General features: G+C 34.7%; 2 protein-coding genes across 2 annotated transcripts; both read left to right on the top strand.

Annotated features, from left to right (window-relative positions):
- The first annotated feature begins 31,410 nt into the window (after nt 1–31,410).
- LOC139687415 (zinc finger protein 107-like) lies at nt 31,411–113,269 on the top strand. The gene is made up of 14 exons (XM_071584534.1): nt 31,411–31,416; nt 35,230–35,424; nt 63,490–64,083; nt 80,165–80,440; nt 83,112–83,237; nt 86,625–86,890; nt 87,004–87,330; nt 87,440–87,624; nt 92,967–93,144; nt 93,341–93,610; nt 93,771–93,894; nt 106,976–107,611; nt 111,326–111,394; nt 113,084–113,269. The coding sequence occupies exons 1-14, from the start codon at nt 31,411–31,413 to the stop codon at nt 113,267–113,269; spliced, it is 3,438 nt and encodes a 1,145-aa protein (XP_071440635.1).
- Nucleotides 113,270–128,214: 14,945 nt separating this feature from the next.
- LOC139687414 (zinc finger protein ZFP2-like) lies at nt 128,215–130,182 on the top strand. Its single transcript, XM_071584533.1, has 2 exons — nt 128,215–128,860; nt 130,028–130,182. Exons 1-2 carry the CDS (start codon nt 128,290–128,292, stop codon nt 130,180–130,182), a joined length of 726 nt encoding a protein of 241 aa, XP_071440634.1. The 5' UTR covers nt 128,215–128,289.
- The last annotated feature ends 13,997 nt before the right edge of the window (nt 130,183–144,179 follow it).

Here is a 144,179-nt window from a genome sequence, read left to right as displayed (position 1 = left end):
ATGGCAATTCATATTTTACATAATATATCAGTGAAGAAAGAACTGTCAACCCAATGGATGCTGCAATTCCTTTGGGTGGACAATAAGCTGATTTACCTGTCAACTTTGAATCATTGTTTACATCAATTTAAGCAAGATCCAAAGGTGTTTTTGTGTTGAGTTATCAATGTTGATGAAACCTGGATTTATCCGGATGGTTTTTTGAGATGCAAATGGCATCAACCTCATGGATTATTTAGAAAAAAGAAAAATTATCACTGGGAAATACTACTGTGAGTTATTGAACTTCTTTCACAAAAAATTGGTGACAGCTGCATTTGGCAAAAATGAAGGTGATTTTTCACACCAATAATGCACCAGCACATTCATCTGGAATTGGTACCACCCAACTGCATGAACTACATTATGAATTGCTGCCATTCACCTAAAAAACATTTAGCTCAAACAAGGAAGTTATTGCAGAGACAGAGGTGTGTTTTGGGGAGTTAAGCAAATCCTATTTTATGGAGGGGTTACACAAATGGCAAGATTGTTGAAGGAACTGTATACTTCTTATAGAGGACTGACAATGTTGAAAAATAAAATAAATGTCTTTTTGAAAAAATAGTTTCCTTATTTCTAACCGGGGTAGTTATTGACCCACCCTCTTAGATGCAGCCTTGAAAGTGTATTTGAATGTTAAACTGATACCGGTAAATGATTATAACTCCACCATTCCACATTCACTTCCTTCTAGGACAAACGCTACCTAGGCTGAATATCAGTGAAGGGAGCTAAAAAGAAGAGGATTTATTTATTTAAATAAACGTGGATTATGAATAAAAACTTTAAATACTTAGTACTTTTATCCTTAGTTTTAACAGAAAACTTGTTCATAAATCCATGTATTAATTCTATCTCTGTATTAATATTACATGTTATAAATATATATATATGTATGTATATATATATATATATATATATATATATATATATAAATATATATATATATATATATATATATATATATATATATATATATATAAATATATATATATATATATATATATATATATATATATATATATATATATATATATATATATATATATATATATATATTTTTTTTCAATAAATAAATATTTGAGAAAGAATGCATCATGCATTGGCATTGTCCTGTCATATTTATTGTAGAAATGAGGACACTGAGCTTTAGTTTTCCCTTATGATATAAACTAAGTGACTGGGTCTTACTTCCTCAATTATATTTGATGTTTCAATACAGAAACCTAAACCTTCAACCTAAAAGGTGGGCAGGAAAGATGTAATATTTGAGTTGAACATTATGGATTATTTTTAAAATTGTGATGACCATATCCAGTTTATCTTCTTACATTAGATTTCTTTGTAAAAAAAGGAAATTTGCTTTTTGCTGTGTCTTGTATCTTTAAAAGAGGATGCAATCAGTTTACAATAGTGAGATTGTTTCATTGATGCAGAAGTTGTAACTTTACTCTCCATATGTCTTTGGTCGGTTATTGTGATTAAAATATTATCCCTACCAGAAAAGAAATTGAAATTGCTGAAAATGATATGTAAAAAGTGCTTATTAACTTTGTGATCTGGATAAATAATGGGACAATTATGTAACATTAAGCTACATTGCCTCTTTAAAGCTCTCAAGTTGAGTACGAATACGAAAAAAAATCATTTTACTTCAGACCAAATCACAAATTTAAACTTTTCATGATATTTTTATTTCTGCTAGTTTCTGTAATTTTTGTAGGAGATATAGAATTTTTATACAAGTTGAGGAGGTGATGGTGTGTAAAATAAATTTGGATAAAACCCTGGCAAGGTATTGGAATTCTTATTTCTCACAAAATCATTCAGTATAATCCTTTTTCATCATACATATTCTTGTTTGGTAATTCATAAATCGGTTCAATGAATTTAAAGTCAGTGGAATTAGCATAATTTCGCCCGCTTTGCTGAACACATCACAGGACAATTTCATTATGTTTCTGTGTAATTTAAGCCAAGGTTTAATACAAAATCATTTTTAATATAATATAGCTGTAATTTGGCTGTACAAGTATCCATTTTCACCTTATGCTTACTGCAAAAACTTAAAGTGAATTTTAACTTGAGGCATAAGTCCAATTAAGGTTAATGGAAATAATTTTCTGCTTCTATATCTTATTGTAAATGAGTAACATGAAAGTAATAAAATGAGTTAAAAGTGAATTTATTTGAAATTGGCTTTGGGCAAAGTTAGTTCAACCTCTACTTTATCGATTCTTAATTAATACTTTATAAATTTTAAAATAAGTATCGCTTCAATAAGGAGAATTTCTTAAGGCTAATGACACATTCTGGTCACTTACATTGCATATACATATAGAAAAAGAGCATCAGAGACAAAATGCTCTTATAAACAATGACAATATAGGATTACCAGGTACTATTTTACCATTACACAGGAGCTAGATTCACACCATACCTAGATCTCTACACTTCATCCAAAATGATTCAATTTAAAAAAAAATTAGTATGAGTATTCTATTGGCAGACTCCTAGCATTGGAATTTCCTCAATTGTTCTGATTTTTCAAGAAAACCCTTTTTAAAGCTGGTTACACCTTGGAAATTGTTTGTTTTTAATCTATAAAGATAGAAATGCTGGTTTAAGTAAGAAAATTCTCAAGGATTTTTAATGATAACATTTAAAAATAATAGGGATTTTTTAGAGCCGAATAGTCATGCAAAATGGTTTTTTGTTTACATAATATTCTTAAAATTAGGTTAAAATGGGTGAACCTTTTTAATAAGCTGACTCACTCATGACAGTTTACTCTTGGCAGCTGTTGTAGGCAGGCAAGTGTATGCAGATAACTAATGTATACATGCCTGAAGATCACAAACAAAATGACCTTAGGAAGCATTCTCTTTTATATGTGAAAGTAACCTTTCCCCTCAGTATGCATGCACTGCTAGGAGATTTTTACCTTCATCCAGTGTATTTTGAGATTTATATTTTATAAAGATGTGTTCTTGTGCTAAGGCAACAAAATATAAACAGTTTTCTGTCATCAAATTTGATTTAAATAGTTTATTGATAAGGAGAGAGTTATTTTCAATGATGATAGAGGAATCCAGTCACTTTCATTGAAAATATGGACAATAAAACAAAAACTCTCTTAAGCTTATGAAGTGGCATAATATAAGGAGGTAGGTAAAAAAGTACTCAACCTGACATACAGATGGTATTCAAATCAGAGAAACATTAATGATTCCTGCCTGGGTACACTTGTCATTACTTATAAGCCAAGTTTCAAATTGTTTTCTATAATAATTTGTTTACAAATATTGTTTGAGTACATGTAGTTTGTGTTTCTTGTAAAAGTGGAAAAACTTTAATTTCTTCTAACAGTAAATTTCTTTGATTTGAATGTATCTACTCTTAAGTAAATTATCTCAAAGCTAACAAAAATGAACAAGGACCCTGCTCCTTTTATTTCAGCTGCTAAATAGGGGGCTGCTGATTTTAAACACGGTCCAATTCACTTGGAAATAACCGATGAGAAAGATGGCTGCAAAATGATACCATAACATAAAACATCAAAGAGGTGCTAAATATTGAGTGTGACATTAAGCAATTGGAGATGTATGAGATAGCTAAGGTGGTGATGCTATTCGAAGAAAAGGTCCAAAATGACTTGCACAGAGAATAAAGGATGGGAAAACTCTGGGAAAGGTGTGTACTATAATAGTTTTAAAAGCCTTTTTCAAGCAATTTTCCCAGCAATGTTTTCACCAATTTGAGAGGAAACCAACGCAATTTGTGCTATGATTTATGACCAAGGATGAGACATGGGTAGCAAACTATAAGGCAGCAACTAAAAGGCAGTCAAAGCAGTGCATAGAAGCTGGGGACTCAGTACCAAAGAAACAAAAGTGGAATATATCTGGTTTTGCAAAGTGCCTTATTATCCAAACCTATCCATTTCAAAGCCAAAGTACAAACAACTGGATTAATATTCCCAACTTACTGACATTTCTTGCCCCAAATGTTGGTAATGATGAAGAAATCAAGGATGGGAGAATTGCTATGGTGGCAAACCTATGCATTTCAACCCCTTAGTACAAACAACTTCATTAATATTCCCAATTAAGTCACATTTCTTGCCCCAGATGTTGGTAATGATGAAGAAAGCAAGGCTGGGAGTATTGTCATGGAGCTTGACTGCACCTTGACATTATTTACAAAGTAAAAAAAAACACTTTTCTTGGAGGCATATCTTTAGACTCAGGCTGTTATAAATGGAAACACATGCTTCAGGTAGAGGCACGCCTAATCACTCAGACTGCTTAGAGCTAACTGGAGGGCATTTGAGTTGGATGGACTGATATCTCCTTCACATTTCCCAAGGATTTCTGCCACATTGTCATGAATAATCATCTCACAATAATGAAATGTGTATAACTTTCATGATAAACGTTATCTTTTGAACATATCCAAGTAAAATTTGCTGTCCATTGTTAACAACTCTAAGGAAATTGCATAATATATTGAAATGAAATGAAATATTTGACAGTCATTCCACACATTTTATTTATAAAAACAAGACACCAGTTTCAGGGTTGAAAGTCGTTATCAGGTATTAAATATTGTCGTGTCCCCTCAAGGACTGAACGACAAGGGACGTCTCAGAAAAGGATCTTGACTAACGCTGAGGAATTTCCAGTCGACAAAGGTGGTCCAATTGGTGTGTTGGTAGGGTGAAATAACAGAGACGGGGTCTTTTGCTAGGAGTTTGTATTTAAACAAGAGCGACTCCGGCGCGAGTATCTCGTCCTGCGGCAAACCCCGGGTCAATCGACGAGTCTCCGCTTCCACGGCTCTTGGCTCCCCATCCCGACGTGTACGCGGCCCCTCGACGAAAGACACGGAACGAAGGCTCCGTGGGGTTTTTATTTGATCGCGGCATCTGGTTGCGCCCCGGATTCAGCATTCCACTGTGCTTTAATCCCATATTCAGTCATATTTGCAAGCTGTGTTTGCATTCTTGCCCCCTCCTCCCTCGAGGCAACGCAAGCACCTGACTGACAGGTAAGCAGTGGAAAAATCCCAATATGCAAATTGCGCAGCAAGCGAACAGACCTCCTCGCGAAAGAGAAATGAGCCACGTCAGGAAAATTAAGCTGGGACATAACAATATCATTGTGATCCTGATGATGACGTTCAATGTCAAAACTGGGATCATGTTTTATAAAATAAAGTGTGTGGAATTACAGTCAATTATTAAATTTCAGTATCCAAGTAATCCAGGGGACAGACCTTACAAAGGCATTAGCAGAAATAAGTGTTACTACTTTGGTAAACCAGTTATTGACACTTTCACGTTTCATAAGATCTCAGTTTAGCATAATATCAGTTTATAACTCAGCCAGAAAATAGATATTGGTAATATATTTACTAACAATTATTAGTTAATACCCTCTTTGTATAATCACTTACCTTTTTGCTTGAGAATTCCTCTTCTGTTACAGTTACAATATCATCCAAACTATCTAACCCTTTTTAAACAGTGTTGGTCGCATAACATAGTCTGTTCAGAAATTATTCATTTTACTTATAATTTGTGCTTCTATATCCAGGATGGAAATAATTTTTCAGATGTCAAATAGCTGAGGTCATTAGCAAAATAGGGAGGGGTGGCAATGATGGAGGTAAACCCGGTACTAGCTATCTAACTATTAATGATGAAAGAAATCAATGGGTAACGTAGGTTAACTTCCCATCTGATGGATAGTAATATCACTCAGAGTACCTTCTACAAAGAACTTTTTGTGCCTATTAGAATGTAAATAACTTTATAGGCCATCTCATAGATTTAAACCTGGGCCCTCTTAATTATGACGCAATACATAACCAATGATATTTTCCCAAACCACAAAGATATTTCAATTTTTCTTATCAGTAAGGATTTGACAGCAACAGATAAAGTCATTAAGCATCTAATTTTTGAATCTAATCTTTGAATATTTTGATGAACCTGGCATATTCTTAAAAAGAATGAAGATTAGAAGCTAAATTTGGCCAATTAATTAGTAGAATATTTTATTTTGTTTAAGAGAAATATTCAGTTCAAACATTTAGGGATAAATAAATAAATGCCTAGGAAAAACATAGTTTAGAAATTTTTTGTTTTATTTAAGTTTTTAATCCAACAAAATAATAGATTATATTGAAATAGGTATTTGATATTTTCATTCTAACATTTTTGTATTATCCATTCGGAAAATATTGACATTGATAGTCATATTCTTGCTCAAAGACATCATTAGATGATTATTATGCAACAAAAAGCCGTATGCAAATACATTTTTATGAATTTCATGTGACACATCAAGATTTCATTTGAATATTAAAAATCTTTAGTACTTCCTTTGTAAAGTTCAACATTTGCCAAAGCTGTGTTTTGTCAGGCTAAACAATTGGTTTAGGCAACCATGTTGAACATGTTTTGGCATTAATTTGATATTTTGATTTTCTTTTACTGTAATTATATGATATCCTTGTCTTAATTGTGTTTAAAAGTACAAAAAATAAAATTTCCGCCATTATTTAAAACAATTATTGTATAGCTTTATTTATCAAAGTATACAACAACCCTAGTTAAAATATATAAGTTATCTGGGCCCTTTAACTATCAATCAGGCATTCATTAGCATAGAAAATATGAAATTAAAGAATATTTTATCCATATCGATTAAAGTAAACATAATTCAACAATTTCAATTGCAACTGTACATAATGTAAAAAGTATAACATATACAAGGTCAACTATAAAAGTAATGCCCTTTCTCTGGGAAATAATACATGTATGATGATTAGGCTTCACAAAATAATTCCTAATAATTACCTTTAACATAACTAAATATTGCTATCAACGTGTATATTGTGCTTATCAGTGCATAGTTACAAATATTAGAGGCAATTTCATTAAAATTGAATGACTTAATAAAATTACAAATAAAAAAATTATTCTAGGAAGTACTACATGATCATATTTTAATACGAGATGCCATTGTTTACATGGACATTTATATATTATAATCCTTTTCGGTTTACTCACAATTTATGAAAACTGATTGTATAAATGCATTCAATATTTTCACAATTTTAATAAAACTCAATCTTAGTACACTGCTACTTGAGATTTCCAATTGAATATAGAACGAAATTGCTTAAACTGTTACCAGGAGCGTAGCTAATTCCAAATTTTTACATAAACGCCAGAATTAGTCATTTGCTAATAAGACCTTAAGACTTACGTACAATAGGGAGGACACTTATTAAAAATAAATATGTTCATTATTCAATTTAAGTAACTTCCGTATACGCATAACGTTATCCAATACATTACTCATAACATTACAAAAAAACAACCATAGTTGGCCTCGACTCACAGTTGGGCGGCGGTTTTTCCTCTCCGCGTGTTTCTTTGTCCTTTGACTGTTCAATAGATGGTGGTTTTCATGGCACTGCTGTTTAAACATGTAGAAATCCGTCAGCAATTTGAAGCATTTGTAGCACAGCAACCACGGGTTGTTCCTTTCCCTGACTACTTATAAAAACATGATTATCAAAGTATTAAACCCTAAACTTTCGCTCTAAATGGGGCTCGAATCATTGTCTGAATAACTTAAAGGCTATTTTAAGCTAAAATAGGGCACTATTGCACATTTCGTGGTAAATTTACCATAAAAGCCTCATTATCAATAATACGTAAACATACAACGGGTAGCTTACTTTCAATTCCAATAACTCTTCTATTGCTTCCCGCACGAATTTCTCAGCATCGTTGTTTTCATAAAAAATATTTGTGTACCGTCCACCACGGCTAAGACATAATCTACACTTTAAACTTTCGTGTCGGGGCATCTTTGGAGCACTTCACACTGTCAACATTTACTACACCAAAACATGGACTTTCAAAATGGCCGACAACATTTCGATAGGTCGTTCGTTGTGAATCGATTACTAAGTGCGAGTTCAAGAATCGATTCTGTTTTGTTTCGGCGCTAGGTGATCACCATATTCAAATATTTTTCAATATTTTTAATTTATTTAAACTTCCACTCAATAGATTGTGGTCATTCCTGTATACTTACAATACTACTGAACTACAGATAAATTAAAAAAAATACTTGTGTTTTTAAATAAGAGACATTCAATCCTACATTACCATATCCGAGTATATTTTATTTTGTGTTTAAACTGAAAACTTCAATCTTGTTAAAGTGATGTTATGTGTATACAAATAGGTTCCAGGCATAACAATTTTAAGAAGAATAATAGCAAATCGGAAATAATGTTCATTAATTTCTTTCGTCGGAAAACTCTGAAATAAACTTATATGAGGTGATAAACTAAATGCATTACCTTAATTTAACAGATTTATTTAGAAAATGACAATTAATGTGGGTTATCTGAGAGGAGGAGGAGGGAAAGATACGTACGTCTCAAGCTCAACAATGTGAGCCCGGGCCTTGACCACGGGCCCTAAAGGAATCATCATATAAATAAGTATGCATCTACGCATGAAAAAAACGGATCTAACTAAACGGTTATAACTACGTCTGAATAAAACGGCATTCTCGAAGCTCACGCAAAACACGTATACTCTGTGAAGGCTGAGGAAATAATATGTGCAATCACAGAGGACGTATAATCATTCCTTAATCTCATTTCTTCGTGGTAAAAAGTTTTATTTTCCTTTTTTTCCACGTCTTCTTCTTCTCCACCCCTCTCCACAGTCAATTTTCAAGGGGCTCAAAACGGCACCTTTTATATGTATTAATATCACAGGCGAAATTGCAAAGCACCCCATGACAGTGTTCTCTGCAGCGTACCTGAAAGGAGTCTGAGACAAATAATTTTTGCACTTCAGCCTCATGTTCCTCAATTTCATAATATGTCCTTCATTTTAATTGTTATATTTTCGAAATATATGATACAAAATCCACTTTAAGACATTTACGGAACAAGAAAATACAACCTTTATTGTTTTATATTTGTTCCAGTACTTATTAGTGCCCTCATTGCTGTGTTGCCTTTCACCCTCCTGAGTTGAAACTGAGCATGTGTAAAGGGTTATTCATTAGCCATAGCTCTCCCCCCTCTTGTAGATACACTTGAGTATCTTCTAATCTGTGTTTATCTTCCTATACTTCTGTATTTGTTATAAATTGTAGAATACCATTTCTAGGAAGAGGAATTCAAAGTAATTTCAAAATACTCTCAGATGAGTTACTCCCCCATATCTATACAATGATATAATCCTTATTCACTCTTTTTCTCCCATATTCATGTACTCAAGATCAGTTTATTATAATTATTATGTTATGATGATTCAATATTTCAGATTCTTTTACCAATTACAACATTGTTACGCTAATTTTATTTAATCTCAAATCATTATGAAATGATTTTCCCCAGGAACACATACCTTATATACACATGCCACATTTCCTTTAACTGATACTATATTCTTTCAATTTCTTTCTCTTTATGTTTACTTAGTAGAATGTAGACCTGTAAAATGAGGAAGGGTATCAGTTCTGTGTACACTTCCACTGAAAAGGTTTTCTCAGTTAATAGGTCTATCTTAACTATGGTTTAATCACCGTTTTCATTTAATATTTTTGCCAACCTGATATTATGCATAAAGAATGTTCAGGGAGTTTTGGTTAAGTATTATTTTTAGCCAGGGGTCATCTAAGACATCATAGCATAGCATAGCATCTAGCATCATAGCAAAGGATTTTCCAATAAATTATTAGGAGTTTAATGAAATGCTATTTATGTGTAATTTTCTTTACTTAATCCATGTGGTGAAGAAGAAGAATAAATGCTGACCTAGTACTTATATTAGGAAGTATAAAGTTTGATTTCTTACTTAGAATCCTATGTTTAATTCATATAGACTCTGGTCCCCTTTACTGTTTAAAAGAGTTGCATGATCCTTACCAGGATACAAGATGTTCTGAGAAATTATAGTTAGGCACAGGAAGAATATCATACTCCTCATTAAAGAATATCCTGCTTCAGGTAAATATCACAAATTGCTCTGTAGGTCTAAGTTATATGGTATTGGTATGCTGGTATATTGGCGTATGGTATTGATATACTGGTATTGGTTCAGCTCTAACATTAGCTACTCAACTTATCTCTTCGTTTCTCATTGCATTTATTGTTTGTAAGGAGAAGAAGTGTTTCCTGAGCCAGTACAAGGTGCAGAAGGGATATGACTTAAGGGAAGCCATGCATGGTTTAGGCATTCAGTAATTCCATGGAATCTAAAAATCATGTGGATAGACTAGCACCAGTTGAGGGGGATGAATAATTTACCACTATTTTTGAATGATTAAGATGGTGGCTAATAATTCTAACAAGTGAAAGTATAAGGGAAAGAAGCTGAAGCTTGTGGAGAAAAGCCTACAAATAACTGTGGCCCCTGATGCACATTAACTTCCTCCTGGGACAAAGAATGTCTAGATAAAATATCAATGTTGGACCTTTGAATGGTGAGAAGCTTATGAAACACTAATTCATATATGTTTAAGGAACCATATATACTTGGCAAATATCATGAAATCATTTTTTTATTTTAGGTAAAATGCCTGTTTCAATTAAAAAAACGTTTCATAAATCCATACAAATAAGGCATCCTGAAACTTCTATCCCCACAAATGTCTTTCTACTTGTTTAACTCACACTGATTATTCCTTTAATACATTTGACATAATCTTGTAGATGATATTGAGCATGCACAATCAAACTTCCTCTATTTTTTAATTCCTGACAAAGTGAATCTTTCATCTTTTTTAGAATAGGAACTAATATTGATCTGAGAAACATTTTTAGCAAAAATACTCCTTAATGTCAATACTATGATTTCAGTTTGGTACTTCTCTCCCTCATTTTCCCATTAGCTGTGTGCAATAACAAACTTCCTTATCCCTCGGATGGTAGAGCATTTATCTTTTCAAGTAAAGGAACTGACAATGATCTGACCAATTTTTTTTGGGATAATCCTCCCTCATCTCAAGAATAAAATAGATTCTCTGGAAACATTTCCTCCAATATTATGGCAAACTGGATTATAATCATTCTAGTTGTTCATAATATCATTTTTTCATAATTTATTACCATGTGATAGCAATATGCCTAGGTAAATAATTGAAAATAATATGTAAGATCATGTCCAAATAAAGGTTTATATGCTAATTATAAACCACTAAATGATAAAGTTCAATTCAAACCATTCATAGGTTTCTGAATAGATTTTATCACAAATTTCCAATTTTAAATTTGCAGAACAGCATTTATAGTATCATGCTATAAGAATTATTTGCATTTATTTTTTATTCCTGCTGAGGGGTTTCTTTCGTGGGTATCATCGGAAAGGAATCAAATAGAAAAGTTTTAAAATTTAATTTAAAATCAGAATATTTTTATATTTATCTGGAGGTATGTAAGCTTATGCATGCATGAATTTATGGATATACTTCAATGCTTTGGTCAAAAAATTACCAATTGCAAATCTTAAAATCTGAATCATCAAAAATAATGCATGAGACATCGGCAAACAGGCTCCAGGGCCAATGAATATTAAACAATTCCTGTTTTACTTCATCAGCGCATTAATATCTTAAGGGGGTTGATTACTTCTTTTGTTTATCTAGTTACATAACCAAATTTATTCAATGTAAGGAATTTATCTTGACTCTCTTCATAATTTCTCTCCATATATGCAAATGCAAGTTATTATCTTAACAACCTTCATATAATTCTTCAAAGAATGCAAAATTACTCTAAAAGACCCTAATTAGGACTTGTTTACAGACAACTATATCAAATCTAAGCTAAGAAATTAAAGAAATCAATATTAAAATCCTTCATAATTCCTTAAATTAGGGATCACCATTAGAATGTGATTCTAAAAATAAATATAATTACAAACACACTTTATTATATCCTTGGTCAGTTTCTCCTGTAGTAGCCAAAAGGGATCTTGTATCTGCTTCCACCATAGTGACCGTAAGTTATGTGTTTAAATGGTTATTGTTTTAAGTTGGATATATTAACAAGTGACTGTACCAAATTTATTAATCTTTATTGATCAAAGAGCAGCAGTTATGACTGAAATTGTGGTCAACAAAACATACAAATACATATATTTATTACTCCATTGAATATTTATGCATGTACTTTATGATTGTGAGTTCTACAGAGCTTGGCAGAGCAACAAACTCACCCGTCATAGTTAAACATGTTTTTAGTCCATATAAGAATTAAAATGGGTCAAAAGATTCAATTCTTTATCATTTATCATGCTAAAATTAAATTAATCTATTCATACATCAGTTGCCTTTTTTACTGAAATGTAAAAATATTATAAACTTACTATGATGTGCTTCTATTGACTTTTTTTCTATATACATGTCAAAATAATTCCTTCGTCGTTGATGAGGCCCCACTTTATTGAAAATAAAAATATGTGGTTAAGTATAATATAAACCTTTGATTGGTTTGAACCTAACAGTCATTTTATTACTCATTTGTAAACAATTATTGGCTTTGTACATACATACTACGGCCCCACTTTTTAGAAAATTCTATATTTGTGATAAAGTATAACATAAACCTTTGAATGGTTTGAAGTTAACAGTAATCATTTTATTACTCATCTATAAACAATTATTGGCCATGTACATACATACTACTTTAAGTTGTACACCCTACTTCCTAATCATATTGTTATGATTACGAAAAGAATCTGTAATATTGAATCATTCAACTCATTATAAATTAATTATGGGCCAATTAATATGGGGAAGAGGGAGTAAATAAGGATTTTATCACAGTATTGAAAGGAGAGAGTAACTTGTAAGAGGAAAGGCCTTGCAGTAATGGTGGCCCTTTAATGTACATTAACAAATGAAATACAATCAAGATTTATTTTCCGATTCCGTCAATATGTATAAGTAGATTTTTTTGCATATATTTTGAAAAGATAATATTTTGAATAAAGACCAAATTATAAAATTGGGAAAGCACTAGTCTAACAAGTTTATGTCTCAGACCGCTTACAGGTACAAACAGAGAAAATATGGCAGTATATGGCAATGTATATTGAAATTTTGTCTGTGATACCAACATATGTAACAAGCATTTTGTGGAGAGCTTTGAAAATTGAGTGTGGTGATGGATGGAGAAGAAGTGGACAAAAAGGAAAATAAAACAATTGCGACGAGAAAAGGAGATTGAGGATTGTTTATTCATTAATTGTGTTTAGACTTTTAGTTTCTCTGCCTTCACAGGGCGTACTTCTATTGCGTGAGCTTTGAGGCTGTCTTTTTATTTAGATATCAAAGGCATTTTTTGCTGTAAACATGCATACTCATTTTTGTGATGCATCTTTAAGAGACCAAATCACAATATGAAAGGTTTAATTTTGGGATGTCCTCTCAAAAAATAAACACTGAAGGTCAAAATACTTAAATTCTAAATAAAAATGCCAAATTTAGTTAATGCATATAGATGATCAAAACATACAATTTTCTCTTTTAGAATTTTATTACTTAATAAACAATTGCACAATTTCTAGTCATTATACTACCTAGAAATATTTATACCAGGAGCCTATTTATTTATCATAACATCACTTTAACAAGATTAAAGACTCAGGTCTTTCACTTATGTTATCTGATATAACTACAGCAATATGATACATTACATCACTTGCAATATCAGCTCTTTTATCCTCAGAATAAATAATTGAGCTGCAAAATCTATAATTTTCTAAGTTCTATTTGGAATAGTAAAAAAATATATCTTTTAATGCAACAATTTCAGAGTGTAAAAATCATTCGCCTTGACTGGGATTCGAACCCAGATCCCTCAATATCTGGTCAAGTGCTTTAGCCACTTAAGCTACCGAGGCGACCGTTAGCGGATGACTCCATTAAAAGTTACTGTTGCGGTATCTCCCGCAGTTTCTTTGGAATGTATCTTTTAGTTTAATTCTGACCTGATCCCTACATTTACCTGATTCATTTGGGACCACTCCATCCTCATTTCCTGAACTGTTATTGTCAGGCGATTCTCCCTCCTCATTATGCATTCCATTATGCTAAGATATTTCCACCTATTCCACATTCCAAAGAAACAGACATTTATATGGCTTAACTAAAAAAAGTATAATGGGATCTATGAAAATGACAATACTTAGCGATTATTAAAATCATTAGTTCAATCATACCCAATTAATAATGAAAAATATGGTCAATTTAGTTAGTGATGCTTTTAATTCACCTAACACCAAGCCTTATATTTAATTATGTGAACCTAATTATTAGCACATTGTTATTAAGGGGTCATATCCTTATCCTGTGCCACCTGATTTCCCAATGAAATATATGGGACACTTATTATTTTGATTACTTTTTGTTTAGCAAAAAATGAAGAAAAAGAATTATCTAAAAAAATAGGTTCTATGTTGTCTTGCAAAACTTTTCCAAAAGTGTTAATTTAGAATATTTATTTTTCAAAAAAATATATTTTTTACAGGAACTTTTAGTAGGAAAAAAAGAGCCAACCCTGAACTTAAACAAAATAATAAATATATCATTAAGCAAAGAAATTCTTTAAAAGGTCAAAATACAACTTTCATGCTGCTGCTATTAATCAAAAGCAAACAATAAATCAATAACAATTGATATGGCAACACATATGTCAGTGAACTTAGGGTTATGCCATTCACTAGTTTTGGCAATGGCATATTTTATGGAGCATACAGATTGCTTTTCTATTAAATAACTGTAATTTTTTCTTGGCTTGCCAAGTCTTTTCTTTGGAACAGGGATAGGGACCGGCTCCCTTACCCTGATGTGTTGGTGAATTCCATAGTCGGGCTTAGTACTGGGTGAAATCTACTGCTTGCTAGCATACAAACCTTTAAGCTGATTACAGTTTATAGATTAACCTCTTAACCACTTAGCTGCATGTTTATATATACTATATATATGCATGCATACTGTATGTATATAATTATATGTATGTATTTACTGCTTAGCTACATATAAATAGGTAAATATATAACTCTCCTAAATGAGAGCAGTTCAGTAAGTACCCGTGTTTTACAACAAAGGACATTTCTGAGGGAAGTATATGTTTTTACTGTGTGCTGCCATTTATCAAACGATGGGAAATAAATTTCAGAATGATTTAAAGGTTAGTTTGGATATGGCAGCAATTTGAGAAAGACATGCTTCGTGATTTTTGCTGAGATGGAAAAAGAGTGGTATTACTCAGTAGTTCACTTTTTGTTTTTTGATGCGTTGAAATGCAAGGAGATAAAAGCAAAGTTGGTTGCTGTTTATGGGGAAATTTTGCCAACCATGATCACAGTAAATATCAGTTGAATGAATTTTAATGTGGACAAACATCTGTTTTTGATGAGAAGTGACCAGGACATCCAGCAGACATGGCTACCCAGATAATCATTCAAAAAGTCTACACCATGGTTCCTCATGGTGCACAAAATAGCAGGCGTCATGGGTGTGTCAACCAGAATGGCAATACTTCACATGATAAGAAGGGGATGAAAAAATTGTTGGCCCAATGGTTGCTGCAATTGCCCATTGTGGACAACAAGCTGATCTGGAGTTGTCGCCACCAAACTGCATGAGCTACATTATGAACTCCTGGCAAATCCCTCTTATTTACCTGATCTGGCTACATGTGCCTTCTTTATATTTCTTAACATGAAGAAATGCCTTGAGAGAGAAAAATTCAGCTCATATGAGAAAGTTATCGCTGAGACATAGGCATATTTTGGAGATGTTGACAAATCCTACTTTTTTGGAGGGGTTAAAAAATTTGCCCCATTGTTGGGAGAATTATATGTTTCTAAAAGGGGTCAATGTTGAAAAATAAAAAAAATTGTTTGAAATGTGGTTTCTTCATTTCTAACATGGGTACTTATTGAACTGACCTTGTACATGAAGAAAAGTTGCAAGAAACTTTTTTAAGGAAGGGACGGAAGGAACTAAGGAAATTATTTTAACAGAAGAGTCTGAGGATGCTGGATGGAAGGGATAGGTTTGGTATGATATGGAAAAGTAAAAATTGGAGGATGGATTTCTAGAAGGATGGGAATAACATGTAAGGTGTTGGGGATAAAGGGGATTATCATGTGTGAATGATCTGCAAAATTGAAAAAAAACACCATTTAACTTTTGTTTCCAGAAGTAATGATTATGTATGGAATACTTATTATTCTGTATAAATCTGAGGATTTGATGGAGAGAGGTCCTTTTGAAAAGGACATAGCATAGATTTGAAAGAAAAATATCTCAATGGTCTGGGTAATTACAGACTATATCTTTTTATGGACTGGTAGTAAGGAATGGACCATTTGGTTTGATATGGATAGCAACTGTTACAATATAAGCATTGCTCTAAATTGTTCAGTTGTATATGTACGAAGAGTAAAATATGGGTTCAGGAACATCTCAATCAGTGTAAATACTTTGCATGAGGCCGGACATGATTATTAATTCAAATATTGAGGGATGTGACACACTGTCCAATATTAGAGGGAATGGCAAAGTTGGTGATTCAGAAGATAAACTACATTATTGGAGGTCATGATGAGGAGGGAAATGGTGAGAGAGTTAAAAACTGTATGGGATATGGGTGAGATTCCGGTTTTTAAAACAAATATTTAACATTTGATTTTATTGCAGGGAATGAGAGTTATTATTATAAGAGGTTGAGATGTTAAGGATGGGATTGTTTGATTTGAGGTGTGATAAGTTGGTAGGGCATTTGACAGTTAACAAGAAGCATTTAGGAAAAAGAATAAAGAAGGAACTATCATGTTTGAGGTAAGGCTAGAGATCTCTAAGGATTGATCTGTCTGCCTAATTCATGAAATCCCCTGGTAATAACCTAGGGTATGTGGTAGGGAATGAATGTAATAAGGAATAGAAACCTTTTAAATTTTGTTGAATGGATCATTAAGCTCTGGCTCTGTGTTGCTTGGAAACATAGTCATTGAAACAAGAGGAGAAACAAGAGTTGATTTCCTTTAAAATGAAGGTTCTGAAAAGAAGGTGGAGTGGACAGAAAGAAAAACATATTAGAAAGTGCTATTTGTGGAGAGAAAGTGGACTGTTAGGAAAAACCCAAAGGAAGCAGGATTGATGGATGGTCCTCATGCAATGGCATAAGTCCACAGCACTTGCCAATTGTCATGCATGCAGACTATATCTTGAAAAATAAACTTCAATTATATCGCAAAAAATGTTAAAAAAGAGAATTAACAGTTATCATAGGCATTGCTTTGGCTTTTACAAATAAGGAACATTAACAAGTTCCTTGAAATTTGGTTTTGACACATACTGTTGGTATACCCAATAACAGTTCTATCTCACTGAATAGGAAACACTGAGGGCAATGAAAGGGTCTTGCCTAAAGAAAAGTGAAAAAAAATAGGCATGAGACATTACCTTGTCCCTGCAACAGATCCGTTCCCAGGCATTTATCCTCTTGAGGAATGTCAAAATGACAGTCTTCCTTAATATCCACTTCCTCATTAAAGGATAATGAAACATCTCCAACTTCCAATGGGTCCTGAGGAATGTCGAAATAAAAGTCTTCCTTAATATCTACTTCCTTATTTAAGGATAATGAAACATCTCTATCTTTCAATGGGTCCTGAAAGATGAACATTACAAATAAAGTGAGATATCATTACAGAGAAAGATGTATTTTCATAGAACAGTAATGACTAATGGAAGTGTTAATATTCTCCTAACAACTTCTGCAAAAAGGAGAATAGGAATTGAATTGCCTAATGGTCAAAAAACATACAGAGGAATGAAAGCATAACAAACAATCAAGTGCAACCATCAAGATAAAAGAGGGTTTTCAAGAAAATAAACATGATAGTTTTATTCCAAAGAAACTGAGGGAGATGCCGCAAAATTAACTTTTAACACAGTCATCTGCTAATTTGCATTTCAATGCATCAATTTCAGATTGTAGCGGCATCTCCCCCAGTGTCGTTGAAATTTGTCAATGTATAAACACCATAAGTGTTAAAAGTTGGCTTTAATCTTATGGGATGTGGCACATCATACACCAATACATGACATGCCTGTGACATTGTATGCACGATAATTCAAAAAAACATCTTGTTCCTTAAAAAGCCCAAAAATTTCAGAGTTTAAGAGGACACCTTGGTAGCTTCAGTGGCTAAAGAACTCGACTGGATATTGAGGGATCTGGGTTCAAATCCCAATCAATGCAAATGATTTTTACACTCTGAAATTGTTGCAAGGAAAGTTTTACCTTAAATAGGTTAGATTTAATATGCAGATGGTTAATTGTGTACACATTGTTATACATACACACACAACATTATATCTAAACACTCACCAAATTCTTTGCTTCTATATTACTGCACCAATGATTTTCACATTCCGGAATTCATGCAACCATTGGCAGTTCTACATCCCTTTCTGGAGCAAAAGAGCATCCACGAAAAGTCTCAGCACCTTCTTTTACAATAAACAAGTCATCTTGGACATTCACGGCACTACTGCCAACAGTGTCAAAGGCGAATGCATCCTTATCCAAGTCTTTCTGATTCTCAGTGGGCAACTAATGGAAAGCATAAACAGGTTATAATATCATAATGGCAGATGATTAACATTTACAAATAAAAGCATCAGGACAATACATCTTTCCAGTTAAGCAAATACTAGAAACAGCAGTAAAAAACGTAATCACTTTAAGCTAATTTGGTAATTTACTTTGTGAAACAACATTTGTTTTGACTGCATTACATAATAGCTCAACTCTTTAACCTAGATCAATACCTTGCTGTATTTATTAGTGGCAATCCAATTCTTCCAAGTGCTCACGAAATAATTGACATCTCTATCAATTATTTCTGTTCAATTTCTCTATCAATTATTTGCATGACGTACCACAAACCATATCCTCTCCTAGCCTCTTTGCAGCTTTGTTGTCATTGCTCAGGACATCACCCTCCTCATTATAAACCATTAACACTGCAATCAATGGGAACCTCCATTTGGCAGTTAATGTTATAGTTCACCCAACTTTAACCCCTACATGTCATTATGTGAAATTCAGCCATTACAAGTATATTAATAATTAGGAGTAGATAAATTCAATCCCTGTGCTACCAATGATTTTTCAGGATTACATCTGGTAACAAAATAAGATTGAAAATGCTGAAGTCCGTGATATAGAGTGACCATAGCAGTGTGTGTACAAATCCAATTGAAGTCTCCCAGTTGGCGATTCAATATCTATCACCTGCCTACCACACCTCAATCTACCATTTATATTTCTTCTTAATCCCATGTAAATAGCAAAGAAACCTCCTGCCTTGATAACATTTAATAAACCTTTAGTATGAGGGTATGTTATTGATGGACATATTACACCACCGAATATGCAAAATTAAATATCAGGATGGCAAAATAATGAAATGAAAAAGTAAATATAAACCTAATCAACATCGACCTAGCGACAGTTAGAATACCATTGGTAGAAGTACACAGAACTGACAGACTTGATTATTGATCAGGTCTCAATGCCTCCAAGCAATCATAAGGAATAACTTGACATAATATAGCATCAAATAGAAGACATAATAGGGTGTGTTTTACTGCAGGGAAACCCTTGATAGTGACTGCAAAGAGATATGCAATACAGTGCAATGGAAGAGATGGTGATGAGGAGGAAAAGAAGAAAGACGGAAAAGAAGAGTGAGACTATGGTTTATGCGCAACTAATGCATGTAGGGAGAAAGAAATTGAGTTCTGCTGGAGAGAGACAGGGGATAGTCAACAACAAAACTTGGCGATGACTAACCAAAACCAAAAAAGGCATTCGAATACAAGGAAAAATTATTCAAGGTAGCTCATAGTTATCAGTAATTTACTTATTATGTTCAAGAAAACACTTCAAAATCCATTTCAGAGAGGATGCAATGAAAGATTCCCTCTAGCTCAAAGCTGTATTCGTTTTTGATATTGTTCAATTTAATGCATTAATTTTATAGAATACATTTCCGTTTTTTTTAACTTTTTACAACGAGGAAAATTATCTCTTGTGACAAATGTTCCTAGAATATAAAATTTAGAAACTTTCATTTTGCCCCTTTCTAGGATTGGGTATCTTCGCACACTTATTAATAACTGGCATTGATCATGACCTTGGTGATGACAAAATTCTTTTCCCGCAGATTCGTTTTCGCAGAGGAATATAGTATTCGTTGTTGATATAGTTCAATTTAATAAATACAACTGACCTCTTCTCGATTGGTTATCAAGTCTTTCGTCGTAATATTGCACCCCTTTTTCATGCGATCATAGAAAACAGACGAACACTCGCCACATCGACTCTTAAATAGCCGGTATTCAGTCAGCAACTCCATGCAGAAAGAACACACGAACTAGGGATGAATTTCATCCTGCAAAACTTGATTAAATATTTCATAAACAGATATTCACCAAATAACGCACTAAATCTTCTGGTCTTAATATCACCATTATTTTACAAAAGAGTATACGCGATATACAAACGAACTTCTATCTCATATAAGATTTTTTTACACATATAACATTCTAAGCACTGAACACAGACAACTAAACTTACTTTGAAATCTATTAAATCTTCTATACTCTTTTGCAGCATGATTTGTAATTTACTATTCTCGCCGAAAACATTGATCAACAGTCCACGACTGTTTAAACACAATCTGCACACTTCAAATTCGGCTTTATCGCACATTATGAAAGTTTTAGACTACTCCGAATGATTTAATTTACAATCTAACCCTAAATAATTCTGCAATATGTCACAGTTTACTTGAAATAGAACTAAAGTTTATTATAACAGCCGAAAACTCAAAGTAAACAACTCAACAGCTGGACAATTGCATTCCGTACTTCATCTGTCACACTCTTCAATGGAATTGAGTGATATGGAAAAAAGAATCTTAATCCGATCAGATATATGTCTGGGTATTTCAATGTAATGTAGTAATTAAGGGGAGGAAAAATAATTCCGTTTTATATAATTTTATTAGTTAGTGAAGAATGACCGGCATTCTTTGGTATTATATACAAATCGAAAAAACTAAAAAGGTCTAATATGTTCCGATTATTCATTTGAAAGAACTGGATCAAAAGATTCAGATACGTTTTGCTGATGATTGCTAAATGTAAGAATAACCCAGTATTTATACAAGCGAAAGTTATTGTGCGTTGTAGACATATAGTGTATTAAAAATGTTACAAGTTCCATGTAACCGTCTCTTCATTCTGTTCCTACCTGAATACACATCAAAATAAATCTTCGACCCGTAGGAACGGGACTTTGACGAACTGAATCTTTTTCTGACGATTTGAATCGATGTCAGATTAACATTGAACGTTGTTTGTCATGGTTAATCAGATAATGAAGATCTCAAAATAATCTTAATGTAATTTTAACTGTCAATGTTTCGTGATACGTCTAAAAATTCCCAAATATGTTCATATGTTCTGACCCAGATTCAGATCGACTCTACTCGTATCAATCCTTTGATTTACAAGAAATACCGCAGAAATAAAATGAACAGATGAAGAACCAAACGCAAGTGCCCAGCTGGGAAGTTTTTTTTGTTTACTAAGGTTTTTTATCAATTTTGAACAGTAATTCAAGTAAATTGGGAACGATGTTATCATATATTTACCGTTAGGTACTTCAGTTAATCCGTGTCCGACACCTGTGACACTCCATTCTGCTCAAATCTATTTACATATACACTTATTCCGCCTTAAATTTACTTTGTTACTGGATTAGACGTGAATCACCGTGTGGGATTCGTCTACTTGTGTAATATGCGGAATTGTGATCCTCTTCCTCCAAAGAGTCCGTCATTTTTATCGACCCTTTTGCTCTTGCACATGAACTGCTGTGTTGGAGAAAAAATAAGAAGAATGAAATGCCAATCGCAAGTTGTCGAAGCATTTCTGATGTTGTATTGTGTGAATAATCGAACTATTTCACGTAATTTTTGACAGATGTTTATATATTTAACGTTATATTCTCCGGTCAATCATCCGACGTAATCTAAAACGTTCATAATGTGTGATAAAATTGATTTTGTGGTATGCAGATTGTGTTTAAACAGTGGTGGGGTTCTGATAAACATTTTCGATAAGAATAATAAATCGGAATTTATGTTGGAAAACACTATAGAGGATTTGATAAATGTAAAAGTAAGTGAATTGTATGTGTGATGTCCTTTCTAAAATATTTTTTGAAGATCTTCGTTGTACTTAAAAGCAATTAGTTCATGGAATACGTAAGGTATTGGGGAAAACTATAGTGATTAGTAGACAAGAGTAGATTTCAGCATTATAATGTCAAAATAATGTTTTGATGTATTTTATCAGGTTGTGGAGGATGCAAACTATCCCTGGTTGATTTGTTCGACCTGCATCGAGAAGCTTACGGAATTCCGGCTATTTAAGCATCGATGTGCAGAGTGTCTGTTTGTTTTCTACAATCGTATCCAAAAGGGGTTCAATCCTATGACGGAAGGCTGGTTAACTAAACGACAAGAGGTCAGTTGCATCCGTTAATTTGAACGATGTGTAACAAAATCATATCTTGCCCTAAAAGAATATATTTCGTTGCATCTGTGTTGATTTATATGCTGTACAATTCATTCCCGTATCTCATAATGCCTGTGATTGATAACTTTGTTATCAATCACAGGCATTATCATTTGTGGCAAAAATGTGCACTATTTGAGCACGTAAGCTTGGTAAAGTAAATATGTTGAAATTACTGTTCATTTCACCACTCCCAAATCGACATATGCAAAAGCATCCTATCTTTTATTTCAATCATCTTGCATCTTCAATGACCATGTTCCCGCACTGATTATAACTGCGCTTCATGTCAAAGGAAATGCGATCATTTTTTTGAACATCCTTTCATTACGCCCTGTCATATCTATGTATAATATAATTCAAATGATTCAAAAACCATTCTTATTTGACATTTTTACACTACCGAACAGTGGGATTGGGTTCGATTCCCTTAAACTTCTTAATGGGGTCTACGGTAATAGGTGAATTTAACATAATGCCATGAAGGACTTAGTATTGGGTGAATGCTACCATCACCTACCAAACCGACTGAATTTGATTACTGTTTTTATTGTTTATAAGGAGGTGAGTGATGTCCTGACCCAAGACAATAATAATCCTAGAGAGCATATGGTTGATGGTACATCAGACAAAGTGTGGGCTTCAAGTAGTACCGTGGAATCTGCTGTACATTCCGTGGGAACAGCATCAGTTGAGATGAAGAACCCATATTTACCAGTCCATGGAATGCATTTTATGGCCATTAATGATTGTAATGAAGTGAATATTCAGGTGAGTGAATTGAGCTGCTTTCCACTGCAATCACAACCAATTCTAATTCACAAATAATATTGTAGTGTCTTGAAAGTTTAAGTTTTTTTTTTCTTAAGCATGGGGAAGAAGTGCATTAGGTATCAATGGCTCTGGCCTTTCAAACATCTACACTGAAATGGTGAACCATCATATGATAATGTTTATTCCATTGAATGAAGGTAGATGCATGCAATTTAAGGACCTAAAGTCATAATCATTATCTGTTTAATGAAATAATGGATTCCAAAATTATTTTCGAGCAAGACTTACATAACAAAGTTTGACCAAAAAGATTTTTTGCTCTGAATCATTTATTTTAAAATGTTAATAAAATACCATTATTGAATAATGATGTTTAATAATGTGCTTTGAATTAGTTTCCTGGTGAGATCAAGAAAGAGATTGAAGATGAGACCATTGCCAGTAATGCTGTTGACGGTAGTGAGGTGGATGTCCAAGATGACATGATCATTCTCAAAGAAGAAATTGACACTACCAGTGGATGCTCTGTTCCTCTGAAAATTGATACTGGATCATCAATGCAGGAAGGTGACAGTCACTGGTTGGACAATGAAGATTCAAGCCATTTGGTGAGTGCATCTATTCATTTCAGGAGCATAATTATCAATCTACACTTTAGATCAAATTTTCCCTTCCGGCTCAAAGTGGTGTTATCATCGACAGATGTAATGAACACTTCAATTTTCTCAGACTGATTGGGCAAAGATCACGTAAGATAAATTTTGTCTCCCAGATTTTGTGTATAGGGTCAAACTTATAACCATAATACCCTCGGTCAATAAGAAGCAGAATGAGTAAGGGCGGTGTTTAATTGACTGATGTACTAGGCAGGGCCAAAGTTACAGTAAAGGCTAAGTTAGCAAATTGTTAAATTTTATGGTATTTGGACAAAGAAGTGATGATAAGGTGAGGGCTTTTCAGGCAGTTTGGTTCAAAGAGAGGATTCAATTGGGTTGAAGATTTGAGAATTTTACTATTCAGCAGTTTTTCAGGGTAATCACTTTTTCTGAGACAGTAAAGTAGCTGGTTGGTGTATTTTTATTGGAGGGGAGTGTTCCTGTAAAAACAGAAGCTACAGAACGAGTCAGAAGGAGATGAAGGACTTTGCATGTGAACAGAGGCCACAGTTGGAGATAAAGTTATTGTTGATAGTTGGTAAGTTTCATTCAGACTGAGTGAAAATTATTTTTCTAGGGGTGAATGTTGATAGCTTGGAAAGTTATATTAGAGTCAGATATAGATGAATTGAAAGATTCTGGAAAAGAAGAAGAAGAAAAAGACATGACAGTACAGTGAGGATCAAGATGGTGCGGGGGCTAATGTACTGGCTTCCCACCCTGATGGCGCGGGTTCAAATCCTGGCAGTGTAGAATATTTTTCAGAGGTATCTCAATCCCTATTTATGGTGCTTTGTGGAGGGCAATTGAGTGAGTATGCATCCATCAGATGGGACGTTAAGCTGCAGACCCCTTGGCACCTTTCATAATGAGTTGGCTAATGCCGATGCTGGGTTTCTCTCCACCCTTCAACCTTTCCTATCCATCCCCTATGGTGCAAATGACCTTGGCTGTTGGTTGCCTTCCCTGAATAATACTAGTTGATTTCAAAAGCTCGTTTGTTAGGTTGAATTGGGATGAACTAGAGTAAAATGCAGAAAATAAGAATGGATAGGATAAACAGAAGGCTAATCATTTACCAAGTAGAGGTAGAAGTACTCAGAGATGAAGGGGGACTTAATGTAAAGTATGTCACTGGATTTTGTTATGTTAGCAGTCCCAAAATATTTATTTGGTACTTATGGCCATCCATAATTTACCTAACTGGTAATTACCTAAACAAAATTACAATGCATATGAAGTTATTACATGTTTGCAAACTATACAGCCTTGTTTGATGGATTCTTATAATCCGTTCCATTGGACAGAGGCCATAGAAATATTATGTCTCAAGGGTCATTTCTGTTCATCATTTTTTTAAAACAAGGGGTTTTAAGAGTTTTTCACCCTGTAGTCATATGTAGTTATTTCTCTTGTGTTTCTCAACAGAACAGGGTGATAACTTTACAGCAAGTCTCTGATTATCTCTGTATTCATTAATCCTATCATCCTAACCAATGCAAGTAAATTATTTGAAGAAAAAATTTTTTTCAAGAGGTATTAGCTAAAATATTATTTATTATAACAATTTAATGTATGCCAGTTAACAATTTTTTCATCTTAATTTTACAAATAACCTGTTATTCAAACATTTTTCATGGATATCCTGAAAATCTGTTATTTTTTTCTTTGATCTTGCAGGATAATTTGGAGGATGCAGAAATAAGTATGCCCTCCGAGGAGGAAGTAAACATTAAGGAAGATTTTGATACTGAAATTCCTCAGATGGAAGTAAGACTGGAATGGGAGGTGTTGCAGGAACAAGGTAATTGGAGCTGAGGACTGTGCTATCACTTCACCTTTGCTACTTTCTAGTGTAATACAACTATTGTTGATTAACCCTTGCAGTACCATTAATGTATTTTGGAAAGACTGAGTTAACTTTATAGAATTTTATTTAAAATATCTGAAAGGCCATTTAAAACAGTATGATAAATTGCAAAAAGGATGATAATAATGTCATCCCTTTTTTGCAATTATTTATAACATATTTAATATTATTTATGAAGCTACTCAGACTAGATCTTTTAATAATCTTGCTGTGTTTTCAAGCCATTTTTTTGTTTGCTTGATTATTCTGATTTTAAATTTAATTGCTTAGGACTTATAAATGAAATAACCCAAAACAACCATTTTGACTTTCAATATCTTATGTTTTTCCCCAAGTAAGATCTAAACTTAGTGTGAAAGGCTGAATTTAGCTCCCTGTAACTTCTTTAGGTTTCTCTGGCTCAAAAGAGCCTTGAAAGGAAAGCACTTGCCACTGAGGAAGGTAAAACCAAAATGGCTAGATAGCCTAATTCAGGTCAGCATTAGTTGATGACATGCTTTGTTCCTCGGATTGAAGCACAGCTGATGTTGCTAAAATGTATACATAGAGTGATGAATTTCTACAGGAAAAGACTAGACATACGATTGTATGCAAATTCATGTACACATATGTGATTCATTGTGAACATGCATATCTATAATTATAATTTTACATTAATTAGTATATTCAAACTGGTGAAAACAATTTTTTCATCAGAAGTATTTATTTTTTAATGAGTATATACTTTACCTTATGCTTCAAATCTTTCAGATAAACACCAAAAACAAGTTAATGCAGGGGATGATGCTTCAGTCTCTCAAAGCTATATGTGTGAAACTTGCTACAAGGTATTTGAACAAAAGGACCTTCTCAAAGATCATGTAATGCATAAGCACCTTAAGAAAATGATGCAATTCAGATGTGATGTTTGTTTGGAGGCATTTAAGAGAAAAATTGACCTTGCAAGTCATATCAAATTGGTGCATGCTCTTAAGAAGAAGCACCAATGTGAATTCTGCTCCAAAAACTTTCCATATTTAAGTAAACTCAAAATCCACATGTTGACACATACTCGGAAAAGACCATTTCAATGTGCATTGTGTTTAAAAGGTTTCGCTGGAAAGATACATTTAAAGAAGCACATGTTGACACATACTGACAGAAGGGAACACATATGTGAGATCTGTTCTAAAGTATTTACTTGTATTGGTACTTTAAAGAGGCACGTGTTGACACACACTGGTGACAGGCCTTACAAGTGCAGGATATGTCACAATACATTTACCAGAAATTTTACCTTAAAGACTCACATGTTGACACACACTGGTGACAAGCCACACAAGTGCCAGTTGTGTCTAAAAGCATTTACTGTCAAAAGCCATCTAAAGTCACACATCTTGACACACACTGGTGAAAAGCCTTACAAGTGCAGGATATGTCAAAAAACTTTTACCCATAGTAGTAGTCTAAAGAGTCACATGTTAACACACACTGGCGAAAAGCCATACAAGTGCAGGATATGTCAAAAAACTTTTACCCAGAGGTGTCATTTAAAGACTCACATGTTAATACACACTGGTGAAAGGCCATATAAGTGCAGGATATGTCACAATACCTTTACCAAGAATTGTATTCTAAAGACTCACATGTTGACTCATACTGGTGACAAGCCATACAAGTGCCATTTGTGTCTAAAAACATTTATTGTCAAGAGCCATCTAAAGTCACACATCTTGACACACACTGGCGAAAAGCCTTACAAGTGCAGGATATGTGAAAGAACTTTTACCCAGAGTAGTGGTCTAAAGACTCACATGTTAATACACACTGGTGAAAGGCCATACAAGTGCAGGATATGTCAAAAAACTTTTACCCAGAAGTGTCATTTAAAGACTCACATGTTGACACATACCGATGAAAAGCCAAATATGTGCCGGATATGAGATAAAGAATTCACTTTCAACAGTCAGCTTAAGTCTCACATGTTAACACACTAGTGAAAAGCCATTCAAGTGCATCATATGTTCTTAAAGGTTTACTAAGAGTAGTTATTTAACTCTTTGCTGTCCAATATTTATTTCGGAATTCCAACAGTCTGGTCCAAATTATTTTAAGAAAAAAAGAAATAAAACGTCAGATGCTAATGTTGTATATTTTATTGTTCATATTTGCATTTTTTTTATGTGGGTTTCCTCTTTATTATAGTGAAGCACATCAAATGATTTAATTTATTCTTTAAAATCTTTAAGCGTGTTATATCTTTTGAAGCAATTTCTCACATGTAGTCCAGGATTATGGTCACAAGTTTCACATATATAGATTGTCTCCCTTCTTCCACCAGGCACATTTCTTTTCGAACACACAAGACAGTCTTTGTGCTTTCCCTCTGGATTCGGAACAATTATATGTAGCTTCCCAATTAGTCTCCGCTCCTTGTCTGAATCGGAAGTTCTTCCTCTCTTGGTTGCAGAATTTCCCTGGCGGAAGTTGCCAGTTAGCTCCATCTACAACTGCCTCCTGAATCTTAGGTGACTTATAGGTTTTTTATTTTGAATCTTGCAGTTTTCCTGGTAAAGGATATACCCATTTATTATTGATACCTCCATGCCCCAGAAAAACAGCTTTCACCACCACTTTAGAGCCTTTCGAAGGAAGCAGTAGGAAGAGGTATATTGATCTGCAGTGTCCACTGCGCCCATATTTTTTGTATAGTGCACAACGACACTTGGCTTCTCAACCTCTTGAATCTGACAAGTTCCCTTTGCTTTCCTTGAAACAGCCTCCGAAGATGATGTGCTCCAAGTACTGAGCAAAGAAACAACGCGTTTAATGTCACAATTTGATCCAAATCATTCCCGAAGCTGCAATCTTCTTCACTAGACAAATCTGCAAACTCGTCATCAACATCACACATATAGTCATCTTCGTCACAACTATCAGCATAAATTTCTTTTCTTATCTCATCTTCATCCATTTTTGAACCACTAAAAATAAGAAGAGAGCTTGTAAATGAAATCCATAGAAATGAATCACTGGTATAAAAAACAAAGAAAACTGACTTTACTAAGCATTATGTGCGCAATATTTGGAACGGAATAATAATACATTCTAATAATTAGGTAATTTTACAAAAGAACTAACCTATAGGTTGCAGAAACCTCCAAAGTTAGTTGAAAAACACTGAAAAATAATGTCAACCATGGCTAAATTGCATCAGCTACGATCGTAAACTATGCAAAATTGAACATCACGTGTTCCATTGTATTCATATCCTTAAAAGGTATTACATCCAAGAAAGACACGCGGAAAGGTTTAAGTAGGTCTAAGAAGTACAGCCAAATGATACCAGATGGTAGAACCATACTGATAAGGCGTATAAATGCCGCACGCAGCTCTGTCGAGCCTGACTCGTTGGACCAGATACTTACGCTGAGACTGTCGAGTGCGACTCGACGTTGGACCGCAAAGGGTTAATATCCACTTCCTTATTAAAGGATAATGAAACATCTCTATCTTCCAATGGGTCCTGAGAAATGTCAAAATGACAGTCTTCTTTTATATCTACTTCCTTATTAAAGGATAATGAAACATCTCTATCTTCCAATGGGTCCTGGAAGAAAAACATTACAGATAGCGTGAGATCTCATTTCAGAGAGAGATGTGTTTTCATAGAACAATAATGAGTAATGGAAGTATTAATATTCTCCTAACAACTTTTGCAAAAAGAAAAATAGGAACTGAATTCCTCATTGGTCAAAAAACATTAGGAGGAATGAAAGGTTAACAAACAACAAAGTGCAACCATCAAGATAAAAGAGGGTTTTCAAGAAAATAAAAAGGATAGTTTTATTCCAAAGAAACTGAAGGAGATGCCGCAAAAGTAACTTTAAACAGAGTCATCTGCTAATTTGCATTTCAATGCAACAATTTCAAATTGTAGCGGCATCTCCCCCAGTGTGTCTCCCCAATTTGTCAATGTATTAACACCATAAGTGTTTAAAGTTGGCTTTAACCTTGTGGGATGTGGCATGTTGTGCACAAATATCAATGCTTGTGACATTGTATGCACGATAATTCAAAACAACATCTTGTTCCTTGAAAAGCCCATAAATTTCAGAGTTTAAGAGGATGCCTCAGTAGCTTAAGTGGCTAAAGAACTCTACCGGATATTGAGGGATCTGGGTTCAAATTCCAATCAATGCAAATGATTTTTACACTCTGAAATTGTTGCAAGGAAAGTTTTACCTTAAAATGGCTAGATTTAATATGCAGATGGTTAATTGTGTACACATTATTATACATACACACACAACATTATATATAGACACTCACCAAATTCTTTGCTTCTACATTACTGCACCAATGATTTTCACCTTCCTGAATTCAAGCAACCATTGGCAGTTCTACATCCTTTTCTGGAGCAAAAGAGCATCCACTAAAAGTCTCAGCCCCTTCTTTTACAATAAACAAGTCATCTTTGTCATTCATGGCACTACTGCCAACAGTGTCAAATGCGAATGCATCCTTATCCAAGTCTTTCTGATTCTCAGTGGGCAACTAATGGAAAGCATAAACAGGTTATAATATCATAATGGCAGATGATTAACATTTACAAATAAAAGCATCAGGACAATACATCTTTCCAGTTAAGCAAATATTAGAAACAGCAGTAAAAAATGTAATAACTTTAAGCTAATTTGGTAATTTACTTTGTGATACAACATTTGTTTTGACTGCATTGCATAATAGCTCAACTCTTTAACCTAGATCAATACCTTGCTGTATTTATTAGTGGCAATCCAATTCTTCCAAGTGCTCACGAAATAATTGACATCTCTATTAATTATTTCTGTTCAAGGCGAATTATATGAGATGCTACAGCACTACTGAATGTAAACAATTTGCATGACATACCACAAACCATATCCTCTCCTAGCCTCTTTGCAGCATTGTTGTCATTGCTCAGGACAACACCCTCTTCATTATAAACCATTAACACTGCAATCAATGGGAACCTCCATTTGACAGTTAATGTTATAGTTCACCCAACTTTAACCCCTACATGTCATTATGTGAAATTCAGCCATTACAAGTATATTAATAATTAGGAGTAGATAAATTCAATCCCTGTGCCACCAATGATTTTTCAGGATTACATCTGGTAACAAAATAAGATTGAAAATGCTGAAGTCCGTGATATAGAGTGACCATAGCAGTGTGTGTACAAATCCAATTGAAGTCTCCCAGTTGGCGATTCAATATCTATCACCTGCCTACCACACCTCAATCTACCATTTATATTTCTTCTTAATCCCATGTAAATAGCAAAGAAACCTCCTGCCTTGATAACATTTAATAAACCTTTAGTATGAGGGTATGTTATTGATGGACATATTACACCACCGAATATGCAAAATTAAATATCAGGATGGCAAAATAATGAAATGAAAAAGTAAATATAAACCTAATCAACATCGACCTAGCGACAGTTAGAATACCATTGGTAGAAGTACACAGAACTGACAGACTTGATTATTGATCAGGTCTTAATGCCTCGGAGGAATCATAAGGAGGAATAAATTGACATAATACACCATCAAATTGGTTGTATTCGTTGTTGATATAGTTCAATTAAATAAATACAACTGACCGCTTCTCTATTGGTTATCAAGTCCTTCGCCGTAAAATTGCACCCCTTTCTATGCGATCATAAAAAACAGACAAACACTCGCCACATCGACGCTTAAATAGCCGGTATTCAGTCAGTAACTCCATGCAGAAAGAACACACCAACCAGGAATGAATTTCATCCTCCACAACCTGATTAAATATTTCATAAACAGATATTCACCAAATAACGCACAAAATCTTCTTGACTTAATATCACCGTTATTTTACAAAAGAGTATACGCGACATACAAACGAACTTCTATCTCATATTAGATTTTTTACACACATAACATTCTCAGCAATGAACACAGACAACTAAGCTTACTTTTAAATCTATTAAATCTTCTATAGTCTTTTGCAGCATGATTTGTAATTTACTATTCTTGCCGAAAACATTGATCAACAGTCCACGACTGTTTAAACACAATCTACACACTTCAAATTCGACTTTATCGCACATTATGAAAGTTTTAGACTACTCCGAATGATTTACTTTGCAATCTTACCCAAACTAATTCTGCAATTTGTCACAGTTTACTTGAAATAGAACTAAACTTTATTAAAACAGCCGAAAACTCAAAGTAAACAACTAAACAGCTGGACACTTGCATTCCGTTCTTCATCTGTCGCACTCTTCAATGGAATTGAGTGATATGGAAAAAAGAATATTAATCCGATCAGTTATATGTCTTGGTATTTCAATGTAATCTAGTAATTAAGGGCAGGAAAAATAATTCCGTTTTATATAATTTTATTAGTTAGTGAAGAATGACCGGCATTCTTTGGTATTATATACAAATCGAAAAAACTAAAAAAGTCTAATATGTTCCGATCATTCATTTGAAAGACCTGGATCAAAAGATTCAGATACGTTTTGCTGATTATTGCTAAATGTAAGAATAACCCAGTGTTTATACACGCGAAAGTTATTGTGCGTTGTAGACATATAGTGTATTAAAAATATTACAAGTTCCATGTAACCGTCTCTTCATTCTGTTCCTTCCTGAATAAACATCAAAATAAATCTTCGACCCGTAGGAACGGGACTTTTACGAACTGAATCTTTGTCTGACGATCTGAATCTATGTCAAGTTAACATTGAACGTTGTTTGTAATGGTTAATCAGATAATTAAGATCTCAAAATAATCTTAAGGTAATTTTAAGTGTCAACGTTTCGTGATACGTCTAATAATTCCCAAATATGTTCATATGTTCTGACCCAGATTCAGATCGACTCTACTCGTATCAATCCTTTGATTTAAAAGAAATACCGCAGAAATAAAATGAACAGATGAAGAACCAAACGCAAGTGCCCAGCTGGGAAGTTTTTTTTGTTTACTAAAGTTTTTTATCAATTTTGAACAGTAATTCAAGTAAATTGGGAACGATGTTATCATATATTTACCGTAAGGTTCTTCAGTAAATCCGTGTCCGATACCTGTGACACTCCATCCTGCTCAAATCTATTTAGAAAAACACCTATTCCGCCTTTTATTCACTCTCTTACTGAATGACGTGATTCACCGGGTGGGATTCGTCAACTTGTGTAATGTGAGGAATTGTGATCCTCTTCCTCCAAAGAGTCGGTCATTTTTATCGACCCTTTGGCTCTTGCACATGAACTGCTGTGTTGAAGAAAAAAGAAGAAAAATGAAATGCCAATCTCAAGTTGTCGAAGCATTTCTGATGTTGTATTGTGTGAATAATCGAACTATTTCACGTAATTTTTGACTGATGTTTATATATTTAACGTTATATTGTCCGGTCAATCATCCGACGTAATCTAAAACGTTCATAATGTGTGATAAAATTGATTTTGTGGTATGCAGATTGTGTTTAAACAGTGGTGGGGTTCTGATAAACATTTTCGACAAGAATAATAAATCGGAATTTATGTTGGAAAACACTATAGAGGATTTGATAAATGTAAAAGTAAGTGAATTGTTTGTGTGATGTCCTTTCTAAAATATTTTTGTAAGATCTTCGTTGTACTTAAAAGCAATTAGTTCATGGCATACCTAAGGTATTGGGGAAAACTATAGTGATTAGTAGACAAGAGTAGATTTCAGCATTATAATGTCAAAATATTCTTTTGGTGTATTTTATCAGGTTGTGGAGGATGCAAATTATCCCTGGTTGGTTTGTTCGACCTGCATGAAGAAGCTTACGGAATTCCGGCTATTTAAGAATCGATGTGCAGAGTGTCTGTTTGTGTACTACAATCGTATCCAAAAGGGGTTCAATCCTGTGACGGAAGACTGGTTAACTAATCGACAACAGGTCAGTTGCATCCATTTATTTGAAAGATGTAACAAAATCATATCTTGCCCCAAATGAATATATTTCGTTGCATCTGTTTGTATTTATATGCTGTACAATTCATTTCCGTATCTCATAATGCCTGTGATTGATAACTTTGTTATCAATCACAGGCATTATCATTTGTGGCAAAATTGTGCACTATTTGAGTATGTGCGCTTGGAAAAGTAATTTTGTTTCAATTACTGTCCATTTCACTACTCCCAAACCGACATATGCAAAGGCATCCTATCTTTTATTTCAATGATCTTGCATCTTCAATGACCATGTTCCCGCACTGTTCATAACTGCGCTCCATGTCAAAGTAAATGCGATCATTTTTTTGAACATCCTTTCATTACGCCCTTTAATATCTATGTATAAAATAATTCAAATGATTCAAAAACCATTCTTATTTGACATTTTTACACTACCGAACAGTGGGATTGGGTTCGATTCCCTTATACTTCTTAATGGGGTCTACGGTAATAAGTGAATTTAACATAATGCCATGAAGGACTTAGTATTGGGTGAATGCTACCATCACCTACCAAACCGACTGAATTTGATTACTGTTTTTATTGTTTATAAGGAGGTGAGTGATGTCCTGACCCAAGACAATAATAATCCTAGAGAGCATATGGTTGATGGTACATCAGACAAAGTGTGGGCTTCAAGTAGTACCGTGGAATCTGCTGTACATTCCGTGGGAACAGCATCAGTTGAGATGAAGAACCCATATTCACCAGTCCATGGAATGCATTTTATGGCCATTAATGATTGTAATGAAGTGAATATTCTGGTGAGTGAATTGAGCTGTTATCCATTGCAATCATAACCAATTCTATTTTGCAAATTAATATTGTAGTGTCTTGAAAGTTTAAGTTTTTTTTTCTTAAGCATGGAGAAGAAGTGCAATAGGTATCAATGGCTCTGGCCTTTCAAACACCTACACTGAAATGTTGAACCATCATTTGATAATGTTTATTCCATTGAATGAAGGTAGATGCATGCAATTTAAGGACCTAAAGTCATAATCATTATCTGTTTAATGAAATAATGGATTCCAAAATTATTTTCGAGCAAGACTTAAATAACAAAGTTTGACCAAAAAGATTTTTTGCTCTGAATCACTTATTTTGAAATGTTAATAAAATACCATTATTGAATAATGATGTTTAATAATGTGCTTTGAATTAGTTTCCTGGTGAGATCAAGAAAGAGATTGAAGATGAGACCATTGCCAGTAATGCTGTTGACGGTAGTGAGGTAGATGTCCAAGATGACATGATCATTGTCAAAGAAGAAATTGATACTACAAGTGGATGCTCTGTTCATCTGAAAATTGATACTGGCTCATCAATGCAGGAAGGTTACAGTCATTGGTTGGTCAATGAAGATTCAAGCCATTTGGTGAGTGCATCTATTCATTTCAGGAGCATAATTATCAATCTACACTTTAGATCAAATTTTCCCTTCCGGCTCAAAGTGGTGTTATCATCGACAGATGTAATGAACACTTCAATTTTCTCAGACTGATTGGGCAAAGATCACGTAAGATAAATTTTGTCTCCCAGATTTTGTGTATAGGGTCAAACTTATAACCATAATACCCTCGGTCAATTAGAAGCAGAATGAGTCAGAATTCTTTAAATGCTCTCCCATATATATATACAGGGTTTATTCCAAAAGTAATGCAATCACATTTCCCATGCCATTCCTATTGAATAGAGTGGATTTAAGTCACTGTTTGTAAGTAGGAGGGACTCTAAGCTATGCTTCAAAACCAGTTACAGTGCTCTTCAAGTTGCGGAAACAGCAGGATATCAGCTATTGTGCGCCAACCAGCAATCTGGTTCTACTGTAAAAATGCTGTAAATATCATGCTATTTACTTAATGGTATTAGTGTATATAAACAAGACTACTGCTTTTTGTTGTATAAGATGATTGCAATGGTCTGCATATGCAACTCTATTCAAATGAAAAAGACAAAAGAATTGATTTACTGCTCATGATAAAGGTGGTGTATTCAAATAGGTTAATGTAGTGATTGGCAGTTTTTTAAGAAGAGATAAGATATGCCCAGGATTCTATAGCAAATAGAAGTGTAAGGATAGATAATGGCTATTATGTAGCATTATATGTATTAGGTTAGTGTGAAAGTTATGGCAGGATTTAATTTTCAGAACAGGAAATAGGCAGCTTGTGCAAAGTAATGACTGTTCAGGTAAGTCAGAATTGTGGTGATGCTGGGTGTTTGCAGGGATGACTTAGTTGTTCCTCTCTTTATTATTTTTAGCATCTCTACATAGTAATCATATTATTTGTTCTTTCCCTGAAACACGAATTTATTATTTGTAGCCAGGTATTCGATGCATTGGTTAGGCTGAAAGGCCTTTAATGACAGGAGCACTCTATCTGTCTGTTGCTTGACAGTTTTTTAAGGTTTTTAATCACCTTAACAGAGAAGTGGTCTTCAAAAATTGGTAGTGGGAAGCAGGTTGATTAAGGATGGGATAGATAAGGATCATGATGGTTTTCATAAAATAGAATTGGTTATGATGAAGAGTGAAAGGGCGGTGTTTAATTGACTGATGTACTAGGCAGGGCCAAAGTTACAGTAAAGGCTAAGTTAGCAAATTGTTAAATTTTATGGTATTTGGACAAAGAAGTGATGATAAGGTGAGGGCTTTTCAGGCAGTTTGGTTCAAAGAGAGGATTCAATTGGGTTGAAGATTTGAGAATTTTACTATTCAGCAGTTTTTCAGGGTAATCACTTTTTCTGAGACAGTAAAGTAGCTGGTTGGTGTATTTTTATTGGAGGGGAGTGTTCCTGTAAAAACAGAAGCTACAGAACGAGTCAGAAGGAGATGAAGGACTTTGCATGTGAACAGAGGCCACAGTTGGAGATAAAGTTATTGTTGATAGTTGGTAAGTTTCATTCAGACTGAGTGAAAATTATTTTTCTAGGGGTGAATGTTGATAGCTTGGAAAGTTATATTAGAGTCAGATATAGATGAATTGAAAGATTCTGGAAAAGAAGAAGAAGAAAAAGACATGACAGTACAGTGAGGATCAAGATGGTGCGGGGGCTAATGTACTGGCTTCCCACCCTGATGGCGCGGGTTCAAATCCTGGCAGTGTAGAATATTTTTCAGAGGTATCTCAATCCCTATTTATGGTGCTTTGTGGAGGGCAATTGAGTGAGTATGCATCCATCAGATGGGACGTTAAGCTGCAGACCCCTTGGCACCTTTCATAATGAGTTGGCTAATGCCGATGCTGGGTTTCTCTCCACCCTTCAACCTTTCCTATCCATCCCCTATGGTGCAAATGACCTTGGCTGTTGGTTGCCTTCCCTGAATAATACTAGTTGATTTCAAAAGCTCGTTTGTTAGGTTGAATTGGGATGAACTAGAGTAAAATGCAGAAAATAAGAATGGATAGGATAAACAGAAGGCTAATCATTTACCAAGTAGAGGTAGAAGTACTCAGAGATGAAGGGGGACTTAATGTAAAGTATGTCACTGGATTTTGTTATGTTAGCAGTCCCAAAATATTTATTTGGTACTTATGGCCATCCATAATTTACCTAACTGGTAATTACCTAAACAAAATTACAATGCATATGAAGTTATTACATGTTTGCAAACTATACAGCCTTGTTTGATGGATTCTTATAATCCGTTCCATTGGACAGAGGCCATAGAAATATTATGTCTCAAGGGTCATTTCTGTTCATCATTTTTTTAAAACAAGGGGTTTTAAGAGTTTTTCACCCTGTAGTCATATGTAGTTATTTCTCTTGTGTTTCTCAACAGAACAGGGTGATAACTTTACAGCAAGTCTCTGATTATCTCTGTATTCATTAATCCTATCATCCTAACCAATGCAAGTAAATTATTTGAAGAAAAAATTTTTTTCAAGAGGTATTAGCTAAAATATTATTTATTATAACAATTTAATGTATGCCAGTTAACAATTTTTTCATCTTAATTTTACAAATAACCTGTTATTCAAACATTTTTCATGGATATCCTGAAAATCTGTTATTTTTTTCTTTGATCTTGCAGGATAATTTGGAGGATGCAGAAATAAGTATGCCCTCCAAGGAGGAAGTAAACATTAAGGAAGATTTTGATACTGAAATTCCTCAGATGGAAGTAAGACTGGAATGGGAGGTGTTGCAGGAACAAGGTAATTGGAGCTGAGGACTGTGCTATCACTTCACCTTTGCTACTTTCTAGTGTAATACAACTATTGTTGATTAACCCTTGCAGTACCATTAATGTATTTTGGAAAGACTGAGTTAACTTTATAGAATTTTATTTAAAATATCTGAAAGGCCATTTAAAACAGTATGATAAATTGCAAAAAGGATGATAATAATGTCATCCCTTTTTTGCAATTATTTATAACATATTTAATATTATTTATGAAGCTACTCAGACTAGATCTTTTAATAATCTTGCTGTGTTTTCAAGCCATTTTTTTGTTTGCTTGATTATTCTGATTTTAAATTTAATTGCTTAGGACTTATAAATGAAATAACCCAAAACAACCATTTTGACTTTCAATATCTTATGTTTTTCCCCAAGTAAGATCTAAACTTAGTGTGAAAGGCTGAATTTAGCTCCCTGTAACTTCTTTAGGTTTCTCTGGCTCAAAAGAGCCTTGAAAGGAAAGCACTTGCCACTGAGGAAGGTAAAACCAAAATGGCTAGAGAGCCTAATTCAGGTCAGCATTAGTTGATGACATGCTTTGTTCCTCGGATTGAAGCACAGCTGATGTTGCTAAAATGTATACATAGAGTGATGAATTTCTACAGGAAAAGACTAGACATATGATTGTATGCAAATTCATGTACACATATGTGATTCAATGTGAACATGCATATCTATAATTATAATTTTACATTAATTAGTGTATTCAAACTGGTGAAAACAATTTTTTCATCAGAAGTATTTATTTTTTAATGAGTATATACTTTACCTTATGCTTCAAATCTTTCAGATAAACATCAAAAACAAGTTAATGCAGGGGATGATGCTTCAGCCTCTCAAAGCTATATGTGTGAAACTTGCTACAAGGTATTTGAACAAAAGGACCTTCTCAAAGATCATGTAATGCATAAGCACCTTAAGAGAATGATGCAATTCAGATGTGATGTTTGTTTGGAGGCATTTAAGAGAAAAATTGACCTTGCAAGTCATATCAAATTGGTGCATGCTCTTAAGAAGAAGCACCAAATTGAATTCTGCTCCAAAAACTTTCCATATTTAAGTAAACTCAAAATCCACATGTTGACACATACTCGGAAAAGACCATTTCAATGTGCATTGTGTTTAAAAGGTTTCGCTGGAAAGATACATTTAAAGAAGCACATGTTGACACATACTGACAGAAGGGAACACATATGTGAGATCTGTTCTAAAGTATTTACTTGTATTGGTACTTTAAAGAGGCACGTGTTGACACACACTGGTGACAGGCCTTACAAGTGCAGGATATGTCACAATACCTTTACCAGAAATTTTACCTTAAAGACTCACATGTTGACACACACTGGTGACAAGCCACACAAGTGCCAGTTGTGTCTAAAAGCATTTACTGTCAAAAGCCATCTAAAGTCACACATCTTGACACACACTGGCGAAAAGCCTTACAAGTGCAGGATATGTCAAAAAACTTTTACCCATAGTAGTAGTCTAAAGAGTCACATGTTAACACACACTGGCGAAAAGCCATACAAGTGCAGGATATGTCAAAAAACTTTTACCCAGAGGTGTCATTTAAAGACTCACATGTTAATACACACTGGTGAAAGGCCATATAAGTGCAGGATATGTCACAATACCTTTACCAAGAATTGTATTCTAAAGACTCACATGTTGACTCATACTGGTGACAAGCCATACAAGTGCCATTTGTGTCTAAAAACATTTATTGTCAAGAGCCATCTAAAGTCACACATCTTGACACACACTGGCGAAAAGCCTTACAAGTGCAGGATATGTGAAAGAACTTTTACCCAGAGTAGTGGTCTAAAGACTCACATGTTAATACACACTGGTGAAAGGCCATACAAGTGCAGGATATGTCAAAAAACTTTTACCCAGAAGTGTCATTTAAAGACTCACATGTTGACACATACCGATGAAAAGCCAAATATGTGCCGGATATGAGATAAAGAATTCACTTTCAACAGTCAGCTTAAGTCTCACATGTTAACACACTAGTGAAAAGCCATTCAAGTGCATAATATGTTCTTAAAGGTTTACTAAGAGTAGTTATTTAACTCTTTGCTGTCCAATATTTATTTCGGAATTCCAACAGTCTGGTCCAAATTATTTTAAGAAAAAAAGAAATAAAACGTCAGATGCTAATGTTGTATATTTTATTGTTCATATTTGCATTTTTTTTATGTGGGTTTCCTCTTTATTATAGTGAAGCACATCAAATGATTTAATTTATTCTTTAAAATCTTTAAGCGTGTCATATCTTTTGAAGCAATTTCTCACATGTAGTCCAGGATTATGGTCACAAGTTTCACATATATAGATTGTCTCCCTTCTTCCACCAGGCACATTTCTTTTCGAACACACAAGACAGTCTTTGTGCTTTCCCTCTGGATTCGGAACAATTATATGTAGCTTCCCAATTAGTCTCCGCTCCTTGTCTGAATCGGAAGTTCTTCCTCTCTTGGTTGCAGAATTTCCCTGGCGGAAGTTGCCAGTTAGCTCCATCTACAACTGCCTCCTGAATCTTAGGTGACTTATAGGTTTTTTATTTTGAATCTTGCAGTTTTCCTGGTAAAGGATATACCCATTTATTATTGATACCTCCATGCCCCAGAAAAACAGCTTTCACCACCACTTTAGAGCCTTTCGAAGGAAGCAGTAGGAAGAGGTATATTGATCTGCAGTGTCCACTGCGCCCATATTTTTTGTATAGTGCACAACGACACTTGGCTTCTCAACCTCTTGAATCTGACAAGTTCCCTTTGCTTTCCTTGAAACAGCCTCCGAAGATGATGTGCTCCAAGTACTGAGCAAAGAAACAACGCGTTTAATGTCACAATTTGATCCAAATCATTCCCGAAGCTGCAATCTTCTTCACTAGACAAATCTGCAAACTCGTCATCAACATCACACATATAGTCATCTTCGTCACAACTATCAGCATAAATTTCTTTTCTTATCTCATCTTCATCCATTTTTGAACCACTAAAAATAAGAAGAGAGCTTGTAAATGAAATCCATAGAAATGAATCACTGGTATAAAAAACAAAGAAAACTGACTTTACTAAGCATTATGTGCGCAATATTTGGAACGGAATAATAATACATTCTAATAATTAGGTAATTTTACAAAAGAACTAACCTATAGGTTGCAGAAACCTCCAAAGTTAGTTGAAAAACACTGAAAAATAATGTCAACCATGGCTAAATTGCATCAGCTACGATCGTAAACTATGCAAAATTGAACATCACGTGTTCCATTGTATTCATATCCTTAAAAGGTATTACATCCAAGAAAGACACGCGGAAAGGTTTAAGTAGGTCTAAGAAGTACAACCAAATGATACCAGATGGTAGAACCATACTGATAAGGCGTATAAATGCTGCATGCAGCTCTGTCGAGCCTGACTCGTTGGACCAGATACTTACGCTGAGACTGTCGAGTGCAACTCGACGTTGGACCGCAAAGGGTTAATATCCACTTCCTTATTAAAGGATAATGAAACATCTCTATCTTCCAATGGGTCCTGAGAAATGTCAAAATGACAGTCTTCTTTTATATCTACTTCCTTATTAAAGGATAATGAAACATCTCTATCTTCCAATGGGTCCTGGAAGAAAAACATTACAGATAGAGTGAGATCTCATTTCAGAGAGAGATGTGTTTTCATAGAACAATAATGAGTAATGGAAGTATTAATATTCTCCTAACAACTTTTGCAAAAAGAAAAATAGGAACTGAATTCCTCATTGGTCAAAAAACATTAGGAGGAATGAAAGGATAACAAACAACCAAGTGCAACCATCAAGATAAAAGAGGGTTTTCAAGAAAATAAAAAGGATAGTTTTATTCCAAAGAAACTGAAGGAGATGCCGCAAAAGTAACTTTAAACAGAGTCATCTGCTAATTTGCATTTCAATGCAACAATTTCAGATTGTAGCGGCATCTCCCCCAGTGTGTCTCCCCAATTTGTCAATGTATTAACACCATAAGTGTTTAAAGTTGGCTTTAACCTTGTGGGATGTGGCATGTTGTGCACAAATATCAATGCTTGTGACATTGTATGCACAATAATTCAAAACAACATCTTGTTCCTTGAAAAGCCCATAAATTTCAGAGTTTAAGAGGATGCCTCAGTAGCTTAAGTGGCTAAAGAACTCTACCGGATATTGAGGGATCTGGGTTCAAATTCCAATCAATGCAAATGATTTTTACACTCTGAAATTGTTGCAAGGAAAGTTTTACCTTAAAATGGCTAGATTTAATATGCAGATGGTTAATTGTGTACACATTATTATACATACACACACAACATTATATATAGACACTCACCAAATTCTTTGCTTCTACATTACTGCACCAATGATTTTCACCTTCCTGAATTCAAGCAACCATTGGCAGTTCTACATCCTTTTCTGGAGCAAAAGAGCATCCACTAAAAGTCTCAGCCCCTTCTTTTACAATAACAAGTCATCTTTGTCATTCATGGCACTACTGCCAACAGTGTCAAATGCGAATGCATCCTTATCCAAGTCTTTCTGATTCTCAGTGGGCAACTAATGGAAAGCATAAACAGGTTATAATATCATAATGGCAGATGATTAACATTTACAAATAAAAGCATCAGGACAATACATCTTTCCAGTTAAGCAAATATTAGAAACAGCAGTAAAAAATGTAATCACTTTAAGCTAATTTGGTAATTTACTTTGTGAAACAACATTTGTTTTGACTGCATTGCATAATAGCTCAACTCTTTAACCTAGATCAATACCTTGCTGTATTTATTAGTGGCAATCCAATTCTTCCAAGTGCTCACGAAATAATTGACATCTCTATTAATTATTTCTGTTCAAGGCGAATTATATGAGATGCTACAGCACTACTGAATGTAAACAATTTGCATGACATACCACAAACCATATCCTCTCCTAGCCTCTTTGCAGCATTGTTGTCATTGCTCAGGACAACACCCTCTTCATTATAAACCATTAACACTGCAATCAATGGGAACCTCCATTTGACAGTTAATGTTATAGTTCACCCAACTTTAACCCCTACATGTCATTATGTGAAATTCAGCCATTACAAGTATATTAATAATTAGGAGTAGATAAATTCAATCCCTGTGCCACCAATGATTTTTCAGGATTACATCTGGTAACAAAATAAGATTGAAAATGCTGAAGTCCATGATATAGAGTGACCATAGCAGTGTGTGTACAAATCCAATTGAAGTCTCCCAGTTGGCGATTCAATATCTATCACCTGCCTACCACACCTCAATCTACCATTTATATTTCTTCTTAATCCCATGTAAATAGCAAAGAAACCTGCCTTGATAACATTTAATAAACCTTTAGTATGAGGGTATGTTATTGATGGACATATTACACCACCGAATATGCAAAATTAAATATCAGGATGGCAAAAAATGAAATGAAAAAGTAAATATAAACCTAATCAACATCGACCTAGCGACAGTTAGAATACCATTGGTAGAAGTACACAGAACTGACAGACTTGATTATTGATCAGGTCTTAATGCCTCGGAGGAATCATAAGGAGGAATAAATTGACATAATACACCATCAAATTCGTTGTATTCGTTGTTGATATAGTTCAATTAAATAAATACAACTGACCGCTTCTCTATTGGTTATCAAGTCCTTCGCCGTAAAATTGCACCCCTTTCTATGCGATCATAAAAAACAGACAAACACTCGCCACATCGACGCTTAAATAGCCGGTATTCAGTCAGTAACTCCATGCAGAAAGAACACACCAACCAGGAATGAATTTCATCCTCCACAACCTGATTAAATATTTCATAAACAGATATTCACCAAATAACGCACAAAATCTTCTGGACTTAATATCACCGTTATTTTACAAAAGAGTATACGCGACATACAAACGAACTTCGATCTCATATTAGATTTTTTACACACATAACATTCTAAGCAATGAACACAGACAACTAAGCTTACTTTGAAATCTATTAAATCTTCTATAGTCTTTTGCAGCATGATTTGTAATTTACTATTCTTGCCGAAAACATTGATCAACAGTCCACGACTGTTTAAACACAATCTACACACTTCAAATTCGACTTTATCGCACATTATGAAAGTTTTAGACTACTCCGAATGATTTACTTTGCAATCTTACCCAAACTAATTCTGCAATTTGTCACAGTTTACTTGAAATAGAACTAAACTTTATTAAAACAGCCGAAAACAGCTAAAGTAAACAAAAAACAATTGGACACTTGCATTCCGTTCTTCATCTGTCACACTCTTCAATGGAATTGAGTGATATGGAAAAAAGAATATTAATCCGATCAGTTATATGTCTTGGTATTTCAATGTAATCTAGTAATTTAGGGCAGGAAAAATAATTCCGTTTTATATAATTTTATTAGTTAGTGAAGAATGACCGGCATTCTTTGGTATTATATACAAATCGAAAAAACTAAAAAGGTCTAATATGCTCCGATCATTCATTTGAAAGACCTGGATCAAAAGATTCAGATACGTTTTGCTGATGATTGCTAAATGTAAGAATAACCCAGTATTTATACATGCGAAAGTTATTGTGCGTTGTAGACATATAGTGTATTAAAAATATTACAAGTACCATGTAACCGTCTCTTCATTCTGTTCCTTCCTGAATAAACATCAAAATAAATCTTCGACCCGTAGGAACGGGACTTTTACGAACTGAATCTTTGTCTGACGATCTGAATCTATGTCAAGTTAACATTGAACGTTGTTTGTCATGGTTAATCAGATAATTAAGATCTCAAAACAATCTTAAGGTAATTTTAAGTGTCAACGTTTCGTGATACGTCTAATAATTCCCAAATATGTTCATATGTTCTGACCCAGATTCAGATCGACTCTACTCGTATCAATCCTTTGATTTACAAGAAATACCGCAGAAATAAAATGAACAGATGAAGAACCAAACGCAAGTGCCCAGCTGGGAAGTTTTTTTTGTTTACTAAGGTTTTTTATCAATTTTGAACAGTAATTCAAGTAAATTGGGAACGATGTTATCATATATTTACCGTAAGGTTCTTCAGTAAATCCGTGTCCGATACCTGTGACACTCCATCCTGCTCAAATCTATTTAGAAAAACACCTATTCCGCCTTTTATTCACTCTCTTACTGAATGACGTGATTCACCGGGTGGGATTCGTCAACTTGTGTAATGTGAGGAATTGTGATCCTCTTCCTCCAAAGAGTCGGTCATTTTTATCGACCCTTTGGCTCTTGCACATGAACTGCTGTGTTGAAGAAAAAAGAAGAAAAATGAAATGCCAATCTCAAGTTGTCGAAGCATTTCTGATGTTGTATTGTGTGAATAATCGAACTATTTCACGTAATTTTTGACTGATGTTTATATATTTAACGTTATATTGTCCGGTCAATCATCCGACGTAATCTAAAACGTTCATAATGTGTGATAAAATTGATTTTGTGGTATGCAGATTGTGTTTAAACAGTGGTGGGGTTCTGATAAACATTTTCGACAAGAATAATAAATCGGAATTTATGTTGGAAAACACTATAGAGGATTTGATAAATGTAAAAGTAAGTGAATTGCTTGTGTGATGTCCTTTCTAAAATATTTTTGTAAGATCTTCGTTGTACTTAAAAGCAATTAGTTCATGGCATACCTAAGGTATTGGGGAAAACTATAGTGATTAGTAGACAAGAGTAGATTTCAGCATTATAATGTCAAAATATTCTTTTGGTGTATTTTATCAGGTTGTGGAGGATGCAAATTATCCCTGGTTGGTTTGTTCGACCTGCATGAAGAAGCTTACGGAATTCCGGCTATTTAAGAATCGATGTGCAGAGTGTCTGTTTGTGTACTACAATCGTATCCAAAAGGGGTTCAATCCTGTGACGGAAGACTGGTTAACTAATCGACAACAGGTCAGTTGCATCCATTTATTTGAAAGATGTAACAAAATCATATCTTGCCCCAAATGAATATATTTCGTTGCATCTGTTTGTATTTATATGCTGTACAATTCATTTCCGTATCTCATAATGCCTGTGATTGATAACTTTGTTATCAATCACAGGCATTATCATTTGTGGCAAAATTGTGCACTATTTGAGTATGTGCGCTTGGAAAAGTAATTTTGTTTCAATTACTGTCCATTTCACTACTCCCAAACCGACATATGCAAAGGCATCCTATCTTTTATTTCAATGATCTTGCATCTTCAATGACCATGTTCCCGCACTGTTCATAACTGCGCTCCATGTCAAAGTAAATGCGATCATTTTTTTGAACATCCTTTCATTACGCCCTTTAATATCTATGTATAAAATAATTCAAATGATTCAAAAACCATTCTTATTTGACATTTTTACACTACCGAACAGTGGGATTGGGTTCGATTCCCTTATACTTCTTAATGGGGTCTACGGTAATAGGTGAATTTAACATAATGCCATGAAGGACTTAGTATTGGGTGAATGCTACCATCACCTACCAAACCGACTGAATTTGATTACTGTTTTTATTGTTTATAAGGAGGTGAGTGATGTCCTGACCCAAGACAATAATAATCCTAGAGAGCATATGGTTGATGGTACATCAGACAAAGTGTGGGCTTCAAGTAGTACCGTGGAATCTGCTGTACATTCCGTGGGAACAGCATCAGTTGAGATGAAGAACCCATATTCACCAGTCCATGGAATGCATTTTATGGCCATTAATGATTGTAATGAAGTGAATATTCTGGTGAGTGAATTGAGCTGTTATCCATTGCAATCATAACCAATTCTATTTTGCAAATTAATATTGTAGTGTCTTGAAAGTTTAAGTTTTTTTTTCTTAAGCATGGAGAAGAAGTGCAATAGGTATCAATGGCTCTGGCCTTTCAAACACCTACACTGAAATGTTGAACCATCATTTGATAATGTTTATTCCATTGAATGAAGGTAGATGCATGCAATTTAAGGACCTAAAGTCATAATCATTATCTGTTTAATGAAATAATGGATTCCAAAATTATTTTCGAGCAAGACTTAAATAACAAAGTTTGACCAAAAAGATTTTTTGCTCTGAATCACTTATTTTGAAATGTTAATAAAATACCATTATTGAATAATGATGTTTAATAATGTGCTTTGAATTAGTTTCCTGGTGAGATCAAGAAAGAGATTGAAGATGAGACCATTGCCAGTAATGCTGTTGACGGTAGTGAGGTAGATGTCCAAGATGACATGATCATTGTCAAAGAAGAAATTGATACTACCAGTGGATGCTCTGTTCTTCTGAAAATTGATACTGGCTCATCAATGCAGGAAGGTTACAGTCATTGGTTGGACAATGAAGATTCAAGCCATTTGGTGAGTGCATCTATTCATTTCAGGAGCATAATTATCAATCTACACTTTAGATCAAATTTTCCCTTCCGGCTCAAAGTGGTGTTATCATCGACAGATGTAATGAACACTTCAATTTTCTCAGACTGATTGGGCAAAGATCACGTAAGATAAATTTTGTCTCCCAGATTTTTTGTATAGGGTCAAACTTATAACCATAATACCCTCGGTCAATAAGAAGCAGAATGAGTCAGAATTCTTTAAATGCTCTCCCATATATATATACAGGGTTTATTCCAAAAGTAATGCAATCACATTTCCCATGCCATTCCTATTGAATAGAGTGGATTTAAGTCACTGTTTGTAAGTAGGAGGGACTCTAAGATATGCTTCAAAACCAGTTACAGTGCTCTTCAAGTTGCGGAAACAGCAGGATATCAGCTATTGTGCGCCAACCAGCAATCTGGTTCTACTGTAAAAATGCTGTAAATATCATGCTATTTACTTAATGGTATTAGTGTATATAAACAAGACTACTGCTTTTTGTTGTATAAGATGATTGCAATGGTCTGCATATGCAACTCTATTCAAATGAAAAAGACAAAAGAATTGATTTACTGCTCATGATAAAGGTGGTGTATTCAAATAGGTTAATGTAGTGATTGGCAGTTTTTTAAGAAGAGATAAGATATGCCCAGGATTCTATAGCAAATAGAAGTGTTAGGATAGATAATGGCTATTATGTAGCATTATATGTATTAGGTTAGTGTGAAAGTTATGGCAGGATTTAATTTTCAGAACAGGAAATAGGCAGCTTGTGCAAAGTAATGACTGTTCAGGTAAGTCAGAATTGTGGTGATGCTGGGTGTTTGCAGGGATGACTTAGTTGTTCCTCTCTTTATTATTTTTAGCATCTCTACATAGTAATCATATTATTTGTTCTTTCCCTGAAACACGAATTTATTATTTGTAGCCAGGTATTCGATGCATTGGTTAGGCTGAAAGGCCTTTAATGACAGGAGCACTCTATCTGTCTGTTGCTTGACAGTTTTTTAAGGTTTTTAATCACCTTAACAGAGAAGTGGTCTTCAAAAATTGGTAGTGGGAAGCAGGTTGATTAAGGATGGGATAGATAAGGATCATGATGGTTTTCATAAAATAGAATTGGTTATGATGAAGAGTGAAAGGGCGGTGTTTAATTGACTGATGTACTAGGCAGGGCCAAAGTTACAGTAAAGGCTAAGTTAGCAAATTGTTAAATTTTATGGTATTTGGACAAAGAAGTGATGATAAGGTGAGGGCTTTTCAGGCAGTTTGGTTCAAAGAGAGGATTCAATTGGGTTGAAGATTTGAGAATTTTACTATTCAGCAGTTTTTCAGGGTAATCACTTTTTCTGAGACAGTAAAGTAGCTGGTTGGTGTATTTTTATTGGAGGGGAGTGTTCCTGTAAAAACAGAAGCTACAGAACGAGTCAGAAGGAGATGAAGGACTTTGCATGTGAACAGAGGCCACAGTTGGAGATAAAGTTATTGTTGATAGTTGGTAAGTTTCATTCAGACTGATTGAAAATTATTTTTCTAGGGGTGAATGTTGATAGCTTGGAAAGTTATATTAGAGTCAGATATAGATGAATTGAAAGATTCTGGAAAAGAAGAAGAAGAAAAAGACATGACAGTACAGTGAGGATCAAGATGGTGCGGGGGCTAATGTACTGGCTTCCCACCCTGATGGCGCGGGTTCAAATCCTGGCAGTGTAGAATATTTTTCAGAGGTATCTCAATCCCTATTTATGGTGCTTTGTGGAGGGCAATTGAGTGAGTATGCATCCATCAGATGGGACGTTAAGCTGCAGACCCCTTGGCACCTTTCATAATGAGTTGGCTAATGCCGATGCTGGGTTTCTCTCCACCCTTCAACCTTTCCTATCCATCCCCTATGGTGCAAATGACCTTGGCTGTTGGTTGCCTTCCCTGAATAATACTAGTTGATTTCAAAAGCTCGTTTGTTAGGTTGAATTGGGATGAACTAGAGTAAAATGCAGAAAATAAGAATGGATAGGATAAACAGAAGGCTAATCATTTACCAAGTAGAGGTAGAAGTACTCAGAGATGAAGGGGACTTAATGTAAAGTATGTCACTGGATTTTGTTATGTTAGCAGTCCCAAAATATTTATTTGGTACTTATGGCCATCCATAATTTACCTAACTGGTAATTACCTAAACAAAATTACAATGCATATGAAGTTATTACATGTTTGCAAACTATACAGCCTTGTTTGATGGATTCTTATAATCCGTTCCATTGGACAGAGGCCATAGAAATATTATGTCTCAAGGGTCATTTCTGTTCATCATTTTTTTAAAACAAGGGGTTTTAAGAGTTTTTCACCCTGTAGTCATATGTAGTTATTTCTCTTGTGTTTCTCAACAGAACAGGGTGATAACTTTACAGCAAGTCTCTGATTATCTCTGTATTCATTAATCCTATCATCCTAACCAATGCAAGTAAATTATTTGATGAAAAAATTTTTTTCAAGAGGTATTAGCTAAAATATTATTTATTATAACAATTTAATGTATGCCAGTTAACAATTTTTTCATCTTAATTTTACAAATAACCTGTTATTCAAACATTTTTCATGGATATCCTGAAAATCTGTTATTTTTTTCTTTGATCTTGCAGGATAATTTGGAGGATGCAGAAATAAGTATGCCCTCCAAGGAGGAAGTAAACATTAAGGAAGATTTTGATACTGAAATTCCTCAGATGGAAGTAAGACTGGAATGGGAGGTGTTGCAGGAACAAGGTAATTGGAGCTGAGGACTGTGCTATCACTTCACCTTTGCTACTTTCTAGTGTAATACAACTATTGTTGATTAACCCTTGCAGTACCATTAATGTATTTTGGAAAGACTGAGTTAACTTTATAGAATTTTATTTAAAATATCTGAAAGGCCATTTAAAACAGTATGATAAATTGCAAAAAGGATGATAATAATGTCATCCCTTTTTTGCAATTATTTATAACATATTTAATATTATTTATGAAGCTACTCAGACTAGATCTTTTAATAATCTTGCTGTGTTTTCAAGCCATTTTTTTGTTTGCTTGATTATTCTGATTTTAAATTTAATTGCTTAGGACTTATAAATGAAATAACCCAAAACAACCATTTTGACTTTCAATATCTTATGTTTTTCCCCAAGTAAGATCTAAACTTAGTGTGAAAGGCTGAATTTAGCTCCCTGTAACTTCTTTAGGTTTCTCTGGCTCAAAAGAGCCTTGAAAGGAAAGCACTTGCCACTGAGGAAGGTAAAACCAAAATGGCTAGAGAGCCTAATTCAGGTCAGCATTAGTTGATGACATGCTTTGTTCCTCGGATTGAAGCACAGCTGATGTTGCTAAAATGTATACATAGAGTGATGAATTTCTACAGGAAAAGACTAGACATACGATTGTATGCAAATTCATGTACACATATGTGATTCAATGTGAACATGCATATCTATAATTATAATTTTACATTAATTAGTGTATTCAAACTGGTGAAAACAATTTTTTCATCAGAAGTATTTATTTTTTAATGAGTATATACTTTACCTTATGCTTCAAATCTTTCAGATAAACACCAAAAACAAGTTAATGCAGGGGATGATGCTTCAGCCTCTCAAAGCTATATGTGTGAAACTTGCTACAAGGTATTTGAACAAAAGGACCTTCTCAAAGATCATGTAATGCATAAGCACCTTAAGAGAATGATGCAATTCAGATGTGATGTTTGTTTGGAGGCATTTAAGAGAAAAATTGACCTTGCAAGTCATATCAAATTGGTGCATGCTCTTAAGAAGAAGCACCAATGTGAATTCTGCTCCAAAAACTTTCCATATTTAAGTAAACTCAAAATCCACATGTTGACACATACTCGGAAAAGACCATTTCAATGTGCATTGTGTTTAAAAGGTTTCGCTGGAAAGATACATTTAAAGAAGCACATGTTGACACATACTGACAGAAGGGAACACATATGTGAGATCTGTTCTAAAGTATTTACTTGTATTGGTACTTTAAAGAGGCACGTGTTGACACACACTGGTGACAGGCCTTACAAGTGCAGGATATGTCACAATACCTTTACCAGAAATTTTACCTTAAAGACTCACATGTTGACACACACTGGTGACAAGCCACACAAGTGCCAGTTGTGTCTAAAAGCATTTACTGTCAAAAGCCATCTAAAGTCACACATCTTGACACACACTGGCGAAAAGCCTTACAAGTGCAGGATATGTCAAAAAACTTTTACCCATAGTAGTAGTCTAAAGAGTCACATGTTAACACACACTGGCGAAAAGCCATACAAGTGCAGGATATGTCAAAAAACTTTTACCCAGAAGTGTCATTTAAAGACTCACATGTTAATACACACTGGTGAAAGGCCATATAAGTGCAGGATATGTCACAATACCTTTACCAAGAATTGTATTCTAAAGACTCACATGTTGACTCATACTGGTGACAAGCCATACAAGTGCCATTTGTGTCTAAAAACATTTATTGTCAAGAGCCATCTAAAGTCACACATCTTGACACACACTGGCGAAAAGCCTTACAAGTGCAGGATATGTGAAAGAACTTTTACCCAGAGTAGTGGTCTAAAGACTCACATGTTAATACACACTGGTGAAAGGCCATACAAGTGCAGGATATGTCAAAAAACTTTTACCCAGAAGTGTCATTTAAAGACTCACATGTTGACACATACCGATGAAAAGCCAAATATGTGCCGGATATGAGATAAAGAATTCACTTTCAACAGTCAGCTTAAGTCTCACATGTTAACACACTAGTGAAAAGCCATTCAAGTGCATCATATGTTCTTAAAGGTTTACTAAGAGTAGTTATTTAACTCTTTGCTGTCCAATATTTATTTCGGAATTCCAACAGTCTGGTCCAAATTATTTTAAGAAAAAAAGAAATAAAACGTCAGATGCTAATGTTGTATATTTTATTGTTCATATTTGCATTTTTTTTATGTGGGTTTCCTCTTTATTATAGTGAAGCACATCAAATGATTTAATTTATTCTTTAAAATCTTTAAGCGTGTTATATCTTTTGAAGCAATTTCTCACATGTAGTCCAGGATTATGGTCACAAGTTTCACATATATAGATTGTCTCCCTTCTTCCACCAGGCACATTTCTTTTCGAACACACAAGACAGTCTTTGTGCTTTCCCTCTGGATTCGGAACAATTATATGTAGCTTCCCAATTAGTCTCCGCTCCTTGTCTGAATCGGAAGTTCTTCCTCTCTTGGTTGCAGAATTTCCCTGGCGGAAGTTGCCAGTTAGCTCCATCTACAACTGCCTCCTGAATCTTAGGTGACTTATAGGTTTTTTATTTTGAATCTTGCAGTTTTCCTGGTAAAGGATATACCCATTTATTATTGATACCTCCATGCCCCAGAAAAACAGCTTTCACCACCACTTTAGAGCCTTTCGAAGGAAGCAGTAGGAAGAGGTATATTGATCTGCAGTGTCCACTGCGCCCATATTTTTTGTATAGTGCACAACGACACTTGGCTTCTCAACCTCTTGAATCTGACAAGTTCCCTTTGCTTTCCTTGAAACAGCCTCCGAAGATGATGTGCTCCAAGTACTGAGCAAAGAAACAACGCGTTTAATGTCACAATTTGATCCAAATCATTCCCGAAGCTGCAATCTTCTTCACTAGACAAATCTGCAAACTCGTCATCAACATCACACATATAGTCATCTTCGTCACAACTATCAGCATAAATTTCTTTTCTTATCTCATCTTCATCCATTTTTGAACCACTAAAAATAAGAAGAGAGCTTGTAAATGAAATCCATAGAAATGAATCACTGGTATAAAAAACAAAGAAAACTGACTTTACTAAGCATTATGTGCGCAATATTTGGAACGGAATAATAATACATTCTAATAATTAGGTAATTTTACAAAAGAACTAACCTATAGGTTGCAGAAACCTCCAAAGTTAGTTGAAAAACACTGAAAAATAATGTCAACCATGGCTAAATTGCATCAGCTACGATCGTAAACTATGCAAAATTGAACATCACGTGTTCCATTGTATTCATATCCTTAAAAGGTATTACATCCAAGAAAGACACGCGGAAAGGTTTAAGTAGGTCTAAGAAGTACAACCAAATGATACCAGATGGTAGAACCATACTGATAAGGCGTATAAATGCCGCATGCAGCTCTGTCGAGCCTGACTCGTTGGACCAGATACTTACGCTGAGACTGTCGAGTGCAACTCGACGTTGGACCGCAAAGGGTTAATATCCACTTCCTTATTAAAGGATAATGAAACATCTCTATCTTCCAATGGGTCCTGAGAAATGTCAAAATGACAGTCTTCTTTTATATCTACTTCCTTATTAAAGGATAATGAAACATCTCTATCTTCCAATGGGTCCTGGAAGAAAAACATTACAGATAGAGTGAGATCTCATTTCAGAGAGAGATGTGTTTTCATAGAACAATAATGAGTAATGGAAGTATTAATATTCTCCTAACAACTTTTGCAAAAAGAAAAATAGGAACTGAATTCCTCATTGGTCAAAAAACATTAGGAGGAATGAAAGGATAACAAACAACCAAGTGCAACCATCAAGATAAAAGAGGGTTTTCAAGAAAATAAAAAGGATAGTTTTATTCCAAAGAAACTGAAGGAGATGCCGCAAAAGTAACTTTAAACAGAGTCATCTGCTAATTTGCATTTCAATGCAACAATTTCAGATTGTAGCGGCATCTCCCCCAGTGTGTCTCCCCAATTTGTCAATGTATTACCACCATAAGTGTTTAAAGTTGGCTTTAACCTTGTGGGATGTGGCATGTTGTGCACAAATATCAATGCTTGTGACATTGTATGCACGATAATTCAAAACAACATCTTGTTCCTTGAAAAGCCCATAAATTTCAGAGTTTAAGAGGATGCCTCAGTAGCTTAAGTGGCTAAAGAACTCTACCGGATATTGAGGGATCTGGGTTCAAATTCCAATCAATGCAAATGATTTTTACACTCTGAAATTGTTGCAAGGAAAGTTTTACCTTAAAATGGCTAGATTTAATATGCAGATGGTTAATTGTGTACACATTATTATACATACACACACAACATTATATATAGACACTCACCAAATTCTTTGCTTCTACATTACTGCACCAATGATTTTCACCTTCCTGAATTCAAGCAACCATTGGCAGTTCTACATCCTTTTCTGGAGCAAAAGAGCATCCACTAAAAGTCTCAGCCCCTTCTTTTACAATAACAAGTCATCTTTGTCATTCATGGCACTACTGCCAACAGTGTCAAATGCGAATGCATCCTTATCCAAGTCTTTCTGATTCTCAGTGGGCAACTAATGGAAAGCATAAACAGGTTATAATATCATAATGGCAGATGATTAACATTTACAAATAAAAGCATCAGGACAATACATCTTTCCAGTTAAGCAAATATTAGAAACAGCAGTAAAAAATGTAATCACTTTAAGCTAATTTGGTAATTTACTTTGTGAAACAACATTTGTTTTGACTGCATTGCATAATAGCTCAACTCTTTAACCTAGATCAATACCTTGCTGTATTTATTAGTGGCAATCCAATTCTTCCAAGTGCTCACGAAATAATTGACATCTCTATTAATTATTTCTGTTCAAGGCGAATTATATGAGATGCTACAGCACTACTGAATGTAAACAATTTGCATGACATACCACAAACCATATCCTCTCCTAGCCTCTTTGCAGCATTGTTGTCATTGCTCAGGACAACACCCTCTTCATTATAAACCATTAACACTGCAATCAATGGGAACCTCCATTTGACAGTTAATGTTATAGTTCACCCAACTTTAACCCCTACATGTCATTATGTGAAATTCAGCCATTACAAGTATATTAATAATTAGGAGTAGATAAATTCAATCCCTGTGCCACCAATGATTTTTCAGGATTACATCTGGTAACAAAATAAGATTGAAAATGCTGAAGTCCATTCCAAGAAACCTCCTGCCTTGATAACATTTAATAAACCTTTAGTATGAGGGTATGTTATTGATGGACATATTACACCACCGAATATGCAAAATTAAATATCAGGATGGCAAAAAATGAAATGAAAAAGTAAATATAAACCTAATCAACATCGACCTAGCGACAGTTAGAATACCATTGGTAGAAGTACACAGAACTGACAGACTTGATTATTGATCAGGTCTTAATGCCTCGGAGGAATCATAAGGAGGAATAAATTGACATAATACACCATCAAATTCGTTGTATTCGTTGTTGATATAGTTCAATTAAATAAATACAACTGACCGCTTCTCTATTGGTTATCAAGTCCTTCGCCGTAAAATTGCACCCCTTTCTATGCGATCATAAAAAACAGACAAACACTCGCCACATCGACGCTTAAATAGCCGGTATTCAGTCAGTAACTCCATGCAGAAAGAACACACCAACCAGGAATGAATTTCATCCTCCACAACCTGATTAAATATTTCATAAACAGATATTCACCAAATAACGCACAAAATCTTCTGGACTTAATATCACCGTTATTTTACAAAAGAGTATACGCGACATACAAACGAACTTCTATCTCATATTAGATTTTTTACACACATAACATTCTCAGCAATGAACACAGACAACTAAGCTTACTTTTAAATCTATTAAATCTTCTATAGTCTTTTGCAGCATGATTTGTAATTTACTATTCTTGCCGAAAACATTGATCAACAGTCCACGACTGTTTAAACACAATCTACACACTTCAAATTCGACTTTATCGCACATTATGAAAGTTTTAGACTACTCCGAATGATTTACTTTGCAATCTTACCCAAACTAATTCTGCAATTTGTCACAGTTTACTTGAAATAGAACTAAACTTTATTAAAACAGCCGAAAACAGCTAAAGTAAACAAAAAACAATTGGACACTTGCATTCCGTTCTTCATCTGTCACACTCTTCAATGGAATTGAGTGATATGGAAAAAAGAATATTAATCCGATCAGTTATATGTCTTGGTATTTCAATGTAATCTAGTAATTTAGGGCAGGAAAAATAATTCCGTTTTATATAATTTTATTAGTTAGTGAAGAATGACCGGCATTCTTTGGTATTATATACAAATCGAAAAAACTAAAAAGGTCTAATATGCTCCGATCATTCATTTGAAAGACCTGGATCAAAAGATTCAGATACGTTTTGCTGATGATTGCTAAATGTAAGAATAACCCAGTATTTATACATGCGAAAGTTATTGTGCGTTGTAGACATATAGTGTATTAAAAATATTACAAGTACCATGTAACCGTCTCTTCATTCTGTTCCTTCCTGAATAAACATCAAAATAAATCTTCGACCCGTAGGAACGGGACTTTTACGAACTGAATCTTTGTCTGACGATCTGAATCTATGTCAAGTTAACATTGAACGTTGTTTGTCATGGTTAATCAGATAATTAAGATCTCAAAACAATCTTAAGGTAATTTTAAGTGTCAACGTTTCGTGATACGTCTAATAATTCCCAAATATGTTCATATGTTCTGACCCAGATTCAGATCGACTCTACTCGTATCAATCCTTTGATTTACAAGAAATACCGCAGAAATAAAATGAACAGATGAAGAACCAAACGCAAGTGCCCAGCTGGGAAGTTTTTTTTGTTTACTAAGGTTTTTTATCAATTTTGAACAGTAATTCAAGTAAATTGGGAACGATGTTATCATATATTTACCGTAAGGTTCTTCAGTAAATCCGTGTCCGATACCTGTGACACTCCATCCTGCTCAAATCTATTTAGAAAAACACCTATTCCGCCTTTTATTCACTCTCTTACTGAATGACGTGATTCACCGGGTGGGATTCGTCAACTTGTGTAATGTGAGGAATTGTGATCCTCTTCCTCCAAAGAGTCGGTCATTTTTATCGACCCTTTGGCTCTTGCACATGAACTGCTGTGTTGAAGAAAAAAGAAGAAAAATGAAATGCCAATCTCAAGTTGTCGAAGCATTTCTGATGTTGTATTGTGTGAATAATCGAACTATTTCACGTAATTTTTGACTGATGTTTATATATTTAACGTTATATTGTCCGGTCAATCATCCGACGTAATCTAAAACGTTCATAATGTGTGATAAAATTGATTTTGTGGTATGCAGATTGTGTTTAAACAGTGGTGGGGTTCTGATAAACATTTTCGACAAGAATAATAAATCGGAATTTATGTTGGAAAACACTATAGAGGATTTGATAAATGTAAAAGTAAGTGAATTGTTTGTGTGATGTCCTTTCTAAAATATTTTTGTAAGATCTTCGTTGTACTTAAAAGCAATTAGTTCATGGCATACCTAAGGTATTGGGGAAAACTATAGTGATTAGTAGACAAGAGTAGATTTCAGCATTATAATGTCAAAATATTCTTTTGGTGTATTTTATCAGGTTGTGGAGGATCCAAATTATCCCTGGTTGGTTTGTTCGACCTGCATGAAGAAGCTTACGGAATTCCGGCTATTTAAGAATCGATGTGCAGAGTGTCTGTTTGTGTACTACAATCGTATCCAAAAGGGGTTCAATCCTGTGACGGAAGACTGGTTAACTAATCGACAACAGGTCAGTTGCATCCATTTATTTGAAAGATGTAACAAAATCATATCTTGCCCCAAATGAATATATTTCGTTGCATCTGTTTGTATTTATATGCTGTACAATTCATTTCCGTATCTCATAATGCCTGTGATTGATAACTTTGTTATCAATCACAGGCATTATCATTTGTGGCAAAATTGTGCACTATTTGAGTATGTGCGCTTGGAAAAGTAATTTTGTTTCAATTACTGTCCATTTCACTACTCCCAAACCGACATATGCAAAGGCATCCTATCTTTTATTTCAATGATCTTGCATCTTCAATGACCATGTTCCCGCACTGTTCATAACTGCGCTCCATGTCAAAGTAAATGCGATCATTTTTTTGAACATCCTTTCATTACGCCCTTTAATATCTATGTATAAAATAATTCAAATGATTCAAAAACCATTCTTATTTGACATTTTTACACTACCGAACAGTGGGATTGGGTTCGATTCCCTTATACTTCTTAATGGGGTCTACGGTAATAGGTGAATTTAACATAATGCCATGAAGGACTTAGTATTGGGTGAATGCTACCATCACCTACCAAACCGACTGAATTTGATTACTGTTTTTATTGTTTATAAGGAGGTGAGTGATGTCCTGACCCAAGACAATAATAATCCTAGAGAGCATATGGTTGATGGTACATCAGACAAAGTGTGGGCTTCAAGTAGTACCGTGGAATCTGCTGTACATTCCGTGGGAACAGCATCAGTTGAGATGAAGAACCCATATTCACCAGTCCATGGAATGCATTTTATGGCCATTAATGATTGTAATGAAGTGAATATTCTGGTGAGTGAATTGAGCTGTTATCCATTGCAATCATAACCAATTCTATTTTGCAAATTAATATTGTAGTGTCTTGAAAGTTTAAGTTTTTTTTTCTTAAGCATGGAGAAGAAGTGCAATAGGTATCAATGGCTCTGGCCTTTCAAACACCTACACTGAAATGTTGAACCATCATTTGATAATGTTTATTCCATTGAATGAAGGTAGATGCATGCAATTTAAGGACCTAAAGTCATAATCATTATCTGTTTAATGAAATAATGGATTCCAAAATTATTTTCGAGCAAGACTTAAATAACAAAGTTTGACCAAAAAGATTTTTTGCTCTGAATCACTTATTTTGAAATGTTAATAAAATACCATTATTGAATAATGATGTTTAATAATGTGCTTTGAATTAGTTTCCTGGTGAGATCAAGAAAGAGATTGAAGATGAGACCATTGCCAGTAATGCTGTTGACGGTAGTGAGGTAGATGTCCAAGATGACATGATCATTGTCAAAGAAGAAATTGATACTACCAGTGGATGCTCTGTTCTTCTGAAAATTGATACTGGCTCATCAATGCAGGAAGGTTACAGTCATTGGTTGGACAATGAAGATTCAAGCCATTTGGTGAGTGCATCTATTCATTTCAGGAGCATAATTATCAATCTACACTTTAGATCAAATTTTCCCTTCCGGCTCAAAGTGGTGTTATCATCGACAGATGTAATGAACACTTCAATTTTCTCAGACTGATTGGGCAAAGATCACGTAAGATAAATTTTGTCTCCCAGATTTTGTGTATAGGGTCAAACTTATAACCATAATACCCTCGGTCAATAAGAAGCAGAATGAGTCAGAATTCTTTAAATGCTCTCCCATATATATATACAGGGTTTATTCCAAAAGTAATGCAATCACATTTCCCATGCCATTCCTATTGAATAGAGTGGATTTAAGTCACTGTTTGTAAGTAGGAGGGACTCTAAGATATGCTTCAAAACCAGTTACAGTGCTCTTCAAGTTGCGGAAACAGCAGGATATCAGCTATTGTGCGCCAACCAGCAATCTGGTTCTACTGTAAAAATGCTGTAAATATCATGCTATTTACTTAATGGTATTAGTGTATATAAACAAGACTACTGCTTTTTGTTGTATAAGATGATTGCAATGGTCTGCATATGCAACTCTATTCAAATGAAAAAGACAAAAGAATTGATTTACTGCTCATGATAAAGGTGGTGTATTCAAATAGGTTAATGTAGTGATTGGCAGTTTTTTAAGAAGAGATAAGATATGCCCAGGATTCTATAGCAAATAGAAGTGTTAGGATAGATAATGGCTATTATGTAGCATTATATGTATTAGGTTAGTGTGAAAGTTATGGCAGGATTTAATTTTCAGAACAGGAAATAGGCAGCTTGTGCAAAGTAATGACTGTTCAGGTAAGTCAGAATTGTGGTGATGCTGGGTGTTTGCAGGGATGACTTAGTTGTTCCTCTCTTTATTATTTTTAGCATCTCTACATAGTAATCATATTATTTGTTCTTTCCCTGAAACACGAATTTATTATTTGTAGCCAGGTATTCGATGCATTGGTTAGGCTGAAAGGCCTTTAATGACAGGAGCACTCTATCTGTCTGTTGCTTGACAGTTTTTTAAGGTTTTTAATCACCTTAACAGAGAAGTGGTCTTCAAAAATTGGTAGTGGGAAGCAGGTTGATTAAGGATGGGATAGATAAGGATCATGATGGTTTTCATAAAATAGAATTGGTTATGATGAAGAGTGAAAGGGCGGTGTTTAATTGACTGATGTACTAGGCAGGGCCAAAGTTACAGTAAAGGCTAAGTTAGCAAATTGTTAAATTTTATGGTATTTGGACAAAGAAGTGATGATAAGGTGAGGGCTTTTCAGGCAGTTTGGTTCAAAGAGAGGATTCAATTGGGTTGAAGATTTGAGAATTTTACTATTCAGCAGTTTTTCAGGGTAATCACTTTTTCTGAGACAGTAAAGTAGCTGGTTGGTGTATTTTTATTGGAGGGGAGTGTTCCTGTAAAAACAGAAGCTACAGAACGAGTCAGAAGGAGATGAAGGACTTTGCATGTGAACAGAGGCCACAGTTGGAGATAAAGTTATTGTTGATAGTTGGTAAGTTTCATTCAGACTGAGTGAAAATTATTTTTCTAGGGGTGAATGTTGATAGCTTGGAAAGTTATATTAGAGTCAGATATAGATGAATTGAAAGATTCTGGAAAAGAAGAAGAAGAAAAAGACATGACAGTACAGTGAGGATCAAGATGGTGCGGGGGCTAATGTACTGGCTTCCCACCCTGATGGCGCGGGTTCAAATCCTGGCAGTGTAGAATATTTTTCAGAGGTATCTCAATCCCTATTTATGGTGCTTTGTGGAGGGCAATTGAGTGAGTATGCATCCATCAGATGGGACGTTAAGCTGCAGACCCCTTGGCACCTTTCATAATGAGTTGGCTAATGCCGATGCTGGGTTTCTCTCCACCCTTCAACCTTTCCTATCCATCCCCTATGGTGCAAATGACCTTGGCTGTTGGTTGCCTTCCCTGAATAATACTAGTTGATTTCAAAAGCTCGTTTGTTAGGTTGAATTGGGATGAACTAGAGTAAAATGCAGAAAATAAGAATGGATAGGATAAACAGAAGGCTAATCATTTACCAAGTAGAGGTAGAAGTACTCAGAGATGAAGGGGACTTAATGTAAAGTATGTCACTGGATTTTGTTATGTTAGCAGTCCCAAAATATTTATTTGGTACTTATGGCCATCCATAATTTACCTAACTGGTAATTACCTAAACAAAATTACAATGCATATGAAGTTATTACATGTTTGCAAACTATACAGCCTTGTTTGATGGATTCTTATAATCCGTTCCATTGGACAGAGGCCATAGAAATATTATGTCTCAAGGGTCATTTCTGTTCATCATTTTTTTAAAACAAGGGGTTTTAAGAGTTTTTCACCCTGTAGTCATATGTAGTTATTTCTCTTGTGTTTCTCAACAGAACAGGGTGATAACTTTACAGCAAGTCTCTGATTATCTCTGTATTCATTAATCCTATCATCCTAACCAATGCAAGTAAATTATTTGAAGAAAAAATTTTTTTCAAGAGGTATTAGCTAAAATATTATTTATTATAACAATTTAATGTATGCCAGTTAACAATTTTTTCATCTTAATTTTACAAATAACCTGTTATTCAAACATTTTTCATGGATATCCTGAAAATCTGTTATTTTTTTCTTTGATCTTGCAGGATAATTTGGAGGATGCAGAAATAAGTATGCCCTCCAAGGAGGAAGTAAACACTAAGGAAGATTTTGATACTGAAATTCCTCAGATGGAAGTAAGACTGGAATGGGAGGTGTTGCAGGAACAAGGTAATTGGAGCTGAGGACTGTGCTATCACTTCACCTTTGCTACTTTCTAGTGTAATACAACTATTGTTGATTAACCCTTGCAGTACCATTAATGTATTTTGGAAAGACTGAGTTAACTTTATAGAATTTTATTTAAAATATCTGAAAGGCCATTTAAAACAGTATGATAAATTGCAAAAAGGATGATAATAATGTCATCCCTTTTTTGCAATTATTTATAACATATTTAATATTATTTATGAAGCTACTCAGACTAGATCTTTTAATAATCTTGCTGTGTTTTCAAGCCATTTTTTTGTTTGCTTGATTATTCTGATTTTAAATTTAATTGCTTAGGACTTATAAATGAAATAACCCAAAACAACCATTTTGACTTTCAATATCTTATGTTTTTCCCCAAGTAAGATCTAAACTTAGTGTGAAAGGCTGAATTTAGCTCCCTGTAACTTCTTTAGGTTTCTCTGGCTCAAAAGAGCCTTGAAAGGAAAGCACTTGCCACTGAGGAAGGTAAAACCAAAATGGCTAGAGAGCCTAATTCAGGTCAGCATTAGTTGATGACATGCTTTGTTCCTCGGATTGAAGCACAGCTGATGTTGCTAAAATGTATACATAGAGTGATGAATTTCTACAGGAAAAGACTAGACATACGATTGTATGCAAATTCATGTACACATATGTGATTCAATGTGAACATGCATATCTATAATTATAATTTTACATTAATTAGTGTATTCAAACTGGTGAAAACAATTTTTTCATCAGAAGTATTTATTTTTTAATGAGTATATACTTTACCTTATGCTTCAAATCTTTCAGATAAACACCAAAAACAAGTTAATGCAGGGGATGATGCTTCAGCCTCTCAAAGCTATATGTGTGAAACTTGCTACAAGGTATTTGAACAAAAGGACCTTCTCAAAGATCATGTAATGCATAAGCACCTTAAGAGAATGATGCAATTCAGATGTGATGTTTGTTTGGAGGCATTTAAGAGAAAAATTGACCTTGCAAGTCATATCAAATTGGTGCATGCTCTTAAGAAGAAGCACCAATGTGAATTCTGCTCCAAAAACTTTCCATATTTAAGTAAACTCAAAATCCACATGTTGACACATACTCGGAAAAGACCATTTCAATGTGCATTGTGTTTAAAAGGTTTCGCTGGAAAGATACATTTAAAGAAGCACATGTTGACACATACTGACAGAAGGGAACACATATGTGAGATCTGTTCTAAAGTATTTACTTGTATTGGTACTTTAAAGAGGCACGTGTTGACACACACTGGTGACAGGCCTTACAAGTGCAGGATATGTCACAATACCTTTACCAGAAATTTTACCTTAAAGACTCACATGTTGACACACACTGGTGACAAGCCACACAAGTGCCAGTTGTGTCTAAAAGCATTTACTGTCAAAAGCCATCTAAAGTCACACATCTTGACACACACTGGCGAAAAGCCTTACAAGTGCAGGATATGTCAAAAAACTTTTACCCATAGTAGTAGTCTAAAGAGTCACATGTTAACACACACTGGCGAAAAGCCATACAAGTGCAGGATATGTCAAAAAACTTTTACCCAGAAGTGTCATTTAAAGACTCACATGTTAATACACACTGGTGAAAGGCCATATAAGTGCAGGATATGTCACAATACCTTTACCAAGAATTGTATTCTAAAGACTCACATGTTGACTCATACTGGTGACAAGCCATACAAGTGCCATTTGTGTCTAAAAACATTTATTGTCAAGAGCCATCTAAAGTCACACATCTTGACACACACTGGCGAAAAGCCTTACAAGTGCAGGATATGTGAAAGAACTTTTACCCAGAGTAGTGGTCTAAAGACTCACATGTTAATACACACTGGTGAAAGGCCATACAAGTGCAGGATATGTCAAAAAACTTTTACCCAGAAGTGTCATTTAAAGACTCACATGTTGACACATACCGATGAAAAGCCAAATATGTGCCGGATATGAGATAAAGAATTCACTTTCAACAGTCAGCTTAAGTCTCACATGTTAACACACTAGTGAAAAGCCATTCAAGTGCATCATATGTTCTTAAAGGTTTACTAAGAGTAGTTATTTAACTCTTTGCTGTCCAATATTTATTTCGGAATTCCAACAGTCTGGTCCAAATTATTTTAAGAAAAAAAGAAATAAAACGTCAGATGCTAATGTTGTATATTTTATTGTTCATATTTGCATTTTTTTTATGTGGGTTTCCTCTTTATTATAGTGAAGCACATCAAATGATTTAATTTATTCTTTAAAATCTTTAAGCGTGTTATATCTTTTGAAGCAATTTCTCACATGTAGTCCAGGATTATGGTCACAAGTTTCACATATATAGATTGTCTCCCTTCTTCCACCAGGCACATTTCTTTTCGAACACACAAGACAGTCTTTGTGCTTTCCCTCTGGATTCGGAACAATTATATGTAGCTTCCCAATTAGTCTCCGCTCCTTGTCTGAATCGGAAGTTCTTCCTCTCTTGGTTGCAGAATTTCCCTGGCGGAAGTTGCCAGTTAGCTCCATCTACAACTGCCTCCTGAATCTTAGGTGACTTATAGGTTTTTTATTTTGAATCTTGCAGTTTTCCTGGTAAAGGATATACCCATTTATTATTGATACCTCCATGCCCCAGAAAAACAGCTTTCACCACCACTTTAGAGCCTTTCGAAGGAAGCAGTAGGAAGAGGTATATTGATCTGCAGTGTCCACTGCGCCCATATTTTTTGTATAGTGCACAACGACACTTGGCTTCTCAACCTCTTGAATCTGACAAGTTCCCTTTGCTTTCCTTGAAACAGCCTCCGAAGATGATGTGCTCCAAGTACTGAGCAAAGAAACAACGCGTTTAATGTCACAATTTGATCCAAATCATTCCCGAAGCTGCAATCTTCTTCACTAGACAAATCTGCAAACTCGTCATCAACATCACACATATAGTCATCTTCGTCACAACTATCAGCATAAATTTCTTTTCTTATCTCATCTTCATCCATTTTTGAACCACTAAAAATAAGAAGAGAGCTTGTAAATGAAATCCATAGAAATGAATCACTGGTATAAAAAACAAAGAAAACTGACTTTACTAAGCATTATGTGCGCAATATTTGGAACGGAATAATAATACATTCTAATAATTAGGTAATTTTACAAAAGAACTAACCTATAGGTTGCAGAAACCTCCAAAGTTAGTTGAAAAACACTGAAAAATAATGTCAACCATGGCTAAATTGCATCAGCTACGATCGTAAACTATGCAAAATTGAACATCACGTGTTCCATTGTATTCATATCCTTAAAAGGTATTACATCCAAGAAAGACACGCGGAAAGGTTTAAGTAGGTCTAAGAAGTACAACCAAATGATACCAGATGGTAGAACCATACTGATAAGGCGTATAAATGCCGCATGCAGCTCTGTCGAGCCTGACTCGTTGGACCAGATACTTACGCTGAGACTGTCGAGTGCAACTCGACGTTGGACCGCAAAGGGTTAATATCCACTTCCTTATTAAAGGATAATGAAACATCTCTATCTTCCAATGGGTCCTGAGAAATGTCAAAATGACAGTCTTCTTTTATATCTACTTCCTTATTAAAGGATAATGAAACATCTCTATCTTCCAATGGGTCCTGGAAGAAAAACATTACAGATAGAGTGAGATCTCATTTCAGAGAGAGATGTGTTTTCATAGAACAATAATGAGTAATGGAAGTATTAATATTCTCCTAACAACTTTTGCAAAAAGAAAAATAGGAACTGAATTCCTCATTGGTCAAAAAACATTAGGAGGAATGAAAGGATAACAAACAACCAAGTGCAACCATCAAGATAAAAGAGGGTTTTCAAGAAAATAAAAAGGATAGTTTTATTCCAAAGAAACTGAAGGAGATGCCGCAAAAGTAACTTTAAACAGAGTCATCTGCTAATTTGCATTTCAATGCAACAATTTCAGATTGTAGCGGCATCTCCCCCAGTGTGTCTCCCCAATTTGTCAATGTATTAACACCATAAGTGTTTAAAGTTGGCTTTAACCTTGTGGGATGTGGCATGTTGTGCACAAATATCAATGCTTGTGACATTGTATGCACGATAATTCAAAACAACATCTTGTTCCTTGAAAAGCCCATAAATTTCAGAGTTTAAGAGGATGCCTCAGTAGCTTAAGTGGCTAAAGAACTCTACCGGATATTGAGGGATCTGGGTTCAAATTCCAATCAATGCAAATGATTTTTACACTCTGAAATTGTTGCAAGGAAAGTTTTACCTTAAAATGGCTAGATTTAATATGCAGATGGTTAATTGTGTACACATTATTATACATACACACACAACATTATATATAGACACTCACCAAATTCTTTGCTTCTACATTACTGCACCAATGATTTTCACCTTCCTGAATTCAAGCAACCATTGGCAGTTCTACATCCTTTTCTGGAGCAAAAGAGCATCCACTAAAAGTCTCAGCCCCTTCTTTTACAATAACAAGTCATCTTTGTCATTCATGGCACTACTGCCAACAGTGTCAAATGCGAATGCATCCTTATCCAAGTCTTTCTGATTCTCAGTGGGCAACTAATGGAAAGCATAAACAGGTTATAATATCATAATGGCAGATGATTAACATTTACAAATAAAAGCATCAGGACAATACATCTTTCCAGTTAAGCAAATATTAGAAACAGCAGTAAAAAATGTAATCACTTTAAGCTAATTTGGTAATTTACTTTGTGAAACAACATTTGTTTTGACAGCATTGCATAATAGCTCAACTCTTTAACCTAGATCAATACCTTGCTGTATTTATTAGTGGCAATCCAATTCTTCCAAGTGCTCACGAAATAATTGACATCTCTATTAATTATTTCTGTTCAAGGCGAATTATATGAGATGCTACAGCACTACTGAATGTAAACAATTTGCATGACATACCACAAACCATATCCTCTCCTAGCCTCTTTGCAGCATTGTTGTCATTGCTCAGGACAACACCCTCTTCATTATAAACCATTAACACTGCAATCAATGGGAACCTCCATTTGACAGTTAATGTTATAGTTCACCCAACTTTAACCCCTACATGTCATTATGTGAAATTCAGCCATTACAAGTATATTAATAATTAGGAGTAGATAAATTCAATCCCTGTGCCACCAATGATTTTTCAGGATTACATCTGGTAACAAAATAAGATTGAAAATGCTGAAGTCCATTCCAAGAAACCTCCTGCCTTGATAACATTTAATAAACCTTTAGTATGAGGGTATGTTATTGATGGACATATTACACCACCGAATATGCAAAATTAAATATCAGGATGGCAAAAAATGAAATGAAAAAGTAAATATAAACCTAATCAACATCGACCTAGCGACAGTTAGAATACCATTGGTAGAAGTACACAGAACTGACAGACTTGATTATTGATCAGGTCTTAATGCCTCGGAGGAATCATAAGGAGGAATAAATTGACATAATACACCATCAAATTCGTTGTATTCGTTGTTGATATAGTTCAATTAAATAAATACAACTGACCGCTTCTCTATTGGTTATCAAGTCCTTCGCCGTAAAATTGCACCCCTTTCTATGCGATCATAAAAAACAGACAAACACTCGCCACATCGACGCTTAAATAGCCGGTATTCAGTCAGTAACTCCATGCAGAAAGAACACACCAACCAGGAATGAATTTCATCCTCCACAACCTGATTAAATATTTCATAAACAGATATTCACCAAATAACGCACAAAATCTTCTGGACTTAATATCACCGTTATTTTACAAAAGAGTATACGCGACATACAAACGAACTTCGATCTCATATTAGATTTTTTACACACATAACATTCTAAGCAATGAACACAGACAACTAAGCTTACTTTGAAATCTATTAAATCTTCTATAGTCTTTTGCAGCATGATTTGTAATTTACTATTCTTGCCGAAAACATTGATCAACAGTCCACGACTGTTTAAACACAATCTACACACTTCAAATTCGACTTTATCGCACATTATGAAAGTTTTAGACTACTCCGAATGATTTACTTTGCAATCTTACCCAAACTAATTCTGCAATTTGTCACAGTTTACTTGAAATAGAACTAAACTTTATTAAAACAGCCGAAAACAGCTAAAGTAAACAAAAAACAATTGGACACTTGCATTCCGTTCTTCATCTGTCACACTCTTCAATGGAATTGAGTGATATGGAAAAAAGAATATTAATCCGATCAGTTATATGTCTTGGTATTTCAATGTAATCTAGTAATTTAGGGCAGGAAAAATAATTCCGTTTTATATAATTTTATTAGTTAGTGAAGAATGACCGGCATTCTTTGGTATTATATACAAATCGAAAAAACTAAAAAGGTCTAATATGCTCCGATCATTCATTTGAAAGACCTGGATCAAAAGATTCAGATACGTTTTGCTGATGATTGCTAAATGTAAGAATAACCCAGTATTTATACATGCGAAAGTTATTGTGCGTTGTAGACATATAGTGTATTAAAAATATTACAAGTACCATGTAACCGTCTCTTCATTCTGTTCCTTCCTGAATAAACATCAAAATAAATCTTCGACCCGTAGGAACGGGACTTTTACGAACTGAATCTTTGTCTGACGATCTGAATCTATGTCAAGTTAACATTGAACGTTGTTTGTCATGGTTAATCAGATAATTAAGATCTCAAAACAATCTTAAGGTAATTTTAAGTGTCAACGTTTCGTGATACGTCTAATAATTCCCAAATATGTTCATATGTTCTGACCCAGATTCAGATCGACTCTACTCGTATCAATCCTTTGATTTACAAGAAATACCGCAGAAATAAAATGAACAGATGAAGAACCAAACGCAAGTGCCCAGCTGGGAAGTTTTTTTTGTTTACTAAGGTTTTTTATCAATTTTGAACAGTAATTCAAGTAAATTGGGAACGATGTTATCATATATTTACCGTAAGGTTCTTCAGTAAATCCGTGTCCGATACCTGTGACACTCCATCCTGCTCAAATCTATTTAGAAAAACACCTATTCCGCCTTTTATTCACTCTCTTACTGAATGACGTGATTCACCGGGTGGGATTCGTCAACTTGTGTAATGTGAGGAATTGTGATCCTCTTCCTCCAAAGAGTCGGTCATTTTTATCGACCCTTTGGCTCTTGCACATGAACTGCTGTGTTGAAGAAAAAAGAAGAAAAATGAAATGCCAATCTCAAGTTGTCGAAGCATTTCTGATGTTGTATTGTGTGAATAATCGAACTATTTCACGTAATTTTTGACTGATGTTTATATATTTAACGTTATATTGTCCGGTCAATCATCCGACGTAATCTAAAACGTTCATAATGTGTGATAAAATTGATTTTGTGGTATGCAGATTGTGTTTAAACAGTGGTGGGGTTCTGATAAACATTTTCGACAAGAATAATAAATCGGAATTTATGTTGGAAAACACTATAGAGGATTTGATAAATGTAAAAGTAAGTGAATTGTTTGTGTGATGTCCTTTCTAAAATATTTTTGTAAGATCTTCGTTGTACTTAAAAGCAATTAGTTCATGGCATACCTAAGGTATTGGGGAAAACTATAGTGATTAGTAGACAAGAGTAGATTTCAGCATTATAATGTCAAAATATTCTTTTGGTGTATTTTATCAGGTTGTGGAGGATGCAAATTATCCCTGGTTGGTTTGTTCGACCTGCATGAAGAAGCTTACGGAATTCCGGCTATTTAAGAATCGATGTGCAGAGTGTCTGTTTGTGTACTACAATCGTATCCAAAAGGGGTTCAATCCTGTGACGGAAGACTGGTTAACTAATCGACAACAGGTCAGTTGCATCCATTTATTTGAAAGATGTAACAAAATCATATCTTGCCCCAAATGAATATATTTCGTTGCATCTGTTTGTATTTATATGCTGTACAATTCATTTCCGTATCTCATAATGCCTGTGATTGATAACTTTGTTATCAATCACAGGCATTATCATTTGTGGCAAAATTGTGCACTATTTGAGTATGTGCGCTTGGAAAAGTAATTTTGTTTCGATTACTGTTCATTTCACTACTCCCAAACCGACATATGCAAAGGCATCCTATCTTTTATTTCAATGATCTTGCATCTTCAATGACCATGTTCCCGCACTGTTCATAACTGCGCTCCATGTCAAAGTAAATGCGATCATTTTTTTGAACATCCTTTCATTACGCCCTTTAATATCTATGTATAAAATAATTCAAATGATTCAAAAACCATTCTTATTTGACATTTTTACACTACCGAACAGTGGGATTGGGTTCGATTCCCTTATACTTCTTAATGGGGTCCACGGTAATAGGTGAATTTAACATAATGCCATGAAGGACTTAGTATTGGGTGAATGCTACCATCACCTACCAAACCGACTGAATTTGATTACTGTTTTTATTGTTTATAAGGAGGTGAGTGATGTCCTGACCCAAGACAATAATAATCCTAGAGAGCATATGGTTGATGGTACATCAGACAAAGTGTGGGCTTCAAGTAGTACCGTGGAATCTGCTGTACATTCCGTGGGAACAGCATCAGTTGAGATGAAGAACCCATATTCACCAGTCCATGGAATGCATTTTATGGCCATGAATGAATGCAATGAAGTGAATATTGAGGTGAGTGAATTGAGTTGTTATCCATTGCAATCATAACCAATTCTATTTTGCAAATTAATATTGTAGTGTCTTGAAAGTTTAAGTTTTTTTTTCTTAAGCATGGAGAAGAAGTGCAATAGGTATCAATGGCTCTGGCCTTTCAAACACCTACACTGAAATGGTGAACCATCATTTGATAATGTTTATTCCATTGAATGAAGGTAGATGCATGCAATTTAAGGACCTAAAGTCATAATCATTATCTGTTTAATGAAATAATGGATTCCAAAATTATTTTCGAGCAAGACTTAAATAACAAAGTTTGACCAAAAAGATTTTTTGCTCTGAATCACTTATTTTGAAATGTTAATAAAATACCATTATTGAATAATGATGTTTAATAATGTGCTTTGAATTAGTTTCCTGGTGAGATCAAGAAAGAGATTGAAGATGAGACCATTGCCAGTAATGCTGTTGACGGTAGTGAGGTAGATGTCCAAGATGACATGATCATTGTCAAAGAAGAAATTGATACTACCAGTGGATGCTCTGTTCTTCTGAAAATTGATACTGGCTCATCAATGCAGGAAGGTTACAGTCATTGGTTGGACAATGAAGATTCAAGCCATTTGGTGAGTGCATCTATTCATTTCAGGAGCATAATTATCAATCTACACTTTAGATCAAATTTTCCCTTCCGGCTCAAAGTGGTGTTATCATCGACAGATGTAATGAACACTTCAATTTTCTCAGACTGATTGGGCAAAGATCACGTAAGATAAATTTTGTCTCCCAGATTTTGTGTATAGGGTCAAACTTATAACCATAATACCCTCGGTCAATAAGAAGCAGAATGAGTCTGCTTTAAATGCTCTCCCATATATATATATATATACAGGGTGTATTCCAAAAGTAATGCAATCACATTTCCCATGCCATTCCTATTGAATAGAGTGGATTTAAGTCACTGTTGGTAAGTAGGAGGGACTCTAAGCTATGCTTCAAAACCAGTTACAGTGCTCTTCAAGTTGCGGAAACAGCAGGATATCAGTTATTGTGCGCCAACCAGCAATCTGGTTCTACTGTAAATTTGCTGTAAATATCATGCTATTTACTTAATGGTATTAGTGTATATAAACAAGACTACTGCTTTTTGTTGTATAAGATGATTGCAATGGTCTGCAAGTGCAACTCTATTCAAATGAAAATGACAAAAGCATTGATTTACTGCTCATGATAAAGGTGGTGTATTCAAATAGGTTAATGTAATGATTTTTGTCAGTTTTTTAAGAAGAGATAAGATATGCCCAGGATTCTATAGCAAATAGATGTGTTAGGATAGATAATGGCTATTATGTAGCATTATATGTATTAGGTTAGTGTGAAAGTTATGGCAGGATTTAATTTTCAGAACAGGAAATAGGCAGCTTGTGCAAAATAATGACTGTTCAGGTAAGTCAGAATTGTGGTGATGCTGGGTGTTTGCTGGGATGACTGAGTTGTTCCTCTCTTTATTATTTTTAGCATCTCTACATAGTAATCATATTATTTGTTCTTTCCCTGAAACACGAATTTGTTATTTGTAGCCAGGTATTCGATGCATTGGTTAGGCTGAAAGGCCTTTAATGACAGGAGCACTCTATCTGTCTGTTGCGTGACAGTTTTTTAAGGTTTTTAATCACCTTAACAGAGAAGTGGTCTTCAAAAATTGGTAGTGGGAAGCAGGTTGATTAAGGATGGGATAAATAAGGATCATGATGGTTTTGGTAAAAGTGTATTATTTATGTTGAAGAGGGAAAGGGTTTTGTTTAATTGACTGACATACTGAGCAGGGAAGAAGTTACAGTAAAGGCTAAGTTCAAAGATTGTTAAATTATTTGGTATTTGGACAAAGAAGTGATGATACAGAGAGGGCTTTTCAGGCAGTTTGGTTCAAAAAGAGAAGTGTATTGGGTTAAAGGTTTGAGAATTTTACTATTCAGCAGTATTTGAGGGTATCTACTTTTTCTGTGACAGTGAAGTAGCTGGTCCGTGTATTTTTATCAGGGGAGAAGCATTCTTGTAGAAACAGAAGCCACAGACAGAATGAGAAGGGGATGAAAGATTTTGTTAATGATGGGAGGCCACTGTTGAAATCAATTCATTGTTGATAGTTGGTAAGTTTTGTTCAGACTGAGTTAAAATTATTTTTTAACATGTGAATGTTGATAGCGGGGAAAGTTATACTAGAGTCAGATATAGATGAATTGAAAGATACTGGAAAAGAAGAAGAAAAAGACATGACAGTGGGGTTTGAGTGTTTCTTTGATGAGAGAACTTATGTTCAATTTTACCTATAAATAGATTGGCATGTGCAGGGGCTATAGGCATATGCATTCACTGCATTTTATAATGACCCTTCAAAAATTGAGGTCTTGCAATATTTTTCTAACCTTAATGGTAATGGTGTTACCCTGCATGAGCTTCCCGGCACTTCTCCTATCCTTTCACAAAGGTCAAGTCACAGTATGTAACATCAGAAAAGATTCAACTGTAGACCTATGGGTGATTGAGTTAGTTTTGCAAGGGTTAAGGCATCTTCGAATACTCAAGCAAGTGAGTGATTCGTGGGCCACTGGTGCAGAGGGAAACCTCTCGTAAGCCTTAATAGAGCATGATTGCTTGAGACTAACAAGGATCGATGGTGCATAATATATCCAAGACAGAGAATTTGTAATTATTTTGTTTTTATTATTATTATATTACTTGTGACTTATGGGCCACTGATGCAGAGAAAATCTCTCGTAAGCCCTGATCTAATGTGAGTGCTTGAGACAAGCAAGGATCACTGCAATACAGTACATCCAAGCTAAAGAGGAGATAATAATTTTTCATTTTTTATAATTTTTAATTTCATTTCATTATATGTCTTTAGTGAGTACATGCAACAAGCAACGATCAATGCTGATTAATACATTCATGCTATAGAGTTTGTAATTATTTTGCCTTTATAATTATATTACGTATGACTGATTAGCCACTGGTGCAGAGGGAACCTCTTTTAAGCCCTGATTGAATGTGATTGCTAGAAAGTACGTGCCTAATTTTCAGTCTGCCATTTAATTGTTCTACCCATTTATGGTATCGAATTATTTCAATTATTTTTAGTTTTTTATTTTATTTCTTATTGGTTATATTCAGTTATTTGTATATTTTTAGAGATTTACTGCTTATATCCTCTCTAATTTCTCTCATCTATCCTTTGCCCATTTATAAGAGTACGGCTGGTATTGACTCTTCACATTATTTTCAGAGATTATTGGTTTTCTGAATTTTTGGTAGCTTATAAAATAAGGGTTCTCAGGATTATGCAAGTATATGGTAAGTTTATAGAAGATGAGAAATATTTAAGTACTATTCAGCAAGTTAAATCATTATCAGAAAGTAAGAATGAAAGATCTATTCAAACAATCAGAGATAAATTCAGCATGATTATGGCTGACATAGAAAAGATCCAAGAGAATTGAAAGGAATTATGTGACAAACCATTTGTTACAGAACTTAGGCCAACATGGTAGCACAGTAAAAAAACTTGACTTACGAGGGTCATCCGGAAAGTAGTACCCGTTCGTGCCGCATGAAGTGCTGACGACGCGAGTAGCCGCTGGACGAGGTCAGATAGCTTCAGTGGCTTGTCTGCCTTCTCTGAGCCAAGTTGCGTGACGCTAGCATTGCCTGTGTTGTTTCTGTGATTGTTTACAATGTTTAAAAAAATTGAGAACGCCGCCAGTTGTGAAGTGAGGGCAGTGATTAAATTCCTCAATGCAAGAAACGTTCGCCCATGTGATATTCATCGCCAATTAAAGGAGGTGTATGGAGACAATGTAATGGACGAGTCGTCTGTTCGGCGGTGGTGTCGCAACTTCAACATGGGGAGGGGGAACACACACGACGATGAGCGTTCGGGGAGACCGTCTGTCATTACAGACCAACTGGTGAGCTCAGTTGACGAATTCGTGAGGAACGATCGGCGCGTCACAATTGATGACATCTGTGAGCATTTTCCCAATGTTTCTCGAACAATTGTTCATGAAATTGTTAAACACCATCTGCATTATGCAAAAATTTGTGCAAGATGGGTCCCTCGCGTATCTCAATGAGCTGGCGGCGAAGGACTATGCAGCAGGAATACAGAAACTTGTCACACGTAATGACAAATGCCTTAATTTGCTTGGAGAGTATGTTGAGAAGTAGTTTAAAGTATCCTCTTTCAAATAAAATTTTTTATGTTTGTTAATATTTACTTTTGTGTCTTTATTTCACGAACGGGTACTACTTTCCGGATGACCCTCGTAGATAAAGACATTTGGAAAGAATATAAAAAGAACTGAATGGATAAGACCTAAGTTATCCAAGGTTATGCATGAAAAAGTAAGCTTACAGTGAGGAAGATAGCTTAGGTCCAGGCATATCCGATGTTGGCATAGAAGTGGCTTTAAAGCGGATTAATTTAAATAAGATGGAATGGATAGACAATGTTTGCAGAATTACCTAAAGGTTTTGGAAACTATGAGAGAAAAAGTAAATGGACTGATTAATAGTGGGTGTGAGGATGGAATCTGGCCAGAAAAAGTTTTTTGATAAATTTTAGTTCCTTTCCAAATAAGGTATAGTTCACATTCACATGTGAATGCTACGGAACAATAAGTGTGAAATACTGTACATCTACAGTGGTCTTCTTGGGATTATCAACAAAAGGATAGAATCGAGCAAATAATTACTTAGGGGATTTTTTTCATGAGCTATCAGCTAAAATATTTATTATGTTGCGTATAAGTTAACAATTTTTTTATCTTCAAAAAAACCATGTTTAACAAATATATTTTTCATGATTTCCTGAAGATCTGTAACATTTTTTCTTTAATCTTGCAGGATCCTTCGGAATATGCAGAAATAAATATACCCCCTGAAGAAGAAGTTGATATTAAGGAAGATTGTGATGCTGATAATCCTCAGGTGTAAGTAAGACTGGGAGGAAAGATGTTGCAGGAACAAGGTAAGGAGAGCTAAGGACTGTGCTGACACTTCACTTTTTCTACTGTCTGGTGTAATATAACCATTGGAGATTAACTCTTGCATTACTACTAAGGTTTTTTGGAAAACTGGGTTAATTTTTTAAAATTGTTTTTAAAATAACAGAAAGGCCATTTAAAATAGTTTGATAATTTGCAAAAAAAAATGTTAATATTATCATTGCTTTTAGAATTATTTATAAATGTATATTATATTATTTATTTAGCGACTCAGACTAGATCTTTTATTAATCTTGCTGTATTTTAAGCCTTTTCTTTTGTTTTGATTGAATATTTTTATTTTAGATTTTATCAGTTAAGAATGATACCTGAAATAACCCTACACAACCATTCCCCATTTCAATATCTGGTTTTCACCTTTCACCAAAGCATTTGTGAGAAATATTAAGGTTTTTAAAAAATTAACATGCATAATTTCATTATGTATTTATAAAGTGTACACAATGGATTTGATGAAACATTAAGATTGGATGAAGACTCTCCATCTGAGGATGTCCTCCTACAGGTTTTTTTTTCTGACAACAGTTTTGCCTGTGTTTCAATGAGCATCTTCATGGCAAAGTTACCTGATCTGGTTTACTTAAACCTGAAGTTGCTCATTGAAACACAGGCTAAACTGTTGTCATAGAAATAACCTGCATGGTGATATCCTGAGAATGAGAAGTCTTTCATCTGAATGCCACAAAAATCTATGATCCTAAGATGTGAGTTAGTTTAGTGACTTTTAATTTTACCCTAAGGTCCTCATGGGCTATTTTGGTATGGCAAAATAGACAATTTGCTTTAGTAACTTGATTAAATTTTGCCAAAAGTTGATATTTTTTATTTTAGCCAATCAAAGTATATACAAGTCATTCAATGAAATTAAATGAAAAGTAAGGAAAATTGATTTTTTGAATTAATTTAATTTAAGAAGGTCATTACATTGCACTGCCTCACCATTGATCTTGTCAATAAGTTATCAAGATAAGCTAAGACATATACAAGATACCTTTAATGCTGCAAAAATTTGGTGTGAAAATGTGATTAATTAGTTTTTTTTAATGCAACTAAAAATAATTTTAATTAAATATCTTCTGAAAAATACATAAAGAGTTAATTATAATTCATCATAATAAGTTGCAAAAATAATTTGCCACTAAGTAATTCATTATATTTTAGCTAAGAAAGATGTTCAATTTATGTTCCCAACACAATTATTGAATAGTTCAAATCATCTGGAAACCCTGAGTTATGTATGATAATTAAAACTACTTAATTGCCCAACTTAATGTTAACTGCTTCATACTCACATTTTCTTAGTCTAAATCTTATTTTTTTCTTAATTATGTCATATCCATTGTTATTGATTTATTTTCTTCCTTACATTAAATGCAGCAATATGAAATTTCCCTGATTTTAAACATTCTCTTCACAGAGAAAAATATATCATTCTTTAAATGATATATTTCCTTTCCTGTATGCTGTTAAATACTTCAGAAATGTTCTTCTTGATCTTTCTTGAAGTCCTTGTATAAAAAATAACGGTTTTAATATCAGGGTAACACTAAGTAAACCCATGTGGAACAGTTATGTGAGACAATTATAAACCCTTTTATTAGCTATTTTCCTTTATTGGTTGTTTATTTGCAATAAAAAACCCGAGTTCATTTTACTTCAAGGCCATGCTATATTCCTTTTTTGCTCAGCAATATCAGTTTAAATCTTATCAATAAAATATTACCAAGGTAAATAACCTAGTTTTTATCTCTCATTTATTGGGGAGATATTGAAGATATTGTGAGTGACTCATAGTACATACTTTATGTACTTAGAAAGGATAAGGTGCTTCTTGATTAAGCATGATGGATGAAGTAAGCAATTGACGTAACAACAGAAAGGGTAAAATTTTGAGATACACAAACGAGGACCCAAAGGTAACAGAAATTGGGATGCAGTAGTCAATAAGAGCTGTTTCAGTGGAACAATTTTTTTTCATTTTGGCAGAAAACATGATGATGGACTATTCAGAGTAAAATACAGCAGTATGATTTTATTTCGTGTTGGATGAAATACCAGTGCAACCATTAGTAATGCTCAAGACTTGTTATGCCAATCTCTTCTAAGGAAACCCAGAGTCTATGAATGATTTATACTTTTGAGAACCAATGCAATTCAAAAGACCAACCCAATTCAGGCTACCCTTCAACATCAGTAGCTGATGAAAATATTGACAAAATCAATACACTCGTTGGTGAAGATCATCACAGAACCATTGATCAACTCTGTAAAATGTCTGGAATTTCCTTGCATTTCTTTTTGGTGGATTTTTTCTGAAGATTTGCATATGAAAAGAAAGATTTTCATACCTTATTTCGGCCATATTGGGCTTATACCCTTCTCTTTATGATGCAGTTTTTGAAAAATAATAGCATGACATCATTTCTCCACTTCCCCTACCCTGAGAAAAGCATATTGACTCTGACGAAGGTAAAACAAAATGTGCTAGAAGGCATAATTCCGAATGATCTGAGGCTTTCCTGGCAAATACTGTGGATGAAGGCTTCTCGGGTTTTGCACCAGGTCAGGTTGGGTAGCACCAACATTTCGACACCTAACTTTGCCATCGTCTTCAGGGTGAATTGACATTACCACGAATGTGCCCAGTATTTATGTTTGCTGTTGAGTCTGCCCACTCGTGATTGCTTAAGATGCTTGTTCTCTCGATTCTGTGATCTTTTTGAGTACAGGTTTCAATGCATTACTAATCTGGAATCCATTGTCTCAAGTTACCAGGTTCTTGTTCAATCTTATGTGGACTCCTTCATTGACAATCCGGTCCCAGTATCCATTGGCCGGACAAAGGACCTTTATCTTGGAGAATTCTATTCTATGTTCCAATTCGATGCAATGTTCTTCCACCGCCAATTTCTTGGGGTAGCAGAGTTGGATATTTCTCTTGTGTTCAATGAGTTGCTTTTCCACTGTTCTCCCAGTTTCCCCAATGTATGATCTCCCACACTCGCAGGGTATTTTGTAAACTCCAGCTCTTTTTAGATTCCGGTCATCCTTCACAGTGGATACAAAGGATTTCAACTTGCTCTGAGGTTTATGTATTGTCTCCACCTTATGTTTCTTAAGGATCCTGCCAATCTTTTTCAATATGGTGCACACAAACGGGATGCAGGCTCTGGCAATCACAAGATAGCGGACTCCATGCTAAACATATAAATACTGGGCACAATCCCGGCAATGTCACTTCACCCTGAAGACAATGGCAAAATTAGCTGTCGAAATGTTGGTGCTACCCAACCTGACCTGGTGCGAAACCAGAGAAGCCCTTATACACAGGCATAATTCAGGTCAGCTTTAGTTAATGACAGATGCTTTGTTCCTAGGATTTCAGCACAGCTGAAGTTACTAACATACATACAATGACTTTTTACAGGAAATGATGTGTACATGAATACCTATAATAATTTATTTACATTAATACGTTTATCCAAACTGGTTTAAATAATTCTTTAATTGCAGGAATATATTATTAAATGAATATCAACCTTACCTTATCCTTCAAATGTTTCAGATGATTACCAAAAACAAGATAATGCAGGAGAAAATGCTTCAGCCACTCAACCGAATGTGTGTAAAATTTGCAACAAGGTATTTGAACAAAAGGACCTTCTCAAAGATCATGTAATGCATGTGCACCATAACAAGGTGATGCAATTCAAATGTGATGTTTGTTTGGAGGTATTTAAGAGAAAAGAACACCTTAAAAGTCATATCAAATTGGTGCATGCTCTTAAGAAGAAGCATCAATGTGAATTCTGCTCCAAAAACTTTCCATAATTAAGTAAACTCCAAATCCACATGTCAACACATACTGGGGAAAGGCCATTCCAATGTGCATTGTGTTTAAAAGGTTTTGCAGTAAAGATACATTTACAGAGGCACATGTTGACACACACTGGAGAAAAGCCACACAGGTGTGAAATATGTAGCAAAGGATTTGCTCTTAATAGTAGCTTAAAGAGGCACATGTTGACGCATACTGATGGAAAGAAATACAAATGTGATGTATGTTTAAAAGCATTTGCTTATAAATGTTTCCTAAAGGATCACATATTGAAACATACTGATCAAAGGCCACACAAGTGCAACATCTGTTCAAAAGCATTCACTCAGAGAAGTCATTTGAAGTCACACATGATTACACACTCTGGTGAAAAGCCACACAAGTGTGTCATTTGTTTTAAAGCTTTTGCTCTGACTCATCATCTAAAGAGTCACATGAAGACACACACTGGTGAAAGGCCTCACAAGTGCATTGTCTGTTCAAAAGCATTCATTCAGCGTTGTCATCTAATCTCACACATGAAGACACACTCTGCAAAATTATCATAAAAATGTAAGATCCAAGAGCTTATTTCACACTAAGGAAAGGATTGTAAAACTTTAATTTCAACTTTGTAACAAAGTGACATTATTATCCTTTTTTATGTAATTTCTTTAATTAAAAAATTATTGATAAAGTGACAAATCTCAGCATAATTATGTATATCATGATAACAATAATTAACTGTCTTAGTGCGGTGGGGATCTCAGGGGTACTAGTGAGAAATGCGAAGGGTAATTTGAGAAAATGTATCACCTTAGAAAAAAAACCATTATGAAGTTATTTGTTAAGATACCCATATGCAGTGTTTTTATTTCAAAATATAATATTGTATTTAATAATGATGTAATATATTTACATCATCTGAAAAATTAATGTAATTACGACAGCATCATGAATTTGAAGAATATTTTTTTAGCAATTATATTTTGATTTGTAGACACAAAACGAATGTTTTTTTAAAACATTTTTCATTTACAGTACGATATTAAAACATAATAAAGAATCAAAAAAACATGCAGAAAATATTATAACTAAATAAAGAAAAAACCAGTGAATTGCGAATTTTTTTGTCAGCCTCTGCATAGTTCGATTTTGTTGAAAAGGATGATATCACTGAGTCAAATTGGGACTTTTCCCCTTTCCATCCATCATGTATATCCAAACTCCAAAGTTCACCCTCCACTCAGCCACACAGAATCTAGAGACAATTCCCATCAATGTCCAATTGATTAAATTGGATATAAAAGATGCCTTTTGGCAGATACCCAACAGCACCGCCATTTTTAGGGGGTTTATCACCAAGGAATCCGTTACATTTGGATGAGACTCCCAATGGGTCTTACATTTGCACCCGCCATTATGCAATGGAAGGTGCAGGCAATTAGAAGTGAACTGTAGGAGAAACTCCAGGTAGTCATGATAGCATATCTAGATGATTGGCTAATCCTGTTGCGTAGTGACCAAACAACATTGGTGAAACAAATACTTCAGTTCATAAAGTGGACCTAGGAATATTGCTTGATCTTGAAAAGAGCTCGTTAAAGCCATCAGTGAGAATAAAATATCAGGAGGTTCATATAGACACTACATTAATGTTGCCCAGCTTGACAAAGTACGTGTTAAAGTGGATCAGATACATTATTGATGTGGTCCAGGGAATCCAACAAAAGGATATATCCTAGGCAGCGGCATATATTGCCTGGATAACCTACAATTTGAAACTCCACCCTATTCTTAGTCCAGGACACGGTAAGGGGTGACATCATGTGGCTGGAGTGCCTATGGGATGACAATTAATGGCAGGGATCCAGAGTGTATTCCAATTATAAGTACATTTTAGATGTGTTCAGTGACGCCACCCCATTCCAGGTGGCATGGATGATCCCGATGTTTTAAACTACCGAAATATGGGCCATAGAGCATTAGAGACCAATTATGGAGACAGAGACATTATTGGCCTTATTTGCAGCCCATAATAAAATCAGCATTGCGGACCCCGATACAAATGTAATAATTTATCACAATAATCAAGCTGTAATTGCATCCCTGACTAGGGGAAAAGGTTGTTATACTTATGTGTCTTGATATGTTTTATCCACTTATGAGCTTAATAAAAGAATGGTCACAGAATGTGACCTGGAGGTACATTCCCTGGTATATAATCCAGGTGATTATCCTTCTTGGACTATCCTGCCTCCCTATGCTCACGTTGCCTCAGATTAGGGAGTCAGGTGGATATATAGGTGGGACAAGGTCTGAGTTAGTCAGTTGGTCAATAAGGGTCAGAGAGGAAGAGTGCCTTCAGATCATGTCCACTCATGTATACCTCTGGTCAACCTCTGCCATTCACCTGCCCTGTCTTATCCTTAAAAGGTACCAGATGTCCCCCTTGAAAACTATTTTTGGAATGAGAAGAAAATTTGACTCTCTTCCATTTTTAATACCTTGCAATAGGTGAATTTCACATAATTCAGGGTATGGCTTAATATTTGTTAACTCTCATTGACTACAAAATCAACCTTTCCTGTTGGTGGTTTGTAAGGAGCAGAGTTATATCCTCAGCCAATGCAACAAAGGTTTGGAAGGGCCAGGAGGGGACATGGTTTATTTTGCTTCATGCAAAATATGGATGTTGAGTAGTGCCACGGTATTTATTAATCATATGCATCAAATAACAGCATTTGAGATAAATGACAGTTATACAGTAGCCACATGAAGATATGGCATGGTCAATATTAATGACAACAAAGTGAAGATTTAGTTGAAAGAATACAACAATTATGTATTGCAGTCTTAACAAATATTATTTCCCAAAGTTAATTATTTAAGTCTCTGATATTAATTAGGTTTTCTACTGCTGCTCATTTTTCAATTATCTCTAAAGGTTTGTCCGTGTGATATTCTTTTTTTGAAATTTTTATCATCTGCCATTTTTAAATTACCATTTTTGTCTGCCATTTTTATATTGACTTAGTTTACTGGTAAGGTTTAAAAAAGATTGCTGAAAATGCAACTGCCAGTGATGCTGAAGAGAATAAGGCTGTGAATGTCTGGAATGATATGATCCTTGTGAATGAGGAGGTTGACACTTGTAGCAGTTGCTCTGCTGCTCCAGAAAAGGATGTAGAATTGCCAATCAAATCAATGCAAGGTGACAGGTCCAGCAATGATAAAGCAGAGAATTTGGTGAGTGTTTATATTCATGTTGCTTGCATAGATAGCAATCTGTGCTTTGAAATCAGTATTGTTCAGTTGAACCGCTATTTGAATTTTAATTATTTTCCCTCTTAATATGAATTTTCACTTTCTATTTTTTTATCCTATCACCTCACTTGAGTTATTTTGACGATTAATGACTAAAGTTTATACACCTCTGTTTGCAGTAGCGGTTAGGAGAATGTAAACTATTCTATCAGTCATTATAACTATGGAATTATAAAACCATCTTTGCCGCAGTAATGCTTTTCTTTGATCTTGCAAGATCATTCAAGAGATGGAGAATTCTACTTGTCTGTATATTAAGAATTAGAAATTAAGGATGAGTGTGTAATTAAGATTCCTTGGGATGAAGGATGCCTGGGAAAAGAATTAGTTGCTGAAACAAGATAAGATGGTCTCACCACTGTTATGGGTATACTTTTTCATCAGGAACAGCCTTTTGACCTCCCTCAGTGTCTCCTTTTTAATTATTATAAACCATCAGTTGAGATGTACGAAGTATATGTAAAATCAAAATGCAAATTACTAGTTTCAGTTGGGAATTTATAAATGCGATTTTAATATCTTTGGCTAGCATTTTATTCACTTTTTTAGGGTTCTTTTTGGTAAAAAGGCAGTTTCTTTGTTAGATATTAGTCTGCTAACCATGACATTTTGTTGGTGCTTTGGGCTAAACCATTGGATTGACAAGAACTCTGACGTCATCATTTTTTCCTTCTTAAGATGTTTTGCAGCGTTTTCTTCTCCATCTACCAATTGCAAATACTTGTTTGTTTTCCTTTCTGTCCACTTTACCTTCTAAAAACCCACATTTCAAAAATTTTTCAATGATTATATTTCTGAGCGACATGAAATCAAAGCTAAATTATCCAGTCACTAAAATTATTAAAGGCCTGTTATGTCATGAGGTTCACTGCTTGAAGTGCCAGCAATGCCCTGCCTTCTATATTGTACAATATACCACAACCCTTAATATTAGAATCAATAATTACATCTTGACTCACTCTAGAATTTTTCTCATTGGGATACTTCCAATCCTTAAAAAAGCTCCAGAACACTTCAATTCCTTTGATGAATGCTATAAAAAACCATAAACACAGTAATCAACCCTAAGGTTGGTTTAGTATGTGACGAGGTTTAGAGATCACACAGTACTAAGCCCTATACAGCATGTGAAGATTCACACATCAGGGTAGGGAGGCCAGTTGCTTCCCCTTTGCAAGTTATGGTTTCCAAGGGAGACCTGGTACCCAAACAATCATTTTAGCTTAAGTGGAGCTGTGGGTGCCCAGAGTGCCTTGCCTGGAAATCGAACCTGGGACCCTCTGGTCAGCAGTCCAATGCTCTACCCATTGGACTTTCACGACCCACAATAAATACTATAATATCTCCATTTTAATATCCCTCTCATCCTTAGACCCTAAATTTAAACTTAAAATAACAGAGGTGACTCCTTGATTCTTCAAATACCCAGGTGTTAATGTTAGTTATTAATTATCCCAATCATAACTGCTGTTCAACTTCTATCTGCAGAAGGAATTAATGCAACTTTGGAAGGCACATGTAATTGTAAATAGATATTAAGTAAATACCTATTCATGAGTATATGGCCACCATTGAACATTCAATTCCATCTGGGACATATACTGCCTTGGGAGAAAACTTATGGAAGACATTAGAATGCAGATAATTGACTGATACCTGGGCTCATGTCTGTTTGAATAACTTTGCCTAACTACTCTTGAAATCATTAAATTGATATTAAAAATGTATTCATTAATTTTAATTTACCTGTCATTTTTAATGAAAAGTTCTCTTTGATTTCGTGAAATAATGTCTTTACTGTGTAATTATTTTACCCAACAGCAAACAAATATATGGTTATTCATTGAATAAATATTTGATGGATAATAAGTCTATTTTTATTAATATATTCTTGGAGAAGTCATGTTAAATTCATATGTGAGGATAATTGTATTAAACTGTACTGTTTGCTTCCATAGCAAGTGCTTTCAACTTGCTTCCAAAGTCATAGTTGATGGGTCATTAAACTTGTTTTTAGAGAGGAACTCTTACAACCTAAATGATCAGTAAGAAAAATGTGTCATTTGAGTTTGATTTCATTATGGATTATTTTAAATATTCTTATCTCAGTACCTTTTTTTTCTTCGATAAATTTATTTCTTTGAAAGTGGGAAATGTCCTTCCTTTTCCTTTTTCCTGTTTTTAGATTGCATCCTCAATCATTTATTAGAAATGAAGGGTGAAATTGCATGACCACTGGAAGAAAATGGTAGAATATTGACAGAAATTGGAGACTTTGAACAGTGCCCTTGCACGCAATACAGCTTTGAAAGCCCGAGTCGAGGACCTGGAGGCTCAACTCCAGAGGAAGTTGGCCACAGAAAGGAAACTAGAAGAGAGAGTGAAGTATTTGTTTGAGAATTAAGAAAAGGAATGCCATCAGAATGAGCAGCTTGTCCTGGAAAATGAAGAATTGAAGTGGAAGATTAATGAGATCAGTAAGCTAATTACATCTTACTCTGGGCAGTTGGACATGTCATCTCCTATGACTGGCTCTATGATGGCATCCTCCAGTCCCAGCAGTGATCCTCATGATATTTCCACCATGGTAATTGTGCTTGGAAGTGCTAGTTAATCACCCAACTTCATGTTTCTAAGGTTTTTACCTTAATTATCACCAAACTCCTCATTTTCTGACGTGAGGACAATGAAGAAGAGGAAGAAACAAAGGTGAGGAGAGATAAGGAAGACAAAGATGATTAAGATGACAGCAATGTGAGCATCAAACTGACACCCATCACTCCAAAGGTCAATACCCTGGTGAAGAAGAATGAGTCTATTTCGTGGCTTGTAAGGAAGGAAGAGGTCATCCTTGCCTTCAGCCTCTCATTGTAAATACAGGCTGAGGCCATCCACCTTCCCCTGCACTCAACCTCCCCCCTCAATCTCCTCCCGGAGCTGACTTCCCTGGCCAAATCTCTCTCCTCTACCTTGCCCACATCCTCCGACCCCAACAGCAGCATGTTCCATCCTACCTTTATCCCCAACAGAAGCCACCCCAAGATGGGCCTCCAACACCATCCTCCTTGCCAAGAAGACTGAACCCAAGAGGGATAAGCTGGTTGGTCATAAGATGGTCTACACCTTGACCCAATTCACTGGACACTGCTACCTGGTGACCATGTCAGGGGGGTCGCATCATTACTTCCATAAGCACCAGTTGAGGTCCATGCCTTGCCCATCCAACTAATCCATCTGCTCTGCCAGGTACACCGTCCGTGTCCACATACTGAGTTGCTTGATGCAGAAGAGGCCTCTGCTTCAGTTGGTGCCTGTCTGGCCAATCTTAAGGCCTTTAGGGGTACCAGGGTGCCAGTTCCCCCCAATGTGCCTGCCCAGGAGGAAGTGCCCCAGCCAAGGAAGGTGGCTGACAGGGGTCAAGTGAGACAGATGGAAGAAGGTCAGGATAGGGACATGGGCTGCTGTCACCTCTCTGAGGAGGATCCAGTGGCCCTGCTGTCCAAAGCACCCATGTGCTCAGAGAACAGGAGCTGTTAGCCCTTCTGTGAGTTCAGTGATGACTTTTCCAACCCATTGCCCTCCACCGCCAGTTACAGATGAACAGAATGAGCCTCAACTGCTATAGCATGGAGACCTTGCTGGAGACACTGAAAAAGACCCCAGGGTCACCGCTCCCAAGCAGCCAGGGCCCATCCAAGGGTGGGCCATGCGATGGAATGGCCAGCACCGCTGAGATGCATCACTACAAGCTGAGGCATGTGCTCTCCTCCCTGTATACCCACCTGCACCTCTCCATCAAGGAGTCAGCGGGAGAGATGATTATCTTTGAGGAGATCTCTGATGACACACAGGGCAAGTCAGAGGAAGAGGAAAAGAGGGGAAATGGGAAATTGCTAGAGGTCAGTGAGGATAGTTTGGAGGTGATGGGAATTGTTTCATCAACTCCATACCAGTAGTGCCGGCAGGATCCCCGGCAGTGAAACAGCATCATCTGCTGAGGCAGCGGTCAGGTTGGAGGTCATTCATGTGGAGGAGCCAAGGTGCAATGGGAATAATGACAGGGCACCCCAGGACAAACTGATCTCTGGCAGCAACGTGTTCAAGGTGGGTCAGGAGCAGCTCCTGTCTTCTTCCACACTGGGTTTTAGCCACTTGGCCCACACAGACTCTTCCGTAATGGAACTCAGCTGGTCTGAGGAGCTTGTACTAATGATTTCAGAGTCAGAAGTGTGGCGGAGACAGGCAGGTCTGCCCTGCCCTTTGCAGGTGGATTGGATTCTTAAAATGTTATGGCTGAAATCAAAGAGAAGACGAAATGAAATACGATCCATTGAAAGAAGTTGTATTTCAAAATTTGGTATTGGGGAGAAGGTGGGAGAGAGGGACTGATTTTCCTCCCCAAGGTATATCCCAGCATCTTCTCACATCCCTGCCTCTACTTTCATCAAACCCAGGCTTTCCAGCAAGAAATTGCACGGAATCGACACCATTGATCATCATTCTGGTCTACATACCAAGCAATCATAAGCAGAAAGAAATTGATAGGATTTACCACCTTTAGAGGACATAATAAACCATGAGTTTATGCAGGAAAATAGGGCAGCATTTGTAACAGACAATGATGATTAAAGATTGGAATGAGATGAAAGGCAAAGAAGATGGTGTTTAGGTTGGAGACTAGAGTTTACACCCAAGAAATCACCGCATGGAGAAAGGAATTGAGTTCCGCAGGTTAAAGATGGGGATTATCTGTTACTTATTACTTGTGTTGACACTAAGAGACATAGGTATGCATGAAAATTGCCAGGTGACTTAGATAGGACTTAGTTAGATAATTAATACTGAGATTTAAGTAGAATCAAGCATTAAAAATTAAATAATAAATTAACACAAATGAAAAAAAGAGTAAAAAGAATTGAAAAAATGCTGTCTGAGGCTGTGGAGCAATTGGTTCAGTATATAGTAATGCAGACGTATTGTCATTTGCCTAATGTCATTGGCTTGCTGGTCATATTAAACTTTCAGGGGGAGAGAACTAGGAAGGAAGAGGGGATGAAGAATTGAATGAATTTGTACAATTGATTTAAATAATAAATTTATTTTCCACAAGAATGTGCATTATTTTAATGCTGGAATATGTATAATAAGTTACCATATTACCTGCCTCTTTATTGTCTGACCAATGACTGCTACTTTCCAGTATTCATGCAACAATGCATGAATGAAAATCCTCTACTGTAAAAATAGAGCATCTAATGGCAATGTCAACCTCGTCTTAGACAATGATCATGTCATCAGGTATGACACAGCCGACTTGTCAATAACATCACTGTCAATCAAGTCGTCAGAATACTCTTTCTCGGTTTCACCAGGAATGCATCGCAAAGCATTAAAATGCCATAATTCATCAACATCCTTACTTCACAATTTCAAAATAAGAGTACCAAGAAAACAAATCCTTATGTCAAAACTCTTTCATATATTTCTAATTAGAATCATGGGGGACTCATTCGTTTTGCAAAAAAGTAACAATTGTACCCAAAGTCAATTAAGTTGCTGACATCAACTATTCATAAAAAGATTACATATTATTGCATGGTGGACTACAATTTAAATGTGTTTTGGTAAAGACACCAACATATAAATTTATTGTATTTTAATTATCTTGCCAAAGAATGACAACAGCCAAATATGTAATTAGTTAAATAATAAACAGAAGTAAATCATTTTTAGAAAAAAAGGAACCACTGCCAAGATTTAGTGCGAGGATATGGAATGTCTAAAAAGTTAGGGTGACATTGTTGCAGTACACAGGAAGGCAGATTGATTTTTATTTGCCCAAAGTCATCGGCTTGATCCTATTATTGGACTAAATAAAAATATGATGAAAACTCCATCAAAGAGTAAGGAGGGGTGACTATATTATTCACTCAAAAAGCCAATTTTTTGCTCAATGTGGAAAGGTTTTTTTTGACATTCAAGTTGCAAAGTGATGGAAACATTGAATTTTCAACACTTGAAAAAAAGGCGCATATCTTGAAAAATTATCCATAAAATTAAATTCCAATTTCAATGTTAACCCCATTACATCCTCAAAAATTAGTAATTTCGATAACATTTAAATGACTGCGTTTGATCGCAGGGACGATAAAATGTTTTTTCTACATTTTAATCAAGGAGCATGTCAGGAATTTTTAACTTTTGGCCAAATTTGCCTTCATTATTGATAGAGTTCATATTATTAGATACAACTGACCTCTTCTCGATTGGTTATTACGTATTTCCTTGAATGATAGCTTCCCTCTTTGATGCGATTATATAAAACAAAAAAAACACTGTGCTCATCGATGATTAAGCAGCCAGAATTCCGTAAGCTTTTCCATGTAGGTATAACACACCAACCAGGGATGATTTGTATCCTCCACAACCTAATTGAATATGCTATAACCATGTATTAACAATAGAATCCACGTAACTCATCTCCCTAAACTTCAATTAACATTTTAACAGTGGACGGAATATATAAACTAAATACCAATTCAGTTCAGATATCTCGCCAAAAAAATTTTTTAAAAACACCTAAAGCAAACAACTGAACTTACTTTGGCATCTATTAAATCCTCTATCGCATGTTCCAACATTTTTTGGAATTAAATATTGTCGCCGAAAACATTGATCAAGAGACCGCGACTGTTTAATCACAATCTGCAGACTTCAAATTTGTGTTTATCGCACATTATGAAGGTTTTAGAGTGCGCCGAATGATTTGCTGGACAATTTGCTATGTGAATTTTAATTATCTTCCCTCTTTACATGAATTTGCACTTTCTATTTGTTATCATATCGTTTCACTTGAGTTATTGTGACCATTGATGACTGCAGTTTATCTATCTCTGTTTGCAGTAGTGATTAGGAGTATGTAAACAATTCCATCAGTCATTATAACTATGGAAGTATGAAACCATCTTTGCATCTCTAATGCTTTTCTTTGATCTTGCAAGATCCTTCAAATATTGAATGATTCTGCTTGTCTTTAAATTAAGAATTGGAAATTTAGGATGAGTGCATAATTAAGATTCCTTGGGAGGAAGGACGCCTGTGATAGGATCAGTTGATTGAACTAGATGAGAAGGTCTCACCACCGTTGTTGGTATACTTTTTCATCAAAAAAAGCCTTTTGACTGCCCTCAGTGTATCCTTTTTAGTTCATATGAGCCATCAGTTGAGATGTACCAAGTATATGTAAAATCAATATGCTAATTACTTGTTTCAGTTGGGAATTTATAAATGCCATTTCAATATCCTTGGCTAACATTTTATTCACTTTTTTGAGCATTCATTTTGGTAAAAAGGCAGTTTCTTTGTTAGTGTTTAGTCTGCAAACCATGCCATTTTGTAGTTGCTTTGGAGGGAAACCATCAGATTGACCACAACTCTGACTTTATCATTTTTTCCTTCTTAAGATGTTTTGCAGCATTTCCCTCTCAATCTACCAATAGCAATTACTTGTTTTTTTTCCTCTCTGCGCACTTTACCTTCTCAAAACCCACATTTCAAAAGTATTTCAATGATTATGTTTCTGAGCAACATGAAATCAAAGCTGAATGATCCAGTCACTAAAATTATGAAAGGTTGTTATGTCATGAGGTTCACTGCCTGAAGTGCCAGCAATGCCCTGCCTTCTATATTGTACAATATACCACAACCCTTAATATTATATACAATAAATACCTCAAGACTCATTTTGGAATTCTTCCAATTGGGATACTTCCAATCCTAAAAAAAGCCCCAGAATACTATAGTTACTTTGATAAATACTATAATATCTCCATTTTAGTATCTCCTTAGACCCTCAACTTAAACATAAAATAACAGAGCTGACTTATTGATTCTTCAAATACCAAGGTGTTAATTTTAGTTTCTCTCAAATCTCAATCTTAAGTTATGTTCATCTTCCATATGCAGAATGAAATAATGCAACTTTGGAAGGCTTATGTAATGGTAAATAGATATTAAGTGAATACCTAATCATGAATGTATGGCAACCATTGAACTTTCACTTCCTTCTGGGACAAACAGTGCCTTTGCAGAATATTTATGGAAGATATTAGAATGTAGATGATTGGTTGATGCCTGGGCTCATATCTGTTTGAATAACTCTACCATATCTACAGGTGAAATCATTAAATTAATGTTAAAAATGTATTCATTTGTTATGATTTACCTGTCATTTTCAATGAAAACTTCTCTTAAATTTCGTGTAACACTGTATTATTATTTTACATAAGCACCAACTCTAATTATGGATATCCATTGAATAAATATTTAATAGAAAATAAGTAAATTTTTATTAATATATTCTAGGAGAAGTCCTGTTACATTGATTTGAGAGGAGAAGTGTATTAAACTGTACTGTTTCCTTCCATAGCAAGTGTTTTCAACTTGCTTCCAAAGTTGTAGTTGATGGGTCACTAAGCTTGTTTATAGAGAGGAACTGTTGGATCCTAAATGATCAGTAAGAAAAATGTTTCATTTGAGTTTGATTTCATTATGGATTATTTTAAATATTCTTATCTCAGTACCTTTTTTTTCTTCGATAAATTTATTTCTTTGAAAGTGGGAAATGTCCTTCCTTTTCCTTTTTCCTGTTTTAAGTTGGCATCCTCAATCATTTATTAGAAATGAAGGGTGAAATTGCATGACCACTGGAAAAACAGAAGAATATTGACAGAATTGGGAGGCTTTGAACAGTGCCCTTGCACACAATGCAGCTTTGCAAGCCCAAGTGAAGGACCTGGAGGCTCAACTCCAGTGCAAGGTGACCTCAAAAATGAAACTACAAGAGAAAGTGTAATATTTGTCTGAGAATTTAGAAAGGGAATGCCATCAGAATGAGTAGCTTGTCCTGGAGAACAAAGTGTTGAAGTGGAAGATTAATGAGAACAGCAAGCTAATGGCATCCTACTCTGGGTAATTGGACATGTCATCACCTATGACTAGCTCAATGATGGTATCCTTCAGTCCTAGCAGCAATCCTTGTGGTATTTCCACCATGGCATGGAAGCCCTGATCTACCACCCAACTTCATGTTTCTAAGGTTTTCAACACGACTATCACCAGAATCCTCATTTTCTGATATAAGCAGGACAATTAAGCTAGAGGGGGAAGGGGAAGATATGGAGGATGATGTAGAGGAAGAAGAGATAAAAGTGGGAAGAGGCAAGGCCATCTGCCATCTCCCGCACCATACCTCCCCCCTTAAACTCCTAGGAGCTGACTTCCCTGGCTAACACTCCCTCTCTTACCTTGCCCACATCCCCCAATCCCAGCAGCAGGGTATTCCACAAAGGATCCTGATTTTATCCCCATCAGAAGCCACCCCAGATGGGCCTCAACTGCGGTCTTCCTTGCCAAGAAGACTCGCCCCAAGAGGGGTAATCTGGCCGGTCATGGGATGGTCTATACCTTAACCCCTTTCACCGGATACTGCCCCCTGGTGACCTTGTCAGGGGGGTGACATCACTACTGTTATAATTACCAGCCGAGGTCCGTGACTTGCCCCTCTTACTTACTTATCTGCTTCACCAGGTACACCATGTCCACAGACTCAGTTTCTTGATGCAGAAGAGGCATCTGCTGCAGCTGGTGCCTGTCAGACAAGCTTAAGGCCTGGAAGGGTACCAGGGTGCCGGTTTCCCCCAAGGTGCCTGCCCAGGAGGAAGCACCCCCGCCAAGGAAGGTGGCTGATGGGGGTCAAAAGGGAGAGGTAGAGGAAGGTCAGGTTAGGGACATGGGCTGCTCTTACCTCTCTGAGGAGGATCCACTGGCACTGCTGTCCATGCCACCCGTGCCCTTGAAGAACTGGAGCCGTTCACCTTTCTGTGAGTTCAGTGACCACTTTTCCGACCAATTTCCTTCCACGGCCAGTTCAAGATGAATGGAATGAGCCTCAACTGCTCTAGCATGGAGATCTTGCTGGGTATACTGAAAAAGACCCCAGGGTCACCGCCCTCAACCAGCCAGGGCTTATCCAAGGGTGGGCCAGGGGATGCAATGGCCAGCACAGCTGAGATGCATCACTACAAGCTGAGGCATGTGCTCTTCTCCCTGTATACCCACCTGCACCTCTCCATCAAGGAGTCAGCGGGAGAGATGATTATCTTTGAGGAGATCTCTGATGACACACAGGGCAAGTCAGAGGAAGAGGAGGAGGAAAAGAGGGGAAATGGGAAGTAGCTAGAGGTCAGTGAGCATAGTTTGGAGGTGATGGGAATTGTTTCATCAACTCCATACCAGTAGTGCTGGCAGGATCCCCAGCAGTGAAACAGCATCATCTGCTGAGGCAGCAGTCAGGTAGGAGGTTATTCATGTTGAGGAGCCAAGGTGCAATAGGAATAATGAGATGGCACCCCAGGAAGAACTGATTCCTGGCACCAACTTGCTCAAGTTGGGACAGGAGCAGCTCCTGTCTTCTTCTACACTGGACCCTAGCCACTTGGTCCACAAGGACTCCTCCGTAATGGAACTCAGCTGGTCTGAGGAGCATGAACTCATGTCTTTAGAGTCAGAGGTGTGATATAGACAGGCAGAAGTGTGCCCTGGCATTTGCAGATGGAGTGGATTCTTAAAACAATCGGGTTGAAATCAAAGAAAAGAACAAATGAAATATGATCCATTCGAAGAAGTTGTATTTCAAAATTTTGTTTGGGGGTGAAGGGGGGGAGGTAGATGGAGGGGGTGATTTTCTTCCCTTAAGTAAATCCAAGCATCTTCCCACACCCCTGCCTCTACCTTCCTCAAACCGAGGCTTTCCAGTAATTAATCTTATTTTCTAGGTCAATATTTGCTACATTTTCTTCCTTTGAATCACATGCATAAGGTCAATAAATATTCCATAAAAATAACATGTCATCAAACTTGTAATCATTTATTTCAAAACCTGTGTGGCTATGTCTTAGATGGACCCGGGCATTACAAAATAATGAGCCCTGAAATCCTGATATTCATGATATAATATTTAAGGATGATTAAAATGGTGAATGAAAATGTTAATAAAAGCATAGTTATCATAGACCTATCAACTGATAAATTATTATTGTTAGAAGTGCACATATGATTGACACCCTTGGTCATCATTCTGGTCTACATACAAAGCAATCAGACAGGATTTTTTTAAAAATTGTTGTTATGTTTGCCTTTTTCCAGTCATTAGGCAAGGCATTATTATTTAAAGTTACATTGAATACCTGACTCTGGTATAGTTATTACGGTATATCCTAGTTCAGGGATTTCAATTAATATACCTGTAAGCAGAAAGTAATTAATATGATTTACCACCTTTACAGGACAAAATAAATAATGAATTCATGCAGGAAAATAGGGCAGCATTTGTAACATATGATAGTGATTTAAGATTGGAATAAGATGTAAGGAAAAGAATAGATGGTGATTAGTTCGGAGAATCCCTGCATGAAGAAAGGAATTGAGTTCTGCAGGTTAAAGATGAGGATTAGCCATTACTTTCTCCATGTTTTGACACTAAAAGAAGTAGGTATGAATGAAAAATACCAGGTGAATCAGATAGGCATGAGTTTGATAATTAATACTGAGATTTAAGTAGAGCTAAGCATTAAGAATTAAATAATAAATTAACACAAATGAAAATAGTGTAAAAAGAATTGTAAAAAGGCTGTCAGAGGCTATTAAAAGTCTAAAAAGTAAGTGAGAAATTGGTGCATTATACAATAATGCAGGCTGATAGTCATTTGCCTAATGTCATTGGCATGCTGCTCCAATAATATTTCAGGGAAAGAGTACTTGGAAGGGAGAGGGGGTGAATAATTGAATCAATTTGTGCAAGTGCATTTAATAAAAAATTTATTTTCCACAAGAGTGTGCATTTTTTTATGCTGGAATATGTATGATCAGTTACCATATTATCTGCCTCTTCATTGTCTGACCAATGACTGCTACCTTCCTGTATTGATGCAACAATTGATGAATGAATATCCACTACTGGAGAAGTAGGTCATCCAATGGCAATGTCAACCTCCTCTTTGACAATGATCATGTCATCTGGGATGCCACAGCCCTCTTGTCAATGGCATCACTGTCAATCAAGTCGTCACAATAATCTTTCTCGAATTCACCAGGAATGTATTGAAAGCATTAAAATGCCATAATTCATTAACATCCTACAGTCAAAATTTATAAATTAGACTATCAGTTCAATAAATCCGTATGGCAAAACTCTTTCATATATTTCTAATGAGAATCATGTGGGACTCACTCATTTAGGAAAAAACTAACAATTTTACCCAAAGGCAATTAAATTGCTGACATCAACTATTCATAATAGAGATCACATATAACTGCATGGTGGACTACAATTTAAATGTAAGTTTTGGTAAGGACACCAAAATAGAAATCTGATGCATTTTATTAATCTTGCCAAAGAAATACAACAGCAGACTATGTAATTGGTTAAATAATAAACAGAGGTTAATCAATTTTAGAAAAAAAGGAACCATTGTGGAGATATGTTGTGAGGATATGGACACAACCTAATAGACTATGCCATTAACATGTATTAACACCAGAATGCACGTAACTCCTCTCGCCTATACTTATATATACATTTAGACAACAGGGTACGGAATATATAAACCAAATACCAATTCATTTAAGATATCTAACGAACAAAATTTTTAAAACACTTAGCAAGACAACTGAACTTACTTTGGCATCTATTAAATCCTCTATCGTATTTTCCAAATTTTTTTGGAATTTAGTATTCTAAACCGAAAACATTGACCAACAGACCGCGGCTGATGATCAATGATACGCCGAATGATTTACTGGACAATCTAACGTCAGAGAAATAATGCAATTTGTCAAAATGTATTGAACGTGTATCAAAAGTTATTAACACAGCCGAAAGAATTAAGTAAATAACGTTATAGCAGGGCATTTGCATTTCGTTTTTCTTTTGTTACATTCAATTGAGTTGTGATGCTATGGATTGAAATGGAAATAAATGATCTTAATCCGATCCTAATATTTGGGGCTATTTCAATGTAATCTACTAATTAGGTAAATTAAAAAATCTACCCTTTAATACATGTTTATTATGCCAAGAAGTATGATAGGCATTCTTTAATATAAAGTGGAAAACGAAAAAACTAATTACTTGGTGAATGTTCTGTTCATTCTTTCGACAGATCTGGGAAATATCTTAAACACATAATTTAAAGAGCTAGGAAAATGTTCTTTTGAACTTACTTTAACATCTATTAAATCCTCTATTTTCTTTTCCAGCATGAAGTGTAAATTAGTCTTCTCGCCGAAACATAGATAAAAACTTCACGACTGTTTGAACACCATCTGCAGAGTTAAAATACGGCTTTAGCGGATATTCTGATCGTTTTCAAGTCTACAGAAGAATTGAACTAAAAACCAACTATAGAAGTACACGGCCGTTTTTCACACATTACTTCACGCAGCATTTAAAGTTTTAAATTTTGCAATAACATATAAAATACGTAGCTCGTCTGCTGGCCACTTGCATTTCGTTCTTCATTTGTTAGGAAGTTGTTTGAATGCAAAAGGAATGGGCTGGTGTAAAAAGAGAGGATCTTATTCCAGATCACAAATATGAAAACCTTTCTCGCGATTACTCAGATTTCATTCAATGCGGAGTCTTGGAAAACCGGAATCCGCCTTTCCTAAGATATTTTTGATCTTCTGTAGTATCAATGAAATCATAGAAATAGCAAATAAATAAATGAATGAAAACATTGCTGTTCCGTTCTTTCATTTCAAGATCCGTGTCAAAAGGTTTACAATAACCATTGTTTACGAGGCAAACATTCAAGATTAACCAAAAATAAAGGCATCTATCAGCCGTCGTAATTCTAGAGTAATGAAATTAAATTATAAGTTCTACTGTACCATTTTTTCACTAGGCTTCTTTAAGAATACTCGTCAAAATAATTATTCGATAGAATTTGATGAACTGCTCTAATAGTTATAAACTAGTAATGGGCCTAGGAAAATCTGGGAGGTAGAGTATCTTAGGGATTATATCATAGAGCCATAATACTATTATTATCTTGAGCTAATGGAAAAGTCTGATCGTTTGAACTACCATAATAACGAACAACTAGCTTTGATTATACAAATATGGGTGGGAATAGTATCTAAGGGATACATCACAGATAGGAAAGGAAGCTATTCCACATACTGTCCATGTCTGAAACTGCTATCAGGGGCGCATGGGGAAAGAAGAGTCAGTATGAGCAGCTTTAGGAGTATGACTATGGCATGCCGTCTCTTCTATTGTCACCTGTTCTGCTAAATGTATAATAGGCGTTCATTGGAGCCTTATGTATTATGAGTGTGGAGAAAAATGTAGGAGGTTAAGCAGACATGACAGAAAACGGATAAAAATGGGCAAATAAGGGAGGAGTTTGGGGATTGTTTGGGAGAAATCCAAAGGATGGATCATTATTGAATTTTAATGATGCATAAAATCGTTAATTCACTATTCATTCAAAATAAACGGAATTTCATTTTAATATTAACCCAGAACTGCCATTAAAACTTTGATTTACAGCAAGTTTTTTCTGGAGTAAACAGGTCAAGAAAAATCTAAATATTAATATTGTAGCTTTTGCTAAAAAGGTATGACTAGTAATTAACACATGACTTTGGACTTGCCTCTTTATAATAAACGAAAACCCGGATTTAATCATTTCACATTACAAACGTCATTTATTTTGAAAATTACTGAGCAGAAGAATATCAGCAAATACTTAGGAAAATAACTATCAATTTAAATGGTCTAATTAAAAACAAATAACAGAGCAATTCAAACTTTACTTTTATAATTATTTCAAATCATTTGTGTAACAGTCGTTGTACGTTTAAGAATCCATGCCATGGTTTTGTTTCAACTTCCGATGTTAAAATTTATTAACTCCAAAAAAATGACGTATTAAGTAATTTGTGCTTGGTTCATTAACACATTAAAAAGTTAACTTATGCCATAAATGATTTCATGAATATTTTTTTCACTCTGAATGGTGACGCTTTCTAAAAAATGTTTTATCCGAAAACTCAGCTTATCACAACATCACTTTAAAAGGATTAAACTTGGGGGTTAACGTATAAATAATAAATAAGGTTAACTCTAATACTACGGAATTGTAATATTATTTTGAAATTGTCCTTTTTAGGTAACCATATACTATTTTAAACTCTTGCTATTTGAAGAGTTTTATTTGTTGATAAGAATGATTACACTCAATTAAGTGAGAGATTAAATAATTATAAGATGCGGAAATTTATTTGAATTTGGTGATCACTTGGAGCCAAAATATAACCAGATCGACTCTACACCTCGCACTTAGTAATCGATTCAGAACGAACGACCCATCGATATGTAGTCGGCCATCTTGGAATCTATTGCTTACGAATTTTTAATGTTGCCGTTTTTAAGTGCTACGAAGATGTCTCGACAAGAAAGTTTAAAGTGTAGATTATGTCTTGGCCGTGGTGGTCGGTTGACAAATATTTTTAGTGAAAACGACGATGCTGAGCAGTTGGTACGGGAAGCAATAGAAGAGTTATTGGAATTGAAAGTAAGCTAGCCATGAATGTTTACGTTTTCACCATGACGCTTTTATGGTAATTTTACCACAAATTTGTCGGTATTTCCCTGTTTTGGGTCAATAAAAAGCCTTTGCATCACTATGTTAATAATAAGAGTCCTTTTGAGAGAAGATGTGTGGGGTTTATTAGCTTGATAATCTTGTTTTCGTAGGTAGTGGAGGATAGAAGCCACCCGTGGTTTATTTGCTATCAGTGCTTTAAAATACTGACCGATTTCTATATGTTTAAGCAGCAATGCTACGAAAACAATCTTACGTTGGAGAGGCAAACGGAATACAAACAGGAAGAGGGAAATATTTGCCGCGAAAAGGTGAGTTGTCTCCAAGTTATGTTTTTATTTTATAATGTCCGTGGTAACAATATCCGTTACGAATTTTAGTCATATTGTTTAATAAACGTGTTTATATTAAATAGATTTCATCCCAAGTGTACACATGCCTAAATGGCTAATAACCAAATGGCAAATACGGGCATTTACTTAAACATTGCGAATATTGTTTGCATTAACGAAGTTCGTGAGAAAAAATTGAATACTTGTATGTTTATTAGAAGAGCATGCATGAGAGTACTTAGACTGCCTTCTTTTCAAAAATTAGTGAAATTAGTTTATAAAAAAGGTAATTAGGCTTCATAAATTGTAAAAAAAGCGGGAAAGATTATGAATTTACGTATGGACCTATGTGAAATATAATCCCGTGTGAAAATAGTATATTGTAGTAATGACTTCTTGTTCAAAAGCCAGTAGAACTGTATTTTTTTGAAGAAATTTCCTCCTCATGAAGAAACTCCGAGAATTATTAAGTAAAATTTGCAAGTGTGTAGTTTTTAATCAGTGCTTTCAACAGAATTTGTAATTTGAAGTTGAGTTACATCTGCAATTACTTTTTAGCAATTCTGCAGCTTAATAGTATCCAAGCATCATAGTTGCGCAAGGATTAAAAATTAATGCAGGTGCCAAAAAGGTGTAAAGTGGACGTTGGAAAATTGATAAATCCTTTTTTTATGTTTTATTTATTCATATTGGTTAGTATTTTCCCATTGAGATCTTCTATAATAATTAATGACATAGTCGGAAAGCACTTGTTTTTAATTTTTTAAACGGTTTTTAATATTTTTGTCTACACAATTTAAGCTTCTTACATTTTATAATAATTTTTTAAAGATATGAATGTTATCTACCCATGCAAATATATAGGCTAGACATTTTATAGAACAAAACAGGCAATTTATGAGGATTCTGCTAATAATTTATTCATCATATTGTTCATCATTGTGGCATTGGTGCATCGAAGAGAGCTTATGTCTTACCAATCCATCTTGTTTTATTATCAAATTAAATAATTGAGTTTGCAATTCCACATGCTTCTGTCGACCTTTGACTTGGAAGAGTGGTAGGCCTAGGAGTGGGGAGTGAGAGGGATACAAAATTTCATTGGCAAGGATATGTTTGCAACAGATGCATTTCAAAATCTGCAACTGCTCAAAGCATCAAACCTTTGACATTTATATGCAAAATAAATAATTTAAGTTAAAGTAATTTCAGTGGGCACTTTTGATGAGTTTCTTTGCAAAGAGAAATGTTAAGCTTTTATTTTTTACACATGTTTGGTGTTCTTTAATTCTTTCCTTAAATTTTCCATCCTGTAGTTTTTCAGTTCATTTTGGAAACAAATTTTTCCAGAGAAAGACTAGCATCTTTTCTTATTTATATAAATATTTGGTTTCAATTGTTCAACACTTATAATTTTGTATGATTCCACAATTTTGAATAATTCTCATTCAGTCATTGGAGAACGTCTGAGATTTATATCTTTACTTCATATATATCAAATGATAACCTAATACAATTCATTTTTTAAGGTAGTATCTGCTCAAAACTTCTTATCCTTAAATGTTGAAATTAACAAACGTAATGTCTTTCTGTATTTTAGATTTTTTAGATTATTAATTGGTTTTGCTGTGATACCTAGCCCCACTATACATAAATACAAATGATCTTCTCTCGGATTAAAATGAAAATATGTTATGCCCTAAGCATAAGATATTAGGACAAAAGCCCTGCTGTTTAATTTCAAATTGCAATTATCACAATCATTTTCATTCAATAAAAATTGTTGATTTTGCACTCTACATTAATTTATATGTTGCTAGTCATATTATTTTATTATTTTCAACATTTTTAACAATTATGTACAGATCACAATGAAAAGAGAGATTATGGATGTTGTAAAGCCAGAGGATATTGAAATTCCAGCAAGCCAGGATAAAGTGAACCATTATATTCAAATTCAGGAAGAGACTTCTGTTGGGGTAAGGGAAAATAAGAGTAATATAGAGTATTTCATCCCTAATGTAGAAATGCCTAAAGGTCTAATGACCAAATGGCAAATACGGGAAATGACTTAAAAATTGTGAATATTGTATACATAAGATGTGTATGTGGGAAAAAAATTGAATACTGATTTATTTATTAAAGAGCATGCATAAGAGTACTTAGCCTGGCTTTCTTTGACGTGTTTTATTCTGATTACAATTATGATGTTTTTCATCATTATATCTTAGCATTAAATTTTTATGCTTTGTATACATAAATAGTTATGGATACAATTATTTCCAAAACATTGCCAAAGTAATTCCTCTGTATTTTGGTATGTTTACTACTCTGTTAGATTCATTAATGTATTCGTTAGGTAAACATACAAATTGCCAAGAAAATGACAAGCATCTAATCCTTATATAGTTAAAGTTATAGGGTCATATGTTCAAAACATACAATTTTGAATGATTCCTGATAAAAGAAGAATTCTCAATTTGTCATTGTGTAATGTCTGAGATTTACATTTCACTTCATATATGACCAATGTTAACCTAACATAAATCATTTTTGTTACACAATATCTTTCCAAAATTCTCGTACCTAAATGGTGAAACTGGCAAAGCTAGTCATATTTTTTTATTATTGTTCATCATTTTTAACAAACATATGCAGATCACAGTGAAAAGGGAGAAGGTGGATATTGAAGAGTCGGAGGTTATTGAAATTCCAGCTAGCAAGGAGGAAGTGGACTACAATATTCAAATTCAGGAAAGGACTTCTCTTGAGGTAAGGGAAAAATAAGAGCGTTTGTGTCATAATCACAAATGCTTAATTTTTCAAGTCATGATAACCATGAGAGGAACAGATGTTTACTTTTTATGCTGTAAATGTTATGCTATTTATTTAATTATACTATATTAGTCTTTCTGACTTATGTTTTTGGCCACATAGTTTTATCGTAGTTCCTCTCCAATGAAAAAGGCAAAAGCATTGAATTACTGCTCATGATATAATTGGTGTATTCAAATAGGTGAATATAGTGATTTGTCAGTGTTTTAAGAGGAGATAAGGTATGCCCAGGATTCCATAGCAAATTAAAGTGTTAAGATAGATAATGGCTATTATGTAGCATGACATGTATTAGATTTGTGTGAAAATTGTGGCAGGATTTAATTTTAAGAACAGGAAATAGACAGCTTGTGCCAAGTAAGGAGATATGTCAGAATTGTAAAGATGCTGTTTTTAATAAGGTGTTCTGTTACTCTTCAGCTGATAGGGCTGGATAAAATGTTCTGATACAACTTCAAATTCCTGTTTTTTACTGGGATAACTTAGTTTATCTTTATCTTTATTCTTTTTAGTACCTCTACCCACAAATCATATTATTTGTTATTTCCCTGACACATGAATTTATTATTCGTAGCCAGGTATTTGATGCATTCAGTGGGCTTGGTTAGGCTGGAATGCCTTTAATGACAGGAGCACTCAGATATGCACCATCTCTCATTTCTTAACTATCTGCTACTTGCAGGTTTTGAAAGGTTTTCAATCACCTAAACAGAGAAGTGGTCATCAAAGATTGGTATTAGGAGGCAGGGTGATTAAGGATGGGATAGTTAAAGATCATGATGGTTTTGGTAGAATAGTATTGGTTATGATGAAGAGGGAAATGGTGGTGTTTCATTGACTGATGTACTAGGCAGGGCAGAAGTTACAGTAAAGGCTAAGTTCACAGATTGTTTAATTTTATGGTATTTGGATAAAGAAGTGATGATAAGGTAACGGCTTTTCAAGCAGTTTGGTTCAAAAAGAGGAGTTTATTGGGATGAAGGTTTGAGAATGTTACTCTTCAGCAGTTTTTCAGGTTTTCCACTTTTTCTGAGACAGTGAAGTAGCTGGTCCGTGGATTTTTATTGGGGAGAAGTGTTCTTGTAGAAACAAATGCCACTGACAAAGTGAGAAGGAGATGAGGGATTCTGTATGTCATGGTTGGCGACAGTTGAAATAAATTTATTGTTGATATTTGGTAAGTTTCGTTCAGACTGTTAAAATTATTTTTCTAGGTGTGAATGTTGATAGCTAGGAAATTTATATTCGAGTCAGATGTAGATTAATTGAAAGATACTGTGAAAAAGAAGAAGAAAAAGACATGAGAGTATGGTTTGAGTATTACTTTGATGAGAGAACTTATGTTCAAGTTTATCCATTATTAGATTGTCATATGCATAAGCTATAGTCATTCACATTCACTGCATTTTTCAAAGACCCTTCAAAAAGTAAGGTCTTGCATTGCTTTTTATGGAAAAAGAAATGTATTCTCAACTTTGTTTTATACCTTAAGAAAGCCTGAAGATTGAAAGTTGCCTTGACAATCAATCATGTTTTTTATCCTTGTAAACAGCTTCATAATACTTGAGTCATACCTTTCTCATGCCACATCATAAAGCCAACTGACTCCTGCTTCTTGCACTTCCTTGTCTGACTTGAATATGTCCTCCAAGGTGTTATTATGCAAGAGCCTCTGGGCACTCCCCTTACCTTTTCACTAAGTACCAGTCATAGTATAAATGTCACAAGAGATTCCACGGTCGACCTGTGAGTGAGTTTTGGAAGGATTAAGGCATCTTCACATATCCAAGCAAGTGAGTGATTGGCAGGCCTCTGGTGCAGAGAGAAACCTCTCGTAAGCCCTGATAGTAGGAGTGCATGCGATAAGCAGGGATCAATGCTGCTTAGTATATCCAAGCTAGAGAGGGTGTGATTATTTTGCTTTTATTATTATTATACTATGTATGACTGATAGGCCAGTGGTGCAGAGGGAACCTCTTATAAGCCCTGATTGAATGCTATATATTACATCAAAGCTAAAGGGTAGGTGATTATATTTTATTTATAATAATTTTTGATTTTATTCTACTACGTGTGATTGGTGAGCCCCTGACGCAGAGGGAAACCTATTGTAAGCCCTGCTATAGTGTAAGTGCAAGCAACAAGTAAGGATGAATGCTGCTTAGTACATCCAAGCTAGATAGTTTGTAATCATTTTGGTGGGTGATGGGCAACTGTTTCAGGGAAAATCTCTTGTAAGCCCTGATTGAATGTGATTCTTGAGACTATCAAGAATTAAGGCTATATAGCACATCCAAGCTAGAGGGTGGGTGATTATTTTTTGTTTATTTTAATTTTAAATTTTATTTCACAAATAATAATAGTGTAATTACTGGGCCCTTTATGGAGAGGGAAACCTCTTATAAGCCCTGATAGATTGTGAGTTCATGCTACTATCAAGGATCAATGCTGTATAGTACATCAAATCCATACAGTTTGTAATTTTTTATAATAATTATATTCCTTATGACTAACGGGCCAGTGGTGCAGAGGGAATTTCTCCTAAGCCCTGATTGAATGTAAGTGCTTGATACTAGCAGGGATCAATTCTATATAATACATCCAAGCAAGAGAATATGTAATTATTTTCCATTTGTAATAATTTTTAATTGTATTTCCCTTTGTGTGATTAATGAGCCCCTGATGCAGAGAGAAAAGTCTCATAACACCTTATAGAGTGTGAGTGCATGCGACCAGCAAGTATCAATGCTATATAGTCCAAGATAGATAGTGCGTGATTTATTTAAAGTCTTCCATTTCATCATTCTAACTGTTTACTGTTTCCAATAATTTCAATTATTTTTAGTTTTTTATTGTATTTCTTATTGGTTTATATTCAGTTATTTATTTTTATAATATTTATTGATTTACTGCTACTTCTAATTTCCCTCACCTATCCTTTGCCCATTTATAAGAGTATGGCTGGGGTTGACTCTACTCATTATATTTGGAGGTAATTGGTGCTCTGAATTATTGGTAGCATATGAAATGAGTGTTCTCAGGATTATACAAGAATATGATAAGTCCGCAGAAGGAAGAATAAATTAAAGTACTGTTTAAGAAGGTTAAATCATTATCAGAAAATAAGAAGGAAAGATCTATTCTAGCAGTTAAAGATAAGTTGAGTGAGATTATAGCTGACATAGAAAAGATCCAAGAGAATTGAAAGGAATAATGTGAAAAACTGTCTGTTAAAGAACTTAGGCCAACATGGTAACACAGTGTTAGAACTTGACTCAGATAAAAAAAGCTAAGACAAAGAAAATATCCAAGAAACTTGGAAAGAATATACAAAGAACTGAATGGTTAAGAACTAAGGTCACCAAGCTTTAGCATAGAAAAGTCTTTCTGTTCAATCGAGTTAAAAAACCATTATTGGGAATGCTTTTTAGCAGCCGAGAGGAAGTAATGGAAAAATTGCAGGAAGCACTGATGGACATACCAAAAACCGAATATAAAAAATGTTTCGAGGATTGGATCAAGCGCTGGCATAAGTGTGTTGCAGTCAATGAGGATTACTTTGAAGGGGACAATATAGATTTAGATGAATAAACTTGTATTTTTAATTTTCTGAATAAATTTTTGATCAAGGTAGTATATCAATCATATCTTCCTAACCAATGCAAGTCAATGGTTTGACGAAAAAAAATTTTTTGAAGAGCTAATCAGTATCAGCTAAAATATCATTTTATTATATTAATTTAATGTATACAAGTTAACAATTTTTTAATCTTAATTTTTAAAATAACATGTTTTTAAAACATATTTTGCATGGATATCCTGAAAATCTAATATTTTTTCCTTGATCTTGCAGGATCATTTGGCAGATGCAGAAGTAAATATGCCCTCTGAGGAGGAAGTGGAGATTAAGGATGATTGTGATACTGATATACCTAAGATTAAAGTAAGACTGGGAGGGGAGGTGTTGCAGGAACAAGGTAAGGAAAGCTAAGGACTGTGTTATCAGCAAAATGTTTAAAAAATAACTGAAAGGCCATTTAAAATATAATAAATTGCAAAAAAGATGATAATGTTATCATCATTTTTGCAATTATTTATTAATAGATTTAGTATTATTTATATAGCTAAGCAGACTAGATCTTTAATTAATCTTGCTGTGTTTTCAAGCAATTTCTTAATTTTGCTTGATTATTCTGATTTTAGATATTATCAGTTTAGAATTATAAATCATATAACCAAAAACAACCATTTTCCCTTTCAATATCTTATGTTTTATCCTAAGTAAGATATAAATATCATGTGAAATGTGTCAATGCCATTCATTTGTTGTGTTTACATGTCCATTGTTTATAGTTAAACTATTTTCTTTGATTTTCCATGTCTATTATTTCTTAGTAACATATTTGTTGCTTTTGTTTGAAACAACAGCAACTTTGACACTGATGAAGGTAAAAGAAAAAGTGCTAAAAGGCCTAATTCTGGTCAGCAGTAGGTGATGACAGATGCTTTGTTCCTGGGATTTTATTGCAACAGACTTTGCTAACATACATATTTAGACTGATGAGTATGTACAGGCAACAGTGGATGTATGATTGTTTAAACGTATGCACCTTTTTAGTGAATATCTACTTATACTTCAAATCTTTCAGATAAACACCAAAAACAGGATGATGCAGGAGAAGATGCTTCATCCACTCAACTGCATGTGTGTGAAAGTTGCTCCAAGGTATTTGAACAAAGGGACCTTCTCAAAGATCATGTAATGCATGTGCACCTTAGGAAGGTGATGCTATTCAGATGTGATGTTTGTTTGGAAGTATTTAAGAGAAAATATGACCTTGCAAGTCATATCAAATTAGTGCATGCTCTTAAGAAGAAGCACCAATGTGACTTCTGCTCCAAAAACTTTCTAAATTTCAGTAAACTCAAAATTCACATGTCAACGCACACTGGAGAAAGGCCATTCCAATGTGCATTGTGTTTAAAAGTTTTAGCTGGAAAGATACTTTTACAGAGGCACATGCTGACACATACTGTAGAAAGGCCACACAGATGTGAGATCTGTTCTAAAACATTTATTGCCAAGAGTCACTTAAAAAGGCACATGCTAACACACACTGGTGAAAAACACCACAAGTGTAATATTTGTTCCAAACCATTTGCTAGGAATAGTTGTCTAAAGGGTCATATGTTGACGCATACTGGTGAAAAGCCACACAAATGCACCATCTGTCTAAAACCATTCACTCTGAGAAGTAATCTAAAGTCACACATGAAGACACACACTGGCAAAAAACCACACCAGTGTCATATTTGTTCTAAAGCATTTGCAGCAAGAAGTTCTCTAAAGTGCCACATGATGACACACACTGGGGAAGAGCCACACAAGTGCCGGGTGTGTTCAAAATCATTCAAAAGGCATAGTTATCTAATTTCCCACATGATGATACACACTGGTGAAAAGCCACACAAATGCAAAGTCTGTTCAAAAGCATTCACTTCCAGAGGTAATCTAAAGTTACACGTGATTACACACACTGGTGAAAAACCACACAAGTGTCATATTTGTTCTAAAGCCTTTGCTTCTAGAAGTAATCAAAATAAGCACACACTGACACACACTGCTGAAAAGCCATACACGTGCACCCTGTGTTCAAAAGCATTCATTCAGAGTAATCATCTAAAAAGGCACATGAAGACACACGTAAAAGCCTTCATTCAGAGTAGTCAACTAAAGAGGCACTTGTTGACACACACTGGGGAAAAGACACACAAGTGCAACATGTGTTCAAAGGCATTCGTTCAGCGTGGTCATCTAATATCGCACATGATGACACACTCTGCAAAATGATCACCAAAATGTAAGATATGTCCATAATTATTCATTACCTAGAGCCTTATGAACAGAAGAGTGCTTAGGCTACATAAAATTGAAGTGCATTAGACTGCTGAGGATTATTTGTTATTCCTTAACTTTTCCCAAATATTCCCTTGCACTCTGAAAAAACCAATTGTAAAACATAAATTATAACTCTTTAACAGTGACATTGTCCAGTTTTATATAATTTTTTAAATAAAAAATATTTTCAAATTAAGCTGAAAATATCTGGATGATTATGTACATCTTGATAACATTAATCTAAGAAGAAACGATTTCAACCTGTAAGAATAACAATTTCATAATTTTTTACATGTTAATCTTCTAATTCATCATTAACTCAAACAAACCTATCATTTTTTCAATTTATGGATCTTCTAAACGTTAAATCAACTTTAAGGCTTATATTTATTTAATATATATATATATATATATATATATATATATATATATATATATATATATATATATATATATATATATATACATATATATATATATATTATTAACTATTTCACCCTTTTGTCCATCAATCATGCTAGGATTGTTATTAATCATTTCTCATTATCTAAATTCATTTCTCTACTATCTACTAAGTTCAGTTTATACAAGGCAAAACACTTGCCTCATGCCTTTTTGCCTGGAAATATACCTGCTTTTAATTTCCTTGAGGTATAAAATGATGAGATAAAGATAATGCAAAGTTGGTTGTGCAAGAGAAAAAAGAAATTGTATTGTTCACAGGACATTGGAGTGTATATGTTATCTCTTTAGAGTAAGTGTGGAAAGTCTAAGATGGACAGGGTTTAGATGTTAAGACTGTTACTGAAGAAAAAATATGCAAAGTTGGGCATGGTTTGATGACCAATGTTTATTGGTGGAGAATGAATTGTTCCATGATGCCTATGAAAGTAAGATAGAACAAACCAGGTATTCCCTGGTTCTTGGTGAATGATTTTGGGGATTGCATTGCAGACGTCATCTATTGGATTTTAAGAGTTAGGAATACCTGGCTATGCACAAAAATAGTGATTAAAACCCAGTTACATTCTGCTGAAGTTTCATTCAGAGTAATGAGAAGTTGATGTATTTCAGTCGGGAACACACTGTATGTATGGTGAGCTGGAAATAAGGGGGGTCTATGGGAAATTTTACCTATCCAGACATTTTGAGCTAAATTACCTCACATTTCTCCTGAAACTTCTGCTGCTTAATGAAGAAAAGTGTTCCATGGAGAATATTTTAGAAATTATTCATTATAAATTGTTTCAGATCAGTTGTAATGGCAGCCTGGACAGCATTTAGTATACTCATTCTCATTAACACCAAAGTCTTGATTAAATGAACTAAGTGTAAAAGAGAATCCTTATACATATCGTACTATCTATTAGAATCTACTATCTCCTTATAGATATCGTATTATTATAATGTTTCAACATAACCAGGCATTTAATTATGGACTAAGGTTTATTTCAGTAATTCATCGTTACAATATAGCTGTAATATAAGCCAATTTTTCCAATGAAAATCAGCATTTTCTCTCAAATCTCTTAACTATCAAAAAGTTAGCAACATTTCCCACAGAATGATATGCTTAAAAATTTCAGGGTAGATGGAAAATACTAACATATAATTATTATCAAAAATGCAGTGACAAATGCGATTATATACATATATATGCACAACAAAACACTATCAAAAACATTCACCTATGCAGAGAAAAACACACTAACCGTAATACTAGCACACACAAACAATAATGCACACTCAAGCAGACATACTAACACATGCATAAACCTACAAGCATGAGATGCCATATATCTGGGTGATCCAGTCATTTAAACCTCCAAGATTGTATCATGTCCATTTTAAGTCATCACTTAAATATCCTGCTTTGGTAGCAGCAGGATATTTAAGCCGCTTGTCAATTTCCAATTCCACACATAGGTAGATCTTCTCCTCTCATTACACCCCTACCCAAACTCTTCATTCTTTCCCCAATAACTACTTTCTCATATATATATATATATATATATATATATATATATACATGTGTATGTTGTTGTAGTCCAGTTGGTAGAGCATTGGACTGCTGACTGGAGGGTCCCGGGTTCAAGTCCCAGCCAAGGCGCTCTGTACACCTGCATTTCCATTAAAGGTTAAGTGATTTTTGGGTACCGGGTCTTCCTTGAAAACCGTAACTGGAGCAGAGAAAGTAACTAGCCCCCAATAGCCTCCAAATACCAAGATAAGGCCTGAAATTGAGTTTGCAGGGCTAAAGCCCATGCGGGTGGCTCCTGCTCCCTGATGCTCAGTGATTATGATAGGGGATACTGAATCTGGTATACTTAGCCTCAGATTTGGGAGCCAGGTGGATATATAGGTGAGACAAGGCCTGAGTTGGTTTGTCAGTCAAAAAGGTTCACAAAGGAAGAGTGCCTTCAGATCTCTCCATTGTATGTGGTGGTTACCCCACCATGCACATGTCAAACCAATTGACCTCACCCATCTTCAGTCCAAGACAAACCCAGGGACAAGCAAAGCATCCAGAAGTTAGACACACATCCCATCCACAGCCAAGCATGTCTTCACCATCTCCTGAACCAAGGAACAAGTCACCAAAGCTGAGCATGGGGGAGCAGGATCCACCCCCATTGGCTCCAGCCCTGCAGACAAAATTTCAGGCCTTATCTCAAGAGATGCAGACCATTAGGCAATTGCAAATCCAGCCTGGTAAATCAGCAAAACCTGTAAAGCCACTACCACCAGCGCCAATGATGGCACGGAGAAGAAGTTTGCGGCACTGTTCAGCAAGCCCGGCCACATGGATCACCCTACCAGAGGACAACAATGAGGTCAACAACAAAGTCAAGATTTAGTTCAAAGAATTCAGCAACAATGCATTGCAGTTTTTAAAAAATATGGTTTCCCAAAGTTAATTATTGAAGTCTCTGATATTAATTAGATTTTCTACAGCTGCTCAGTTTTCAAAAAGCTCAAAAGATATGTCGGTGTGATAATTTTTTTTTTGAAATTTTTATCATCTGCCATTATTAAAGTGCTAAATGTCTGCCATTTTTATGCTGTCTCAGTTTTCTGGTTGAAAATAGATTGCTGATGATGCAATTGCCAGTGATGCTGAAAAGAATAAGACTGAATGTTCGAGATGATGTGATCCTTGTCAAAGAGGAGGTTGACACTCATAGTGGTTGCTCTGTTGCTCCTGTAAAGGATGTAGAATTGCCAATGCTCAAATTAATTCAAGCTGACTGGTCCAGCAATGGTGAAGCAGAGAATTTGGTGAGCGTATATATTCATGTTGCTTGCATAATTAGCAATCTGTGCTTTGACATCAGTATTGTTCACAGTTGAACTTAGCCATTTGAATTTTTATTATCTTCCCTCTTAAAATGTATTTGCACTTTCTATTTTGTTATCCTATCACCTCACTTGAGTTATTGTGACCATTAATGACTGCAGTTTATATACCTCAGTTTGCAGTAGTGATTAGGAGAACGTAAACAATTCTATCAGTCGTTATAACTATGGAGTTATGAAACAAGCATTACATCTTTGCAGATGTAATGCTTTTCTTTGATCTTGCAGGACCCTTCGAATAATGGAGAATTCTGCTTGTTTTTAAATTAAGAATTGGAAATTAAGGATAAGTGTATAACTAAGATTCGGATAGGATGAAGGATGCCCGGGAAAGGATCAGTTGCTGGAACAAGATAAGATGGTCTCATCACTGTTGTAGATACACTATCTCATCAGCAAAAGCCTTTTCACTGCCCTCAGTGTTTCCTTTTGAGTAATTATGAACTATCAGTTGATATGTATCAAGAATATGTAAAATCAAAATGCAAATAACTTTTTTCAGTTGGCAATTTGTAAATGCCATTTGCAACATGTGTTGGTGTAGGTCTGGATCTACTCTAGTGACAAAACACTTCCCTGGTAGAAATTGGTATGCTAACTTTTGCAAATGGAAACTGTTTTTCACTAATCCTCAATAGATGGCTGATTTGAATATTTGAAACATTCAACAAATTTGGTTTTTCTCCTGCTATCAAGTGTAAATGCCTTTTTAATTCATGTCACTAAGTTCATTAAATAATTTGGAATTAACCCTATTATTATAAGTTTGCATTAATTTGCAGAGATAATCAACATAGTTCTTGGTTCAGTATTTTATTTAATTTTAGCATTTGATGATAGTCATTGCAATGTTGTTTTAAATATAAGTGCTGATTTTATTCCTCTATCAGTAAGAAATTTACTAAATTTGCCAATTAAAAATTCATCACCCATACCACTTTGAATTTTCAATGGTTGCTGCTGACAAAAATATTTTTAAATGCTTTAGTTACCTCCTCTGGCCACTTCTGTATCGTAAAGTTCCGGCTAAAGAACACCCCAAAATAAATTAAAAGCCTATGCAAGCAAGCCATGCAAGCCAAGCTTTATGCAAGCATTACCATGATTGAATTCTTTCAAACTACATATCATTCAACTTGCACTGCCTGCCTTCATGAATGTTAGACTTCTCACAGCTATTTCTCTGAAATTTTCTTCTCAAAGTTTGACGAGGTATATATGCCTCTTGACCTTCAAACTATCCCTGCATAGGTGAAAGTTCCATTCCCACAGCTTCCCAAAACGGTTTATTAAAGGGCTACATAATAAAAACATGGCCATGGAAGCCTCATGGTTGATATATTGTTAAGTACACCAAAAACATGAAAATTCATTTTTCAAAAACAATGTAATTAAATTGAAAATATGCTAAATTGAGGATTATGGTATTTTAATTTAAACGGATGAAAGAGTTCTTTAATAAATCGATGTAATCATAAAAGAAAAGTATAAAGTGATGTATTCTATCATATTTTATTAAGAAAATCACAACACAACATGATAATATCTAAGAACAATAATTTTTTAATTATAATTTTGGTGTTTTATAATAAAAAATATATTCAATGTGAGGGAATTGAAGCGAGCAGCTTCAAGGAGTCAGCCAAAAAGGCAATGACCTCCGAGGAGATCTCTGATGACACACAGGGAGGGTCAGAGGAAGAGGAGGAGGAAAAGAGGGGAAATGGGAAATTGCTAGAGGTCAGTGAGGATAGTTTGGAGGTGATGGGAATTGTTTCATCAACTCCATACCAGTAGTGCCGGCAGGATTCCCAGCAGTAAAAAGGCATCATCTGCTGAGGCAGCAGTCAGGTAGGAGGTTATTCATATTGAGGAGCCAAGGTGCAATGGGAATAATGAGATGACACCCCAGGATGAACTGATCCCTGGCAGCAACTTGTTCAAGTTGGGTCAGAAACAGCTCCTGTCTTCTTCCATGCTGAACTCTAGCCACATGGCTTTCACGGACTCCTCCGTAACGGAGCTCAGCTGGTTTGAGGAGCATGAACTCATGCCTTTAGAGGCAGAGGTGTGAAAGAGAAAGGCAGAAGTATGCCCTTACCTTTGCAGATGGAGTAGATTCTTAAAACAATAGGGTTGAAATCAATGAGAAAACAAATGAAATATGATCCATTCGAAGAAGTTGTATTTCAAAATTTTGTTTGGGGGTGAAGGGGGAAAGGCAGATTGAGGGGGTGATTTTCCTCCCTAAAGTAAATCCTAGCATCTTCCCACACCCCTGCCTCTACCTTCCTCAAACCCAGGCTTTCCAGTAATTAATCTTATTTTCTAGGTCAATATTTGCTACACTTTCTTCCTTTGAATCACATGCATAAGGTGAATAAATATTCCATATGAATAACATGTCGTTAAACTTGTACTCATTTATTTCAAAACCTGTGTGGCTATGTCTTAGATGAACCCGGGCATTACAAAAAAATGAGCCCTGAAGCCCTGATATTCATGATATAATATTTAAGGATGATTAAAATGGTGAATGAAAACGTTAATAAAAGCATAGTTATCATAGACCTATCAACTGATAAATTATTATTGGTAGACGTTCACATATGATGGACACCCTTGGTCATCATTCTGGTCTACAGACAAGGCAATCATACAGGATTTTTTTAAAAATTGTTGTTATGTTTGCCTTTTTCCAGTCATTAGGCAAGGCATTATTATTTAAAGTTACATTGAATAGATGACTCTGGTATAGAGTTATTAGGGTATCTCCTAGTTTAAGAATTTCAATTAATATACCTGTAAGCAGAAAGTAATGGATAGGATTTAACACCTTTACAGGACAAAATAAATAATGAGTTCATGCCGGAAAATAGGGCAGCATTTGCAACATATGATAGTGATTTAAGATTGGAATAAGATGTAAGGAAAAGAATAGATGGTGATTAGTTCGGAGAATCACTGCATGAAGAAAGTAATTGAGTTCTGCAGGTTAAAGATGAGGATTAGCCATTACTATCTCCATGTTTTGACACTAAAAGAAATAGGTATGCATGAAAAATACCAGGTGAATCAGATAGGCATTAGTTTGATAATTAATATTGAGATTTAAGTAGAGCTAAGCATTAAGAATTAAATAATAAATTAACACAAATGAAAATAGTGTAAAAAGAATTGTAAAAAGGCTGTCAGAGGCTATTAAAAGTCTAAAAAGTAAGTGAGAAATTGGTACACTGTAAAGTAATGCAGACTGATAGTCATTTGTCTAATGTCATTGGCGTGCTGCTCCAATTATATTTCAGGGAAAGAGTACTTGGAAGGGAGAGGGGGTGAATAATTGAATCAATTTGTGCAAGTGCATTTAATAATAAATTTATTTTCCAAAAGAGTGTGCATTTTTTTATGCTGGAATATGTATGATCAGTTACCATATTATCTGCCTCTTCATTGTCTGACCAATGACTGCTACCTTCGTCTATTGATGCAACAATTGATGAATGAATATTCACTACTGGAGAAGTAGGTCATCCAATGGCAATGTCAACCTCCTCTTTGACAATGATCATGTCATCTGGGATGCCACAGCCCTCTTGTCAATAGCATCACTGTCAATCAAGTCGTCAGAATAATCTTTCTCGAATTCACCAGGAATGTATTGCAAAGCATTAAAATGCCATAATTCATTAACATCCTACAGTCAAAATTTATAAATTAGACTATCAGTTCAATAAATCCGTATGGCAAAACTCTTTCATATATTTCTAATGAGAATCATGTGAGACTCGCTCATTTAGGAAAAAACTAACAATTTTACCCAAAGGCAATTAAATTGCTGATATCAACTATTCATAAAAGAGATTACATATTACTGCATGGTGGACTACAATTTAAATGTAAGTTTTGGTAAGGACACCAAAATAGAAATCTGATGCATTTTATTAATCTTGCGAAAGAAATACAACACCAGACTATGTAATTGGTTAAATAATAAACAGAGGTTAATCACTTATAGAAAAAAAGGAACCATTGTGGAGATATGTTGTGAGGATATGGACACAACCTAATAGACTATGCCATTAACATGTATTAACACCAGAATGCACGTAACTCCTCTCGCCTATACTTATATATATACATTTAGACAACAGTGTACGGAATATATAAACCAAATACCAATTCATTTAAGATATCTAACGAACAAAATTTTTAAAACACTTAGCAAGACAACTGAACTTACTTTGGCATCTATTAAATCCTCTATCGTATCTTCCAAATTTATTTAGAATTTAGTATTCTAAACCGAAAACATTGACCAACAGACCGCGACTGTTGATCAATGATACTCCGAATGATTTACTGGACAATCTAACGTCAGAGAAATAATACAATTTGTCAAAATGTATTGAACGTGTATTAAAAGTTATTAACACAGCCTAAAGAATTAAGTAAACAACGTTATAGCAGGGCATTTGCATTTCGTTTTTCTTTTGTTACACTCAATTGAGTTGTGATGCTATGGATTGAAATGGAAATAAATGATCTTAATCCGATCCTAATATTTGGGGCTATTTCAATGTAATCTACTAATTAGGTAAATTAAAAAATCTACCCTTTAATACATGTTTATTATGCGATGAAGTATGATAGGCATTCTTTAATATAAAGTGGAAAACGAAAAAACTAATTACTTGGTGAATGTTCTGTTCATTCTTTCGACAGATCTGGGAAATATCTTAAACACATAATTTAAAGAGCTAGGAAAATATTCTTTTGAACTTACTTTAACATCTATTAAATCCTCTATTTTCTTTTCCAGGATGAAGTGTAAATTAGTCTTCTCGCCGAAACATCGATAAACACTTCACGACTGTTTAAACACCATCTGCAGAGTTAAAATGCGGCTTTAGCGGATATTCTGATCGTTTTCAAGTCTACAGAAGAATTGAACTAAAAACCAACTATAGAAGTACATGGCCGTTTTTCACACATTACTTCACGCAGCATTTAAAGTTTTTAATATTGCAATAGCATATAAAATACGTAGCTCGTCTGCTGGCCACTTGCATTTCGTTCTTCATTTGTTAGAAAGTTGTTTGAATGCAAAAAAAATGGGCTGGTGTAAAAAGAGAGGATCTTATTCCAGATCACACATATGAAAACCTTTCTCGCGATTACTCAGATTTCATTCAATGCGGAGTCTTGGAAAACCGGAATCTGCCTTTCCTAAGATATTTTTGATCTTTTGTAGTATCAATGAAATCATAGAATTGGCGAATAAATAAATGAAGGAAAACATTGCTGTTCCGTTCTTTCATTTCAAGATCCGTGTCAAAAGGTTTACAATAACCATTGTTTACGAGGCAAACATTCAAGATTAACCAAAAATAAAGGCATCTATCAGCCGTCGTAATTCTAGAGTAATGAAATTAAATTATAAGTTCTACTGTTCCATTTTTTCACTAGGCTTCTTTAAGAATACTCGTCAAAATAATTATTCGATAGAATTTGATGAACTGCTCTAATAGTTATAAATGGGCCTAGGAAAATCTGGGAGGCAGAGTATCTTAGGGATTATATCATAGAGCCATAATACTATTATTATCTTGAGCTAATGGAAAAGTCTGATCGTTTGAACTACCATAATAACGAACAACTAGCTTTGATTATACAAATATGGGTGGGAATAGTATCTAAGTATTAAACCACAGATAGGAAAGGAAGCTATTCCACATACTGTCCATGTCTGAAACTGCTATTAGGGGCGCATGGGGAAAGAAGAGTCAGTATGAGCAGCTTTAGGAGTATGACTATGGCATGCCGTCTCTTCTATTGTCACCTGTCCTGCTAAATGTATAATAGGCGTTCATTGGAGCCTTATGTATTTTGTGTGGGGAGAAAAATGTGGGAGGTTAAGCAGACATGACTGAAAACGGATAAAAATGGGCAAATAAGGGAGGAGTTTGGGGATTGTTTGGGAGAAATCCAAAGGATGGATCATTATTGAATTTTAATGATGCATGAAATCGTTAATTCACTATTCATTCAAAATAAACGGAATTTCATTTTAATATTAACACAGAACTACCATTAAAACTTTGATTTATAGCAAGTTTTTTTCTGGAGTAAACAGGTCAAGAAAAATCTAAGTATTAATATTGTAGCTTTTGCTAAAAAGGTATGACTAGTAATTGACACATGACTTTGGACTTGCCTCTTTATAATAAACGAAAACCCGGATTTAATCATTTCACATTACAAACGTCATTTATTTTGAAAATTACTGAGCAGAAAAATATCAGCAAATACTTAGGAAAATAACTATCAATTTAAATGGTCTAATTAAAAACAAATAACAGAGCAATTCAAACTTTACTTTTAAATTATTTCAAATCATTTGTCTTTTGTCTAACAGTCGTTGTATGTTTAAGATTCCATGCCATGGTTTTGTTTCAACTTCCGATGTTAAAATATATTAACTCCAAAAAAAATGACGTATTAAGTAATTTGTGCTTGGTTCATTAACACATTAAAAAGGTAACTTATGCCAGAAATGATTTCATGAATATTTTTTTCACTCTGAATAGTGACGCTTTCTGAAAAATGTTTTATCCGAAAACTCAGCTTATCACAACATCACTTTAAAAGGATTAAACTTGGGGTTAACGTATAAATAATAAATAAGGTTAACTCTAATACTACGGAATTGTAATATTATTTTTAAATTGTCCTTTTTAGGTAACCAAATACTATTTTAAACTCTTGCTATTTGAAGAGTTTTATTTGTTGATAAGAATGATTACACTCAATTAAGTGAGAGATTAAATAATTATAAGATGCGGAAATTTATTTGAATTTGGTGATCACTTGGAGCCAAAATATAACCAGATCGACTCTACACCTCGCACTTAGTAATCGATTCAGAACGAACGACCCATCGATATGTAGTCGGCCATCTTGGAATCTATTGCTTACGAGTTTTTAAAGTTGCCGTTTTTAAGTGCTACGAAGATGTCTCGACAAGAAAGTTTAAAGTGTAGATTATGTCTTGGCCGTGGTGGTCGGTTGACAAATATTTTTAGTGAAAACGACGATGCTGAGCAGTTGGTACGGGAAGCAATAGAAGAGTTATTGGAATTGAAAGTAAGCTAGCCATGAATGTTTACGTTTTCACCATGACGCTTTTATGGTAATTTTACCACAAATTTGTCGGTATTTCCCTGTTTTCGGTCAATAAAAAGCCTTTGCATCACTATGTTAATAATAAGAGTCCTTTTGAGAGAAGATGTGTGGGGTTTATTAGCTTGATAATCTTTTTTTCGTAGGTAGTGGAGGATAGAAGCCACCCGTGGTTTATTTGCTATCAGTGCTTTAAAATACTGACCGATTTCTATATGTTTAAGCAGCAATGTTACGAAAACAATCTTACGTTGGAGAGGCAAACGGAATACAAACAGGAAGAGGGAAATATTTGCCGCGAAAAGGTGAGTTGTCTCCAAGTTATGTTTTTATTTTATAATGTCCATGGTAACAATATCCGTTACGAATTTAGTCATATTGTTTAATAAACGTGTTTATATTAAATAGATTTCATCCCAAGTTTACAAATGCCTAAATGGGTAATAACCAAATGGCAAATACGAGCATCGACTTAAAAGTTGTGAATATTGTTCGCATTAACGATGTTCGTGAGAAATAATTGAATACTTGATTAATTAGAAGAGCATGTGTGAGAGTACTTAGACTGCCTTTTTTTCAAAAATTCGTGAAAATAGTTCATAAAAAAGGCAATTACGTTTCATAAATTGTAAAAAAAACAAAAAAGATAATGAATTTACGTATGTACCAATGTGAAATATAATCTCGTGTGAAAATAATATATTGTAGTAATGACTTCTTGTTCAAAAGCCAGTAGAAGCCTATTTTCTTGAAGAAATTTCCTCCTCATGAAGAAACTCCAAGAATTATTAAGTAAAATGTGCAATTGTGTAATTTTTAATCAGCGCTATCAACATAATTTGTAATTTGAATTGGAGTTACATCTATAATTACTTTTTAGCAATTATGCAGCTTAATTGTATATAGGCATCATAGTTGCGCAAGGATTAAAAATTAATGCAGGTGCCAAAAAGGTGTAAAGTGGACGTTGGAAAATTGATAAATCCTTTTTTTATGTTTTATTTATTCATATTGAATAAAGTATTTTTCCATTGAGATCTTCTCTAATAACTAATGGCATAGTCGGAAAAACTTGTTTTTAATTTTTTAAACGTTATTAATATTTTTGTTACAACGTAATTTAAGCTTCTTATTACATTTTATAATAATTTTCCAAAGATAAGAACGTTATCCACCCATGCTAATATATAAGCTGGACATTTTATATTACAAAACAGGCAATTTATGAGGTATATGCTCATAATTTATTCATCAAATGTGGCATTGGTGCATCAAGGAGAGCTTATATTTTCCCAAATTATCTTGTTTTATAATGAAATTAAATAATTGACTTTCCAATTCGACATACTTTTGTCGACCTTTGACTTGGAAGAGTGGTAGGCCTAGGAGTGGGGAGTGAGAGGGATACAAAATTTCATTGCCAAAGATATCTTTGCAACAGATGCATTTCAAAATCTGCAACTGCTCAAAGCATCAAGCCTTTGACATTTATATGCAAAATAAATAATTTAAGTCAAAGTAATATCAGTGGACACTTTTGATGAGTTTCTTTGCAAAGAGGAATGTTAAGCTCTTATTTTTTACACATTTGGTGTTCTTTAATTCTTTCCTTAAATTTTCCATCCTGTAGTTTTTCAGTTCATTTTGGAAACAAATTTATCTAGAGAATGACTAGCATATTTTCTTATTTATATAAATTATTGGTTTCAATTGTTTAACACTTATAGTTTTGAATGATTCCACAATTTAGAATAATTCTCATTCAGTCATTGGAGAATGTCTGAGATTTTTATTTTTACTTTATATATATCAAATGATAACCTAATACAATTCATTTTTTAAGGTAGTATCTGTTCAAAACTTCTTATCCTTAAATGTTGAAATTAGCAAACATAATGTCTTTCTGTATTTTAGAATTTTTTAGATTATTAATTGGTTTTGCTGTGATACCTAGCCCCACTATTCGTAAATACAAATGATCATCCCTTGGATTAAAATGAAAATATTTTATTCCATAAGCATAAGATATTAGGACAGAAGCCCTGCTGTTTAATTTCAAATTGCAATTATCACAATCATTTTCATTCTATATAAATTGTTGATTTTGCACTCTACTTTAATTTATAGGTTGCTAGTCATATTTTTTTATTATTTTCAACATTTTTAACAATTATGTACAGATCACAATGAAAAGAGAGATGATGGATGTTGGAAAGCCGGAGGATATTGAAATTCCAGCAAGCCAGGATGAAGTGAACCATTATATTCAAATTCAGGAAGAGACTTCGGTTGAGGTAAGGGAAAATTAAGGGTAATTAAGAGTATTTCATCCCTAATGTAGAAATGCCTAAAGGTCTAAGGACCAAATGGAAAATACAGGAAATGACTTAAAAATTATGAATATTTTATAAATAAGATGTGTACATAGGAAAAAATTGAATAATGATTTGTTTATTAAAGAGCATGCGTAAGAGTACTTAGCCTGGCTTTCTTTGACGTGTTTTATTCTGATTACAATTATGGTGTTTTTCATCATTATATCTTAGCATTCATTTTTTATGCTTTGTATACATAAATAGTTATGGAAACAATTATTTCCATAGCATTGCCAAAGTAATTCCTCTGTATTTTGGTATGTTTACTACTCTGTTAGATTCATTAATGTATTCATTTTTATTAGATGTACTTTTATGTTGAAATATTTCGTTCATGTAAACATTGGACCAATGGTAGTTTTTCATTTAATCTTGGGTAAACATACAAATTGCCAAGAAAATGACTAGCATCTAATCCTTATGTAGTTAAAGTTATAGGGTCATAAGTTCAAAACATACAATTTTGAATGATTCCTGATAAAAGAAGAAATCTCAATTTGTCATTGTGTAATGTCTGAGATTTACATTTCACTTCATATATGACCAATGATAACCTAACATAAATCATTTTTGTTACACAATATGTTCCAAAATTCTCGTACCTAAATGGTGAAACTGGCAAAGCTAGTCATTTTTTTATTATTGTTCATCATTTTTAACAAATATATGCAGATCACTGTGAAAAGGGAGAAGGTGGATATTGAAGAGTCGGAGGTTATTGAAATTCCAGCTAGCAAGGAGGAAGTGGACTACAATATTCAAATTCAGGAAAGGACTTCTCTTGAGGTAAGGGAAAAATAAGAGCGTTTGTGTCATAATGACAAATGCTTAATTTTTCAAATCATGATAACCATGAGAGGAACAGATGTTTACTTTTTATGCTGTAAATGTTATGCTATTTATTTAATTATACTATATTAGTCTTTCTGACATATGTTTTTGGCCATATAGTTTTATTGTAGTTCCTCTCCAATGAAAAAGGCAAAAGCATTGAATTACTGCTCATGATATAGGTAGTGTATTCAAATAGGTGAATATAGTGATTTGTCAGTGTTTTAAGAGGAGATAAGGTATGCCCAGGATTCTATTGCAAATAGAAGTGTTAAGATAGATAATGGCTATTATGTAGCATGACATGTATTAGATTTGTGTGAAAATTGTGGCAGGATTTAATTTTAAGAACAGGAAATAGATCGCTTGTGCCAAGTAAGGAGATATGTCAGAATTGTAAAGATGCTGTTTTTAATAAGGTGTTCTGTTACTCTGCAGCTGATAGGGCTTGGTAAAATGTTCTGATACAACTTCAAATTCCTGTTTTTTACTGGGATAACTTAGTTTATCCTTATCTTTATTCTTTTTAATACCTCTATGTACAAATCATATTATTTGTTATTTCCCTGACACATGAATTTATTATTGGTAGCCAGGTATTTGATGCATTCAGTGGGCTTGGTTAGGCTGGAATGCCTTTAATGACAGGAGCACTCAGATATGCACCATCTCTCATTTCTTAACTATCTGCTACTTGCAGGTTTTGAAAGGTTTTCAATCACCTAAACAGAGAAGTGGTCATCAAAGATTGGTATTGGGAGGCAGGGTGATTAAGGATGGGATAGTTAAAGATCATGATGGTTTTGGTAGAATAGTATTGTTTATGATGAAGAGGGAAATGATGGTGTTTCATTGACTGATTGTTTGATTTTATGGTATTAGGATAAAGAAGTGATGATAAGGTAACGGCTTTTCAGGCAGTTTGGTTCAAAAAGAAGAGTGTATTGGGATGAAGGTTTGAGAATGTTACTCTTCAGCAGTTTTTCAGGTTTTCCACTTTTTCTGAGACAGTGAAGTAGCTGGTCCATGTATTTTTATTGGGGAGGAGCGTTCTTGTAGAAACAAAAGCCACTGACTAAGTGAGAAGGGGATGAAGGATTTTGTATGTCATGGTTGGCCACAGTTGAAATAAATTTATTGTTGATAGTTGGTAAGTCTCGTTCAAACTGTTAAAATTATTTTTCTTGGTGTGAATATTGATAGCTAGGAAATTTATATTCGAGTCAGATGTAGATTAATTGAAAGATACTGTGAAAAAGAAGAAGAAAAAGACATGACAGTATGGTTTGAGTATTACTTTGATGAGAGAACTTATGTTCAAGTTAATCCATTATTAGATTGTCATATGCATGAGCTATAGTCATGCACATTAACTGCATTTTTCAAAGACCCTTCAAAAAGTAAGGTCTTGCATTGCTTTTTATGGAAAAAGAAATGTATTCTCAACTTTGTTTAAACCATAAGAAAACCTGAAGATTGAAAGTTGCCTTGACAATCAATCATGTTTTTTATCCTTGTAAGCAGCTTCATAATACTTGAGTCATACCTTTCTCATGCCACATCATAAAGCCAACTGACTCCTGCTTTTTGCACTTCCTTGTCTGACTTGAATATGTCCTCCAAGGTGTTATTATGCAAGAGCCTCTGGGCACTCCCCTTACCTTTTCACTAAGTACCAGTCACAGTATAAATGTCACATGAGATTCCACGGTCGACCTGTGAGTGAGTTTTGGAAGGATTAAGGCATCTTCACATATCCAAGCAAGTGAGTGATTGGCAGGCCTCTGGTGCAGAGAGAAACCTCTCGTAAGCCCTGATAGTGGGAGTGCATGCGATAAGCAGGGATCAATGCTGCTTAGTTTATCTAAGCTAGAGAGGGTGTGATTATTTTGCTTTTATTATTATAATACTATGTGTGACTGATAGGCCAGTGGTGCAGAGGGAACCTCTTATAAGCCCTGATTGAATGCTATATATTACATCAAAGCTAGAGGGTAGGTGATTATATTTTATTTGTTATAATTTTTGATTTTATTCCACAACGTGTGATTGGTGAGCCCCTGACGCAGAGGGAAACCTCTTGTAAGCCCTGCTATAGTGTAAGTGCAAGCAACAAGTAAGGATAAATGCTGCTTAGTACATCCAAGCTAGATGGTTTGTAATCATTTTGGTAGGTGATGGGCTACTGTTTCAGGGAAAATCTCTTGTAAGCTCTGATTGAATGTGATACTTGAGACTATCAAGAATTAAGGCTATATAGCACATCCAAGCTAGAGGGTGGGTGATTATTTTTTATTTATTTTAATTTTAAATTTTATTTCACTAATAATAGTGTAATTACTGGGCCCTCTATGGAGAGGGAAACCTCTTGTAAGCCCTGATAGATTGTGAGTTCATTCTACTATCAAGGATCGATGCTGTATAGTACATCAAATCCATACAGTTTGTAATTTTTTTAAATAATTATATTCCTTATGACTAATGGGCCAGTGGTGCAGAGGGAATTTCTCCTAAGCCCTGATTGAATGTAAGTGCTTGATACTAGCCAGGGATCAATTCTATATAATACATCCAAGCAAGAGTATGTAATTATTTTCCATTTGTAATAATTTTTAATTGTATTTCCCTTGGTGTGATTAGTGAGCCCCTGATGCAGAGAGAAATGTCTCATAACACCTTATAGAGTGTGAGTGCATCTGACTAGCAAGTATCAATTACATATAGCCCAAGCTAGATAGTGCGTGATTTATTTAGTCCTCCATTTCATCATTCTAACTGTTTACTGTTTCCAATAATTTCAATTATTTTTAGTTTATTTATTGTATTTCTTATTGTTTTATATTCAGTTATTTATTTTTATATTATTTATTGATTTACTGCTACTACCAATTTCCCTCACCCATCCTTTGCTCATTCATTAGAGTACGGCTGGGGTTGACTCTACTCGTTATATTTGGAGGTAATTGGTACTCTGAATTATTGGTAGCATATGAAATGAGGGTTCTCAGGATTATGCAAGAATATGATAAGTCCGCTGAGGGAAGGCCAAATTAGAGTACTATTTAAGAAGGTAAAATCATTATCAGAAAGTAAGAGGGAAAGATCTATGGTAGCAATTAAAGATAAGTTGTGTAAGATTATAGCTGACATAGAAAAGATCCAAGAGAATTGAAAGGAATAATGGGAAAAACTGTCTGTTAAAGAACTTCGGCCAACATGGTAACATACAGTTAGAACTTGACTCAGATAAAAAAAGCTAAGACAAAGAAAATATCCAAGAAACTTGGAAAGAATATACAAAGAACTGAATGGTTAAGAACTATGGTCACCAAGCTTAAGCATGGAAAAGTAAGATGACAGTGAAGAAGATGGCTTAGGTCCAGGCATATCCAATGATGACATAAAAAGGGCTTAATAGCAGATTAAGTTAAATAAGGTATTAAGGGTAGACAATATGTTTGCAGAATTACCAAAATATTTTGGTAGATATGAGAATAATGGACTGATTTATATTGGCTGAGAGACTTTGTGATAAGTTTTAATTCCTTTCCAAACAAATTAAAGGTCACATCATATGAAGATTACAGAACAATAAGTTTGAAATACTTCCTATCTAAAGTGGTTCTTTGTATTGTCGATAAAAAGATAGATTCGGGCAAATAATTACTCAGGGGATTTTTAGTCTGGGTTCAGGAAAGGGAGAGGCATGCTGAATGCTTTTGAAGGAATGAGAACACTAATCAAGAAATATTTAGATTACAATCAGTGTGTACCTATCTTTTTTGATTTCAAAAGCTCATTTGATAGAATGAATTGGGATGAACTAATGAGTAAATGTGGAAAATAAGAAAAGATAGAATAAGCAGGAGGCTAATCATTAACCTGCATATATCTCAGACTTGGAAGGTGTAAGTGAAGAACAGAGGGTCATGTTGGGCAGTTCTAGGAAGAGATGTAAGGCAGGGTTGTCAATTATATCATAGCTATGGAATAAGAATCAAAATTAATGAAAAAAGATTGTAGAATTTTGAAGAAAAGAAAAAAATGGAGGGCAAAAACTAGTGTTTACTGATCTAGATTGTGTTCAGTAACAATACTGTCAATGCAGCAGTGAGGTAAGGAGAAAACCTGCACTAGGAAATGAGGCAATAACAGGGAAGGAGTTAATGTCAGGGATGTGGAGTAAAGATGTAAAGAAAAGACTGGTTCAAATTTGGTATAGGACATTTAGAGAAGTAGATTGAAGGCTTTTGAAATGAGGGTATATAAAAGGATAGAGAAAATGTAATTGACCAAATAGAAAACAAATCAGGAAGTGCTAGAGATTGTGGGCAAAGGTATAGGTTTGTCCAAAAATCCTATGAAGGCAGCAAAAATTGGAGGAAAGCCATATTGACTGGCAATAGGAGCCTAAAAACTGTAATAAAAGGGAGAATGCTAGTCAAGTGAGGAAAGGGCAGGAACAAGATAATAATTTTGGATGGGGTAAAGGGAAAAAGTACTCAGAGATGAAGACTGAGATAATGTAAAGTTTGTCACTTGATTTTGTTTTGTTAGCAGTTGCAAAAATACCTATTTGGTAGTTATGTCCATCCATAATCTAACTTAACTGCTGACTACCTAAACAAAATAATAATGCATATGAAGTTAGCACTAGTTGGCAAAGTGCACAGCCTCAGTTGATGGGTTCTTAATATCTGTTCAATAGGGCTGAGGCCAAATCTCAAGAGGCATTTCTATTTCTCACATTTTATTTTTTTAAAGAAAAAGGTTTGAAGTTTTTTACTGTGTAGAGTTGTAAGCGGTTACTTCTTTTGTATTTCTTAACAGAACAGGCTGACACAACTTCCCAGCAAGTCTTTCATAATCTCTGCATATATCAATCATATCAGCCTAACCAATGCAAGTCAATTGTTTGAAGAAAAAAATTTTTTTTGAAGAAGTATCAGCTAAAATACTATTTTTATATATTAATATAATGTGTACAAGTTAACAATTTTTTAATCTTAATTTTTAAAATAACATGTTTTTAAAACATATTTTTCATGCATATCCTGAAAATCTGTAATATTTTTTCTTTGATCTTGCAGGATCATTTGGCAAATGCAGAAGTAAATATGCCCTCTGAGGAGGAAGTGGAGATAAACGATGATTGTGATGCTGATATACCTCAGATGAAAGTAAGACTGGGAGAGAAGGTATTGCAGGAAGAAGGTAAGGAAAGCTGAAGGACTGTGCTATCTCTTCATCTTAGCTTATTTCTGGTGTAAAGAACTATTGGTGATTAACCCCTGCAGTACTTCTAATGTATTGTGAAAAACTGCATTAACTTTTGAAAATTGTTTTAAATATAACTGAAAGGCCATTTAAAATATTATAATAAACTGCAAAAAAGATGATAATGTTATCATCAATTTGCAATTATTTATTAATGTATTTAGTATTATTTATATAGCTACTCAGACTAGATCTTTAATTAATTTTGCTGTGTTTTCAAGCCATGCCTTAATTTTGCTTGATTATTCTGATTTTAGATGTTATCAGTTTAGAATTATAATGATATAACCAAAATCAACCATTATCCATTTCAATATCTTATGTTTTATCCTAAGTAAGATCTAAATATCATGTGAAAGATGTCAATGCCATTCATTTGTTGTTTTTACATGTCCATTATTTACAGTTAAACTATTTTCTTTCTATTGGTTTCTATTATTTCTTAGTAAAGTATTTCTTGCTTTTGTTTGAAACAACAGCAACTTTGACTCTGATGAAGGTAAAAGACAAAGTGCTAAAAGGCCTAATTCAGATCAGCAATAAGTGAAGACAGATGCTTGTTCCTGGGATTTTATTGCAACTGACATTGCTAACATACATATTTAGACTGATGAGTATGTACAGGCAAGAGTAGATGTATGATTGTATAAATGTATGCACCTTTTTTAATGAATATCTACTTATACTTCAAATCTTTCAGATAAATACCAAAAACAGGATGATGCAGGAGAAGATGCTTCATCCACTCAACTGAATGTGTGTAAAATTTGCAACAAGGTATTTGAACAAAGGGACCTTCTCAAAGATCATGTAATGCATGTGCACCTTAACAAGGTGATGCAATTCAAGTGTGATGTTTGTTTGGAGGTATTTAAGAGAAAACATGACCTTGCAAGTCATGTCAAATTAGTGCATGCTCTTAAGAAAACGCACCAATGTGATTTATGCTCCAAAAACTTTCTAAATTTCAGTAAACTGAAAATTCACATGTCAACGCACACTGAGGAAAGGCCATTCAAATGTGCATTGTGTTCAAAAGTTTGAGCTGGAAAGATACTTTTACAGAGGCACATGCTGACACATACTGTAGAAAGGCCACACAGCTGTGAGATCTGTTCCAAAACATTTATTACCAAGAGTCACTTAAAAAGGCACATGCTAACACACACTGGTGAAAAACAACACAAGTGTAATATTTGTTCCAAACCATTTGCTACAAGAAGTTGTCTAAAGGGTCATATGTTGACACATGCTGGCGAAAAGCCATACAAATGCAACATCTGTTCAAAGGCATTCTCTCAGAAAAGTCATCTAAAGTCACACATGATGATACATACTGGTGAAAAACCACACAAGTGTAAAGTCTGTTCAAAAGGATTCACTTCCAGAGGTAACCTAAATTTACACATGATTACACACACTGGTGAAAAGCCATACAAGTGTGCCTTTTGTTCAAAAGCCTTTGCTTTTAGCGGTAATCAAAAGAAGCACATACTGACACACACTGGTGTAAGGCCGCACAAGTGCAAAATCTGTTCAAAAGCATTCACCCAGAGTGGTGGACTTAAGTCACACATAAAGACACACTCTGGTGAAAGGCCACACCCGTGCAGCCTGTGTTCAAAAGCATTCATTATAAGTACTCAACTAAAGAGGCACATGTTGAAACACACTGGGGAAAAGCCATACAAGTGCAACATCTGTTCAAAAGCTTTCATCCAAAGTGGTGAACTAAAGTCACACATAAAGACACACACTGGTGAAAACCTGCACTCGTGCATCCTGTGTTCAAAAGCATTTATTCTAAGTAGTCATCTAAAGAGGCACATGTTGACACACACTGGGGAGAAACCACACAAATGCAACATCTGCCCAAAAGCATTCACCCAGAATGGCGAACTGAAGGCAAACATAATGACACACACTGGAGAAAAGCCTATCAAGTGCACAATGTGTTCGAAAGCATTCATTCAGAGTAGTCAACTAAAGAGGCACATGCTGACACACACTGGAGAAAAGCCACACAAGTGCCATATGTGTTCAAAGGCATTCATTCAGCGTAGTCGTCTAATATCGCACATGATGACACACTCTGCAAAATGATCATAAAAATGTAAGATATGTCAATAATCATTCACTACCTGGAGCATTGTGAATAGAAGAGTGCTTAGGCTACATAAAATTGTGTATTAAGTGCATTAGACTGCTGAGAATTATTTGTTATTCCTTAACTCTTCCCAAATATTCACTTGCACTCTGGAAAAACCAATTGTAAAACATAAATTATAACTCTTTAACAGTGACATTGTCCTGTTTTATATAATTTTTTAAATAAAAAATAATTGATATATATATATATATATATATATATATATATATATATATATATATATATATATATTTCATCTATTTGTACATCAATCATGCTAGGATAGTTATTAATAAGTTCAATTCAGTACTATCTACTAAGTTCAGTTTGTACAAGCCAAAACACTTGCCTCATGCCTTTTTGCTTAGAAATATACCTGCTTTTTATTTCCTTGAGGAATACGATGATGAGATAAAGATTTTGCAAAGTTGGTTGTCCAAGAGAAAAAAGAAATTTTATTGTCAACGAGACATTGGAATGTATGTTTTCTCTTCGGCCCTTCAGTAAGTGTGGAAAGCCTAAGGTGGGCTGGTTTCGATGTTTAGAATGTTGCTGAAGAAAAAATATGCAAAGTTGGGCATGGTTTGTTGACGAATGTTTATTGGTGCAGAATGAATTGTTGCATGATACCTATGAAAGTAAGATGAAACAAGGCATCTGTCTATATCACACAGCATTTGGTTAGGAAGAAGTAAAGGTATATTTACATAAATGCCCCTATGTTAATACTGGAATGCATTGAAGGTATTCCCTGGTTCTTGGTGGATGATCTTGGAGAATGCATTGCAGATGTCATCCTTAGGATTTTAAGAGTTTGGAGTACCTGGTTGTGCACAAAGAAAGTGATTAGGACCCAGTTACATTCTGCTGAAGTTTTATTCACAGTAATGAGAAATTGAGGTATTTCAGTCCGGAACACCCTGTATTTATGGAAGAGCTGAAAAAAGGGGGGTCGATGAGAAATTTTACCTATCTAGACATTTTGAGCTAGATTACCTCCTTTCTCCTATATAAATTATTCATTATAAGGGTTTGAATAACTGGGTTTGGATATAAATTCCCTTTGCCAAACTGGAAGCATTTGATATTGGTTTTCTTACTGCCAAAATATAGGCTTTAAAAACTTTGTTTATCTGCTGTTTTGATGCATTTTGTGCTGGACCAAAACCTTATTAATTTCATTAAATTGTAGCTTTAAGACTAAAGGTTCTGTCTCTGCACCAAAATAGGCATTGGAACGATGTTACCTTCTGTGGAATTTGCCTTTAGGATAAAGTGACATTGTAGTATTTCTGTCATGAGAACCATCTCTTGATGGAAGAAGGGGAAATAGGAGGACTGCCTAGAAGGTTCACATATCTAGACATTCAAAATTTTGGGTTCCGAATGGGATTGGATATAAAGGTGCTTTGCCAAACCAGATTTTACTACTTGGGTATCTTTGGCACTAAAACTGGTTTTCATTCAATGCTTTGATGAATGTTTTGTTTCTTGCTAGTAGTCTTTGGAGCCATATCTCATATATTGTGAAAGTACGTAGTAAAAAATAGGTCAATTTCCTCTTGAATTGTTGAAACATTGCTGCTAAATTTGTTTGGACATTTTCTTGTAAATGGCTTTCAGCAAATGCAGCACTCTCCTTGCCCAGAGATTACCCATCCCTAATTCCTTGTAAAAGTCATTTTGCACCTTTTCTTATAATAAAAACATGGCCATTTGATGTTTTATGTATTGCTTCACCTTATGGCCATCCTTCGAGTGGATTATTTCCAAGGGGTATAAGATCATGTTTTAATTATGCTTCTTACTTTTTAATGGTTCATATTGAAGGAGTTGAGCCCTTTACATTCTGTTAACTTTGGATTAATTTCCTCAGGGATAAATGCATCCATATTAAAGAATTCTAGGGTTGCAAGAAATTTAAGTTTATTCATTTCAACAGGAATTATATTATCCATGTACTGCAACAATATGCGTAAACAAACTACTTGTGAAATTAAGTTGAAACCGGTCTAAGGACATATGTGTCCAGACAGAAACCCTATATTTTTCTTGGTTTGGAATACCAACTATGGGCCAGGTACAGAATATTTCACCTTACCCAATTGTATCATTCCATTTTATATCCTTAGGAAATTCTTTATCTAAATGAGGTTTTTCCTCATTAAAGCAGCTGTATTCCTGCAATTCCATTGAAATAACAGATCATCCCTAATGAAGAAATTAGATACATCACTTAAATTCCATAGCAGCGCCTTGTTGAACTTGTGTTTCTAATGCATTAGAACTGGTCCAAATACTTCCATTTCTTAAAATATGCAGAATGAATGAATTGTCCTTTTACCTGCAAATGGGTGATGAGGAGATATATCACCAGAAATGTTTCGGAAGATTAATATTATTTGTGTTCTACTAGCAAATCTGCATTGGTTATCAGCCTACTCTTTTTTATTGAATTAAACATACATCTCAATAGATTCAAATAGCTTCCTAGGGTAAACTGAGGAGCAGAAAAACTTTTAAAAATGTGACCAATGAAATAAATTTAAAGTTCGCAAACTTATGATAGAATAACTCTTTACAGGGGTAGTGGGTACTGCAAATATATCATAAATATTTTCGGAATGTTCACATTATACACTTGGGGGCCATCTCATTGAAAATGCATTGCTGCCTTCATAGGTTAATAAAATTAATTTGAGTTGACAGGTGTAACCAGCTTTAAACAAATATCTTTTGAAAATAATACAACTGGGAAAAATCATATGATAGGGGTCTTCAATTACCATTTTAATTCTTATTTAGAAAGAAGTGTTGATCAAACAAGGTAACTGTGATTTAAGAGCCTTACTGACAGTATACATAGAATTTTGATGTAATATAAATAGCAATTAGAGTTTTGTGTGCAATTTCTCCCTCAAAAAATGGCAATAGTGATTTTATATCCTCATTTTACATGAATTGTGTTACCTTTTATGTTATGTCAACACCATTAGTCATTAAAATATGGACTTAAGTTGGTTTCGGCAAGCAATTGTTTCAGATCAGTTGTATTGCCAGCCTGGACAGCATTTAATATAATCATTCTCATCAAGAGTGAAGTCTTGACTAAATGAAGTACGTGTAAAAGAGAATCCTTAAAGGTATCATACATACTCTTTTAAAATTAAATAAATAGTAATTGAAAAGTTTTGTGCAAAATTGCCCCCTCCAAAAATCACAGGTGAAATTTTATATTCTGATATTACTTGAATTGTATTACTTATTATAATGTTTCAACATAACCAGGCATTAAATTATGGACTACAGTTTATTTCAGTATTTCATCGTTACAACATAGCTGTAATATAAGCCAATGTTTCCAATGAAAATCAGCATTTTCTCTCAAATCTCTTAACTATCAAAGAGTTAACAACATTTCCAAAAGAATGATATACTTAAAAATTTCAGGGTAGATGGGAAATACTAACACATATAATTATTATCAAAAATACAGTAACAAATGCGATTATATACATATATATGCATAACAAAACCCTATCAAAAACATTCACCTATGCGGAGAAAAACACACTAACCGTAATACTAGCACACATATACAATAATGTACACTCATGCAGACATACTAACACATGCATAAACCTAAAAAGTATGAGATGCCACATAATTGGGTGATTGTATCATGTCCATTTTCAGTCATCACTTAAATGTCCTCCTACCACCTTGTCAATTTCCTATTCCACACATAGATCTTCTCCCCTCAAAACTCCCCTACCCAAACTCTTCTTTCTTTCCTTAATAACTACTTTCATATATATATATATATATATATATATATATATATATATATATATATATATGTATGTATGTATGTGTGGGTTGCTGTAGTCCAGTTGGTAGAGCATTGGACTGCTGACTGGAGGGTCCCGGGTTCAAGTCCCAGCCAAGGCGCTCTGTACACCTGCATTTCCATTAAAGGTTAAGTGATTTTTGGGTACCAGGTCTTCATCGGAAATCGTAACCGGAGCAGAGAAAGGAACTGGCCCCCAATAGCCTCCAAATATCCAGATAAGGCCTGAAATTGTGTCTGCAGGGCTAGAGCCCATGCGGGTGGCTCCTGCTCCCTAATGCTCAGCGGTGGTTATGATGGGGGCTCCCAAATCCAGTCTGCTCAGCCTCAGATTTGGGAACCAGGTGGATATATAGGTGAGACAAGGCCTGAGTTGGTCAGTTGGTGGAATAGGTTCTGAGAGGGAGAGTGCCTCCAGTTCTCTCCATTGTATGTGGTGGTTACCCCACCATGCACATGTCAAACCAATTGACCTCACCCATCTTCAGTCCAAGAAACACCCGGGAACAAGCAAAGCATCCAGAAGTTAGACATACATCCCATCCACAGCCAAGCATGTCTTCACCATCTCCTGAACCAAGGAACAAGTCACCAAAGCTGAGCATGGGGGAGCAGGATCCACCCCCATTGGCTCCAGCCCTGCAGACAAAATTTCAGGCCTTATCTCAAGAGATGCAGACCATTAGGCAATTGCAAATCCAGCCCGGTAAGTCAGCAAAACCTGTAATGCCACTACCACCAGCACCAATGATGGCACGGAGAAGAAGTTTGCAGCACTGTTCAGCAAGCCCGGCCACATGGACCACCCCACCAGAGGACAACAATGAGGTCCATACCCTGTGGCATCTGTTAATCATATGCATCAAATAACAGCATTTGGGATAAATGACAGTTATAAAGTGGCCACATGAAGAAATTTCATGGTGGCTATTGGTGACAACAAGGTCAAGATTTAGTTCAAAGAATTCAGCAACAATGCATTGCAGTTTTTAAAAAATATTGTTTCCCAAAGTTAATTATTGAAGTCTTTGATATTAATTAGATTTTCTACAGCTGCTCAGTTTTCAAAAAGCTCAAAAGATATGTCGGTGTGATAATCTTTTTTTTTTGAAATTTTTATCATCTGCCATTATTAAAGTGCTAAATGTCTGCCATTTTTATGCTGTCTCAGTTTTCTGGTTGAAAATAGATTGCTGATGATGCAATTGCCAATGATGCTGAAAAGAATAAGACTGAATGTTCGTTATGATGTGATCCTTGTCAAAGGGGAGGTTGACACTCGTAGTGGTTGCTCTGTTGCTCCTGTAAAGGATGTAGAATTGCCAATGCTCAAATCAATTCAAGCTGACTGGTCCAGCAATGGTGAAGCAGAGAATTTGGTGAGCATATATATTCATGTTGCTTGCATAATTAGCAATCTGTGCTTTGACATCAGTATTGTTCACAGTTGAACTTAGCCATTTGAATTTTTATGATCTTCCCTCTTAAAATGTATTTGCACTTTCTATTTTGTTATCCTATCACCTCACTTGAGTTATTGTGACCATTAATGACTGCAGTTTATATACCTCAGTCTGCAGTAGTGATTAGGAGAACGTAAACAATTCTATCAGTCGTTATAACTATGGAGTTATGAAACTATCTTTGCAGATGTAATGCTTTTCTTTGATCTTGCAGGACCCTTCGAATAATGGAGAATTCTGCTTGTTTTTAAATTAAGAATTGGAAATTAAGGATAAGTGTATAACTAAGATTCGGATAGGATGAAGGATGCCCGGGAAAGGATCAGTTGCTGGAACAAGATAAGATGGTCTCATCACCGTTGTGGGTATACTTTCTCATCAGCAAAAGCCTTTTCACTGCCCTCAGTGTTTCCTTTTGAGTAATTATGAACTATCAGTTGATATGTATCAAGAATATGTAAAATCAAAATGCAAATAACTTTTTTCAGTTGGCAATTTGTAAATGCCATTTGCAACATGTGTTGGTGTAGGTCTGGATCTACTCTAGTGACAAAACACTTCCCTGGTAGAAATTGGTATGCTAACTTTTGCAAATGGAAACTGTTTTTCACTAATCCTCAATAGATGGCTGATTTGAATATTTGAAACATTCAACAAATTTGGTTTTTCTCCTGCTATCAAGTGTAAATGCCTTTTTAATTCATGTCACTAAGTTCATTAAATAATTTGGAATTAACCCTATTATTATAAGTTTGAATTAATTTTCAGAGAAAATCAACATAGTTCTTGGTTCAGTATTTTATTTAATTTTAGCATTTGATGATAGTCATTGTAATGTTGGTTTAAATACAAGTGTTCTCCTCTATCAGTAAGAAATTTACTTAATTTGCCAATTAAAAATCCATAAACCCAAAAACCCATACCACTTTGAATTTACAATGGTTGCTGCTGACAAAAATATTTTTCAATGCTTTAGTTACCTCCTCTGGCCACTTCTGTATCGTAAAGTTCCGGCTAAAGAACACCCCAAAATAAATTGAAAGCCATTCATATGCAAGCATTACCATGATTGAATTCTTTCCAACACCACATATGAATCAAGTTGCACTGCCTGCCTTCATGAATGTTAGACTTCTCACAGCTATTTCTCTGAAATTTTCTTCTCAAAGTTTTACGACGTATACATGCCTCTTGACCGTCGGACTATTCCTGCATAGGTGAAAGTTCCATTCCCACAGCTTCCCAAAACGGTTTATTAAAGGGCTACAGAGTAAAAACATGGCCATGGAAGCCTCATGGTTGATTCATTGTTAAGTACACCAAAAACATGAAAATTCATTTTTCATAAACAATGTAATTAAATTGAAAATATGCTAAATTGATGATTATGGTATTTTAATTTAAACGGATGAAAGAGTTCTTTAATAAATCGATGTAATCATAAAAGAAAAGTATAAAGTGATGTATTCTATCATATTTTATTGAGAAAATCACAACACTACAGGATAGTATGTACACAGTTACATTTTTATTGTGTTATTAGTGTTTTATGATGGATTCCAGTTAATGTGAGGGAATTGATGCAAGCAACTTTTCAAATTTCATACAGAGGTCAGTGTTCTATTGCACTTCAATTATTGGTCATTTTGGTTCCCCTTGGGTGATAGATGTGTGTGTTATCAGGGCACTTTAGTCGGTGTCTACTGCTTCATGCACCTTCATATGCCTCCTAAGGTTACTTTTATCATTAAATGCCTTCAAACATATTGTACACTTATAAGGCTTTTCAGCAGCATGAGTCAGAAGATGATTATCCAGGTAATCTTTGCGATTGAATGATTTTGGACAAAACTTACACTTGTAAGATCTCTCATTAGCGTGTGTCAACAAGTGCTTCTTCAGATTACTGTTTAGAGCAAATGATTTTGAGCACATATTACACTTGTATTTCCTCTCGCCAGTGTGGGTCAATATGTGTCTCCTTAGATCTCTATTTTCAGGAAATGCCTTTGAGCAAATTTTGCATCTGTGGAGTCTTTCATTAGTGTGTCTCAACATGTGACTCTTTAGATTTCTAAGGTGAGTAAATTCCTTTGAGCATATATCACACTTGTACGGTCTTACACTGGCGTGTATCTTCATATGTGCCTTCAGATTACCACTGAGAGAAAATTCTTTAGAACATATATTACATTTGTGCCTCATATCAGCTGCGTGTGTCAGGATGTGTTGTCTTAGGCTTCTTTTCATTGAGAATACTCTTGAACATATATCACACTTATGCTGCCTTTCATCTGAATGTGTCAGCACATGATTCCCAAGGAGACGTTTCTCATTAAAAGATTTCGCACAGACCTTACATTTGTGAGGACTCTCCTTAGAATGTGTGAACAGGTGTCTCTTCAAGATCCATCTTCGAGAAAAACTTTTCCAACATATTCCACATTTAAATGGCCTTTCTTCAGCATGTGTTAACATGTGGCTTTTGAGTTGCCTCAATCTTTGGAAGTTTCTGGTGCACTGTTGGCATTGATTATATTTCCCCAGAGTGTGCATCACAATGATATGTCTTGCAATGTCATTTTTACACTTAAATACTTCCGATCAAATATCACATATGTATTCTATCCTTTTCTTAAGGTGCTCACCAAATTGACAAATGTTCAGAAGGTTACCTACAGCATCTTTCCCTGTACATTCTTGCTTCTGCACATTCTCTAAATATTTGAAGAAAAATAAGATAATCAATAACTAGTTATAAACAAGTTTTTCATCACAAGTGCGGATATACACATTTCTTTACATTAATAATAATATGTAATCATATTCATACAGATTCTTATTGTATTAATGCATGTAGGTTTACAATGAAATGCTTAAGTCTTCCTTTATACACATTTATCACACTGTCTGTGTATCCTATCAACTGCAATAATGCTAAAATCTCAGGAAAAAAAGGTATCATAACATAATGTTCCACTTAATAGTTACTTCAATGAGTTTTTCTCAGATTGTCTGCTGAAATTAGTTGGACTCACAACAAATTGAATACTTCTTAGCCTCCATATATACCTTTTTAAGTAGTTAATGGTCAGGAAATGACACATAGTATGTGACAATTTATGTAAGCTGTTACTTTTGGCCCAATGCAATGGTTTTATAAAATCATATCAAAGAATAATTTTGAAATACTTTTGAAATTATTTTTACTACCAAAGCCTGAAAACTATGACCCTTGTGCAAATTTTCACCCAATTGTTGACTATGTCATTGAACTATTTAACCCAACATACACATTTCAATAACACCTTATTGTTGACTTAAAAAAAGTAAGTGTTAAAAGTCAAGAAGTGTTAAGATCGATAAAAGTTGAGAAGGGATAATAATATTCCCTATAGTTCAATAGCAAAGAATACAAAAAAAGAAAAATATCATTAAAGAAGGAAATTATTTCCCTAGGGAACAAAAAGTTGAATGAATAAAGTTACATGCTACTGGTTTTTACCAAAAGCACAACAAAAACAATGGACATTGAAAAGGCCCAACTAAAAAAAGTAAAATGGGATCTAGGAAAATGAAAATATATAGGGATGATTAAAATGATTCCTTAAATCATGACCAATTAGTTGATAAAAAAATGGAGAACTTATTTAGTGATGGTATAATACACCTAAAACTAATACTTATATTTAATTATGTAAACCCAACTATTACCACAGTATTAATAAGGGGGACATATCCTTATCTAAAAAAGAGGTTCCATGCCATCTTGCATATTTTTTCCACAAGTGTTCATTTAGGATATTTACTTTTCAAAACAAATATATTTTTGATAGGAACTTTGAGAAGGAAAAAAAGAATTAACCCTTTGAGGATAAGTAGAACAACAAAAAAATATATCATTTAGGAAAGAAATTCTTTAAAACGTCAAAATACAAATTTCATGTTGCTGCTATTAATCAAAAGCAAGAAAAACTATAACAATTAATATGGCTACACTACAAAATGTGACATAAGGATTTAGAAAATGGCAGTATGCATCAGTAAAGCTTAAGTTATGCCATTCACTAGTTTTGGCAATGGCATATTATATTTAGCATATAGATTGTTTTTTTCTATTAAATAACTGTAGTTTTGCCCTGGCTTGCTGAGTCTTTTCTCTGGAATGGGGAAAGGGACAGGCTGCCTTGCCCTGATATGAGAATTCTATCTTCAAGTTGATTACAGTTAACAGATTAACCTCTTGACCACCTATCTGCATGTTTATATTTACTATATATATTTATGTGTATGGTATATATATATATATATATATATATATATATATATATATATATATATATATATATATATATATATATATATATATATATATATATATATATATATATATATATATATATATATATATATATATATACATGTATGTATTTAGTGCTTAGTCACATATATATTCATACATATTTCTCTCATGTATGAGGGTGGTTCAATAAGTACTAATTTATAACAAAGGGCATTCCTGAGGGAAGTTTATAATTTCATTGTGTGCTGACATCTATCAAATGACCGGTAAACAAATTTCAGTCTGCTTTAATGGTTAGTTTGGACTTGGCAGCATTTGAAATAGACGTGCTTTGTGATTTTTGCTAAGATGGAAAAAGAGTGGTATAATTTGGTAATTCATCTTTGTTTTTGCATGAGAAGAAATACGAGGAGATAAAAGCAAAGTTCAATGCTGTTTATTGGGACACTTCACCATCTACGATTACAGATGGATATTGGTTCAGTGAATTTAAATGTGGGCAAACATCTGCTTTTGATGAAGAGCTATCAGGATACCCAACAGATGTGGCTCCAAGGAAATAATTAAAAAAGCCCATATGTTGTTTCTTGATGATCAACAAATGGAAGTTCACAAATTAGCTGAGACCGTGGATGTGTCCACCAGGATGGCAATTACTATTTTACATGATAAATTGGCAATGAAAAAATTGTCGGCCCGATGTGTGCTGTAATTGCCCATGGAAGACAAGCTGATCTGGATTTCTCGCCACCAAATTGCATGAACTACATTATGAATTTCTTCTGAACCTCCTTTATTAACCCAATCTGGCTCCCTACAACTTTTTAGTATTTCCAAACATGAAGAAATTACTGGCAGAAAAAACATTAGCTCAAACAAGGAAGTTATTGCCGAGACAGAGGTGTATTTCGGAGTTTGACAAATCCTATTTCTTGGAGGGTTTAAAAAAATGGCCGCAACATTGGGAGAAGTGTATCTTTCTAAAAGGGGAATATGTTGAAAAATAAAAAAATGTTTTTGAAAAATGGTTTCTTCATTTCTAAAATGGGTACTTATTGAACTGCTAAATAGGTAGGGAGAGGGATGCATAAGGAAGAATTGGGTGGTGGATTTCTAGAAGGGTCAGGATAACATGTAATGTGGTGGGTTTCGAGGGGATTACCATATGTGAAGAATCTGCTATATTGAAAACCACCATCATTAAACATTTGTCTCCAGAAGTAATGTTTAAATATGGAAAATTTATTATTATTTTTAAATCTTAAGATTTGGTGGAAAGGGGTCCTTTTGAAAAGGACATTGTGTAGCTTTGAAAGGAACCTATCCAGGTAATCAGGATCATTGCAGAATCTGCATTGTTTTATGGACAGGTAATAAGGAATGGAGCATATGGTTTGATATTGGCGGAAACTGTTACAATGTTAGTATTCTTCTTTGTTGGTCAGTTATGTATGTACAGAAAAGTAAAATCTTGTTTTGGAAAAATCCCAATCAATGTAAGTACCTTACATGAGGCATAAAGTGATTATTGACCCTCATATTGAGGGGTGGGACACAACATCTAACTTGAAAGGGAATGGCAGTCAGCGATTCAGAAGATAAATTACATTACTGTGTGCATGGAGGTGCATGAGTAAGGAAATGGTATGAGAGAGTTAAAAACTGTGAGGGATAAGGTTTAGATTCTGGTTTTTAAACCAATTATTTTGCATCTAGTTTTACTGCAAAGCATGGGAGTGATAATGGGAAGAGGTTGAGATTTAAGTATGGGTTGTATGACTTGAGGTGATGTGATAAGTTGGTTGGGCATTTGATTGTTAACAAAGGTTATTTCGGAAAAAGGTTAGTTGGAGGACCTATCATGTTTGAGGATAGGCTAGAGATCTTTGAGGATTGATCTGTCTCCCTGATCTCATGAAATCCCCTGGTACCAAACTAGGGTATGTGTTTGGGAATTTTTTCCTAACCTTTTAAAGTGCTATTAGTTGAGTGAGAAAGTGGACTGCTAGGATAAACTCAATGGAAGCAGGACTGATGGATTCAGGGTCCTCCTAATCCAATGGCATTAGTCCATAGCACGTGCAAATTGGCAAACATGCAGACTACACCTTGATAAATAAACTGCTCTTAGATCAAAACAAATGTTAAAAAGGTGAATAAACAGTTATTAAAGGCATTGCTATGGCTTTTAAAAATAAGCAACATGAAAAAGTTCCTTGCAATTTGTGCACTGTGTATACAGTTCTACCTCACTGATTAGGAAACACTGAGGGTAGTGAAAGGGATTTCAGTGAAGCAAAGTGAAAAACGAATAGTCATGAGACCATACCTTGTTCCTGCAACATCTGTTGCAGGAACAAGGTATGGTCTCATGACTACTGTTCCCATGCATTTGTCCTCTTGAGGAATGTCAAGGTGACAGTCATCCTTAACATCCACTTCCTCTTTAAAGGATAAGGAAACACCTCCATCTTCCAATGGGTCCTGAAAGACAAACATTACAGATGCAGACATGTCAATGTATTTTCAAATAATAATAATGACTAATAGACGTAAATTTGAATGAAAGGACAACAAACAACAAAGTGCAACTGTCATGATAAAAAGGGGGATTGCTTAAAATAAACAGGAAAGTTTTACTTTAAAAGAGACTGGATTTAATGTGCAGATGGTTAATTGTGTACACATTATTACACATACACATGCGATATTTTATATACACACTCACCAAATTCTTTGCTTCCACATTGCTGCACCAATGACTTTCACATTCCTGAATTGATGCAACCATTGGCAGTTCTACATCTTTTTCTGGGGCAACAGAGCATCTACTAGAAGTGTCAGTCTCCTCTTTTACAATAATAAAGTCATCTAGGACATTCACGGCACTACTGCCAACAGTGTCAAAGGCGATTGCATCCTTATCAATGTCTTTCTAGTTCTCAGTGGGCAACAAATGGAAAGCATAAACAGGTTATAATATTATAATGGCAGATGATAAACATTTACAAATAAGAGCATCAGGACAAAACATCTTTCCAGCCAAGCAAATACTAGAACAGCAGTAAAAGACTTAATAACTTTAAGCTAATTTGGTAATTAACTTTGTGAAACAACATTTGTTTTTACTGCATTGCTAGTATAATAGCTCAACTCTATAACCTAGATCAATACCTTGTTGAATTTATTAGTGGTAATCCAATTCTTCCAAGTGCCCACTGCATAATTCACATCACTATCAATAATTTCTGTTGAAGCCAAATTATATGAATACTGAATGCCCACAATTCGCATTCCATACCACAAACCATATCCTCTCCTAGGCTCTATGCAACTTTATTGTCATTGCTCAGGACACACTCTCCTCCTTATAAACCATTACCACAGCAATAAATGGGAACCTCCAATTTTATAGTTCACCCAATGTTTACCCCTACATGTCATTATGTGACAATTCACCCATTAGCAGTAAATTAATATTTGGGAGTAGATAAATTCTTTCCCTGTGCCACCAATGGTTTTTCAGGATTATATGTGGTATGGAAATAAGATTGAGAATGCTCACGTCTATGGTAGAGTGTGACCAAAAAGGCATATAAAAATCCAATTCAAGTCTCCTAGTTGGGAATTTAATATCTACCACCTGCCTGCCATATCTCAATCAACTACTTATAGCTCCTCTTAATCCTATTCAAAAAGAGAAGAAACATTCTGCCTTGATAACATTTACTTAAACCCTTTTCAATTAATTGGAAAAACATTTGGTAGGTCCTTGATGGAGATTGGCACTGCCAAATACAAAAACTAAATATCAACGTGGCAATAATATTAAATGAAAAGGTCAACATAAACATAATAATTATTAACCTATCAATAGAAGTACACAGAACTGACAGACTTGATTATTGATCAGGTCTCAATGCCTCTGAGCAATCATAAGGAGGAATAAATTGACATAATATGCCATCACATAGAAGACATAATAGGTTGTGTTTTCCTGCAGGGAAACCCTTGATAGTGACTGCAGAGAGAGATGCAATAAAGGGCAATGGAAGAGATGGTGATGAGGAGGGAGACTACGGTTTATGTGCAACTAATGCCTGTAGGGAGAAAGAAATTGAGTTCTGCAGGAGAAGAACAGGGGAAAGTGATCACCAAACTTGACGATGACTAACGAAAAACAAAAAAAGCATTTGAATACATGGCATAATTATTCCAAGTGATTCAGAAGGTTATCAATAAGATTACTTATCATACTCAAGAAAAATTCGAAATCCATATCAGAAGAGATGCAACGAAAGATTCCTTCCAGCCAAAAGATGTATTCGTTTTTGACATAGTTCAATGTAATGAATTAGTTTTTTGGAATGCATTTCCATATTTTTTTAACTTTTTTAAACATGGAAAATTTTGTCTCGTGACAAAATTTCCGAGAATATAAAATTTGAAACCTTTCATTTTGCATCTTTCTAGGATTGGGTATTTTCGCAACACTTAAAAATAACTGGCATTGATCATAATGACCTTTGTGACGACGAAATTCTTTTCCCGCAGATTCGTTTTCGCAGAAGGAATATAGCATTCGTTTTTGACATTGTTCAATTTAATGAATAGAACTGACCTCATGTCGATTGGTTATCAAGTCCTTCGTCGTAAAATTGAACCCCTTTTTCATGCGATCATAGAAAACAGACAAACAATCGCCACATCGACGCTTAAATAGCCGGTATTCAGTCAGTAACTCCATGCAGGAAGAACACACCAACCAGGGATGATTTGCATCATGCACAACCTAATAAAATATTTCATAAACAGATATTGACCAAATAACGCACTAAATCCTCTGGCATTAATATAACCATTCTTTTACACATCAGTTTACGGGACATATAAACCACTTTCTAACTCATATTAAATTTTTTACACACACTTATTCAAAAACACTCAAGACAAACAACTAAACTTACTTTGAAATCTATTAAATCTTCTATGGTCTTTTCCAGCAACATTTGTAATTTAATATTGTCGCCGAAAACATTGATCAGCAGTCCGCGACTGTTTAAACACAATCTGCACACTTCAAATTCGGCTAAATCGCACATTATGAAAGTTTTATACTATTCAGAATGATTTACTGCACAATCTCACTCAAAATAAGCCGTAGGAACGGGACTTTGACGAACTGAATCTTTTTCTGACGATGTGAATTGATGTCAAGGAAAATAGAAAACGTTGGTTGTTATGGTTAATCAGATAATTAAGATCCCAAAATAAGCTTAT

This window comes from Hetaerina americana, unplaced genomic scaffold, assembly GCF_022747635.1.
Source record: "Hetaerina americana unplaced genomic scaffold, ioHetAmer1.1.p SCAF_195, whole genome shotgun sequence".
In the NCBI taxonomy this organism is placed as follows: domain Eukaryota; kingdom Metazoa; phylum Arthropoda; class Insecta; order Odonata; family Calopterygidae; genus Hetaerina; species Hetaerina americana.
The sequence above is the reverse complement of the archived record's forward strand: the minus strand, read 5'-3'. Positions and strand labels throughout refer to the sequence as shown.

Coding starts and splice junctions, on each gene's coding strand:
- LOC139687415 (XM_071584534.1), top strand. Junction 64,084..80,164: donor GTCAAAAAACTTTTACCCAG/AAGTGTCATTTA, acceptor ATACATTTACAG/AGGCACATGTTGACACACAC. Junction 87,625..92,966: donor AGTGTGGCGGAGACAGGCAG/GTCTGCCCTGCC, acceptor CTGCTTCACCAG/GTACACCATGTCCACAGACT.
- LOC139687414 (XM_071584533.1), top strand. CDS start 128,290: ATGCTAACACACACTGGTGAAAAACAACACAAGTGTAATATTTGTTCC. Junction 128,861..130,027: donor AAAAGCTTTCATCCAAAGTG/GTGAACTAAAGT, acceptor AATGCATTGAAG/GTATTCCCTGGTTCTTGGTG.